The sequence below is a fragment of the Arvicanthis niloticus genome, chromosome 4 (genome assembly GCF_011762505.2).
Source record: "Arvicanthis niloticus isolate mArvNil1 chromosome 4, mArvNil1.pat.X, whole genome shotgun sequence".
NCBI lineage: Eukaryota > Metazoa > Chordata > Mammalia > Rodentia > Muridae > Arvicanthis > Arvicanthis niloticus.
Window position 1 is genome coordinate 127,898,995 of NC_047661.1, and position 102,571 is coordinate 128,001,565.

General features: G+C 39.3%; 3 protein-coding genes across 28 annotated transcripts; 1 reads left to right on the plus strand and 2 right to left on the minus strand.

The window, feature by feature from the left end:
* Positions 1-17,048: 17,048 nt before the first annotated feature.
* Positions 17,049-42,056, minus strand: Dnajb4 (DnaJ heat shock protein family (Hsp40) member B4). 9 transcript variants are annotated; one of them, XM_076933415.1, is made up of 8 exons: positions 41,496-42,056; positions 39,341-39,660; positions 38,582-38,686; positions 36,748-36,813; positions 34,124-34,169; positions 26,340-26,581; positions 19,524-20,092; positions 17,049-18,314 (listed from the first exon to the last, which is right to left on the minus strand). In XM_076933415.1, exons 6-8 carry the CDS (start codon positions 26,548-26,550, stop codon positions 18,081-18,083), a joined length of 1,014 nt encoding a protein of 337 aa, XP_076789530.1. In that variant the 5' UTR covers positions 26,551-26,581; positions 34,124-34,169; positions 36,748-36,813; positions 38,582-38,686; positions 39,341-39,660; positions 41,496-42,056; the 3' UTR covers positions 17,049-18,080. The 9 variants fall into 9 exon arrangements, with proteins under 9 accessions (XP_076789530.1, XP_076789531.1, XP_076789529.1 ...); XM_076933416.1 differs by lacking the exon at positions 39,341-39,660; XM_076933414.1 differs by lacking the exon at positions 41,496-42,056 and having other exon boundaries at positions 39,341-41,329.
* An 18-nt stretch (positions 42,057-42,074) lies between these two features.
* On the plus strand, positions 42,075-70,156 carry Fubp1 (far upstream element binding protein 1). 14 transcript variants are annotated; one of them, XR_004606610.2, is made up of 23 exons: positions 42,075-42,311; positions 45,451-45,541; positions 46,280-46,342; positions 47,086-47,124; positions 48,302-48,341; positions 48,726-48,778; positions 48,867-48,938; positions 49,119-49,176; positions 50,643-50,805; positions 50,891-50,989; positions 51,087-51,188; positions 51,426-51,528; positions 51,633-51,733; positions 52,196-52,337; positions 53,019-53,179; positions 55,351-55,502; positions 55,792-55,871; positions 58,844-58,981; positions 60,652-60,726; positions 65,098-65,243; positions 67,768-67,814; positions 68,713-68,849; positions 69,936-70,156. XR_004606610.2 is itself a non-coding variant. In XM_034499946.2 (22 exons), exons 1-22 carry the CDS (start codon positions 42,204-42,206, stop codon positions 68,741-68,743), a joined length of 2,064 nt encoding a protein of 687 aa, XP_034355837.1. In that variant the 5' UTR covers positions 42,075-42,203; the 3' UTR covers positions 68,744-70,156. The 14 variants fall into 14 exon arrangements, 12 of the variants coding, with proteins under 12 accessions (XP_034355837.1, XP_034355839.1, XP_034355838.1 ...); XR_013110178.1 differs by adding an exon at positions 66,859-66,953 and having other exon boundaries at positions 67,768-70,156; XM_034499946.2 differs by having other exon boundaries at positions 68,713-70,156.
* Positions 70,157-70,405: 249 nt separating this feature from the next.
* Positions 70,406-99,034, minus strand: Nexn (nexilin F-actin binding protein). Of its 5 annotated transcripts, none has more exons than XM_034501116.2 (14): positions 98,949-99,034; positions 88,913-88,985; positions 87,524-87,715; positions 86,966-87,041; positions 86,723-86,871; positions 83,496-83,537; positions 82,017-82,205; positions 81,755-81,925; positions 79,732-79,920; positions 77,143-77,340; positions 75,989-76,210; positions 71,693-71,878; positions 71,102-71,459; positions 70,406-71,016 (listed from the first exon to the last, which is right to left on the minus strand). In XM_034501116.2, exons 2-14 carry the CDS (start codon positions 88,937-88,939, stop codon positions 71,003-71,005), a joined length of 2,013 nt encoding a protein of 670 aa, XP_034357007.1. In that variant the 5' UTR covers positions 88,940-88,985; positions 98,949-99,034; the 3' UTR covers positions 70,406-71,002. The 5 variants fall into 5 exon arrangements, with proteins under 5 accessions (XP_034357007.1, XP_076789526.1, XP_034357008.1 ...); XM_076933411.1 differs by lacking the exon at positions 98,949-99,034 and adding an exon at positions 98,112-98,262; XM_034501117.2 differs by lacking the exon at positions 83,496-83,537.
* Between the last annotated feature and the right edge of the window lie 3,537 nt (positions 99,035-102,571).

The following is a 102,571-nucleotide window of genomic DNA, read 5'->3' on the forward strand; positions in this document are numbered from 1 at the left end:
GCATTTGGGTGACCCCAGCCAGAGATTTTGTCTGTGGGAACTTAAGTAGAAGCCACCTTTCTCTCCCTCTCTGCAAAGGCGCTCACAGGAGTGTTAAGTCATTCTGCAGCACCACCTCTGTGGCTCCTCTTGAAAGGTCTACTTTCTCCCCTAGGTTTTCAACACTCCCAAGTCCATTGTTCCACATCCTAAGAGAAACTCCTGTTCTTCAGAGAGCTGAAGCCATTCACTGAGATGTGCGTGCCCTCAGCTCCCCACGCCTCATCAGTAACTATCCACCTCACTTCTCTAAGCACTGAAGCAATCATTCATCTGACCCCATTTGATTTCTCCACTCAAGGATCTCTTTAAGAAAGGGGAGGGGTTCGAGTATGTGTGTATGTGTATGTATGTATGTATGCATGTATATGTGTGTATGTGTATGAATGTATGTGTGTATGTATGCATGTATGTGTATTGTGTATATGTATGTGCATGTGTGCACGTACTTTCAAATGCTGCATCTGTGTAGTGCATGAGCATGTGTGGAGCTCAGAGAACAACCCTGGTGTCAGTCTTCACTGCCACCCTGTTTGAGACAAGGTCTCTTGGATGCTGCTGTGCTTGCCAGGGCATTTGGCCCAGGTGTTTCTGGGATTTCTCCTTTCTCCAACTCCCATCACCTGGTAGACCCGTGAATCGGTGTGCTACTGTATCAGGCTTTAGGTCTGGGGAATCCTAGCACAGTCTTGTGCAACCAGTCTTTACCCAAGGAGCCTTCTCCCTAGCCTGTCTACTTTCTACTTTTAAGTTACCTATTGATTTCTTCCTCATCCCTGGGGCCACTGATGGGCAGTGCCACATTATCCCCAAGTCCCCCATCCTCACTGTTTCCTCAGGCTGCTGCATTTTTTTTTTCCCGAAGAAGCATTTGCTGTTAGCTTACCAGTGAGGGAGACTGTGCTCCACACACTGTGTACAGTCAGCCATTCATCAATCACCTAATGTAATTAACTCCTTTAGGTCCATCTGCCTGGTGCTTTAAATGCTCTGTGCTGCTCTCTTCATTCTCTTACTGCTTGACACTGTCCCCACCTGACCCCGTCCCCACCTGACCCCGTCCCCACCTCCGCTTCTGTTGAGCCACTGCTTTTCAGGTGCTCCCCAGACTTACTCAGCCTTCCTCCCCATCTCCTTGTTCCCCTCCAAGTGACTGCACTAACTCTCCATTCCACAGATACTATTAGCCAAACTACGTGATCTGCAGTTCAGTCCCATAGGAAGGAAATGTTGTAAGAGAAACAATGTCTCAAAAAAAAAAAAAAAAAAAAGTAACAAGCAAAGAAAGGAATAATTAAGTGGAGCGGTCTGAATTGTATGGAGCCTGCAGGGAAGTCTGACTAAGTAAAAGCCGGGTAAGTCTCCACAGGGCTGTGGCAGGCGCATCGTGGGGATCTGGGAACAAGGTGTAAACCTTAGAAAACCTTTAAGGAGAAAAATGTGGGTGTATCATCCCTTGTGCCTCTAACTTTCAATCCTCCTGCCTCAGCCTCTGCAGTGTTAGAATTGCAGCATTCACTACCACACTCAGCAAAACAGGATTTTGTGTTTTGTCCAATAAAATCAATAAAACACCAAAAGAAGCAGGGGAAGGCGTTGGCATTGGGATGGCCGGGATGTGGCTTATCTGGTACAATGCCTACCAGCATACACAAATTGGGTACACACGTGTGCACAAACATACACACACACACACACACACATTTAAATTTTTTACTTAGGTAACTACAGCTGTGTGCATTTGTTTCCAGCAAGCTGTTCTGCTCCGTTAGTCTAGATACCAGTTTTGTGCCTGCCCCAATGCTGATTTGGTCACTATGGCTCTGTAGTATAATTTGAGATCGTACATTGTGTTATCCCCAACATTGTTCTTTCTTCTAAGGATTGCTTTGGGTACTCAGGGTCTTTTGTTTCTATACAAATTATAGGATTCTTTTTTAATACTGTGAAGAATTTTCTGATATTTTTGTGAGGATTGCATCAACTCTAGATATTGTTTTTAGGCAGATAGGATGGGGAGGTTGTGGAGGGGTAACCTGGAAGGGGGATTGTTGTGGATAGCCCTAGCCTCTTGTCATGGTAATTCCACTCCTGGGAGGGGCTGTGAAGGAAGAGTGAATCTTGTAAACCTTCTGTCCAATCAAATTTGTTAAATAAAGGCTAGAGCCAGTGATTGGGCAGTAGAAGAGGAGTGGGAGGAGCCAGAGGTAGGCAAGGAGTCAGAAGAGCCATTGGGGTAGTTGGCAGTTGGTGGAAGGAGAGAAGATGAAGAAGATCATGACCTAGGAAACTGCAAGTTGTAAGAGATCTCATAGCTGGGGAATAGAGTAGTTCAATGGTAAATCTGCCCAATCTAGGCGTGCAGCATACATTTGTAATTAATTGAGTTGTGTCTTCCTTGACTGGACTTCAATGGGTCAGAGACTTACCACAACAAATATTCGATTGGACAGAAGGTTCACAAGATTCACTCTTCCTTCGCAGCCCCTCCCAGGAGTGGAATTACCATGACAAGAGGCTAGGGCTATCCACAACATTTCCCCCTTTTTGTCCAATTAAAAAACTCTTTTCTCTTACAGGGGATATATCATTTGAAATGTAAATGAATAAAATGATTAATTAAAAATATTAATGCTGTCAACCTATAAGCAAGGGAGGTTTTCCTGTCTTTTAGTGTCTTCTTCAATTTCTGTCTTCAGTGTCTAATGTTTTCATGGTAGAAATCTTTTCCCCTCCTTGGTTTGGCTTGTTCCCACTGTGTTTGAGGAGGGATGGTCTTGAAGCTATTGTAAATAGGAGCTTTCCCCTGATTTCTTTCTCAGCAATTTCATCACCGCTAAATAGGAAGGCTGCTGGGTTTTGAGGGTTGATCCTATCCTGCTACTTTGCTGAAAGTACTCACCAGCTCCGAGAGTTTCCTGGTGGAGTCTTTGGGTTTCTATTCCCTGACTTTTCCCATGCACACTGAATTGTTGACTCTGCCTAGATAGTTCTCAATAGGAGGAAGCATTTCACATTTCTTTTTGATGTCCCATTTAATTTTTTATTGTATTATTTGTGTAATAAATACTAGTAAGTATAATTGAATAAGCCAGATTCCTCCTTGGTGTGGTCAAAGATAAGCTAATAAGACACAGCTCAAAGTGTCTGGCTGAGTTTGTGGCTCACTAAGAGAGAGCTAACCTAAGATGCATGATCACAGCATGATTAAAAAATGAATTTAGGTTTTCACTTTGCATCTAGGATTAGAGTGCAGCCTGATTGCCTACCTCTGTTTCTTCTGTTCACTGGCATTTGGCATTCCTAACAATATTCAATTATCAATTATAGAACCAAGTATAAGTGAATCATTAGAATTCTCAAATCAATATGAACTTTTTGTCTGCCAAAAGATTTATCTTGCTGATAAGACAATATATACACCATTAAATGACTCATAAGATAAATGTACTAACTTATTTTTCTCAGAAAATATAGCCTCTGATTACATTAGCTTTGCATAAACACACATGGTCCCCACTCCACCCCACATCCCCACTGTGGATGGACCCAGTAAGCAAACACTTAGGAGAAAATAAACACAGCATTTGTTAAATGCAATGCAGTTTTCCTTGGCATAAAGACAGCATGTTTTACAGTTGCATGGCAACCGTGAACAACCAAGGATGACACGGAGAGGAAGAAATAACTCAGCTGAAATTCACATAAAACTTGCCAGGAATGATTGGAAATTGAGAGTTGACACTTGGAGTAAAGGGAGCAAAGATGGGCTGTGAAGTCTGCAGATCAATGAGTAAGCGGGTGCCTAGTCGTCTACCGGAGGATTGCTCTGTGTCTGGCTCTGTGCTCACAACGTCGCATGCATCACCTCTGCCGTGACTTGGAGAAAGTGCCGTGTGTGGAGTTCTAGATATGCTGCTTCTCCAAGGTTATGACAAATAAAACATACCAGAGACAAGAACAAATCTGAATGCTAAACAACTCTTTAAAAACATTTGTACGTGTGTGTGTGTGTGTGTGTGTGTGTGTGTGTGTGTATGCACACACATGAGTGCAGGGATCAGGGCATGCATGTGGAGGTAAGAGGAAAAAGAGCTGATTCTCTCCTCATGAAATCAGAGGATGGAATTCCGGTCATCAGGCTTGCTGGAGAGTGTTTTTACCACTGAGCCATCTGGCCAGCCCAAAAGGCAAGCTACTATAATACAATGTATCCTACCATAACAGACATAGGAAAAGGCAGATATGTTCAGAGGACATATATTCCAGTGTTTCAGGATCAAACACAAAACTGAAAATAGAGACACTAATAGGTTGGTACACAACCCTTTGGTGCCTCAGAGTCAGGCAAACAGTTTCCTTTATACAAATCCCAAATAGTAGATCAGGTTTTAAAAATGCATTTTCATTGAAGGGCTAAGGAGATGGCTCAGAGGGTAAAATGCAGAGGGCAAGAGGTCATAGTGCACACACATAAGCACTGGAGAAGCCAGGAAAAGTTAAACATCGAAGGCTTAGCTCTTCACAGGAAGGAGATGTTTGCGCATCCTCCCGGAAGGCTTATAAAGGATGTGGTTTACACCCTGGTGATCATTTGCTACCTGTAGAGCCAGGCTTCACCCACACCCCCAGAATTCATGCTTCGCTTATTCCAGACTCTTTCCTCATAAATCCTGAGCATTGCTCCTAGGCCATAAAATCTGCCCTGTGAGAGATGTCCTTTGTGCTTTACAACAGCCTAACGTCTATATTACCTTAAGGGCGGGCTAACCTGAACACCTCAGTCATTCTCCCTAGACCCTAAATCTTGGGTTAACAGTAACTATGAGTTGACAGCAGTACCTATCTTTGTGAAAAAAAGCCAGATGTATTTTGTAAAGAATTTCAATGGAACATACATGTCTTATACTCGTGAGACTAGTTAATTGTTATCAGAAAACCTTTTTTCCAAAATCACACTGTGCTTACATATGACTAAAGTATGACTGGTGTCAGACTCTAGAAGTTTGAAGGAGCACCAGGTAACTCAGTCAAGCTGAACCCAGTTCCATTCTTACCTCACCAGATCGTTTCCCTGCTGGCCATAAAACCTGCAGAGACTCCCACAGCAGAGCACTGAGTAGGCAAGAAGACTTGAATTTGCATGCTTCATAGTCACATGATGCAGCAGCATGTGCTGGGATTCCAGCACTCCTACAGGGCTGGAGGAAACAGCAGGAAAATCCCAGGAAGCTCACAATGCAAACAGAAACCCTGTCTCAAGAAATGTGGAAGGTGGGACTAGCACCAGATGTTGCTCTTTGATCTTTGACCTACACACACACACACACACACACACACACACACACACACACACGGGGGGGGGGGGGGCGTATGCACAGAGACAAAAATATTTTCAATACAAAGAAGTAACTCTGAACTTAACTTTTACAGTGATTTTTAATTTTTTTTTTTTTGAGACAGTCTCACTATCTCAGGCTGGCCTCGGAGTGACTATATGGCTGAGGATGACTTTGGAATTCCAATCCTGCCTGGCACATGTGGTGATGGAGCTCAAACCCCAGACTTGCTGAATGCTATGCAAGCACTAAGCAAGCATTTCACCCACCAAGCTACAACACCAGCCCCATTACAGGGGTTGTGACGACGAGAGATACCTGTGGCGGAGAAAGAATTAGAAAATATTTAAAGAGAGATGAACATACTGCAATAGAGTAGAATTTTTAGCAATTATATTGTAATTATTACAAAATGAAATCTGAGGGCAGTTATACGTAGTGCCCACCCGTCACCCCAGCACTTGGGAAGCAAAGGCAGGAGAATTGCTCTAAGCTGGAGGCCTACCTGATCTACACAGCAAGTCCTAGGCCAGGTAGAACTACATAGTGAGGGCCTGTCTCTCAAAAATCGCAACACCCCAAAATTTTTAAATGAAATGTGGCCAACACACTTTCCCTTCACTAGAGAAGGATCACAGGCCACCAGTGACTGGGAGTCGTTGGGAATAAGGTAGGGGCGTTTTTTTCTTCAGTTGTTATATTTTGAACCTTAAATAAGTATAACTAGAAAAGTTCTCAAACACAGCCAAATATTTCTCGCTTTATTTTCTGCTGGTGTTTTGTTTTATCTTGCTATTGGTTTCAGGGTCTTTACAAGTGGCCTGTGTTGGCCTTGAATTCGATCCTTTAGCCTCCTACTCCCGAGTGCAGAGGTTATGCAGATGGCACAGGCCATCACCCTGACTCCTCCATAGTTGTACTGGAAAATCTGACTAGGAAATATTATCCAAACATACTTTTGCCATATTTGGTAATTCATTTTATAACAGTGAACTTACTCAATAAGCTTTTTTTTTTTTTTTTTTTTTTTTTTTTTTTTTTCCTCTTTTGGTTTTTCAAGACAGGGTTTCTCTGCGTAGCCCTGGCTGTCTGACTCACTCCATAGACCAGGCTGGCCTCGAACTCACAGGGATCCGCCTGTCTCTGCATCCCGAGTGCTGGGATCAAAGGCTCGCACCACCATGCCTGGCATTTCAGTAACTTTTAAAATTAGAATGTGACCTGAAAATAAATCCTTGCAACATCAGTGATTGGGTTTTGCTGCAATTTTGGTGGTGTCAGGGGTAAGCTCGTATTGGCCAGCCAGAGTCAGAACAGTGCTGCCTTCCACAGGGTAGAGACAACGCAAACTCCAAATGGATTCCCAAGGGAAACCTGGCTTTCTGTTCCAATGTTATGTAACAGAACAAATAGAAATAGTGAGTTCCTGGTTTTAATTTTTTTTTTTTTTTTAATGTGAGCGTTTGCCTGCACGTATGTCTTCGGACCACATGCCTGCCTGATGTTTGTGGAGGCCAGAATAGGATATTAGCTGCTCTAACAACCATTAGAACTGGAGTCACACATACTTATGAGCCATTATGTGGGTGCTGGGCACCAAAGACAAGTCAGCCCTGTAAGAGCAGCAAGTGCTCTTAAGTGCTGAGCCATCTCCAAAGCCATCCAGTCCCTTTATAAGATAATTTTTTTTTGAGAAAAAAAAAAATGAGGTCTACACACACACACAGAGAGAGCTGCTTGCTCTCAGTACTTTATCTACAGTTGTTCTGAGGAAATCTCATCACCATACCAGGGAAGAGCATAGGTTTCAGTCAAGCACAGTGGCACATGCCTGCAAGTCCAGCTCTGAGAGGACACTGACAGCAGAATCTCAGCCAGCCTGGAGCACATAGGGAGGATAAGTTCCCAGCACCCACATGGGATGGCTCACAACTTACTGTAACTCCAGCTCCTAGGGATCTAACGTCCTCTGGCCTTTGGCATGTATCTACACACATTCACACACACACACACACACACACACACACACACACACACACACACAGAGAGAGAGAGAGAGAGAGAGAGAGAGAGAGAGAGAGAGAGACAGAAACTTAAAAAACACATGACAAATTAAAAACTTGACATGAACTATATATAATTTTGCAAGTTCTTTTCATATCTCTGAGCTAATAATTTCTTAGAAATCTTATATGACGATTTGTAGATCTGATGACAGAGCCCTGAACACATAGTAAATGATTAACAAATATTAGTGCCAGGCAAGGTGGCACACACCTGTAATCCCAGCACTTGAGAGATGAAGACAGAAGGATCAGGAGTTCGAAGCAAGCCTGGGCTACATGAGTTTGCATTTCTAGAACAAACACAAAAATATTAATATTGTTGCATAGTAATAAATGTACAACGTTCTCCAAGATTATGTAATTCTTTCTGAAGCCAGCACAGGTCCTGTTTACTGTCCATGTTTTATGGCATAACTCACTGTATTTTGGCCTTTTGTCTCTTTGAGTCAGGGTCTTATGTAGCCCAGGCTAGCCTCATATTCATTCTGTAGCCAAGGCTTATTTTGATCTCCCAGCCTCTACCTCTCAAAGTCCCAGGATTACAGGCATGAGCCACCAGACTACTCTCTGAAAACAGGTTATCTGACCCTCCGTATTGAAGTTTCTCTCTCAGCTGTGAGTAATAGCATTCCAAGGATTTTGGATTAAAAAACATTGGCTTTCAATTTTGGCCAGGAATTGATTGGCCATTTCCTCTGTCTCTGCAGGACACATTTTGGGTTGAAGGTTTTGTGGCTGACCTTATCCCTCCTCGGAGTTCTGCCTGGCTACAGGAAGTGGCCACTTTAGGATCCTTATCTGCAATTGCCTCATAGTACTCTGGGGCTTCCTCCCCCAACCTCGCCACACCCCACACCCCCACTCCTATCCCAGAACTCAGGTAAGTCCTAGAGATGCCCCCTCACCAACGATTGCTGTTCTCTCTCCTCTGATCCACCGCAGCCCCATTTCTTCTCCCACCCCCTCTCCCACTCAATTTCTGCTCTCCATCCACCTCTGAAATCTATTTTATTTCCCCTTCTGAGTGAGATTCAAGCCTCCTCCCTGGGACTATGCTTGTTATTTGGCTTCTTTGGTTCTGTGTATTGTGGTGTGGTTATCCTGCACTTTTTGGCTAATATTCACTTATCAGTGAGTACATACCATGCATGTCCTTTTGGGTCTGGGTTACCTCGTTCAGGATATTTCTAGTTCCATCCATTTGCCTGGAAAATTCATGATGTCCTTGTTTTTAATAGCTGAGTAGTAGTCCATTGTGTAAACGAACCACATTTCCCTTATCCATTCTTCATTTGAGGGACGTCTAGGTTGTTTCCAGTTTCTTGCTATTGTGAATAAAGCATAGTCACAACATAGTTGAGGAAGTGTCCTTGTGGGATGGTGAAGCATCTTTTGGGAATACCAATTCTTTTTTTGTTTGTTTGTTTGTTTTTTGTTTTTCAAGATAGGATTTCTCTGTGTAGCCCTGGCTGTCCTGGAACTCACTCTGTAGACCAGGCTGGCCTTGAACTCAGAAATCTGCCTGCCTCTGCCTCCCAAGTGCTGAGATTAAAGGCGTGTGCACACCACATTGGTGGGAATACCAATTCTTGACACTATTAATGTTATTCTGTTACACTTGCAGACAGGAGCTTACCACAACTGTCCTCTGAGAGGCTCCACCCAGCAACCAACAGAAACAGATAAAGAGACTCACAAATAAACATTAGATGGAGCTTGAGGAGTCTTGTGAAGAATTAGCAGGACTGGGGGACCCAAAGAGGACAGGGACTCCACAGAATGATCAACCGAGTCAATTAACCTGGACCCTTGGGGGCTCCCAGAGACTGAACCACTAACAAAAGAGCATACACAGGCTGGACCTAGGCACTCCCCAACCCCTTCATATATGTAGCAGAAGTTTGGCTTGGTCTTTATGCAGGTCCCCCAATAACTGGATTGGGGCTGTCCCTGAATCTGCTGCCTGCCTGTGGATCCTGTTCCCCTGGCCTCAATAGATTTGATTAATCCTGCAGAGACTTGATATGTTGGGGCAGAGGGAGACTAGGGGACTCCACCCCCCTTCCTAGAGGAAAAGGAAAGAGGGGACTGGGGGGAGGATTTGTGTGAGGGGGTACTGCGAGGAGGGGGATTGATATTGAAATGTAAAGTGAATAAATAAAATTAAATTTTATAATTTGTAAAATTAATTAAAAGAAACAAATTAAATGGTAAACGTTAGTTATATGAAAAATGTTGAAAATACTCAGAATCCAATAGTTTTAAATTATAATAGGAAATTTCAGTAATTTAATACACTAAATACCACACTATTAACTGTTAGCTAAATGAAGTTCTGAAGTACATTTACCTAAAATAAGTATGTCAGGTTATAAACTTAATTGGAAAATAACAGGTCTAACTTCATGATATATTTTACATTTCCTAAATTCATAATAGTCTTCTCCCAGATTATTTTCAAAACATTTTTTGCATGTTTCAAAAACATTTTGCATTATCTTCCTCCTTGGATATCTTTCTTAAATGCATCAACAAATTAGTTTCATAAAACATTTACTAAACAACTCAGCATAAATGTAACCCAGCAATCATTAAGAAACTGTTCTGTATAAGAACAAACCTGGGAGGCAGGGGGAGAGGCATGAGATGGCTCAGTCTAATGGTTCACCTGAGGATCACATATCACTGAAAGCAGTCAGGGCAGGAACCTGGAGGCAGGAGCTGACGCAGAGGCCCTGCAGGGGTGCTACTTATTGGATTGTTCAACACAACTCCCTGGGCCTGCTTTCTATGGAACTCAGACTACCAGCCCAGGGGTGGAAGCATCCACCACCTAGTGGGTCCTCCCTCATCAGCCATGACTTAAGAAAATGCTCTACAGGCTTGCCCACAGTCTGATCTCATGGAGACATTTTCTCAACTGAGGCTCCCACCTCTCAAATACACAAATATGCTGGATACACGTTAACTTGATACAGACTCTAGCCTGTATCAAGTTAACGTGTATCCAGCTCTCTCTCTCTCTCTCTCTCTCTCTCTCTCTCTCTCTCTCTCTCACACACACACACACACACACACACACACACACACGCATGCATGCATGCACACACAATTTAAAAGAAACAAAAATAAATGTTAAATTGATAATGACCAAAAAAAAAAAAATCGAGGAATAGGCTTTTAATTCAATGACTTTCAAAGATGTGGTGAATGGTAGCTACTGTTAACAGCTACGTCAGACACTTTAATAGTTTCTAGGGTCTGTAAAAGAGGTAGCACGTACTCTCCTCCCTTGCTCTGAGTGGGAAGAAGAAAAAGAAGCACACTTGTTTATGATGCTCACTATGTATAATGACTTACCAGCTATACTAATGCTAAACATGTGCGGCCAATTTATGAAAGAAAAATAAGATTTTTTTTCTGAAAGTATATTTCCATCACTTTGGGGGACAGGTAACACACACACACCACTTAATATAACAATTTTCTAATACATTTTTAATATTTCATTTTTTTTCTTTTGTTTTTGTTTGCTTATTTGTCAAACTCAGAGCCCCACTGTGTGTCGGGGACCACTCTGCCAAATGTTAGAACCCGCACTGCCCCAAGCTCTGGGGGCTAACTGCCCATACTGCTGCTCCGGTCAGGGTTCAGCAAAAGAGAGAGTGAGGGCGGACATGAAGAATAGAGACCAGACAGAGTGTGATTCAGTCCCGTTTATTCTCGTCTCTCTTCTTCTCTCTTTCCAAGTTTCTTGTTCCTTGTCCAAGTCCCAAGTCTCCAGCTCCTAGTCCCTAGTTCCTAGTCCCTAATGCCTCCAAGTTCCAACATTTCCAGCTTTTTCTTCTGTCTGCCTCTCACCCTTTATAAGTCTGACTTCTCAAGTCACGCCTTTAAGTCACACACACCCAAGGGAAAATCCTGGGTATATAAAACAAGATGTTATCAGAGTATGCTTAGCTGTTGAAGGCTATTGTAAACAAGTCTCTTGTCAGGGTATATGGCTCAAGATGGCTGCAAGGATGATAGCCACCTTCTGTCGGCTCCCCATAACTGTGTAGCCCAGGCTGGACTCAAACTAAAATCCTTCTGCCTCAACTTTCCAAGTGCTGAGATAACAGGCATATACCATCATGCCCAGCTCCACATTTTTAAATTTTTCTGAGAACGTTATCATTTTCTTCACTGTTGCCTTAGAGACAGATGCATTTAGCCCATCTATTTAGATCCCAGAAGTACACTGTACTGAAATAGCATTGATAAAGAGGACACTTGCCTAATGATCTCTGAATTCCAATATGTAACTACTAAACAAAACACTAAGATTTGGATGAATGCTTACCGCGGAATGAGGGCCAGCAAGACAGCTTGGTGGATAACAGTGCTTGCCGCAAAGCCTGATGACCTGAGTTTGATCCCCAGGACCCACATGTTGGAAGGAGACATGCACATCACCATGGCACATGTGTGTCCACACATGCACAGATAAATACATGTAACAGTGATCAAGGAAACCATGAAGGTAGCAACTTCAGGAGACATAGCTTTTCCCCCACATTGCATTGGTGCTCACTTATGAGGACCATACAATTAAGAACATTTGCCTGTTTCCCAAGCACTGAAATTAAAGGCATGGCACTGCATGTTACATAATTGTATTTTTATGTTGTGTGACAAAACTTTTCCTGGGGGCACGCAACACACATCTCCTCACCAGATAGATCCCAGAACACACCAAAATCCAACTTGGTGAACTAGTGAGTTTTACTGGAGTTCCCTGCAGGTACATGGGTGAGGGGTTGCTTGCAGGAGCAGCAATAAGTCTCATGCAGCTGCATCAACAAAGCTCACTCTAGCACAGGTGACAGCTAATGAAGTTGGGGACCTGGAGCACACTGCACAGCCTGCAGGCAGCTCAGCAGGTTAGAAAGAGTTCTTTCCAGGTACCTCAGTTCGTCTAAACCTCTTCTAGGCATCTTGGCTGGTTTCTGTTTCTTCTAGTCAGCTGGTCTGGTTCTAGAGTCTTTGCAGTTTGGCTCTGCTCAGTGTGAGAAAAACTCACGTTTTTTATTATCTTTCTTGGACAGGGAGAGACCTAGAGAATCTGGTCTATCTCAGGCACTTGCTGGAGCGACTTTGAGTTGCTTACCTCCTGCTTCAGGAGAAATTTCACAAATATCACTCAATTGAAAATAATTTTAATGGGCTAACAATCAGATAATGTGGGCATTGGATGTAGCTCATTCATGGGCCACTTGCTCAGGATGGGTGAGACCCTGAGTTTAATCCCCAACACAGGAAAAATGGTATTAGATAATTTCATATTGCCATTTGTATAAACAAGAAATTGTGTATCTGCAACTCAACATTTAAACTAATACCAAAGTGTCATCAAGGCAACTAGATGACAGCATGAAACTGTATTCTTACTAACAGTTATAAAAAAAAGAACTACCATCCCCCTCAGAATGCCATGCTACATAGTATATACGTGTGCATGCATGTATGTGTGTCTGCCTGTGTGCCTCTGTGTGCATGTGTGCTTTCTGTGGTGGTTTAAAAGAGAATGACCTCATCACGCTCATATGTTTGGATACTTGGTTCCGGGTAGATAGAACTGCTTAGGAAGAATTGGGGGTGTGGTCTTGTTGGAGGAGGTGTGCCACCTGGATCAGGCTTTGAGGTTTCAAAGGACCAACCATTCCCAGTTATCTCTTTGCCTCAAGCTTGTGGATCAAGATGTGAACTTTCAGCTACTGCTCCAGTGCCATGCCTGCCTGCCTGCCTGCCTGCCCACTGCCAGGTTCCATCGCAATGGACATGAACTCTAATACTCTGAGACTGTTAGCCCCAAAGATGTTCTTTCTTCTATGTTACCTTCATCATGGTTTCTTGTCACAGCAATAGAAAAGTAAGTAAGACAGCTTGATATAGTCTGAGACCTCTCCTATTAGGCAATTTAGTGGTGCTAGCATCAGTGTGGATTTATATAAATCTAGATGGATAACCTACTAGGTAGCTAGGCTGTGCAATTTATCATAATGCTTAGGTCATACCCCTGCATAGCATGTTACTGCATTGAAGACTGTAGGCAATCGTAACACAGCAGTAAATGTGTTTCTAAATCTAGGCTTGGCATGGTGCCATACACCTGCTCTCCCAGCATATAGGAGGCTGAGGCAGAGGCTGGTGGATCATAAGTTCATAGCTAGCCCAGGCTACAGAGTAAGACCCTGTCTTAGAAAGTAAATTAAAAAAAAGAATCAATGTCCAGCACTGCAAACCTAGTGGAAACACAAGGCTGGGGAAGTCATAGGCCTTAGGAGAGAACTTGTGGCTTGTTTAGCTGAACTGACACATCATCATACCGCCCTGTGAAGATATGACCCATATGGTCACAACCCATAGTCAAATGCCTTTCTCAGAGAAGCCCCTCTTTACAGTGAATGCAGGTATGTGGTTGCCCAAGATAACTGACAGCTGGGAGCCCAGTCCTAAATAGGACAATTATAGCATCCCTTTAAGGCTCAGTGAACATCACAGCAGGTGGAAGAACGAAAGAGGGACAACAGGGAGAAGGGCAATCAAACACCATCTTCCAGGCACAACACAGGTCATGAACTCAGAGCAGCTACAGGATTCATCCTGAGCATGCCCAAGATTGGCCTGTCCACAGTCAATCACCAGGAGAGGTGAGGCTCCCAGCTGCTGAACCATTAGCTCCCAATAGATTCTGGAAGATTGGAAGTCACCGTCTTTAGTTGTGTGCACACTGTTAAGCACACTGGGGTCTAACAGATAGCTCCAAATCCATGGTCACACAAACAGCCCTGGTTAAATCTAACAGTTCACAAACAAAACATGACGTGTGGGAAAGGAGTCTGTAGCGGGAGAGGAACCTTGACAGTAGTAGGTGAGAGATAGGCAGGGGTAAGACTAATCAAAAAGCAATATATAGCCGGGCGGTGGTGGCACACGCCTTTAATCCCAGCACTTGGGAGGCAGAGGCAGGCGGATTTCTGAGTTCGAGGCCAGCCTGGTCTACAGAGTGAGTTCCAGGACAGCCAGGACTACACAGAGAAACCCTGTCTCTGAAAAAAAAAAAAAAAAAAAAGCAATATATACATTTATGATATTGTCAAGGGACAAATTTTAATTTTTAGAAAAAAATTAGAAGAAAATGGTTTCAAAAAAGGCTAAAAGGTATTAGAAACCCAGGCAAGGTAACTTTCTAGTTTTGTCCTCTGAGTCAATTTTACAAAACTTTATTAAGTATAAATAATTTAAATATAAAGATTATCAACTGAGAATCTAAATTTTGTGTATTAGTCATTTGTCATTGTTATAAACAATCACTCTCTCCTACCTTAATATTAGTTTTTGTGTTAAACATGTGTGTTCACCTACACACACACACACACACACACACACACACACACACACACACAGAGTTTGTAAAGACAGTCACACACTACATTATATATTATTGAATGAAAATCACGTTGGCCTTGACTCCATGAGACTAAGGAGACAACTCCTGACATGTGAGAAGAGTGTCACATCCAGGCCACTGACTGAGTCCAGTCACTTGTACTAATTTCATTTCATCCATCATAAATATTCCAGTGACAGTTTCCTAAGAATCAATAAGAGGCTTGTTTGACTCCTTGCCTCCAAGACGGCCAGAGAGACGAGCTAACATGGATGTCAAAGCCCAGATGCTTTCAAGGCCATGGGTTACTAAGCACCATATGGTGGGTGCCCTGGAACATCTTAAGAAAACTACTCCTGAACTACTGAGCTACCAAACAACACACTTGCTCTGGCAGGCCATGAGTTCCTTGGATATGTGTTCTTTTTTAACATAAGCGACATGTACCATCCTTTTGTAGGAAAGACAAACATCTTTAATAAGTAGCTTTCCCAGATTCAGTGTGCTGCAAAATTATTTGAGCTATGCAAGGACTAGGAAATTAAACACTTTAAAAAGCCTTTAAAAAAGGATTTTGTGTTTTGCCTGCATATATGTAGGTGCACCACATGCATGCCTGGTGCCCATAAAGACCAAAATGGTCCTTGGAACTGCAGCTACAGATGGGTTACCAAGTAAGTGCTGGGACCTGAACCCAGGTCCACTCACAAGAGAAGCAAGTGCTCTTAACCTCTGAGCCCTCTTTCCAGCTCCTAAAAGGAACATCTTAAAAATCAAAAGTACTCTTATAATTTAAATCTGGAACATTTTAACACTTTACTATTAAAATTCAATATATAACAAAACAACGGGCACATATTCCACTCTGAAGCATGTTTCCTCTAAATTTAGTTTTTAACACTTATTCTACTACCGTCACGGAACCAAACCTCAGCCCCGGGAGCAGTGCAAATTTATTTTACTGTTAGAATAATTATCTACTAAAAAAAAATTAACTGAAAGATTATTTGTGTTTATAAACCCTTTATTTTGGCTCAGAGAAAAATGTATACTCAATAAAATTGTAATAATAATTCTTGTTTAAAGCAGGTGTGGTGTACATGCCGTTAATTCCAGCACTCATGAGGCAGGAAGAAGAACTCCCGTAAATTTATAGTGAATCTGAGTCACATGGAGCAACATACCAGCCAGGGCTACATAGTAAGACCCTACCTCAGAACAAGCAGACACAAATAATATCTCTCACGCTCTCTCCCTCTCACTCTCTCTCTCTCCCACACACACACACACACGACCTCCCCCCCCCCAAAAAAAACCCCAAACAACTCAAAAGTTGAATACTGTGGGGTTTCAAATATGAACTACAGCCATCACTCCAAGACTTTAGCTCTATATTTGTGAATTTCCATGATGTTCAAGGAGATGGTGTGATTACCTCAACTCTCTGGCATTTTTAAAATTTTCTATTTGCAACTAATATATGTATTTTCCCCAACAATTCCACTCTCAAGTATGTGCCTCAGAGAATGCAGTCTGTCCACACAAATACTTGTTTATAAATGCTCATAGCATCATTATTCATACAAGCCCCTGAGTAGATATAACCCAGATGCCCAAAACACCAATCAAGAGGTAAATCAAGTGGGATTCTACCCAAGTACATGCTCTGCCGCAAGAGGATAAGGCTACTAATGAGGCCACACTGGACCTGGACAACAATGTTGTGCTAGGTGAATGACATCAAATAGAGGAGCCACATGTTGACTGATTCAACTATATGATAGAATCCATCATATGAAACCTCCATCATGAAACGCACATCAGTGCTTCAGGGGCTGAAGGGGGAGAAGGAAGTGCCACAGAAGCTGTTCATGGGAATGGGACAGTGGTGGTCACTGCACAAGTCCACGAACACACTAAATCCAAAACTACACTACAAAGGGAAAGAGAGGCTGGGCACAGCTCCATAGTTGGAGGCTTGTTAAGTGTGCAATTTCAACCAAACCATGAGGTATATGCTTACAACTTACACTGATTTCTAAATCACTTCACATTCTATTAAAAAGTTTATACAGCCCAGTATACCATATATTTATGTACAGATATTCTGAAAACAGTTTTACAGAAAATTTTGTAACATCACTTTTGATAGACATAAAACAGAAGACAGAGTAATTTTTTAAATGTAAATATATTTAAAAAATTAAAACACCTAAGAAATGCAAGCTATACACATGAAAAAGTAAGATATTTATATGATGACAGCTAATAGCAACATTACCCAAAAGCAATGGTAGTGTCCGTTATGTCCAGATTTTGGTTTAACACCACAGTGGTAGTAGATCACTGTTCTTTAGGGAAATTATCTAAGGTATATAGCATGAGGAACGTATAGAACACTGTAAATGGAAAATTAATGCCAAGTAACAGTATTTTCTCTAAAAACAAATGTTAGTAAACAAGTATCTTAAACTAATGAATCACAAAATGAGCTTACTAAGGTCAAGATATATAGTCAACTTGCATAAAATTACATGTGGACATTTAAAAATGATGTTTCTAAAATATCAGTAACTCAGACTATTGGGATTTCCACAGGAGATAAAATGTCATTCCTTTTCTTTTGATGAAGAGGTCTGCTTTAAGAACATTACAATCATGCTCTTAAGAAATGTTACAGAATACTTGAGAAGTCATCATGGTAAAGCATATGTAGCAATGCATTCTGGTACCAGCCCAACACAGCATCTCTGAATGTGACCTAGACTGCATTTATGTATGACTTTGGCTTTTATTCTCCTCCACATATTACATATACAGTTAAGAATTTTAATTTCTATTAAGGGAGCCTATCACACTGATCATTTAAAGACACACACACACACACACACACACACACACACAGGTACTTGGATGATCTAATACTTTACTAGAAGTGTATCTATAGACCACAAACCAACTTTTACTTATAAATGAAATACTAAAAATTTCTGATTTGGGAGAAATGAAATACAATACAGCGAATGACTTTTCATCTCTACTGTAAAAATCCACTTTGCCTATTTGAACCGTCTCTATTCATGCAATTTAATGAGCCCTCGGAAGAGTTTACACATCTTTATACAGAATTCACATCAGTCAACTGCCAGTACTTTTATATTTTCAGTGTCTTATCAAAATATGGATAGCGAGGTTCTTCTCATTCTATGAGGCAGGGAGATGCTTCCTAAGGATCTCTTTGGACGATGCAGATATGACATCTGGGAAGGACACGTCAAATTCTATTAGTAGGTCGCCACGTTGGTCAGGGTTCTTTGGAAATGGTAGCCCATATCCAATAATTCTTCTCCTCATCCCAGGTTTCACAATATCAGTGACTGACATAGGTATGTTTCTTCCATCCATTGTTGGCACATTAATTGAGCAACCACACAATGCCTAAAGTGGACCAAATAAGATGAAGTTATTAATAAACTTCCAAATTAAAGAATATAAGATTGTGCTAGGTAGTAAAGGGTAATACCATGAAGGTAAAATTTTAACTTCCAAAAGGATTACAATAGTTATTAAACCTTTTTCCTATTGTAAAAAATCTGTTCAAGAGAAGCATAATCAAAGACAGACAAGAGTGGACAGAGAAGAAAGAAAGACAAAGATGTCTTCCATACTGACTTAGGACGTGAACAGTTTGAAGCTATCAATAGTCAAGGTGCAGAAAACTGAACAGGAGAAATGGGAGAACTTTAGAACTGAACTAAACAGGAGCAAGACCCATTTTCCAGAAGACCTTGGGGTGTCTACTAGATGCCATACAGTTCCTGTTGAACCACACAGGGACCATGAGCCAAGACTTCTCCTTCAAAATGCACAAGGAACTCAGAAATAGACATAGAAATTAGTCATTCAAGCAGAGTAGAGCATGGATGTGGAAGTGGACAAAGGTCCCTTGTGACAGAAAGGACCCACAGGTCATCCTCATCATCTGGGACTATGAAGTATCTAAACCAAACAAGGGCTACACTGGAGCAGGCACTGGGATATAGATCACACATTGCAGCTCTGACACAGAGAAACTAAACAAAGTAATAACAGCAAATTCAGGGAAAAGAAAATGTATTTGGGGGTAGAAGCCAGATTTTTATCTTTTATACTAGTTTGGAATATATGGTAGGGATATAAGAGCTATTTAAGGATTTAAACAGGGACATGAGAAGTAGTGCAAATAAGGACTCAAGGACTATATTAAGGGGTGGTCTTATGCACAATGTAATTATATACTTGTTATATAAATTTTACTCCAAACCAATCACTGTAGAACAAATGTATTAATGGACTAAAGTGGTGGGTTACCAATGCAGATCTCACAAACCACAACCTAAAACCAGAGTTAACCCAACACTGGACATAAAGTATCTAATCAAGATGCACTTAAAAACTGACATTTAAATGGTTAATATTAGTAACTAAATTTAGAAACTATGATGTCACCCATAGGAGAGATGTAATAGAAGCACTTTCTAGAGTGTTATTAAGAAATAAAATATGCAGATCCCTGGATAAGCGCCAGCTCCTGCCCAGACCGCTCCCCGAGATTAATCAGCAGCACTCATCTCTGTGGTCTTAGAATCGTAGGTCTTACTAACTTACCTCCCGTAAGCTAATTTTAGCAGTATAAACTATATTTGATCCATCTCTTTTAAATTTGGGATGTTCTTTGTCTTTAATAACAAAAACAATGTCTGCTGGGATACTATTTGGTGTTTCATCGCCTTCGCGAGGAAAAGTGATTTTGGTGCCTTCCTTCCACCCCTTCTTGATCTCAATGGTGAGAATTTTGTCCTCAGATCTGTAACTCCTTCCATCAGGGTTTAATCTTTTTCGAGAAATCTTCATCCGTTTCGTGCAGCCACTATAGATTTCTTCAAGTGAGACTTTAAGTTCATGAATGATGGGAGGGTCTTGTTTGAGACGGGAGGGTCCCACCGAGTTCCTGTCTCTTGGGTATCCATTCATGCTGAATCCAAAGGCACTGAAGGGGTCTCCATCAATTTCCATTTCTTCAGAATCCCGACCTCCACCCATCCGTCTTCCAAAGAAAATTTCAAAGGGGTTGGAACCTCCGAAAAAGGCTGCAAATGTGGCATGAGGATCTCCATGGAACGTGTACCTGAAGGTACCTCCTTGTCCATCAGTGCCTCCAGCTCCTCCCTTCAAGCCTGGGGAAGAGAGGAGCATGGTTAGGAAAAAGGCCGGAGCTCTAGACAGCTGACCAATTACAGACTGTACTGCTAATAAACACATCATTACAATTAAACAGAATGATTTCTGAAGAGCCATCCTATGTTAAAGTTTTAGCTTTTAGATCATTTCTCCAAATTCTTTGCTTTAATAATTTCTTCTTGAATCTTTGTTTCACAATAAATATGAAAAATAAAAGGAAACGGAGACTCTCTTACCTCAAAAACTGTTTTAGCATACGTAAGTATTACAAATATAAGAGTTTTAAAGATGTCAGTTAGAAAGACTCTAGTAATCGACAAAAAAAAAATCTAAATCCTAAGTACCATTATAATAAGTACAGTAGCCACAGTTAATATAGTTCATGCTGGTAGCTTTATTGCACGTCTTTCACTGTTGTTTTAAAGATTTTCATTATTTTAATCATGTGTAGGCATGTGTGTGTGCATATGAGTACGTGCACATGTGCAGGTGCCTGTGAAGGTCAGAAGCATCAAATCCCCTGGAGTTAGTTACAGATGTGGGAGCCTCCTGATACAGGTGCTGGAAATGAGCTGCAGCACGTGGAGAGAGCAGCCGGGACCCAGCCATCTCTCCAGGTCCTAGGTCTTTACTGTTTAATAACTGAAATAGAACTCTTTTTATAGGAGCATGGGAAAAATATAATAAAACAGACAATATGAAAACTGATTTCATTTTTAAAAGATGACTTATTTATTTATTTATTTATTTATTTAATGTATTTCAGCACACTGTCACTGACACACCAGAAGAGGGCATCAAATCCCATTACAGATGGTTGTGAGCCACCATGTGGTTGCTGAGAATTGAACTCAGGACCTCTGGAAGAGTAGTCAGTGCTCTTAACTGCTGAGCCATCTCTCCAACCCAAAAATTGTTTTTTTGTAGACACTAGATTATTATCATCTTAGATAGCAAGACTTTTTATGTCTACTTTATCACATCCTGACTCAAAGCATTTAAAAACAGGACTGAAATTTTAAAAATCAGGTTTTTTTTAACATGTAAAATGGACTAGTTATTTCTGTCTGACAACCTGCTTCAGACAGCAGTACCATATATGACCTTTTGCACAGAGGTTCAGCAAAGTAACATATGGCTGACAAAGATTATATTTAAAATAGTATTTTCTATCACATACCAAAGAAAGATTCAACTAAAGCCCATAAAACAATATACTGATGTTTTAGGAGGCCAATCATGGCAAAGATTTCTATCATTCTAGTGAAGCTTCTGGAGGAACCTAGAAGGATCCCTAACCAAAAAAGGAAGGAGGAAAATTAAGATTATAGAACTATGAATTCTTATATTAAACTTATCTCCCTATGTTCCTCTTGCTCATAGATATACTGTTGAAAATGACAAGATACTCCAGGCTACTGAATGGAGAAAATCAGCTAATTCTTAAAGGTGTCCTGAACTGAAACTAAAATAATTGCTTTGAAAATCAGCTAAAGAATACAAAGAAAAAGCAAAATAACATACATATGTGAGCTAATCATTACAATGTCAAGGAGGCTTAATTTTCATCTCTTACTGTATAGTTGGTTTCTATTATTAAAGGATATATGTGTTTGTACACGCACGCAAGCGCACGCTATCTCATCCAACCGTCTCAACTAACATCTAAATTTTTACCTTTATCCATGAACAGAAATCTAAAGGACCAGGAAAGACCTAATCAGAGTTCTCATCAGAGGACTGTACATGCACACATGCATGCACACAGACACGTACACTCACACGCACACATGGCAGGGTTAGCTGGGGTATTTACTGTAGAAATGGAATGACAAGTCTGAGAAGGATAAACAAAAGTTACTATGTGGCTCAGCCAGTCTTCCTTTTATAACTTTGTTAGTATGACTGTAACTCCAAATGTGAAAAGCTAATGACAGATTTTCTTACATGATAGATTAAGTATAGGCCTCAAAGTCATCACAAGGTAACTAGATGAATACTTAAATTATTTCAAGAATTGTATCCCTCTTCCCACAGGTTTCATAAAGTATAATAGCTTACCAGTTAATTAACTTGGTAAGTGAGCTTGCCTATTCTTAGCTCTCTAAAAGGCAAAAATCTAAATGCTTTGGACACATAACAGAAAAGAAAGAATAACATTTTCAGTATTACATCATAGGTTTGGCTTTTCCCTAAAACCTCTTCCCTTGCTCCCAAAAATGGTAATTCAGTCAGTATTATAGTCTGTGAGAAAATTTACATGCAGCCTGAAGTGACTTACTCATCAGAGCTGACAAAAGTGTGGCCTTGAGTTTCCTAGACATCAAACGGCCAACTATGGAGTCCAGATAAAGAAGGAAGCCACAGTAATAATGGGAAATCATACCAAGATGCCGCTGTAATATGACATGAACTGCCTGCTGTCTCCTGCACTGCTTAACACTTGAACTCTACCAAGCATGCCATCAGCCAGATAGTTAACCTTAATCCTGCACACCACAACTCCCAACGGAAACTGTCAACATACAGCTGGATTCTCTCTGCTCTTTACAACCTTTTCTGGACACTGTCTAGTCAGGGAACAGACTCTATATTCCACAAAAATTAAAAGCTCTGCCTGAGCTTTTAATCAACTAACCAATTTAATATGCAAAAACAAATAGATCTCTGGGAAACTACCCATAGCAATGATGTCTCTTTGTTAATCTGACAAAAAAAATATGAAAAGAAGAAACACTAGAGAAGAATTAGAATTACAAAGAAAGAGCCATGGACCCTACTACCAACTCCTACTTTAAGGAGGCCTAGTGCATAGCAGTGTTTGTCTTGTAGCAAGACTCCAGAGTTACAGAACAAGGACCTTTAAACAGGTTCACTCACAAGAAGGACCCAGAAAACAAAGAGATCCAGCTGACTAATGCATGGAAGAGAACGGTGAACTAGATGAAGGCCGCACTGAATACTTAAGTTGGAATACATCAGCTACTGTCAGCATCCAGAGATTACTGAATAAGAAATAATCAACAAAGAAGGAAGAAAATGAAGGCTAGAAAACCTTTAGACCTCTAAAGGTGTCCTGTGGGGAAATTTTTAACTTTTATATTTTAGAATGCATTTACTTATGGTCAGTTGGTCTATCGGTGGCATGTGTGTGCCATGATATGTTCATGGAGGTCAGAGGACAGCCGTCAGGACTAAGGTCCCTCTGCCCTCCATAAGGGTCCCAGGGACTGAACTAAGGTCCACAAGCACCTTTACCCATTGAGCCGTCTCTCTGGCACTATAGAGAAAAATAATTTAATTGTTTAATACAAACCTCTGTTCATATCCACTTAACCAAGCCTAAAAGTTTAGGGCAGAGAATAATTCAAAACCCAATTATAGATTTCTGTAGTTCCATTATTGTTTTCAAATATTTCAGCTATGGAGTAAACTGACTTATTATTTAATATGTAGATTACAATACAAAATTAATTTGTATACAGTTCAGCTGTAATAAATTTACTGTCACCACAATCCATTTGTGGGATATTTGCACCACTTTCAAGAGGTCTCTATTTTTATTTCCTGCTTATTCCTATATTCCCACCTCTGGTCCTCGGCAAGCTAGCTCAGCTATCTCTTTAAAGTTGTCTTTTCCAGGTAGTTCACGAATTGAATTACATAATATATACTGTCTTTTGTATCTAGAGTCTTTCATCCAGCTTATTTTTCCAGGTTCATCCAGTTGTGACATATTTCATTAAGTGGGTCCTTTTAATTGCTACAGAGTACTCCATTCCAGCATATACTCCTTGTTGATCCACTTCCTAAACCATGTGACGTCTGGATTGTTTGGATGCAGGAACCTTGTCTTACTGTGAACAATCAGGTACATGTCTTTGTGTGTGCAAATGTTTTGTCTTGTTTTCTTTTTATAGATTCCCAGGAATAAAACTACTAGAAAATATAGTAACTTTAAAAGCTATTTTATTCACTTTTTAAAAAACCAAGCATTTTAAATTTCAGATGTTAAAAGAATTTCACAACACGAATAAACAATATTAATGGTTCTCTTAATTCCTAGATATGGCCAGTCTAGATTTTTGTTACTACTGTAGACGCCTACAGACCCAGGAATATAGGAAAGAGAGAAAGGACGAAAGCATCCTCATATTCTCAGAGTACTTACAAGAGATTGGGGGGAGGGGGGAGTATTGACAGCAGTGGTTCCACATGATTAGCTAGTGCTGTAACACTGAGCTACACTCCTCCTGACCCTAAAGAGCTTTACAGCCACTCTGTGCTAGCCTACCAAAGAGTAAACAACAAACAAACAAAAAACCAGAAAAGCTCAGTAATCTTCACTCTCCTGTATTTTCAGGTAGCTAGTAACTACAGAATATTACTGAATAATACATTTCAACACTTTAAGGAACCAAACCTGCCTCGTGCTTCTTTTATTGCTTAAAGCACTTATCTGGGCTAAGAACACGAAGAATAAAAAAAAAAAAAAAAAAAAAAAAAAAAAAAAAAAAAAAAAAAACAAAAAAAACACCGGGTATATAGATAATTGTGATTTAGTTTTTGAAAATTTAAGTCACTGGTAATGATCAGTAAAAAAAAAAAAAAATCAAAGTAATTTGGGGAGTGGAGTGGGTGGAATTACTCAAGAAAAGCACTGCCAAGAGAAAAACTTAAAGAACTAAGTATACCATCTGGTATGCTTGAAAACTCTAAAGTCAAACACGTTTAATGAGCCTGAATCCTATGGCTTAACACAACAGAGGTGCACTCGAGCAGTCTGTACGATGGATCCACATGACCTGCCTTTACACAGCGGCTTTCTGGGAACTCACACGCCACTCCACCTTCTCAAGAGGGGCCAGAGTCCTGGCAACGTCTCAAGAGCCTGGTCGCTCCTGAGAGGTCACACCATGGCATTCTCAGCAATGTGGCCACAGGGCCCAGAGACTGAACTGTCTACATCTTGCTTTTCGTAATTACTCACTTTTTAAGAACTTGACACTACAGCCAAGGCAGCAGCATAGATGTTCATGCTTGGGACCCTGACCCAAAACCACAGCAGGAGGAAAAGAACCCACCACTGCTCTGGGTTGTCAAAGTGAGTAGTCACTGCGTGGCCCTGTTTGAAGGACTTCTAATTAGGGAGATCTGGTGTTTGAATGCCATAAACAAAGAGAAAGCAGTATGTTTCCATAGCCATCGTGACGTAAAAGACATTAGGCGAAGAGTAATGCAGAAGGACTTTAGTATCTGTTTTTTAACCCCAGAACTCATATGAACTAACGCATGGTTATCTCTGCTGCTGACTGACAATTTCAAACTCCTACTTTATGGCCACATTTACAGACATTTATGGAGACGCTAGACAAACCTGGGTTCAGATTCAGAATGGTATAAGGAGATTCTCAAAGGCTACTGTGCTCACTGAGTTCTGATCTCAGAAGGCAAGAAAAAACATAAGGCTGAGTGAAAAGGGGAGCTGTCTATCATGCTTCCTCTTCACCCAGATAGCAAAATTTCCAAAAGAAATAGTTAACTAAAACAAAATCAGTCATTGCTCCAACTAGGTGGCCATTTTAGGTGGGGGGGGGGGGGGAGAGAAAGGGGGGGGGGTGTTGGCATAATAGTAACTATTTACAATTAAGCTAAAAACTTGTTCTGGTATTTTATGACATCAGGGAAATTCTTTCCTCTCTAGGCAGGTTGCCAAACCAACTAGAAGCTAAATGCCTGTGCCTTCTGCTTCTACGACACACCACTCCGTCTCGTTCAGTTTCAACTAGCGTCGCTCTAAAAGGGTAAAAAAACTTCTTGTTTTTCTAAATAAATATAAATGGCTCAGAATTTGAATTGCCAATCTTAAGATTTAAAATAACTGAAGAGTCTATTAATTCTGGCAGAAAAATCATTAAAAACAAAACAGGTTGCATAAGACTTTTAAACAATTCATTTACAGGCATGGGAATTTACGGTTTCTTTTAAAATATAAAATGCTAAAACCTTAAGTCTAACAGAAGAATATGAATAATACAATATTCTAAGAAAAGCCCACAAAGACAAACATGACATTTCATTCATAGCTCATTCAAATAATCAAGGATTAGACTTTATTTTTAACCTGTTATTTTTCTTTTTATTTTAGTATGTCTGGTGGTCTAATTTAATAATAACCAGAAAGCTGAGAAGAAAAAAGGTAAGATTCACAGAGAGCCAAAGGAACAGAAATAGGCAGCTTACCTTCTTCGCCAAACTGATCATATATTTCTCTCTTTTTAGGATCACTCAGTACTTCATAAGCTTCTGCGACCTCTTTAAATTTTTCCTCTGCTTGAGGAGATTTGTTCTTGTCCGGATGAAATTTGAGGGCTTGTTTTCGGTAAGCCTTTTTAATATCTTCATCTGTAGCTCCTTTTTCAATTCCCAAAATGTGATAATAGTCTTTCCCCATTTCGAATGCCTTGAAATGAACTTAGATCTCCCTTTGTAAAAGAAAACAGCGTCCCCAGGCTTAGCAACACAATGATTCTGAGAAAATAAAGCAAGCTGGGTATCTTACAAGTTAAAGCAAATGGGCGATTCGGCTCAGCTGTCCAGAGGTAGCAGGCAGCGTCTCTATTTAATGCCTTCCCCAGCAGCTCACTTACAGATAAATATACACCACAGGGAGACGGCCTCGGCTAGACCCTCCCACTTCAACTACGTGTCTCTGTACTTTCTAGAACAGCAAACGCTACAGGACGTCACTTTCCCAGCGGCCTCTAGGCAAAGTACTGAGCTGTGTCTCTCCTCCTCCGCGGTTAACTATTCCCTCTCCTTCTTTCTGGCTGTACCCTTTATATCCTGTGGATTTAGCAAACCAGCACAGAATGCCATAACTACATATACATTTACTCATTAGAGGTAGAAAGGCAACAGAAATAATTATAGCCATTAGGCATCCTGTGTTAACCTGATTATACAGAAAGAAAAGCCTTGAACTTACAGTAGGTATTCTAACTTCAAGTAACCTAGCTGTAAAATGTGCAGAATTAAAATATGAGGTGTTTGCATTTAAAATCTTCAAATAATTTGGGTCATTTTCAAAATTCCTGGGGTCTATTGATCTGAAAAGTGAGGGAGTCATTGTATAAAATGTCACATAGTAAAAAGGCCATTCTAACACTGAAAAGCAGGATTGCCTATGTTCATCACTACAGTGAAGCAGAAGGCCCAATTCTGAGGGGGTCTTCATACTGCAGGGAATGGAGGGAGAAAGGATCAGATCTCAACATGCTCACCTGAGTGTAAGTGTCACCCTGGACCAACTTAGGATCTCCTTACACTAAGAGAGGCAGTTAGTTAACAACTAGTTTCAAAACACATTTCCCCTAATTTTAAGTATTTACATGGGGTGGAATTCTCCCTATCTTTTTACTATTCCCTTGTACTATTAGTGTATTTCCTTTTAATCCCTTAAAAAAATATAAGTTGCTATTTGTTGTAATTTTTTAAATTAATAGTTTTAATCACTTTTACATTTATATGCTATTTGATGCTTTCTTATAAAATGTACCTTGAATAAATGAGAAATATTTTGAATGTAAATAACTCATCTTTTATCTCTTATGTGGGTTTTCAATCTGTACTGGCTGGTTTTGTGTGTCAACTTGACACAAGCTGGAGTTATTACAGAGAAAGGACCATCCTTTGAGGAAATGCCTCCATGAGATCCAGCTGTAAGGCATTCTCTCAATTAGTGATCAAGGGTGGAAGGGCCCATTATAGGTGGTACCATCCCTGGGCTGGTAGTCCTGGGTTCTATAAGAAAGCAAGCTGAGCAAGCCAGGGGAAGCAAGCCAGTAAGTAACATCCCTCCACGGCCTCTGTATCAGCTCCTGTTTCCTGCCCTGTGTGAGTTCCAGTCCTGACTTCCTTTGGTGATGAACAGCGATGTGGAAGTGTAAGTTGAATAAACCCTTTCTTCCCCAACTTGCTTCTTGGTCATGATGTTTGTGCAGGAATAGAAACTCGGATTAAGACACAAATCTTATTTCAAAAATGTTCCCATTTCTAGGTGAGTACTGAAACTCAAAGCTTTGAACACAATTACTAGTCAGTTACTTCACTCCACCACTGATGTCCAGCCACCATTTTTGATATGATATTGCAAAGATGGATTACTAAGACCATGTCCAAAGAAATGTACTCAGTCCGTATTGTATTTAAAAGCCCTCAGTGTCTGGAAACTTAGGGACGGGGGCATTGCCGATAAAAGGCAAAGGCAATGGCCATACTTGCTGACAATACACTGAAAACTCTATGGCCGCAAGGAACGAACTGCCCTCTGCATCCCAGCTCTTGATGACAAGGCACTTCTGAAGGCTTTTCTCAACTCCCTCCTACAACTGGGAATCTCTCACTCTTTGCCTTCTACAGCTACACAGCTTAGTGAGCTAGTTTCATGTTCTTTAGTCTATCAATAAATATCAAAACATTTTTTTTCAAATTCCATGTTCCAAAGAACATAGGAGAAGTTAAACATCAAAAGTCACCACAAGACTGCTACTTTGAAAGTTCATACCATTACATTATAAATATCTACCTGCTGATAAAGGTTTGGGGGTGTAGATATGAGAGAGATTATGAAGAGAAGAGAAACTACAATTAGTAAATTTAATTGCAATTTGAAATTGTATTTTGCTATTTACTGGCAAGATGCCATGGAGCTATAATTCTCCTCTTTTTATTACAAGTATCTAGTCTGCTGTATTATGCAATAGTTCAGGACTCATGAATTTATTTTTTCATGTATATCAAAAAGCTTAAATATGATTATTTTATCAATGTTAACAGCAACAAAGTTTTCATGCACAATAGTATGTTAAAGTGAAATGCTACTTTATCTTAATGACACATATGCCAGGGGAAATTAAAAATTTGAAAGTCATTTATTTTGCTCCTAGCACTTTAATCAAACTTTCTTACTTGGGATACTATGCTTTAAAACCTACACAAAAATGATTTGTACAGAAGATAGCACTTAAACCCCAATACCTAGAAGTAGAACACACCATTTAACTGACTCCATCTTTTTCTAATTTGGTTCTCATTTCTACATTAAAAAAAAAAAAAAACTTAGCTGTTTTGGTAGTTAATCCCAGAATCTCAGCACTCAAGGACTGAGGCAGATAAAGGTCAGTGTAAAGCCTGCACACAGTGAGCGAGCTCAGGGCCAGCCTGAGCTGTGCAAGAAAACCCTGTCCTTGATGTCCTGTGACGAGGACAGAGACATGGCTGACTCCTAGGACTACTCAGAAAAGGTCAAGTTGAAAATGAGGTCACTGAGAAGTTGAATCAGAAGAACGGCAAGTTTTAGGCCAGCATAGGCTACAGGAGAGAGACCCTGTCTTAACTGATTGATTAAGATCATCTCAAATACTGTAAGAGGGTTGTGAGCCACCATGTGGTTGCTGAGAATTGAACTCAGGACCTCTGGTAAAAAAGTGTTCTTAACTGCTGAGTCATCTCTCCAGCTCCAGGGGTAGACAAAAGTGTAGCTTTCACTGAGTGGTAATATGCATGTCTTGTATCAGACACTGGGTTTAATTCCCAGGGGACTGAAAGGAAGAGGAAGAAAGGAAATTTACTGTGGGACTAAGGAACATTTAAACAATCATTTAAGTACTTGTTAAAAGCAGACTCTAGAGTCAAGTTGTGATGGTTGTATACGATTGGTCCTAGGAAAGGCACTACTAGGAGGTGTGGCCTTGTTGGAGTAGGTGTGTCACTGTGGGCGTGGGCTTAAGACCCTCACCCTAGCTGCCTAACAGTCTTCTGTTAGCAGCCTTCAGATGTAGAATTCCCAGCTCCTCCTGCTCCATGCCTGCCTGGATGCTGCCATGCTCCCACCTTGATGATAATGGAATGAACCTCTGAACCTGTAAGCCAGCCCCAATTAAAAGCTGGCCTTATAAGAGTTGCCTTGGTCATGATGTCAGTTCACAACAGTAAAACCCTAAGACACAAGCCTTTCTGGGTTAGAAATCTGGTAATGGCACCCTTCAGTTGTGTGGCCTGGGATCTAAACTCTATGTCTCTTTGTTTCTTTATCTGTCAATGGGGTTAATATCAACTTTGTAGGGCTGCCATGATGATTAAATATATTATGCACTGTATTTAAATATCACTGACACTGTGAAGATTAAAGGTGTCAGATACTTTTAATGATTTTATTATATGAAATCCAAAAACTTTCTTTCAGAAAACAATCATATCATGTGTAATAATCTTATTTATAAAATCACGCACACATAAATGCAAACGAAGCTATGTTTGGCTCTTTCCAAATATTCCTGTTAATATATGCTATTTACAAACCTGGATTCTGGATTCCCAACACTTGAGAGGCAGAGGCAGGTGGATCTCTGAATTAGAGGCCAGCCTGGTCTACAAAGTGAGTTCCAAGACAGCCCAGGTTGTTGCATAAAGAAACCCCATCTCAAAACAAACAAACAAACAAACAAAAACTAAAAACCAAAGCAAAACAAAAAAGCTACAAATGTCTCAAGGATAAAGACATGGGTATGTGTGTATTTATTTATGCTCTTGGTTTCTGATGTCAGCTCTGCCACTTAAACAGGTAAACTGCTCTAGAGTTAAATTTAAAAGAGTATAATTAATCCAGGGGTGGTAGTGTAAACCTTTAATTCCAGCAGAGGCAGGAGAATCTCTAAGAATTAGAAACCAGCCTGGTCTACACAGTGAATTCCAGGACATCCAGGGCTATGTGGATAGATCCTGTCTTAAGGGCTCTCTCACAAACAAAACAAAATAAAACAAAACAGAAAACCCACAAAAATACACTGAAATGTATGACATATACATAAAAATTTTACACTATTTTAATCTGGACAAACTACTTTGCTATCAGTGAAAGTCTGCTGATAAAGTCTCCATTTACTCTGGATTTCAGTTTGCAAAAAACACTTATCAAAACAAGTAAGCAACTCTCAGACTGACCTCAAAGGACTCAGACACCCCGGTGGTGTGCCATAAGCCAAGGTTCCTTCAGACCTAACAATTCAGGTCTGAATTTATGACCTTTCTTACACTAAGAAACTCTTCTAAGTCTTTCTAATAATAGCAATGATATAATTGCTATTTGGAAAATATTTTCGTATGCTCTCTGATATCTATGCATATATTATATGTGCACACATTCGGTATTTAAGCGAGAGAAATGTTCATAAAGCTTTTCTTTAATTATGGTCTAACAGTGAGCTATGACATTCTTTTGCAAGTTTTTTTGTTTTATTTTTATTTTGAAACAGGGTCTTCACTATATAATGCAAGTGGGCTGTGAACTCATAATCCTGCTGCTTCAGCCTCCCAAATGTTAGAATTACAGGCAGGAGCCAAGAGACCCAACAGCTGTGATAACAACGTTTACATAAACATTGTTCCAGTGTTAGCACAGCAAGTAAAGAGCAGCAGTCTGTGTCTGTTCTACTGTCTTTCCTATTTTGGGTGTATCGAAATTATTCTAAGAAATCAAACTACTAGTCATCTAATAATGATCATATCCGCCGGGCAGTAGTGGAGCACGCCTTTCATCCCAGCACTTGGGAGGCAGAGGCAGGCGGATTTCTGAGTTCGAGGCCAGCCTGGTCTACAGAGTGAGTTCCAGAACGGCCAGTGCTATACAGAGAAACCCTGTCTCGAAAAAAAAAAAAAAAAAGTGATCATATCTTACTTGTATATATTATACTTTCCTTAAAAGCTTGTAAACACTAAGAGAACTGTAAGTTTGGAACCCAGACTTCAAATTTCTAACCCTTCAGATTTTCATAATGGCTAAAATGTCAATAACTTCTATCATGGTTTTAACTGCAGCTTTATTTTAAAGAAAAAAATTTTAAAGAGATTTTCAAATCAGTCAGCTCACAACCAGCTTTAACAATAGCATCAAGGGATCTGATATCCTCTTCTGGTCTCTTCAGGAATAGGCACACAGGTAGCATCCCCCCAAACACACACAAATAAATAAAACATAAATCTTATTTCTTTTAAAAGCTACTTTGACTTTGTGGGTACAAGAACTTGCTGCCAAGCCTGAAAACTTGCTTCAATCCCTAGGATCCACATTACAGGAGAACCGAATTCTGTAAGCTGTTCTCTGACAAATACACGGTGGCACACGTATACCTACACGCGCACACAAACACAAATGTAATTTTTTACAAAGAAATGTGGTACTCGAGCAGGAGGGGTCAAGGACACTTACAGAAGACCTACAGAGTCAACTAGCCTGGGCCCACGAGACTGAACCACCAACCGAAGAGCACGCAGGGGCTGGCCTTAGGTCCCATACACATTTGAAGCAGATGAGCAGCTTGGTCTTCATGTGGGTCCCTAACAATTAGGGTTGGGGCCGTCTTGGCCTCTGCTGCCCACCACTGGATCCTCTGCCCCCTAGCTGGACCTCTGGTTGGGCCTCAGTGGGAGAGGATGTACTTAGTCCTGCTGTGACTTGATAGCCCAGGATAGGAAAGTACCCATGGGGAAGAGGAGCGGGGTTATGGGAGAAGGGGTTTGTGAGAGTAGGACAGGGAGGAGAGGAAGGATGGGGCTGCCATATGGATATAAAGTGAATGAACGAATGAATGAATACTCCAAGTAGCCTGTGTAGCATAGACGCTCTACCTTCTCTCCTCATTGCTGGAAAAGGGAGAAGGCTAATTCTGTTCCATTGTTTGGTCATTCAAATATTACAGGACAATTTTAAAACCTGTGAAACTTTTTAGTTTTCTTAGCAAAGTAAAGTGATTTTTAGAAAAGTTTTATTAATATTAATATTTTTAACTGTCTAAAAAGCATTTCTAAAACAACCCCAAAAGGTCAACAGAGATAGAAGGTTACCAGATATGATTCTCTGGGGACTACTACTGTCTAGCTTGTCTAAGTACTTTATCAAAACAGGTATGTAATTCCTAAAGTTCTCAATTCCTAAAGTATATATACATATACATACTTAAACTGATTGATTTACTTATCTTCAAAAATATATAAGGTAAAATTTAAAAATTTTAAAGATAAGCCTTTTTAAAATAAGGTAAAAATAAAATTGCTTTAAGTGGCTGATTAAAAACTACTAGAGTAGGCAGATGTGGGGACACAAACCTTTAATCCCGGAGCTCTGAGTCTGAGGCCAGCATCATCTATATACTAAGTTCTAGGACAACCAGCACTATGTAGACACATAAGGAGAGGCAGGTAGAAGACATGGGGCTGCCCCTTGTGAACATGAGGCTCTGGGCCAACACTGTGACCAATTGACTACCCAGTTTATTTCGCTATTTACAGCTATAAAATGATTTCATTATATCAGTACCAAATTTTACTACAAATCACATTATACCTATTCAGACATAATCAAACTGATGCTACTAAGGAGATTTAACCATAATTTAACCAAAGACTTATTGGCAGCTATCAGAAGTATTATATTTATGAAAGGGAGCAAACCCATCCTATAGTATCCACCAACTGCTATAAAACTGGATGTTTGCCTGCTTAGTTCCAAATACAATGAGCTCAAACTACTGTTTTTGCCTACAGAGGGTACAGATTTAAAAAAAATTAAGATGCCAAAGATAACTGAAATAGTAATGGTATAAATGTTTTAAAAATACAGTCTTTATTGAACCAAGATGACTCAGTAAGTAAAGGTCAATTGCTACCAAGCCTGATGACCTGAGTTCAATCCCCAGCACTCACATGATGGAGAAACAAAGTTCTCTCACAGAGCTGTTCTCTGACCTCCAACATCATGCACACATATGCACACGCACATACTAAAAAAATTACACATGCAGTCTTTTTGTTAACTGGACTAAGCATATCAATACAATACTTATGATACCCCACTGGATTAGATCATTGTCTGCCTTGTGAAGGATCAACAGAATAGAAGGCACACAGCCAATGGCCCACAAGGTTTCCGCTGTAAATATATGAGACTTACTGTCTATCATTCCTCTTACCAGATAGTGGTAGAAAGTTAAATCCAGGGTTGATGGTCAATAATGCCTAAAATATGAACAGACTAGATATTAATGGTAAATGTTTGCTGACTCCCATGATATATAAGATACTCCTCATAAAAGAACTTTTAAAAAGCACTAAACAAAAAAACCCCGCTATTTGCAAAATTCCTTTAAAATATACTTTATACTATAAACCCTCATAATGTAAAAGTCAACATCTTTTTTTCTTGACTAATGGTAAAAATAAAATTCGTAGACTGACTCTCAACCTGGGCAAGCCTACCAGGGGGGAATTCTTGGGGTGTACGCTACCTGTTTTCAAAAGATAGTGTAAGTATTCTAAATGGTTAAGAAAGACTGCTGCATAATCATACTTCTTTGGTCAGTTTGATCATTTATATGTAACTCATCAATCCTGACCATAAATGACTGGCCATTTCCCTCAAATCAAATTTCCTTTCTATAACTGTGGCAGATGCTGAGTTAGCAAATTCTGAATCATTATTCATAAGGGAAATACAGGCTCCTGCTAGCCTCTGGTCATGTTTTCATCAACCACCCCAACACATAACTTCTTTTTTATATGTATTCATACTTACAGATTCCTATTTTATATTGTTGATTTATTGATACTAATTCATAGCCAAAAGCAGTATTAACTCATGCGTGAATGAACTAACACGTATTTTCTCTTTTAGGTATATCATAGCTTCTTGTACTTAGAAACACAAGCACTTCAGCATTGTGCTTGGGATCATTTATTGCTGAAATTGATTTTTTAAAAAAATCAACAAAAGTGCAAAAACAACAAGAACGCCTACTAAATAAACCTAAAAGGATTTACTTATAGTAAATCGCTAAAACGGGAATATAAAAGACCTGACACGGCAGAAATGGCTCAAGTGTGGTGTAAGTCTGAGGACCTGAGCCCACTCACACACTCACATCAAAGCGGCCAGGCTGTGAATGTCTGCAGTGACAGTGCTAGGGAGCAGACGCAGGCGGATCCTGCATGCTCACTGGCTCTGCCCTGCACACAGCGAAGCTTCAAGCTCCAGGTTCAGTAGGAGGCCCTATCTCAAAATTTAAAAAGAAAGAAAGAAAGAAAGGAAGAAAGGAAGAAAGAAAGAAAGAAAGAAAGGAAGGAAGGAAGGAAGAAAGAAAAAACAAAAGGAAAAAAAAAAAGGAGAAAGAAAAGAAAAACCCCATTTTAACCTCTGGCTTATGTGTGCAGACCCAGAAATTAAGTATATACATTTTTTTTTTTTAAAAGAATGCAAAGTCCTACTTGTTCAACTTGAAGCTGGTGTGCTATTCTGCATGTGTGCATCTTCAAATGACCCCAAATCATTTTGAAAACTGAGCTGGAGATAAAAACTTTTGTGAAGTAGGAACATTCATAAATACAGAATTGTCAAGAAACAAGGATTAACTGTATAATGATGTACCAATAAAGAACTATGGTCACAAAAAAAGAAAGGAAACAAAGGAAAAGAAAAGAGGCTTCAGAGCAACAGCATTATTGGAAACACCTGCCCCAAATGGCATGCCTTTGACATATTTGCTCCATATAAAGCAAGTGTGTCTTTTACTCCAGAAACTCTCCACACAGCTTAATCTCTGCTTTGAGCACTGGCCTCTGAGAACTGTGCTGCTGTGGACCCTGGCTGAGGCTAGGCTCCTCCTACTCCACACTTGTCACTGGATATCTACTCACACTACATAAATCTATGCATTTTCCACTACATTGTGATCTCCCAGAGTCCCCCTCCTGCCTTCCCTACCTGAACAAGGCCTTTGCATAACACACTATAAACTTTTGCTGAATGAATGAACAGAAATGGATAACTCCAGGACTTACAGTAAGATGTGGATGCCATAAGGACTGGGGAAATTTTAAATAGATTCTGCACAATTTTCCAACCAGCTAGATGTGACATTAGGAAGGGTATCGGATGTCAGGGTCTGCGTTTAACACAGGTGTGCACAACTTACTAATCAAAGAAAATTTAAAAATAAGACATTTGAAGGGAAAGTCAAGTTCATTGCATGTATGCTGTGGTTCTGGTAATAAGCCCCTACTGACAACAGAAACACTGCCCTAAGAGTTGACACTCTATAGAGAATAGAATCATAAACAAAGAACTAGAGCTTTAGAATGTAGAGTTGGGGCCAGCACTGATGGGTGCACTCAGTGCTATCTGATCTAACAGGAAGTCTCCACTTGTGACTTGGTCAGGACTAAGCTTTTTACTCAGGGTTAAAAACAGAACCTAAGAATTGAGATGACAGGAACATTCATGTAGTTAGTTATTCTAAGTACTGTAACTTATGTTAGGAGTAAAATGTTTGCTAGATGGATGACCTATCTGATCATTAGGTTTTTCCTATCCCAATCATTCAATCCATTTTCTAAGGAACTACAGAACAGGACTAGTAGACTACTAGAAATAACTGGGTGAAAAGAAATGCAGGATGGGCAGAGTGACTCATGATTGCACTGACATCTATGCACTAAGAGTATCTCTGCAAGGGTGGCATTTTTATTGTTTACTGGGCATGCCCAAACTCCAGTGCCCAGCTCTTTTATGGGATTGAAAAATTGAAGAATTACTGCATACCTATTATAGGTCAATCATCAAATCAATGTCAAGTTCAAGGTCAACCTGGGCCGCACAAGGTCCTGTCTTAAAAAGAAGAAATAAAATGAAGAAAAAGACTCCATTTGATTCTGAAGAAGTATTTATATCCTTAGTTGCTACAACTAGAAATGACTATGATAAATCACAGAAAAACAGTAACTTCAAAATGTTTGTGTAAAAAATTTAATTCCATTTTCTCTCAAATTTGCATCTCTTTAAATATATTTTCAAAATGAAATGAAAACACCAACTAATAAAACACAATACAAAAGTATAGAGAGAATCAGAAGGCAAATTCCAAAATGACCACAGTGATAAATAAAAAAATCATGAAAAAATTTCTACTAAAAATAAAACTTTTATCTCAAGTGAGTCTTAAATCTCATATCCACCAATCTTTACTTAAGGATTTTTCTGGTAAAGATCTTCAGTTTTCAAATGATCTTTTTCCAGGAAGAAAATGTTATAAAGGAAAAGTAGAGGTCCTGATTACAAAAACAAGATGATTTGATTCTACACATTAAATATGTGAAGCCACTGGTACCTAATATTAAGGCATGAACCTCTGGAAAAACAGGCCTTTTTAGTTTTATGATTATTTCAAAATCCTCTCAAACTATTTAACTGTTCATTTTAGGGCTCAATTTTATGGCATTTGAAAAGCTATTTTCTTATAAAGTACAGATAAAAAAACAAATTTATTATATTCTGCCTCCTTAGCAATACACCTAGAACTCATCTTTAAGAACTAAATGCTCAAATACTAGATGTTGAATAAATATGTAAACACCAAGCAAATGTGGTCAAAATACATGTGTGAAAATGTCAGATAGGTTTTATTAATATTTTGAATATCCTGTTTTATTAATATTTTTAACATATTCAATGTATTAAAAATGTGACTTTATAATTGTACTATAATTGTATTAAAATATTTTTGCAATAAGAAAAAAAGAAATATGGTTCTACCTTACAAAGCTGATAATAGTTCTGGTAGACTATAAACTTGGTTCCCTTATCAGGATATAGCTCAATGATGAGACTCTTACTTGTATAGGAGGCCTGGTTTTGATTTATAACATGGTTGGGGAGAAAAAGCTCTTTGGCATTTTAAAATTTTTGTTTATTTAAGCAGATAGTGAATCATGAATTAAGTAGCTTTACCTCAAAAATGGTTTGGTGATTCAGAGCTAACGGGGCAAGGAAAACACCTTTCATAGGATGGATTCCTTTGAGTTCAGGCTAGCCTGGTCTATATATTGAATTCTAGGAAAGCCAGGGCTACCATAGTGAGAACCTATCTCAAACAAGGAAAAAGAAAAATTAGCTTCTCTATGTGTATGCTGGGCTACCTCCAGTCCCAGACACTGGTTAAAATGTTGTTCTCTACCCTGTTCCAATATTTATATTAACTTTTTATTTAAAATGTGCATATGTGCACATGTGTATAAATGCACAAATGCAGAGGCCAGAAGCCCTCAGGTCATGTGCTGTATCAGGCTCTGCCTTACTCTTGAGACAGGCACTCAATCTACAGCTAAACTGGGTAGCCAGCAAGCCCTAGTGACCTTGTCCCTGCCACCTGCCAGACATAGTGTTAGCGGCCTGTCAAGTAACTGTCCCCAACTTTTTATAAGGATTCTGGGAATTTGAAACTAAGTCCTCAGACTAATTCATCAAGAGCTCTTACCTGATGAGCCATCTGTAAGGACCCTGAGTTTTTACCAAGACTACTTGAACATGTGATTTAAAGTGTACTACAATCCATAGACTATAATTCCTGATCATAAGAATACCAGACAAATTAACATACTTTAGGGGTTCCAATTTGCACAGCACTATATGGTTCCTGAAGAGTTCAGAAATGTCTCTTCTGAGAATGGCAAGGCAGGTTATGATCACTATGTAGATGAGAAATCTGAAACACAGGTAGCTCAAGATAAAAGAAAAAAATGAACTAACATGTAGTTTGGGTTTTTCAACATTTATTTACTCAACAAATAACTAGACTGCCAACACAGTGTTAAGAACTGACACTGATGGGGCAAAATCGTTGTTCTTCAGCTCACACTCTAATGGAAGGGAACTAAGAAAATAAACACAGGACACAGATAAACTCTATAGAGCATGGTAATAAGTTAGTGGTTGCTGAAGGGCACGATGTCATCACAGTGGTCTTCATGGGAGCTGAGGTGAGGTCTGAATGAGGCAGTCAAATCAAGCATGTCAAGGGCTATAGGGCATCCAGGTAGAGGAAAGAGTAACAACACAGACTGAGGGACAGAAACCTTGGATATTAAAGTGGACAAATCACTGTAGTAGAGGAAGATACCTGATGACATAAAATGTTTCTAGGTAAAAGGCTTTAAAGTGTAATTGGAAATGTATAGGTGAGATCTGTCTCCAAGAAATCATGAAAAGATGAATTGTAATACAGTCAGAAAGACGACACACTTGAGCTATAAAAAGGCAGGTAAGAGTATGGTCATTCGATGGTATCTGTAATGGCTATTCCTGGTTGTTAACTTGACTATATCTGGAATGAACTACAATCCAGAATTGGAGGGCTCACCTGTGATCCAGATCTCAAGTTTCTGACCTGAATCTTGGCATGGAGATCTTGAGGCATAGTGGCTGAGGGAAGGAGATTTCTGAGTTCAAGTTCAGCCTGAAACAAAATAAGTCCTAGATCCAGGCTTGGTGGTATATACCTTTAATCTGGGCCACACTTTCTGCTGGAGACCCTTCCCTGCTTGCACTTACTTGCTAGCACATCTGTTGGGTTCTACTTCTCCAGAAGACCAGCTGAAACGAACCTTGTGGGACTGAGCAACTACTAGATTCTTGGACTTCCATTTACAGCTGACCATTGTTGGAGAGTTGGACTATAGACTGTAAGTCATCAAAATAAATCCTCTCAATATAGAGAGACATTTCATAAGTTCTGTGACTCTAGCAAATCCTGACCAATACCTCTCTCTCTACGTTGAGTATGTTACTTTTGAATCCTTATATATAGTTCTGTACAAACCTTCTTAATTTTATTTTTTTTCAGACAGGGTTTCTCTGTGTAGCCCTGGCTGTCCTGGAACTCCATCTGTAGAACAGGCTGTCCTTGAACTCAAGAGATTCACCAGCCTCTGCCTCCTGAGCTAGGGATTAAAGGGCACAAACCAGCATCACCTGGCTAATTTTAATTTTTGAAAGATTGTTTTATGTTAGAGCGTTTTGTTTTTATGTGTATGTGCTCTGTGTGTGGTAGGAACTGAACCTTGGTCCCCTGAAGAGCATCAGTGCTTTTAACCAATGAGCCCTCTACAAATTCCTCACCTTTTTTTTTTTTTTTTTTTTTTTTTAAGTGAAATATAAACATAGAGGAGCAAAACTAAAGTGCTCCCCTTTGGTCTGGGACTACAGTGATGGTAACTTGGGCCAGGGCTGGAAGCAGCAGGGTTAAAGTGTTGGATCTTAGAACATATACTGGCAAGAGACAATAAGGTCTTCCTGATGGCCAGAGAAAAGGCAGGGACAGGGGTCAAGAAGTTCAAGGTGTGAGCTCAGTGCCTGAAGATCTTTTCAGTTATCACAACTGGTGGTGCTTAGGAGAGATGGGATTGGCACTGAGAGCAAGTAGCAGCCAAAGATGCTGCGAAATACTGTACCATGCAAAGCATACAGCCAACAATGATCCAGTCCAAAGTCTCAATAGCATTGAAGTTGATTAGCCTTAGTCTAAGCTGGGTCCAATGTATTCCATTCTAGAACACCCACCCTTCCAGGACTACATACAATGTCTTAAAAAATTAGAAATCAAGGTCCTTTCAATATTTAGAAAAAACCTAAATAATGATAATATGGTTAGAGGAGTAAATAAAACTCTGAATTACTTCAACCAGAACATCTAATTAGTATACAAATCTAATTAATGAAATAAAAACATCAATTACTGATGAGTAAATGCTACTTGCTAGGCAAACTTTCTCAAAATACGACTGAAATGCTCTCATTAGCTATTTTCCTACATATTGCTATGATTAAATCTGTAGCCCAATACCTTTACTGTTTTTCGAAATCCACAAACACTCCTAGGTACCTATGAGCAGGTTAAAAAGGACAAGCTGAGCTATAAAATGGCTACGACAGAGCGGGTTTTAAGAAAATCATGCTGTTTGTATTTGCAAGCACCTGACTTGGTAATTGATAGTGGGTCTTGAACGAGCGGGCACATTTGTTTCCTAGCTTCTGGCTATCAAAGCCGGAGGCATATATCTCTCTCATTCTAAGACTGGGGATAAGAAAAATGCTGCTTAGGCAGATTCGGGGCGGGATGTCATAGGTTGGACAGTCCACTTTAACTTTCTTTCTTAGCTAAAGTGGGGGCAGGGGTCACTGTGGCACACTTAAGTGTAAGCAGAATAGGGCCCAAGAACCCTCATCCACCGTAGTAACTGCTAGCATTAGGCTACAACACGCTCAGGGATGATCTGGAGAGATGTGGTTATTGGCATATATAGCAAATATTAGAAACTGCCTCCCAAACCATCTAGTCCAGAAATGGAAATTCAGAACATTCCATTTATCCGATTACCTGCAGGGGCGTGGGGGGTGGAGAAGACGAAGTCAAGCCAGTGTGTGTCAAGAACACGACATGTTCATTCTATGGGGCACACGGCATGGCCAAAGACACACAACGTTAGGTGTCTAAATACTGAATTCGCAACACTCACGTTTTTAAGGGACAAAGGGAGGTCATATTTTCACCATCCGCTCGCCCACATTATTTTACATATAGTCTGCTCGAGAACTAAGGGCCCGGTGGTCTGAGTTCATCCCCGCTTGTGACCGGCCGGGCTGGAGGTCACAGGCGGCGGCAGCTCAGCGCCCCGGAGCATGCTGGGCTCCCGCCGGGCCGCAGACGGTTCCGCAGCGTCGCCGCGGTCGCCCCGCGCGGCCCTCGGGCTCTGCGGCCGCGCGCTCGCGGGACACTGTTGCGTGACGTCCACGCCCGACGACGTCAAGCCCCTCACTACGGAAACACGTTAGGACACTAGCTCCCTGATCCGCGACGGCCTTAAGTTTTCTACAAGCGCGGGTTGCAAACGTCCGGGACACCACAGCCTCACCCCGCCGAGGCGAGGGAACAATAGCCCGCAATCGCGCGGAGAGGAGGCGCCGGGATAAACCGTACTATCGTGGGCTCTTAGTCAAGTCTCGCGATAGTCTCCGCCGGGCGTCCCTTCGCAGCAACGCCGCCAACCGCGTGTCGGCTCGGAAACATCGCGGGATTTCCGTCTCCTAGTCCCCGCCCCTTTACGGCACGATGGTCGTGCAAGAATGTGATACAGGCTCGACGGCCGCCATTTTCTTTCTTTCTTAACAGTTAGCCGAGAGGGGAACCTCCGCGAGGGACCGGCCGCGTGTGCTGTAGCGTGGGCATGGCTGACTACTCAACAGTGCCTCCGCCGTCGTCTGGCTCAGCTGGCGGCGGCGGCGGCGGAGGAGTTAACGATGCTTTCAAAGATGCCCTGCAGAGAGCGCGGCAGGTAAGCGTGGACCGCGCGGCGGCTGCCTTCCCAAGAGCCGGCGGCGGGGCAGGTCTGGCCCCGCTCGCCCTCCGGGCTACGGCCTGCGGAGATGGCGTCTCCTCACGGGGGGGCGGGGGGTCCCAGCCGCTCGAGGCCGAGCCTGCGGTCGTGGTCTGAAGCCCCCTCCCACGCGCTGTCCCCAAGCGTGGCCCCAGGGCCTCCACTTCCGCACCGCGGCCTCTCCGCCGAGTGCGCTCGCCCCGTTCCCCTCGGGCCTGTTTCCGTTTGTCACGGGAGCATGGAAGGTTCTGGGCACTTAGCTCATGAATCGGGCAAGGAGGGGCTGTCTCGCTAGCGGTCTTCACCGCTTCCCGCTCCGCGGAGCCCGACTCCCTGCCTGTAATTAGACTAACGTTCACCTTCCCGTTCACAGGGGAGGCTTTCCCCGGGGCGGGATTTGTGTGGCATTCCACCAATCCTTTCCCCATCTCAAGATGGCCTCGCGCCCATTCTCATTCTCACCCAGCCTTCAGTTTGAATCTGCCTCTCCCAAGTCGAAACCTACAACCCTCTTTGTGTTACGTAGGGACGTACGGTTGCCCCCGAAGGCACCATTTTTACCCCCAGACGAAAAGGGTTGGAAAAAAAAATACAAGTGCTTGTATTTGTAACTTTCCCCCCTTAAATCTGAACTTCAGTGTCTTCAGGTAGCCCCTTTGTGGCTTAAAAGTGTATGATGTTATCCTGCCGGGCGTGGTGGTGCTCGACTTTAGTCCCAGCACGCGCTCGAGAGAGACCTGTCTCAAAAAAGTATGTTACGGAATTCGTTTGTAAGCTAAAATAAACCTTTATGGCACTCTATTGTAGTCGTTCGACATTTTGTACTAGTGTTGAACGAACAGGTTTTTAAAGCCAGTTGTGACTATATTAGAAACTTATTTTCTAACCACCACCCCCCCCCCCGTCAGGACTGAAAGATTACCAAATCAATCAGGGTTTATCAGATCTATCGTGATATAGCAAGCACACTTAACTATGTAGTGCATAGATTGCTGAAAAATATTTGCATTTATTCATGGAGAGGGATTCCATGAGCAACGTGATGTGTATAATAGAAGTCAGAGAACCACTTGAAGTTGACTCTCCTACCATGTAGGACCCTTTGGTCAGGGACAAGTGTCTTCCTGGGCATCTGATTAAAGCCCGGCCAGGCCTGAGTTTTAAGGCTTCCTGCAGAATCTCGAGTGCTTATTAGCAGGTGTGCTCCACCCCCGCAGCTTTGGAAGATTTTAAAGTTGTGCTCTTGGGAGATAAAAGAATCAAACACCAATGAGCAGATAGAAGATGCTTGATTAATAAAGCACGGCGGTTATACAAATATTTGTGCTATGAGGCAGGCATTGTGCAGGGTGCTACTGGAAAAGGATGCCTTACTGAATAACATTCAGACAGGGCAGTGAGAGCGAGGCTGGCCGGCATGGACAAGACGCTGCTGCTTGCTGTACAAAACTGTACACAAGTTGAGGGTTTCTGGAATAACAGCATAGAGTAGCATAGGAGGAGGGAAAAGGTGGGAGTGTGAGAAAAACTACAGATAAATAATAGTGTCTGTTACACCTGGACATTGTGGACCTGTAGTAATTCCATCAGGGCATTGCCCTGGGTAAGTAAGGCACACAGTGTGTATTAAATGCAATAAGCATGTATCTTTAGTGTGTTAAAGCAGTAAGGGGATTAAGGTCTCACTATGTAGTGCTGGCTGTCCTGGAACTCACTGCAGACTAGGCCTGCCTCTGCCTTTAGGATTAAAGGTGCGTGCCACCCATGCCCAGCTGAAATCTCTTTTAAAATGAGAGTCTTTGTGCCTCGCCCTCCGGAGTGCTGGAGTTACAGGCCTGTCTGCACTGGTCCACTACTGATCCAGGCACACTTTGTCTTTAGTAAAAAAATTTTTTTTATTTGCATTCCTGCCGGTGCACCCACACCCCTCCTCACCCCAGTCTCTGTCCTCATCTTCCCACCCTGCTCTCCATCGCCTTTCCCTGGGGCCTCAAGTCTCTGAAGGATTAAGTGGATTTTCTCCCACTAAGGCCAGACCAGGCAGTCCTCTGCTATATATGCCAGGGATCTTGGGCGAGTGTGCTGCTGCCAGGCACACTTTTTATAAGTTTAGCGCAACTGTGTCATTGAGGATGAATGAACACATTGTAAAGTTTTCCAAAAGAACATTTTGAATGTTGCTGTGGACCTTGCCTAGGAAGTACTAGAAAGTGTGGGCTGAAGTACAGGAAACGCATGTTTTCACGTCATTATCTTCTGAGAATTATCTTTAGTTCCAAAATTGGTAAGGATGGGTCAGGGAAGAAGGTGGTAACTGATGATTTGGTTTGCTTTTGCTTGAAGTAGCACAGAAATACAGTAGAGCAAAAATCAAGTGGAAAGCTTGAATTATTTCTGTAGATTAAAATCAAAGACATTGGCCATACTTAATGTATGTTTAATAGAAACATTATTGAGTTCATTTGTAGCATGTGAGTAGTTAGGATTAGCCTAGCCTGGGCTACAGAATAAGACCATGTTTCCATCCTCCTACCACCAGTGAGGGAAAAGTTGAAAGTTTCGCTGCTTCTTTTGACTGACCAAGTACCAACTTTTTCTTTTGGATACTTGTAGAACTATTACATGAATGGAGTATAGATGAATATGCTTTCTTATGGATATTCCTTGGTTTTCAAGTAAACTCAGAGTGTTTATAAAACCTAATTGTAGAAGAGAGCCATATTCTAAGCCATTTTCCTCTAGTTCAGTGGTACTTAACACTTCCCCTTTAACATCAGCACCTGTCAGTTCCAGACAGTGCTTTCAGTCCCTGAGATACTGTTTATAATGCTATGATTTGAAGTCAAAGGATACAAAAGATTTTGTTCCAGATGTGTGTGTGTGTGTGTTTTTAAATGGGGGATATATCATAAGTTTAATAGATTATTATTATTATTTTTTAGCTCCCTGGAGTATTACTGGTAGTTTTAATCATTCTTAGTAAATGAATCCAATGTTTTTAAAAGGGGGATAGTATATATTTTATTGTAAGAAATTCAGTGCTGAGTAGTACATAAAGTAATAATACCCTGATTAGTATTCTCATTTTTTTTTTAAGATTGCAGCAAAAATTGGGGGTGATGCTGGTACATCATTGAATTCAAATGACTATGGTTATGGGGGACAGAAGCGACCTTTAGAAGATGGAGGTAAGTTATAGCCAACAGGAATACGTATCTTGCACAGCATTCATTTGATAAGGTTTTCAGTATTGTCTATTGAGGTGACTTATCAAAATACTATCTGTTGGTCTCAGAATGATAGGGTTTTGAAAAAGACAGACCTAGAAAAGGTAAGTATAATTTGAGTATATCAGAAAGTCTTACTGTAATAGAAAACATTTCTATTTTGTCCTATTTTAGGATTATGCTTACTTTGAGTTTGCACAGACTGTGGTAATGCTAGAAACAAAATAAGTTATTTGGGAAACACTTTATTGAGTTTTCTTACTTATTGAATGAGTCTTTTGATGTTCCCTTTCATTAATTTACTTCAAAATTGACTTTAAAGATTAAGGTCTGTTTGTGTAGGCATCCCATTTTTATATTGTTTTAGTGCTTTGTTGAGTGTTTTATATTTAACTTTAAACATTGATTAAAACAGTGGATTCATAGTGCTTTCTCTTAAAAATACTGACACTTCTGCACTTAGAAGTGTGTACTTTTTTGTTTAGTTCTGATGTATGTATAAATTTTGACACTCTTTGCCCTTTATAAAAGATTGTGACAGCATATAGGACTGTATTTGTGGCCCTTTCTGGTAATAGTTGGTTTCCTTTTGTTTAAGTATGTTTATATTTGCAAGTGAGGTTTTTAATATGCAAGAACAAATGAGCTAATGATGCTTCAGATGTTGTGTGTAATGTACTCTTTTTATTTTATGTGTAGATGGCTCTTGGACAAATCCGAGCAGTACCACACACTGGGAGGGAATGCCCTCTCCTTTTAAAGGCAGGAATTTTTATTTATTACCTGTGTTTAGTATGTAAATGTGAAATAAGCCAGTGGATTCTTAAATGGACACAATGGTCTCTCTTGGTTTATGTGTCTGAATTTTTGCTGTACAAAAGCCTTGAAGTTGGGAGAATAATAATAGTGTTTTGAGCTATAGGCTGTCTACTCTATAATGTTGTATGCATTTTGTTTATCTGAGAAAGGCAATCATGTGGTTGCTTTGAGGTTTTTGGGTTTTTTTGTAGTGAAATGCTTCATTTGAGAATAATAACAGTTTAGATTGAAATTGTCTTGTAATGTGAGCTTTCTTTTTTGGTATTGCTTTATGATCACTGTCAGATACACTCATCTTTTGATATGTCTGGTTTTTATGTAGTTCTCCCTAATTGTCAGTTCCTACAGTGGATGAAGCATCATTAACCATTAGCATAAGGTATTCACCAGCATTGAAGCTAAATAGTTTGTGCTGCATTATTCTAAACTATTTAAAGTGTCTGTGCATTGTTAAACAAGAAAATGAAAGAATTTAGGTTTTGTGGGGTTTTTTGTTTTTTGGGGTTTTTTGTTTTTTTGGTTTTGTTGTTTTTTAGATTTTTAAGTCTAGGTTGAATCAGATCATTTTCGATTCAAGTGGTAAACCATTATCAGGTATTTTAATAAACATTGCTATTCTTGCTTGGTGGGGGTGGGGGAACTTTGTTTTTTAATTGACAAAAAGTAAAAGACACTTAATTTTGCAGATCAACCAGATGCTAAGAAAGTACCTCCCCAAAATGACTGTAAGTACTTTAGGCTGTGGTTTTGTTGCTTTAAAAAAAAAAAAAAAAAATTGTGTGTATATATAAAGATGGCATGGAATTCCCTGAAAGTGGATTACATGTGGAGCTGAGAACTGAAATTTGGTTGTTTGCAAGAGCATGTGTGTTCTTTATCATCTGAACCCTCTCTCTAGACTGTTGTTTCTACCTTTGGATGGATTGTGGGGTTTGGGTTTGGGGAATTTGCTTTTGAGCCAAGGTCTCAACTATGTAACTGACTGGTCTTGACTTCGCAGAGATCTACCTGTGTAAAAATATGTTTTACTTACCTGATGTAATTGTCCTCTCTGGGGCTTACTGCCTCAAACCTTCTAGTTCTTTCTGAACTCTGGCTGGCTGGATCAACTCAGCTGTTTTGGTTCAAACTCCTCTCCAAGCTGATTCAATCCAGCTTCTCTCTTTGATCTCTGACTAAAATACTCAGCTTGACTTCAGACGAACCTTCTCATTTTCTGGCTCATTCTGTTTTTACCTGTGTTTCGCTTGTTCCCTCTCTGTGCAACCTGTGTCTCTACAATTGTCCCCCTACCCCCTGGGCTGTTACCTCTGAAGTCCTCTTTATTCTCCCGAGAGTTGGACATAATCCTATTCTGTTGACTCTTTCTCTGATTGATAACTTTGTCTGCTTACTCAATTAAACATCACCTTCAAACATGAGTGCTCTACAAACTAACTTCATTGTTTGGGATTAAGGTTGTGTGCTAAGGGCTAAGCCACATCACACCTATAAGCAGGGTTTCCCCCCAGTAAATAGCACAATCTTGGGGTTCACAGTGTGGTCAAATAGCCTATACCAGACTAGCTTTTGTTTTCTCCTGTGCTGGGACTAAGGATGTGTGTACCTTGCCATAACCAACAGGTATTCCTAACAGATGTATAGCTTTTTTTTTTTTTTTTTTTAAATGATTCTCTTTTCATTGGAGCCATGAATATATAAACATTGATTGCTGACTCTGGTTCTAAATCTGTGCATCCCTTTCCTGACTTTCTTGCGACTATCAGTGATGATTTGAATATAAATAGTCCGAATTTCTATTTTATCAATGTATGCATAAGGGAAAGAATTTGGAGTGCGTGGTGTGTTTATCTTAAATAAGTGAACTTGAACTGAAGCATGTTTTTGTTTAAATTTTTACAGCTTTTGGAGCACAGTTACCACCAATGCATCAGCAGCAAAGGTAAAGTCAAACCTTTGCATTTTATGTATAAGCAAGTTTATAGTGAAAATGCCTGCATACCTCTTGTGTGTGTGGTTTACTTCTGTCCTATTGGGAAAATGGTTATAGAAACAACATTCTCTTTTTAAATGAGAAATTGGTAATTTGGGGAAATAGGTTGAAATCAACACATTTTAGAAAAGGTTAAATGTTAAAGTGGCATTCACTCTGAACCCTTTCACAAGTGTTCAGTTCACTGTCTTGCTCACTCACACACACTGCCTCATTTAAGAACCTACATTTGGGCTATTGGGAGACATTAAGATTGGATTTATTAGACTACTTTTATGTATATGTGCACATTATTTTTCTATGAAGAAAATGTTAGTTTCTGTTCTTTCTTAGCAGATCTGTAATGACAGAAGAATATAAAGTTCCAGATGGAATGGTTGGATTTAGTAAGTAACATTAATTTCAAGTTTTTAAGACCATACTTTCAAAATTTAGTGTAAATAATAACTTCTCCCCTTTCTCTACCTTAACTAGTAATTGGCAGAGGAGGTGAACAGATCTCACGAATACAGCAGGAATCTGGATGCAAAATACAGATAGCTCCTGGTAACAGTCTTTTCTTTTTTTTTCTTTTTTTCTTTTTTTCTTTTTTTTTTTTTTAATGTGAATTGTTATTTTGTCTAGCCCTTTCAATTTGGCTAGGAAACTTGGTTATTTTAAGTTCCTAAAGATCAGATAATTCTCATCTATTTTTTGACCTAAACTTTCCTTTTTATTTAATTGTAGATAGTGGTGGCCTTCCAGAAAGGTCTTGTATGCTAACTGGAACACCTGAATCTGTCCAGTAAGTGTGAAAAACATTGTCTGCTTACAATAAGACTAAAGACTATAAACTTCATTTTCATAACATCTGTACCATTGTCTTTTGCTCACTGCCTTGAAATTTTCACTTTAAAAGTTTAGATATTGTGCCTTTCTTAGGTAGGGTTCATCATCTGAACCTAAGACAGGGAAAATTGTTAAAACCAGGGACTAAGGAAATAACGCAGCCATTTAGGTGCTTGCCTTCCAAGTAGGAAGAACTTAGTTTAATCCTAAAACTAAAATATCCAGCATGGTAATGTGGCCCAGGAGTTGTATGGAAACGGGCAGATTTGGGGACTTGGTAGCCAGCCACCTAACGCTATTTGATGGGTTCAGAGTCATTGAGAGACTTTGCCTCAAGGTACCCATCACACAAAAAAAATGACACTGGTGGCTGTAATTTTGCCTGCACACCTACCATGAGTGTGTACACAGACTCAGAAAGTTATTAAAACCTGAATTGCCTTGCACACAAAACTAAAACTCATAACCAATATAGTCATGAAAAAATTTTATTCCTGTTTTTCTCTTCCACTCAACTCTTAAGGCTCTGATAAAACTACCCAATCTTTACCACTAATTGTCTTCTCCCCACTCCCATCTTCCCTCCAGACAGGGTTTTATTGTGTATTCATAGCTGGCTGTCTCAGAACTCACTCTAGGCTAGACTGGCCTAAAATTCACAAGATCTACCTGCCTGTCTACCAAAGGCATGTACCACCATTGCCCACCACCACTCTTTGTCTTGAGTTACTTCTAATGCTGTGGCAAAACACCATGACCAAGGAAGGCTACTTAGAAGAGAGTATTTTATTGGGCTCGTGGGTTTTAGTTTTTAGCCACTAAAACAAACCACTTACGCTTATCTGCTGAAAACTTAGAACTGTGACAAAGTATCATATCATCCTACACTGAAATTAACACCCTCCCTTGTATTCTCGTATCTAGTATTCAGATATCTTTTAGGAGTAATTTCTAAGAGCATATAGACAGGTTTGGAAATTTCTTATAAAAATATCTTTGAAGCTCATGTTCTGTTTTTTTTTTAACACAGTGCCTTCAAAGGTTTATACTTCCTACATTTGCTTGCATTTTTTGAACTCAGTACCCATCAAGCATTGCTTCTAACAATTGCATTAACAGTTTCTCTTTTCAAGGTCACAGACTAGTACTACACAATTTAGCCAGTTGGTGTTTGGCATGCTAGATGAACTATTTTTAAGTTGCTATGTTGATTTTGTTTATAGATACTTCATTACTGCCTGTTCTACCTGCCTTTGGTTTGACTTCTTGCCTCTTAACCATGAAATGTGTCCATATTGAGTCCCATACAGCCCATTTAGAATATACTTGATACATGACTGGATAAAACTGCCTGACTGTTATTATTGGGGGGTAAGGTTGGTTATGCTACATATTTTTATTTCAAGATTAATTTCTTAACAGATCAGCCAAAAGATTATTGGACCAGATTGTTGAAAAGGGAAGACCAGCCCCTGGCTTTCATCATGGTGATGGACCTGGAAATGCAGTTCAGGAAATCATGATTCCAGCCAGCAAAGCAGGACTGGTCATTGGAAAGGGGGGAGAGACTATCAAACAACTTCAGGTATTTATGTACAGAATATTACTAAGTCTTCTGAAGCCACTTTTTATTTTTTACTAACTTGTATTAATTGTCACGGTTTTAATAGGAACGAGCTGGCGTTAAAATGGTTATGATTCAAGACGGGCCTCAAAACACCGGTGCTGATAAACCTCTGAGGATTACGGGAGACCCGTACAAAGTTCAGGTGAGCCTCACTTCATTTATAAAGTCTGAGGGCGTGGACAAAATACGCATGAAAATGTTTGGACAAATATTCTGAATTGGATAACTTTCTATTATAGCAAGCCAAGGAAATGGTATTAGAGTTAATTCGTGATCAAGGTGGTTTCCGAGAAGTACGGAATGAGTATGGCTCAAGAATAGGAGGAAATGAAGGGATAGATGTAAGTATGAATTCTGAATCGATCTCGAATGGTTGTATCCTAATCTATGAGTGCAATAGTGTTTTTCCTGCTTTGAGTTAAGTGGACTTGTCTTAACATCCTGTCCCTTTTCTTGATTTCTTCCTTGGGGCTTTTTATCTTTTTTTATGATCATCGTTTAGTGTATTTACTTTTATGATTATATGGAGTTGAGTTTTTTGAGAAATGTCTATTAAAATATACTTTCACTTGCTTAAGGTCCCAATTCCAAGATTTGCTGTTGGCATTGTAATAGGAAGAAACGGAGAAATGATTAAAAAAATACAAAATGATGCTGGTGTTCGAATTCAGTTTAAGCCAGGTAAGCTTAAGGTATAGTTAATGTTCTAAGAATTGATAGCTTTTAATCTTGACATTTGTAATTGGTTTGTCACAATTTATTGAGGTTTTGTTTTATTATTTTAGATGATGGAACAACTCCTGATAGGATAGCACAGATAACAGGACCTCCAGACCGATGTCAGCATGCTGCAGAAATTATCACAGACCTTCTACGAAGTGTTCAGGTTTGATAGGAAATTAACATTTTCAGTTTGCTTTCATTGGAAAAGTTTGTCATACCTGAATGAAAAAACTGCCCCTCCATCTTATATTAGATATCTGTTAACAGTGTTAAAATGATTAACATTAAATTGCCTTGAGGTAAACATTTTAGGGTGCTTTATTTACCCCAGGGCATCTAACATTTTATTTCTATGAGCATTTGTGCCAGTGGAAGCCAAAAGAAAACTTTCTGAAGTTGGTTCTCTATTCTGTGGGTCCTGGAAATGAAACCCAGGTCATTATGCTTTTATGGGAAGTCCCTTCACCACTGAGCCACCTGTCTAGTTGAAGTTACTACTTAGTTGAATATTTTTGTCAAGCAATGTTTGGAGTCATCTCTTAATTTTATTGCTTAGAAATACAAGAGTTGGGGTAATAAGCCAGATAGTTTCATTTCAGAGTGTGTTTTGTTTCCCTGTTCTTAGGCTGGCAATCCTGGTGGGCCTGGACCTGGTGGTCGAGGACGAGGTAGAGGTCAAGGAAACTGGAATATGGGACCACCTGGTGGACTTCAGGAATTTAATTTCATTGTGCCAACTGGGAAAACTGGATTGATAATTGGAAAAGGCAATGTATTTTAAACTCTTTGTTTTGACATGCTGATTTTTTTTCTGAATATTTATAAACAAATACCATTTATATTTATTTTTAAATGCATTTTAAGAGGATAGGGGTCTTAACATGGCAACTAAAACAAGAACAATCTTTATATTAAAAATGGGGTTGTATCGACTTCTTATAGGGAAAGGGGACCAAGAATCTATCGGTTACAAAACTTGATCCTAATCTGAATGGGTTTTATTGGTGTTTGTTTGTTTGTTACTTACAAAAGCTATTTGTTGAAATATTTTTCTGTTCTGACCCATATTAGGATGTCTGTATAGTAGGATGTGTACAAAGTAGAGTTTAGCATGTGTTGTATGAGTTCTAGATGTAAAAGCAGAATAGTAAAATCCAAACATTATTGTCCAGTGGAATGTTACCAAACTTTATTTAATAGACAAAGTAAATAGGTGGTTTTTAAAAAATAGTATTTCTCTCAGATATGGTGACAGACACCTTTAATCCCAGCACTCAGGAGGCAGAAGCAGGTAGATCTCTGTGAGTTTGAAGCCAGCATAAGTCTACAGAGTTGAGTTACAGGACAGCCAAAGCTATACAAAAACCCTTGTGGGGGGGTGGGGTGGGGGGTGGGGTTGTTTCTTGCATTCTGTGAACTTTAGAGAACTTAATGTCTTGTGGTTTTAGGTGGTGAAACCATAAAAAGCATAAGCCAGCAGTCCGGTGCAAGAATAGAACTTCAGAGAAATCCTCCACCTAATGCAGATCCCAATATGAAGTTATTTACAATTCGGGGCACTCCACAGCAAATAGACTATGCTCGACAACTCATAGAAGAGAAGATTGGGGTAAGTGTACTCTAGGCTTCTCATTTATATCATAGTTCCTAGTAACTTTAAAAAGCACTGAATCAAGTATACTAAGGGAAAATACATAATTTCTAATATGAAATTGCAGGTTTTGTGGTATAGTGTATATACATATAGCAACATAGGAAAGATATCAAAAAAAAAAGTACCATGTGAGTCTTCACATACTTGTATTTGAATGTCTACAGATAAAATATTTGCTAGTTTACAAGAATTCAGTATTCTATCAAGGTCCACACTGTCTATCCACTTGACTCTGCCTCTTAAGTGCCTTATCAGTCAAATAGTTAAGATGTCTGTCTCCCCTTCTACAGAAGTAATTTATATTTTCTGGCTTTTGGACTGACTGCCAGTCATCAGAGGTTTGAAATGTAGGCTTAGTTTAATGGTTCTTACCTCTGACCTCCTAACCCAGCCAATTAGTGAGCTTTGTGTTCATATAGACATGGCAGAGGAGCAGTTTTTGAAGGACACAGACTTCCACAAGCACCTGCAACCACATTACAAGTCACATGGAGAGAACATACTAAACATACAGGCACCATACGTAGAAATGAAGGAAAAGTGAATTGAGCCCAGTGTCTCTTTTCACAAAGATATTCTGTGTGGCAGTGGGGTACATGCCTTTACATAGGAGGAACATGGGGTACATAGGAGGAAGTTAGGAGTGAGAGGTGAATATTTAAAATTGTTAGGGAATTATTCTCAAGGAATAAAATCATTTTAACATTACTGATACTAATCAGATATTCTTTAGGAGGATTCTCCTTTGATACTGTAAGTGGGCACAAAAATTTAAGAAAAGACATGAGTTTGGTAGTATGCACAATTATAATTGTCCACAAACTGAAGTTCTTCTAAGTTAAATAATGCCAAAATTTGATATCAAACAGAAAGATGAGAGTAAACACACACTTTGGCTTTTTTGGGGTGGGGGGTGGGGGGGGAAGACTGTATCATTATGTAGACTGGGCTAGCCATGAATTCACATGCCTTTTCCTCTCAGTGCTGGAATGAACAGCATGTACAACCAAGCCCAGATGATCTTTTCTTTTTCGTAGCCTAGATCAGATGAACTGATGGTGACTTGAGTAATGCCCAGAATCCTCCTGGGGTCGGTTGGTGACCAGCTACTAAAAGTAGCCTTCGTATTCGTAGCTGTAGCACTTGCATGTTAATACATAAATACTGTGAGGAGCTGTAGAGATGTCACATTAGCTAAGAGCACTTCTCCTCTTGTAGAAGACCCAAATTGAGCACCCAAAAGGTTGTGACTTGGGTACCAGGGGATCTGCTGCGCTCTCTCCTTGGGCACGCACATGCACCATGTGTACATGTAAGATAAGTTCTGGGTAGGATGTACAGTACTTGGCCAGCATGTGCTGGACTCAGGACATAGTACTGGGAAAAAAAAGATTAAAATAATTTTTTTAAAATTGTAAGCATCTCATTTTATATGTTATTATTGTTACTAACTGTAATAAAAAAAATGTTTTAGGGCAGGGTGGCTTGTAAAAGGAAATGATGCCAGATATAGTAGAACATGGTTTTAATTTCGTGAATTGGGAATCAGAGACAGTGTGAGGCCAGCATGGTGTGTCTACATGGTGAACTCAAGGCCAGCAAAAGCTACAAAGTGAGACCCTGTCTCCAAATAAGGAGGAAGATTAGTAAAAGTATTGTGATACCAATATTTTAAAAGCTGTAATGTCTTATCATCTGTAAGGGAAAATTTCATGCTATTTGGAAAGTTATAATAGACGTTTATCTAAATCGGATTTCAAAGGCGTCACAGTTGACATTGAGAATATAAGTTAAGTTGTCCCTTGATGTATAAGTTGCAGAATATATTATTAGTAATTGACATTAAAGAAATAAAGGAACTACGTAGTCTTGGTTTTTTAAAAAAAAAAATCTTAAAAAGAGTGAGAAACCTGGAAGATACTAAAAGCTAGAGGGAATTTACTAGTGCTGAGGATTTCAGTGAATTTTACATATCAGATTATGACATTTTATTTTTAAATTTGTTACTAAGCATAGAAACAGAAGAGTAGTTAGACTTTGAATTGCTCGACCATTGCACTGTTTGAGTGTGTTTGTGTGATGTGTGTGTTTTGTTATTGTTGTGGTTTTTTCTTTTCTTTTTACAGGGCCCAGTTAATCCTTTAGGGCCACCTGTACCCCATGGGCCCCATGGGGTTCCAGGTCCTCATGGGCCTCCTGGACCTCCAGGGCCTGGAACTCCAATGGGACCATACAACCCTGCACCTTACAACCCAGGACCACCTGGCCCAGCTCCTCAGTAAGTACTACATTTGGTTAGTTCTGGGCTTTCCCTAAAAATCCTAGGTTTGGGGGTTGGAGAGATGGCTCAGCAGTTAAAAACACTTGTTACTACTCTTGCAGAGGGACCTGGGTTCACTTCCCAGCTCCATGATTCATAATGGTTTCTAGGGTATCTTGACACCCTGCACTAGGAATATATAGCTGCATGTACATATGTGCAATACATGCAGAGGCAAAACCTACACATAATAAAACTGGCTTTTAAAAAATGGTATTTGTGGTTTTGTTTCCCACCCCACCCCCAGCGGTCCTCCAGCCCCATATGCTCCCCAGGGATGGGGAAATGCGTATCCACATTGGCAGCAACAGGCTCCTCCTGACCCAGGTAAAAGATACGATCTCCTGTTAATGTCAGCTACATTGTAGACTGCTTGTCACAGCCCTGAATTAATCTATTGTATGTATGTTGTATTGGGCACTTCTGCATTGTAGATAACACTGCTGTCTAGTATGTTGTGACTATTCATAATAATCCATATTTATTTATAAAAATGTGTTTAACACTACTATATTCTCAAATAAGTATAAATTATTGCTGGTAAGGCACCTTAAAATATTAGTACAAATTAGGTCCTTTAATTACCAAAACAGGAAAATGCATTTATTTTCTCTCTTGTAATCTGGATTTTCTCTAGCATGATGTTCTCATTATGTCTTCCCATGCTGGCTTTGCTTCTACTTCATCATGATCAAGAGTCATCTTGGAAATAGGAATTTTTGTTGTTGTATTGTTTTTTCACTTTACAGCCTCTGTAGTTTGATTCTTTGGAAGTTTCAAAGAATGTGTTCTTAGTTAAAAATTAATTTCTACATAGTGTATTTTTGAAAAAAAAACAAAGAAATTGATTTAAATGTAATTGCTTTGTTGGATTTGTTAAATGTTTTAATATTTTAATGTATATTAAATTTATAGGAACTTTGCTCAGTCACCAAATAACCACAACTTCTACTCATTTAAGAAATAACTTGAGCCGGGAGGTAGTGGTGAACGCCTTTAGTCCCAGCACACAGGAGACAGGAGGAGGCAGATCTGAATTCAAGGACAGAGTGGTCTATAGAGTATGTTCAAGGATAGCCAGGGACACACAGGAAAAATCCTGTCTCCAAAAAAAAAAAAAAAAAAAAAAAAACCAAAATCTTTTAAAAAAGGAAAGAAAGCAAAAGAAAAAGCAAATTGTGGTGACATGTGAATATTAAAGATGAGTGTATGTCCATTAGCAAAAGAATGAATTCCAGAGTGGACGGGAATGGACTTGTAAGGTGTACAGAAGCATCAGATGGCTTCCTTTGTAAGTTTTAAAAGTCAATCTTTTCCTTCTAACAAGCATTTAGAAGTGGCGTGACTAAATTGAGTTGGAACAGGTTAAATACAAGGTTTTATTTGGGTAATTGGGTTTCATGGGATTACGCATGTGTTTGATGTTAACACTGTAAGGTCCAGTCAGGGAGTATGACTTCCAGTATTGCCTTTGACAGATAAGGAACCCATCTGCCTAGAAGACTGAGCTCAGGTTTATCCACAGGTTACTGACTCAGGATCATAGTTGCTTAAATTTGACTTAGAAGTATACAGTATCTTACTGTCTGCATTTTCAAGAAACTGTATGAGGTTGAAACTTAGATGTCAAGAATTTTGTCTTCAGTATCAGGTAGATCAGTTATCTTTATAACTAGCTGATTGTGCTTTTTTTTGACTTATTACCTTTCTAAACCTTTCATCTTAAATGGATAATGTGAATTCATCCTGTGTTTAAAAAAATAGGGAGCTTTCAGTACCTACTAGTTATATTAAAAAAATAACTTTCTGTTTTGTTTTTGGTTTTTTGGTTTTTTTTGAGTTAAGATGAGCTTAGTGCAGAGGATGCTAATTATGGTGACTTGTTTTAGCAGCAGCTAAAACTTGAGTGTTAGGAGATGCTAAAGGGAGACTTGGAGTTGATAGAAAGGCTAAGCCACAGTGCTGGGGATAAGCCTCAGAACCTGAGTTCTGTCCCTCCCACCTGTGTAAGCACATACCTGTTAACTAAAAAGGATCCTTAAAGTTTCCTGGCCAGCTCTTGGAACCAAATCTGTGAGCTCTGGGTTCAGGGAGAAATCCTATCTCAAAAAATTAGAAAGGGAGTCCCAGACAGATGGCTCAGTGGATAAGAGCACTGACTGTTCTTCCAGAGGTCCCGAGTTCAATTCCCAGCAACCACATGGTGGCTCACAACCATCTGTGATGGGATCTAATGCCCTTTTTTGGTGTGTCTGAAGATGGATACAGTCTACTCATATACATAAAATAAATAATTCTTTAAAAAAAAATAGGGTGCCAGAGAGAGAGCGAGCTCAGTAATTATAAAGGTGCTTACTGCTCTTTGAGAGGAGGAAAGTTGAGTTCCAATCATTTGTATCAGGCAGCTCAAAATTACTTTATAATTCTTCTTTCTAAGAGAACCTACACCTTCTGGTCTCTTTAGTAACCCACATTTCTGTAGATGCACCCAGGTACACATATACACATAACTAGAAATAGAGTTTTAAATTATATATAAACTAAGGTGAAAATGATGAAGGAGAACATCCAGAATCAGTCTTCAGCCTCCATACACTTGTGCACACAGGAGAGCAAACGTGCTCCTACACAGTGGGTAAGCTAGGCGGTCCATATCGTGAAGGATACTTACAACAGCGTGAGTACACACATGTAGCCCCCCGCACTGGAAAAGTAGAGGAAGAAAAGGTAAAGCCTGTGTTATATGGGGCATGGTCTCAAAAGTGTGTGCAGGAAATAGCAAATGATAAGCTATGCTTGAACTATCTTGATAACCTATGCTTTTCTATCCATATAGAAAAATGATAGAGTAGTAATTTCAGGATTGTGACTGTTGTGAAATATAAAGTGCATGTATCTAATCTTTTTCTTTTTTCTTTTTTTTCTTGTACAAATTAGTCCATAACTGTCTTCTATACAGAACTGTTGCACTTTGCAGCTAAACTTGTTGGGGGGTGGAATACAAAGACACTGGATTGGGCTGAAACAAACCATTGGTTTGGAAGCCAAAAAGATTATGCATTTATATCCCAGTTCCATCAATCACTAGTAATTTACTTAATACCTGTAACCTAAGAAATTACTTAATTCCTGAGGCTGAAGTTTCTGAACTAAAAGCCAAGTGATATACTAGAAAAATTGGAAAGTTTCCATTTGCTGTTGGTAACTTTTGAGCCTTCAGGGATCACCAGAAAGGTAAGGATTGATTTCTGGAGTTCACATATCAACCTTGAAACATTTCTTTCTTTTTTAAATTCTAGCTAAGGCAGGAACAGATCCAAACTCGGCAGCGTGGGCTGCCTATTATGCTCACTATTACCAGCAGCAGGCACAGCCTCCCCCTGCAGCTCCTGCTGGTGCACCAGCTACAACCCAAACCAATGGACAAGGTAACTACGGTAATAAAAGATTTTATTTTCTATTTTAAAGCTAAAGTTTGTGTTTGGACTTATGTATAAAGTCATAACAAAACTTTCAATCCTGAGGATTGCTGGGCCTTGTGCATCACAGTATCATTTAGGTTAGATCCTCAGGCCTAAGGTTTTGAAGAATCAGGTGTGACTTTGGGTAAGCAAACAAAGTCACTTTGAAATAGAAACAAACTTTAATAATAGTCGGAAGAGTAATGCCCTAAATAGTGAGACTGTTGTTAGCTGTTTTGTCCCCCATTTACTCCCATTACCCTGATATTTATGTCTGTTATAATTACTTCTGAAAAGAGCTACTGAAACTGTGCTTGGAGACATGAAGTCATATTGCCCTTGTATATTCATTCCAAAATAACCAGCATGGACTTATTCAACATTGATATACCATTATTGTACACCGCCCTTGTTGAGATTCACCAACTGACCCAGTGATTTCATTTGGTCTGTGAAGTCTCATCAAGCTAGAGCAGTTTCTTGGTCTTCTTTTATGTCTCTAATGAGAGTATATATAACTCAGCTGTTAGCTGCCAACCTAGGTGCCTTGGAGTTACAAACCATGGTCATTTAAATGGTCTTACTGCTCCAAGCCTGGGTTTTGCACTATAATACTACCATGTAAAGAATTATTTAGTATTTTCTGGTACATTTTACTGAAATAATGTCACTATTGAACTTCTGCCTCCCTCAGCCTTAGTCTGTATTAATAAACCTTGCCTTAGTAAACTATTATTAAAACAGCTGTTAACTATTAGTTTCTGTCATTGTATATTAGTTACTATTTTACTTCAAGGAATAGATTGCCCTTTTTTAACTACTTTCATTATATTGTCCTAGATTTTGGGTGGTTGGGATTATCTTCAAGGTGGCTCTGGTGCCTTCTGACATTCTTCAGGTGCTTCCTTAGTACCTAACACAGTAAGATACTTTGTCTTCTGAGCTCCAGTCAATGATTCATTCTTTTTTTTTTCTTTCTTTTTTCCCCAAGGATAGAATTTAGAAACCAGTCTAAGTATACTCATTGCTATTTAAATGTCACTAATTATAATCCTGTCCAAATTGGAACTAAAAAGTATGTTTGGAGCTGGCAAAAAATAGTACTTGTTCCTGCAGAAAACCCAGGTTTGATTACTAGCACCTAAGGTGGTTCACATTGAAACTGATTCCAGGGGATCCAATGCCGCCTTCTGACTTTTGAGAGCACCAGATACCTGCGGTGCACATATTATACATACAGACAAAATGCTCATACACAAAATTAAATGGTCAGACTATCTTTATAAACATGCAGGACCACAACATGCCTACTAAAAATCACATGGCTATATACTGCTTTTTTATTTAACATTTAATTCCGCTCTAGTGCTTCAAAGTTATTTGTGGTTTTTCTTAAAAAAACAAAACAAAAAAAACAAAAAAAAAAAAACCAAACTTTTGTACTTAAAATGGACAGAAACTTCATGTTGTCTGTTTCTTTCATATGCATTTATTTACTATCCCAGTTTCTGAACCCACCACCATGTATCCCCAAACCTTGCAGCTCCATGGTAGACAACGCTAATTACAGTACTGATGGTGTGGAAGCAGAAGTGCAAAACAGCCTTCAGAAAGTTACATCTTGTGTTGTTTTGTTTTGTAAAAAGGAGATCAGCAGAATCCAGCTCCAGCTGGACAGGTTGATTATACAAAGGCTTGGGAAGAGTACTACAAGAAAATGGGTATGTTCTATACTTTTACACCTATCTTTTAGTCATTAAACTGAAGTAAATACACATTACCAAGTTAGATACTGGTAACAAAATACTTTAGATAACTCATCTATATGTTTTTATAATGTTGAAGTTACTATTAAACAAGCTAGGCACTGGTGATAACATGCCTTTAATCCCAGTACTTGAAAATTGGAAGTAGGTAGATCTGAGTTAGAGGCCAGCCTGGTCTACAAAACAAGGTTCAGGACAGTTGAGACTGTTAGAAACGAGGGGTGACATTCTAAAATTTAATGGGGGCTTAAGGCATATTAAGGGCAATCCAAGAAATTCTTATAATTGTGCTTATATGGCAAAGAAGTGTCCCTATTTCCGCAAGTTCATTCAAACCTGACATGAGCTTGGAAGGAAATAATATGTGGCTTTATTACTGTACTTTTGTGTAGTGGTCTAAATGGAATGGGATTAAATTTTAGGCCAGAAAAGTAGTTATATTACTGATTTTACTGCAAAATAAGTAGGAAATTAGCCCATAGTGTCAGGAAGTGCATTGCTTTAATACTAAACATTTGTATGCATTGGAAAGGAAAAGGGGTGACCTTCTTTTAAAAATTTTATTTGACAACTATTGAACATAATTCTTAACATAACTGTAGTTGTGGTTGTGTAAATGTATTTCTTGCTGGTGATGCAGCTTTCTACAAAGCTGCTTTCAGACTAAAAAGGTTCTATATTTGAACAACCGTTTAGAAAAATGATTGATGACATACTCCTGAGATGAACAGATGGGCTAATAACTTTTCTTAACCTCACTGATCTCAGGCAGGTTATAATAGTTGAACCTTGGCCCTAGAAATTTGAAACCTTAAAATAGTATTCCGTGTAATTAGAATGATTACATAATTTCTTCTCTTAACTGGGATATTTTTGAGAATAGATGGAAATGTATAAATCATTCTAGGATAGCTGGTGGTCAAGGTATGTATCAACTGTGCTGAAGTAATGCTACTTGTTTATAAGTAATTGAGCTTGTTGGGTGAAAGTGCATTGTCTCCATTATTAATTTTTACTATGTAATGCACCAGGTATATTGTGTGTTGATTAGGTGGAAACCTGGTAACCAAATTAGGTAATTAGGACAGAATAAGGTTGGCATCTGTGCTCAATTATGTCCTATTTGTTTAAATGACTTCAAATAAGTTTTGCTAGCTATTTTGCATTCTATATTTTTTTAAAGTCTAGTAACTGGAGCTTTTGAGAGTAGATACTTTAACTCAATTAGGTTTTAATTTTTAATGTTCTAGCACTTCCCAGCACAGAAATCTGTGAATTCCTGTTCTTGATTGTCATATCTATCGATCAATCAGTAAGCATTTATATAGACAGGCACAGATACACACAGACACATGGAACAGAAGTAACTGTTAAGTAAATAACTATTTGGAGACTCGTTTTCTTCATTTGTACTTTTCTGTAATTATGTGGGGAGATCTTAATGTTGTGAACAAGAAACGACTAATTGAACAGTTCTCTGTCATATATCTTGAAAGACGCTGTTTTAGGTCATTTAGTTAATAATTATTTTTTATTGTATGATAGTTATAAAAATTATTTTTCCCTGTAAAACATTTAATTGCAATTCTTTTTTGAAAGTATTGTCCTTGGTATCTTTAGGATGATCACAAATTAAGAGACCTTAAAGCAAAAAGGTTCCATCTAGGAGCTCAAAAGGTAGATGGGTAAGAGTTCTTAATGACCTGGGTTCAAATCCCCACTTAACCATCTTAAAAACCCAAGCATGGACAGTTGCATGTCCTGATAACTACAGTTGGGAAGCAGTTGCCGGAACATTCTAGCCAATTTTAGATTCAGTAAAAGGAGAGGAGTAAGATACAGAGGGATAGAGGAAGACCCTTGATGGTTTCCTCTGGCCTTCCATGCATGTAAACATGCTTACTCATCCATGTCCAAAAGTTCAGTCTTGGTGTGTTTTAAATGGAAGAGAGGAGAAGAAATTGAGGAATAGAAAACTTGAAGGCCTATAGTTTAATTTAGTTAGTAGAGTGCTTGACAGCATACACTGTCCCTAGTGTGGGTACCTGAATTTTTATCTCCAAAGTCACTTTTCTTGCTGACTTTACAAAGTAGCCTGGCCGGATTTCATGGTTCCTTGAGGGGTAATTCCTGTCCGGGTACTCTTATTTATAAACTGAGCACATAGACACATTAAGGTTTTGTTTTGTTTTGTTTTGTTTTGTTTTGTTGTTTTTTTATGAGTTCTCCCCTGTTGATTTTTTTTTTTTTTTTTTTTTGAGTGAGTTTTGGGTTTTGTTTGGTTGATGGGTGATTGGTTTTTTGAAAGTGTCTCACATATCTCAGGCTATACAGTTGAAACTATTATGTATTTGAATGAAATTTTGAATTCCTGATATTCAGAACTCTACTTCTAGCTTTTCCTCTTAAAACCAAATTGGGAGGGGGGGGGCTATTAACGGACTGTAAATCTGTCATCATCTCCTCAGTAGCAAACCTCTACTAAAACGTGAATTTCTTGAGATAACACTACAAAAGCTCCAGAGATTCTTAGATATGAGATTCTAGATAAAAGGAAAAAGTATTTTAAGTCATGAGGAAGAAAAGAATATATTGTGCTAAAACTTTCAGGTAGAATAAAACTTGTGTAATGACTAAAGACTTAATTGTCAGAGTGAAGAGTAAGGTAATTCCTGTTTGGAGGAAAATTAAGTGAAACCATTTTGGGGAATGCTTTTAAGAGCTATTATAGGGCAGTGAGACAGCTCCATTGGGTAATCACACTTGTCCAAGACTGCTGACCTAGGTAGGAATTGAGGAATGCGGATTTCTGACATCTACACACACATACATGGTGTGTGTGCCTGAACACACATATTCCATACACAACAAAATAATGTATTTTTTTAAAGCCCTTATAGTGTTGAGGACTGATAAAATGGACTCTGAAGGCAAGTAATACAATACCTTAGAGCCCAGAGGAAGTAAAAGCTTTGGAAATTTTAAGACGATAAAAAGTTGGGGGGGCGGGGGGGAATGTGCATTGTTGACAAGCGTGGCCAATGTGTTCAGCCAAATACTTTATATTTTATGCATGGGCCATTACAAAGTAAGTTTTAGACCAATTTGTTTTAAATATATTGAATAATACCCTCTGTTCTTAGCTATTGTAATGTCCCTGTTAAGAAACTGTCATTTGCAATTAACTTGTTTACAAAATCAGTTCAATATTTCTAGGATTTGATTTTTATTCATCATTTGATAACTCAAAATGGTCATTCTGCCCAGAAACAAAACAAAATTACTCATGAAAGCTGAATTTTATATCTTTCATGGATCTTTATTTCAGCTGCCAGGTTATTTTTAGTAAAGCTGTACTGTGATATGAACACAGTGTCTTGTGTCACTGTGTGTGTGTCATAAATATCTTTCAGTAGTTCTCTGTAGTTTTAAGACTAGCACTATAGCATATGACCCAAATGAATAAAGGAATAGTGAGCTGGGTGTAGTGGCACATACATGAATTCAGTACTAGCACTCAGGAGGCAGAAGCAGGTAGATCTCCAAGGAGCCTGGATAGTGAGAACCTTTCTCAGTTAAAAAAAAAAAAAAAAAAGCAACAACAAAAATTATTTCTTCTTTCCTTGTCAAAGATTATGTCTGAATATTCCCCTTTGTTTAAAGGTATGTGAGTCTGGATCACTTAGACTTTTATTAAGTGTGCTTAACTAAAAGACTAAAATTTGTGATTTAAATGAAGAAAGCGTATTTCCTGTTTCTTTTTTGTATTGTACTAGTTTTCCCTTATTCTCTTCCCTGTTTAAGGCATATTTAAGGTAAACAGTAACTGAAGGGGCAGTGAGATACATACATGATCTCAGCACTGGGGAAGTTGCCAAGAGGATTACAAGTTTTGAACCAGCTTATGCTACATAAGTGAAACCCTGTGTCCAGATAAAAACAAGAACTATTGACCCTCTATGCCTTTCATTATTGCAGTGTGCACATTTTTGTATTAAAGTTTGGAGAGGGGGGGAGGTCACAAGGCCAGGCACAAGATTTTTTGTTTTGTTTTGTTTTTTTGTTTTTTGAGACAGGATTTCTCTGTGTGGCCCTGGCTGTCCTGGAACTCACTCTGTAGACCAGGCTGGCCTCAAACTCAGAAATCCGCCTGCCTCTGCCTCCTAATCACTGGGATTAAAGGTGTGAGCCACCACTGCCTGCCCAGGCACAAGATTATTAAGGCTTCCGAGGAGCGTTACAAGTCAGATACTGTGTTTACTAGAGAAGAGTGCTATGAGATTTGTAATTACAGCTGCAGCAATAAAGTCCTCTGTTTTCCTGAAGGTCAAGCAGTTCCTGCTCCTGCTGGGGCCCCACCAGGTGGTCAACCAGATTATAGTGCAGCCTGGGCTGAATACTATAGACAGCAAGCAGCATACTATGCCCAGACAAGTCCCCAGGGAATGCCACAGCATCCTCCAGCACCTCAGGTATAATACATTGGCTAATTTTGTTTTTGTTTTTCACTCCAACCATGTTTTCTGCATGTTTGTCTATTTGGGAATGAATATGTTTTACTTTTTACTTGGTAAAATCTAACTACACGAGATACTGTGTTGTGTTTGGGGATTCAGTTTTCCTAAAAATGCTTTCTGGCATCTGAGTGCTATTTTTATAATGCCTTTGATTTTAAAAATAAATTTTCTTCCCCCAGGGATTTGCAAATCATGCAAGAAGCCACCATCATTTATATTAACCAGTTTTTCTTTCTTAAAGGATTCACTCCTGAATTAGCTCCATTTAAAGGATTTTCTTTAACTTTTTGTGTATCTCTTATGTATCTCTTCTGCACAGGGCCAATAATAAGAAGTGGACAATACAGTATTTGCTTCATTGTGTGGGGGAAAAAACCTTTGTTAAATATATGGATGCAGACGACTTGATGAAGATCTTAATTTTGTTTTTGGTTTAAAGTAGTGTTTTTTTCCCCCCTCTTTTTTTTATTTTGAAAATGTACAAAAATATCTATCACTACTGATAGGAGGTTAATATTTCTGTGTAGAAATGAAAATTGGTTTGTTTTTAGTCTTTAGTGTAGATGTACACATTCCAGCAAATGTATTTGCAACTATTATGTGGTCGATGCTTTGTGATATAATGTACTTTTTCAATGTATACTTTCACTTTTAAAATGCCTGTTTTGTGCTTTACAATAAATGATATGAAACCTCCTGTGTCGGTAAGTTGGATATGTGGGTAAAGGATTCATAATTTCTTAGCAGTGATAATTAAGATACATGTACACAAATATATAAGCTATCCCCATGAATTACTTAGTTTTTAAACACTGGCATGTTTTTTCCCCTGTTGGAGTATAGTGGTAGATTGGAGGTTCTTTTCTGTTATATTTGGCTATTTCAGCACAAGTAATCTTGATGTCTTCATTTTTTCCTTCTATTTGATTAAAAAAAACTGCATGTGTATACAATGATCTTTAGTATACTTCCATTGCATTAACAGTGACATTTCCTTTTATACATGAGCACTGTTTCAGACCTGTACTGCTGCACTACAGACCTGTGCTACAACAGTTAACCTTCCTGTTCTTCACTTATCTCCAAGACTGTTTCAGCATAACTAATTTTGAACAGTTTTCAGACAGTGATTTGAGGAATTTATAAAAAAAACATTGGTTTTTTTTTCATGTAAAGCAACTCTTTCAATGTATATATATATATATAATAGTGTGTTTCTTTCTAAATTCAGGATAGAAAAGTAATAGAATGCGAAAGTATAGCATCTGCCATTGAAACATTTGGGGTATGAAAACGTTCGAGCTTTTTTTTTTTTTTTTTTTTTTTTTCTTTTTTTTCTTTTTGCAGTATAGATAAGCTTTGTCTTGTAATTGCACAAGTCCAGTCATTGAATCAAATTAATTTTTTTATGTACTTGAATCATTTTATTAATCTTTAACATTCATGCTCAAGTTCTGATATTTTGTTGAAAATCATTGTTTTACTCTGCATATTTGTTGGCTCTTTGCATATTAATATATTAGACTACATGCAAATACAGTCTGTCTTGCCATTGTCTGTTGAAGTGCAGGTTTGATCCAGCCAGTATAGAACTAGCTCTGTAGGGGTGAGGAGGACTGTGCTGTGTATCATCCTTGATTGTGTTCCTTCAAGGAGCATTGCACTGTAAGTACATCAGAATGACAAATTGATGAACTGCAACAGTATCTTTTTGTCGATGTTCCACATAATGAAATGCTATATTTTGTGTGACTATTATGTTGGAATACAGTGCTGATGTCATGGGAAACCATAACTGCTTCTTAACATAGAATAATACATAGTTCTGTATTTTTTTTTAAGTGAGCTTAATGGGTAAGTATTTTTGATATGCTTTAGCTAATAGCTAAAGAAAATTGATCATTAACAAAGTTGAAAATAGTATTATCAGTGCTCCTAAAATGCTGTTTTTCAGTGTAAAATATGCCTATCTTTTATAGTGATACGAAAAATTTGAAATGTATAAGACAGAAGTGATTTTCAGTTTGCAAAATTTAAGCATTGTAGGACTTTAACACTTTTTCATAAATGTTCTATCATCTCTGGGGAGCACCATTTGTATGAGGACAAAAATGTTGAGGTTATAGGGCAGAAAATAGTACAGCTCATTGTGGATGTTTTGAAATGTTTTTGATTGTTTTATGTAACTTAGTGACTTCCCTTACCCTCGTTTAGATTGAGTATGAAGTTATAGTAATAGTTAAGGAGTTATCTGTTAAAATCTTAAGTGTAGGGTATTGACATGAACAATTTCAGTATTTTGCATGATGTTGTTGCTTAGATGACCTAGGAAAAGTGTTGTGGTGCATTTAGTAATAAAACTGAAGGAAATAGTTGGATTCAGTATCATAATTCACAAATTGGAGGCTGTTGATTTTGATTCGTTTAAAATTTAAAATCTTTATTAATTGCAAACAGTGCAATTATTTATACTTCACAGTGCCTTCCCAGACCTTCCACCTTAGGTTCTGCTGCAAAAAGCAACAGGTAAGCACAACCTAAGGACATATATATAAATATATCAGTACATTAATGTTGTCCCTGTGAGGTTTTTGTGGTTGTGTACTTACTCAAAAGCAATCTGGTACTGCTTCCCCGAATGTATTTTGTTATTTATGGTACCATTCTAGTGGAAAGTCTGTTAAGTTGTTCAGCAACTGTTGACAATTTGGGGTAATGTTTTTTTTTTGTTGTTGTTGTTGTATTTTTTGTTTTTGTTTTTTTCATTAAAATAAGTAGATTGCTGCAGTAACTGAAAACATCCAAACCATTTTGTACACCCCTCTTCCCCAGAGTTGTAGAAATGTTAACAGAAGAATTAAATAGTTAAGACTTAGGAACTCATTTGGTCAGAAATTTCAACAGCCTTCACAGCCTGTTTGTATGAGTAACAGGAAATTTTCTTTGCCCTCCAAATCTATGATCTTTTTATAGTCTTATTTTTTCCCCTGTATTATTACTGCTTTATAGTAATTCGGTAAGAACATTTTGGTTCAGTTTCATAGACAGTTGTATTTTCATGACTTGTATTTGCTGACAAGGATACTGAGTAAAGAATACTGGCAGTAAGTTTTGAAAAAAGGGCATGTGCATCAGTGAAATGTTAATTGTATAACAAATAACCTTTCATAATCTGCATAACCAGTAGTTCTGATTTATAATACTTTAATAACTGCTGCTGCATTTATTTTTTGCCAGTTTAAATTGTTTGTGTTCTTAGGAATGATGTTTAGTGCATATTTTGAGTTAAATAACTATCTTAAAGCAGCACCATATCAGTTGTTTTTATTCATTTTCTAAAATGTGCTGATCCTATTAAAAACTCCTGCTTATCTTTACAACAAAGAAAAATATTCAAAAATGCTGCCTTCATTTTCACACACAGTGCTGAAGATGCTGCAAGCACCAAATCATAGCTCATAAAATCAGGTCCTGAGATAGTTACCCATAAAGAGGAAGCCTTTGAGTGTATGCCATTGGTGAGCCGATGAGCATGGACCATAGAAGGGCTCAATGTAGAAGGTAAAATTGGCAAATCATAATTGAGAAATATGAACTGTATTCCCATACATAATATGGTATAGGGTGTAATGTACCTGCTCTTGATCACTTTTCATTTTAAAGTGCTATTCACTTAAATGTTCCATGAACTGTTTAAGTTATATATAGTTATTGCACCACAGTGTGTGTGTGTGTGTGTGTGTGTGTGTGTGTGTGTGTGTGTGTGTGTGTAAGAAAGAGAAATAGGTCAGGTCAGTATGTTGCAAGCAGATCTTTAGAGCCTGTCAAGTTTTGGTTAGTTGTAGTTTCCATTTAGAAATGTAGATGAATGCTTGTAGATATTGGAGGTTGTTTCTATCTTGAACTTTTATTACCATAAGCCTTCACTGGTGCTGTAAGCATTTTACATAGAATGGATCTTAACCTTTAAATAGAAAGTAGAAAAGGTGAGCCAATTGATGAATTGATGAATGTGGCAGATTGGTAGAGAAGTGAATGGTTTAGATTGAAAGTTTACAGATTATTTTAATGCCATACATGATAGTGTAGTGATATTTTGAATTTTTTGCTTTGATGTTTCAGAAATGCGTATACTAGAGAATCATTTTAATACTAAAACTGGTGACCTGATACTAGTTGTAAAGTGTTTTCTTAAACAAATATCTTGGTATTTAATTGACTAAAGTGGGTTTAGATAGGAGTAGCAAGTGCTCTCGGGGAAGTTTTTGTTCATTTGAATACTTTGCCATTACAACCAGTTCTTCCTGAAAATAGTTACTTGTATAGAATATTGATGTAGAATTAATTCACTGGAGATAATCTTGTTTTAGTTCTGCAAACTCTGCCTGGCTTAAAATGCATTTTCATAATACTTAAAAATAATTTGACTGAAAATAACTCTGCTTTTTTGTTTAATCAGTCAGTCAACTTTTACTACAAGTTTAATTGAGGGATTTTTTTAATTGGTGCTTTAAAAAAGCAAATAAATCCCTGGGTTTTATTTTCTTCAGTGATACCCTAAAGAAACTCTAATGTATTTGCGAGTATATATATATTTTCTTATGCATGCTCGATGCATTTTCGTCCTGAGAAAAGTGTTCTCTACAGAAACTACCCGTGTGTTAAAAGAAGATTGGCTTAAAATGGCTACTGTGATGGGAACAGTGTCTTAGGGAGATGCAGCTTGGACTTGAGGTAAATTGAATACTTTACAAACTGGTTTAGAGTTTTGCTTTAATGACATTGTATGTAAAAGGGCACATGATTGTTGTAATTTTGTATTCTTTGTTTTCTTTAATTAAAAAATAAATGTACAGTGATTACTATTATGAGTGCTTTTTTGTCTTTTTGTGTCTTTGATATGTATACTGAGTAAGATTTTTTTCGGCTTTATTCCTGTCATTAAAGATTTACTGTGAGAAAAGTAATGGTTTTGATTTTGCCTTTTTAATGGTAAGGGCAAGTAAATTAATTACACAGATTTTTTAAATAAAGAAAAAAACCTTTTAATGCACAGGTAACTTTATTATGGTTTCACAACATGTTTTCCAGAAAATTAAATATAAAACCACCCAATATTAGAACATAATAGACTTTTATTTACAGACTGTGTTGTTAGGAACCAGGGTAACATGGTCTCACTATGTAGTTCTGGCTATCCTGGAAGTTATGTAGACCAGGCTGACCTTGAACTCAGAGATCCACCTACCTCCCATGTGCTGAGATTAAGGCTTTGCGACACTATACTTGACATTTACAAACTTATTTTTAAAGCTAGGAATTTAAATCAGAATGAATTCACTTTTTTCTAAATCTGACCATTCCACTTTCATTGTCAATGGCTAATTTAAATGTAAAAAATCAGTTTTTTCATGCAGACTATATACTTTAAGTATTAATTGCTATAAATATGGAAAATACGAAGCTTTTGTTTTAGGTTCTGACAGAATGGGTGCATTTATTTCCCTTTTCTGTCAGCTACATTTTGACTTGGCACAGCATGGTAATAAACCTGATATGCATTGGAAATGGTGGTCTTTAGATGCGTTCTTATTTTGAAGATTTGGGGAAAGATTAAGTCAGTACAGTGGCACTTCTGGTCTCCTTTTTGGCCCCTCCAGAGAGATGTATCAAGAGAGTTGGAGAGAGAGTGAGTTCCAAGTAAAGAAGGAAGCCTAGTAGTCATCCACTAAAAAAGAAGAAGAAAGAGAGTGATATTTTTTCCCTATTTATTTTCTAATAAAACAAAGGATCAAAAGCCAGTTAGTTCTTACTTTCAATGGTAAGAATACAGGTACTCGCTGCTGAGCCTTTATTGTTGACTGCTTTACACATATATTCGCCTCCATCTTGTGGGAACGTTTCTGGTAAATACAGGCAGTAAGTTTCACCTCTTTCGATGTACTGATAGTCTTCTCCATCCTGGAGCATTTCTCCTTCAAACCACCAGGTAATTTCTGGCTTGGGTTCTCCTGTGACTTTCACAGTAAATCTGACTGGCTCACTGTCTACAACTGAGGTATTTCTTAAAGGCTTTTTGAACCATGGAGCGCCTGATCTGGTTTGCTCTTCGTCTTCAGTCGTGGAGCCATTAACAATGCTACCTTCTTCCTCCTCCTCATCTTCTCTTTTCTGTATTAAAATAAGTGTATTATCAAGTTGCCATTTATTTTAGTTGAATTTTGAAGGTAAAGTTTGGGATATAGTGTTGGCTAGCATGCCTGATGCCCTGGGTTTCATTGATTAACACAGAAAAGAGCTAGTGTACTACCTAAACCATTCCAGTGGATGGAAAGCTAGCTAGGCTATGATGTTTCTTAATTGCTTGCAAACATGTTTAGAACACCATCTCCATTTATACATACCTTCTGGAGTGCCGCATCAATTTCTTTCTGTTCAAACTGCATTCGTAGTAACTTTTGTTCTTCAATTCTCCTTTGTTCTTCTTCTTCTCTTGCCTTCGCCATTTGTTCAAATCTGGCTTTCATGTTCACTTTATGAGTAAAGGGAGATTCGCTTTTTTTTGCAGGCTTCACATCAACATCATCGTCCTTTAAAAAGAATGGATAAAAGTTGTGTGGCAAGAACTTGTGTTCAGGGCTCAGTAATTTATAGGCACAAAACATTGAACATACTTGGTTTGGTTTGTATGATACTGTAGCTATTGGGGTTATCAGTAAAATGGGTTAATTATTTTAAAACAATTTATAATATTTGTCATATCTTAAAGGCCAGCATTTCATTGGACTCCTTGCCTGCTATGCTTAGCTCAGGACTTCATTTTATTTAATAGTGCTAATATTAAGGTTCTTTTACTTTTTCATGTACATACATAACCACAGAATATTGTACATAGTGACAGCTTCCCACTACTACATAAGGAATGAATTATCCTTGTTGCTTCTGGAAATTTTAGAAATGCACAAATTACGGTCAGGTGCCAGGGAAGAAATACATAAGGAAATGGGGAGACATCTGGACTATGAGAAACTTGTGATGAAGGTAAGTCATCTATTTAAGGCTGAGTTTTGGAAGCCAAGAAAGTAAAAAGGCAGGATCACCTATCAAAAGGTATCTAGGAAAAGGCCAATTGAGTGATAAATTACTAATCTTTGATACAGTGGTATAGACAGACAGGTTAAATTGGTTTTAAAATTAACAAAACCGGGCTAGAAAGATGACTCAGTGGTTAAAAGCACTGGCTTTTCTAATCTAACAAAAGCAGGAAAGTTGACAAACCCCCCCCCCCCCCCCAAAAAAAAAAGGATTAAAAGTCTGTGAGTATCCAGTGTCTCTGGAAACCAGAACTAATTCTCAAACTAGAATTACAGATGGTTGTGAGCTGCTCTGTGGATGTGGCAGAGAACCTCGGTCCTCTGCAAGAAAACTAATTCAGTATATGTGGTGTCAAGGGCTGAAACCAGGGCTTCAGGAGTGCTAGGCATATACTGCCAACTAACCTGTATTCACAGCCATAAACTCTTGGTCTCTAGAAAATCTTATGGTACTATGGGGATCATGAGGGATGTCTGTGTGTGTACAAGTACCCCAATTAAATGGAAATTGGAAAATAAACTGTAGATTGAGAACCTTTATGGGAAAATCGTGAGTCATGGCTACATACATGCTTTGATCAATTTGGTGCTTTCTTAGTTTCCCAAATGAGAGTTATATTTTCTTAAAATCCAGAGTATGAGGTAATAAGTACATACCTATATGATGGGTGCAGTATTTTTGTGCTACCTATTTACTGTCAAGTGATGACTAGCAGCCTATGATGCCGTGGTTTGTTTGAGAAATACTGTTCTGGGGCTGGAGATGTAGCTCAGCCATTAGAGTGTACAGACCTTAAGTGTGATCCCAGAAGTGAAAGTGAGTAGCTTAATAGTGGTTTGCTTCATTACCATAAATCTTCCCAAATATGTGAGAGAATAGTTGAGCCAGTACATTAACTAATGTTATAACTGAATCCTAATATATAATCTCCCTTCAAGAATTTAGCATAAACTTTGCAAATTCATTACCTTGCGTAGCTTCCTCTCAAAACCAGTCTCAAAGAGGTTTGAGCAAAACCTAGCTGAAAGGAATGTGAACTGTTAAAACATCTTTTCTAGAACCTTTAAAAAACTGAGCTGATGCCATTGGGGAAGTAAAAGTTATAAATGGAATGAGTGTCATAGAGCATTGATAATATTGGTACCAGGCTATTAGGGAGACACAGTAGATCATTAGAAAACCAAGTTAGGTTGAGAGTAGAGCTTCCTTGGTAGAGTGAGTGAGTGTCTCAAATGTGATTCTTAGCATCATGCTTCATCATGCTTCAGGTGCTGGTTGATGCCTGCCTGGGATACAGAAGACTCAAAACTCAAACATTACGTTCCTGGTAATGGTTAACCAAATAGGTGATAAAAGTGCTACCAGAATGGACATTGGGTTTTTTAATCAGGTTACACAGTGAATTAGACCTTGAAGTCTAGAATTTTAATTTTGAAGATACTTGATTCCCAATCCCCACCAGAAAACAAGATCTCACTATGTTACCCTGTCCTGGTACTCATGTACACCAGGCTTACATTAAAATCATAAATCTGCCTCCCAAGTACCTGGATAAAGGAGTGCACCATCACTTCCATATGAACATTGGTATTTCTCAAAGGGGAGAAGATTAGGAGATTCTAAGGGTTGGAGGAAAAGTCCATCCTTGGAGATTGTTAACAGTTAACCTACAGTTTTTTAAAGCTCTTAATGACACTTAATCCATGGTGGCTAGATGAGATGTATGCAGTTGACATCCTAATCTCACAAGAGCCGGAAGCAACGCATCAATCACCAATTTTATTAGAAATTTTACAATGACTGTCTTTAATAAAAGAGCTGCTGTGTGTTGGAGTTTTAAGACAGGGTCTCCTAGAGCCCAGACTGTCCTCAAACATCCTGCCTTTCCCAAGTGCTGAGATTACAGCGACAAATCACCATACCCAGCTTGTTTTACTTTCCATGATGTTTAAAGATTCGATTTTAACTTTGTGCAACATTACCAGCAAAAACTTCAGTCATCACTAGATTATTTTACTACTTCAGCTGTTACTCATCAGTTTACAACATAAACATACTTACATCTCACTAAGCTCAGACAGAACTAGTGTTAGACTTTGTTTGCCTTGCCCAACTGTTTACAGTATTTTACCAGACTTGATTAAGCTGCTTAATCAGCTGGTTGCCCTAATGATGATACAATAGTAAAGGCCTCAGCAACCATCTAGACGAAATTTTTTACTCAGCTTTGTTAAATTAGATCTTACACGGGGTTGGTGGTGCAGGCCTTTATTCCCAGACCTCGGGATGCAGAGGCAGGTGGATCTCTGAGTTTGAGGCCAGCCTGCTCTACAGATGGATTTCCAGAACAGCCAGGGTGCAGACAGGAAAAACACTCAAAAAAAGGAAAAACAAAGGTATTGCCAAGCATAGTGGTATGTGCCTATAATCCCAGTGCTCAGGAGGTGGAAGGAGGAGTATCAAGATTTCAGGGTTAATCTGTTTGCCCTTGGCCCTGTCTTTATGCCTGTCTTTCATTTCTTCCATCATGATTAGAAAATTCTTTATAACAGTATTTCTCTGCTTTAAAATGTTTAGTGTAACACCATTGTGGTGATTATAGTTTCTGTAGGGTGAAGTCCTTTCAACAATTAGCCACAATGTACTTCGACAATTTCACAACCCAATGAGTCATGCCATTATATAGTCCTTGAGAGTCTATTTTCTAATCTCTCAAACTAGTTCAACTTTTGTCAGCTCCCATTGTCCCTTAGTCTGGGTTGTTCCTCTGACTGCAAATTTGTTTAATGTGAGGATGCTTTACAGATGAGAAGGTAACCTTGGACCCTAAAAGCTGAGTATTTCCACAGGACAGTAAGAGGTAAAACCTTCCCTGCAGAAAGCATTTCAGAAGCAAAGGCCTGGTTAAAACATGGAGTCTGGAATGGTATAGAGACACACTGGGTAGGGAGCAAAGCACCAAAGGACCAGCTAAATAAGGCTGGATCGATTGTTTGACTTGGATCACAAGGCACTGTGGAAGGGTTTTCTCCAAAAGGTAGCCCAGTAGTATTAGAGGAGGCTGTGACAGGGATAGAGAGCTATGCCTGTTACTTCATGATGAAATGCCTTAGTCCTATAAACCTTCAGGTACACTATGTCCAATAGGACGTCATGGCAATAGGGAACATACAGCATAATTGGTTTCAGTCGTAGCCCTAGCTCACTCATGTGTTCCTAGAACAACTTGCCTGACCAACTGTCACCCCGATTTACTTATGTCTACACTTTATTTGTTGCCATTCCATTTTTTTCTTCATTCTGTACCCTATCCATTACCCCATCCTCATCCTTTTAGATTGTTTTGTTTTGTTTTCGAGACAGGGTTTCTCTGTGTAGCCCTGGCTGTCCTGGAACTCACTCTGTAGACCAGGCTGGCCTTGAACTCAGAAATCTGCCTGCCTCTGCCTCCCAAGTGCTGGGATTAAAGGCGTGCGCCACCACTGCCCTGCATCCTTTTGGATTCTTAAATGCTATATGAGCTTATTACATATATATCAAACTGTAAATACTAGAACTTATTTTAAGATCAAGGTTATAAACAAACACAACAGTAATATACCTACCTCATGAAAGTTTTCTGCTTCTCGCTCTTTAATTTCAAGGTCAATTGCTCTCCTTTTTGCCCGCTCTTCTTCTATCTTTTTCTGTACTTCTTTTTCTGACAACTGTCCAATTTTTTCAAACTTGCTTTTTAGATTTTTAGCTTGAATTGAGCCACTCCTTTTTAATTTAATTAATTCTTCGTATTCTCTGCTCAACCCAAAGCTTTCGTTTTCTTCTTCTTCCTTCAAAAGAATAAGATTTCTGTATGTTGAATATCAGCAAATTACAATAAATGCTCCCCTCTTATCTCTGTGTGAGGAAGTACAACGAAGCAGATACCTGGAACTCATAGGACAACTGAAATCATGTATAGTACTGTTTTACTTCTGGGGCTGGAAAGATGACTTAGCGGTTATAAGAACATTGGTTCAATCTTTCAGAAAATTTGAATTCAGTGCCCAACATTCACATCAAGGCTCACAAAGCTTCAACTCCACTTCCAGAGGCTCTGACACTCTCCCTTGTCCTCCACTAGCACTGCTTGCTCATGGTGCCAGACATATATATACACAGGCAAGACACCCATACACAGAAAATAAGTCTTAAATTTAAAAAATGTTTCCTTATTAAGAACTTCCAACCTTTGACATAAAGCCTGTACAGCTTCTTTTTGGGCATATTTAATTGCTAGCATCAATACTATTGTGCTTTGGATCCACAATTAGATACAATATTGATTACTTAATTTTCTATTTTATATTTTTACACATATAAATGCTTTGGCTGCATGATATATGTATGCCACATGCATGCCCTGTGCAGGTTAGAGTAGGGCATCAGATGAGTGAGCTGTGGGTGCCAGGAATTGAATCTCAGTTCTTTGGGAAAGCAGCTCTACTCTCCTTTTACATTGTGTTAGGACACTGTTACCTCACACAGGAGAAACATGTTTTAGTTATAGCAATTCTCTAAAGGAATCTCAATGTTTTAAGTGGGTTTTCAGTATCATGTTGGGCCATGTTCCTTGATACACTCTACCAGGTCAGACATGGTAGCCTATATATGTGTCATAAAAATATGTCAAGTACCCATGTGTGATTAACGATACATAAAGGTCACAATAAAGCAATATAAAGAAAATACTCATCATTAAGTGAATATTCTTACACTTTACCTTTCCCATTTCTTGTCTCAGTTGTTCAAATTCCTGTTTCTCCATTTCTAGTTTATGCCTGCGCTCTTCCTCTGTTCGTCGTCTTTCTTCTTCCATTTTTTGCCTTAATAATTGCTCAAAATTAATTTCCAGTTTTCCAGGTGATAGAGATTCTTGGGAGACTGTTTTATAAATCTCTGGGGAATCATCATCTAATACCTATTTAAAATAATTATTTTATTATTTTTCAGAATTGTGCATACTAAAAAGGTATTTCTTGTAGGAACAGATTTATTGAATAAAATGTTTCATGTTAATCTAAAAATTCAGAAATCATAAACTTTCAGGAACCAATGAACAAGGAGGCATTATCACAAATCTAAGACTGAGGTATCTGTTACAAAGGATGGTAACCCTGTACATCAATTCTCCATTGAAATGAACAAAACATGCTTCATTTTTTTTACAATGAATCATTTGAATTAGAAATTGATGTTCTTTAATAATATGAAAATATTTTTGTTGGAGTGAAGTGAACCTCGAATTCTAGTCACGAAAATAAAACATTTCAGTTAAATTATAGACTTAGTGAGTTACATTTGTATCATCATAATCTTTTTTTTGGGGGGGGGGGTGGTTTCGAGACAGGGTTTCTCTGTATAGTTCTGGCTGTCCAGAACTATATCAGAGTAAAAGGTACCTTAATGCCATAATTTTATTGTGCAGTTTTGCAGCCAAGATAAAATTTAAAGACATAATAGTTCATATATTCTTAAAACTGCCAGTTCAGTTATAAATACATATATTTAATTAATGTAGTAACCTTATAGATAGCTTAGGATTAATATCCCTGGTTTACATACGAGGAAACTGAGGAACTGACAGAAAAGTAACTTATCCAAAGACAAGGTAGCAAAGCCAGAAGTCAAGCTTCAGAATATTTCCAGTAAGAAATATATAAATAATGTTATACATGTCGGAAAGTGTCAGAGTGAAATCTATTACTTTATATGCTACAAGAAATTAGAAATGTAAATAACAGACTGCTTTTTGTAATTTTGTACATTTATATGAATAATTAATTTGTGACCTTGGGTAAGCTACTTACCTCTCTTGAGCCTCCCTGTGCATTTTTATTATGGCTCTCACAGGATTAAATGGAGTTTAGAAATACTAAGTACATTGTCTAATATTGAGGAAGGCTCCTAACTCTAGGGTTTTAACTTTAAAAAAAAAATGATTATTTGTCTTACTTATGGGGGCGGGCATGTAGGTGTCAGAAGAAATTTTTCAGGAGTCAGTTCTTTCTTCCTACCATGCTGGTTTCCAGAAATGGATTTAGATCATCAAACTTAGTGGTATCTTTATCTAGCTGAGCCATCTTCCCAGTTTCCAATAGAAGTTTTATAATACAATCACCACCTGAATACAAGCAATCTCAAAATTGCAACTAGAACCTGTGCTTGTAAGCTGTTGATATCTGATACATTTTACCATGAAAAACAATTTAATTCTGTTTTTCTGTGTCCTGAAGTTAAACGCTTTTGTTCATATCTGAACTGTGGCTTGTAGACATGGACAAGGAGTGAGAGGATCTCTCCTGGTCTCACAGGCAAGGAAGCAAGCAAGTTAGGACTTGGTCCCAGGCAAGGAATAGCAACAGTAATATGGATTACAGTAGTGAAGATGAGAGAATAAGTCAGGGGTCAAATAAATGGGAGTTCATAGCCAGTTGGGCATGAATGAAAAGTTGAAAGCGTATGTTTCAGGCTTCTGAGTTTCTGATTTGAGTGTATGGACGAGTGATTAAACCAAGTACTTGGCAGAATACCCAGGACAGGCATGAACAAATACTAGGCTATTTTATCAGAAGGCAATTAAGATGCAAAAAAAGTTTGCATATATTAAATTGCTTAAAATTGATTGTTCAGATAACTATTTTACAAACATTAACATGGTGTGGAAAGTTAACTTTTTGACAAATTAGGCTCAAAATGTAAGGAAGAATGATGGGTATTTTGAAATTAGATAATTATGATTTGATCATCTAATGTAGATTGAGTGGGATTAAATGGCAAGAATGAAGGAGAAAAAGACAGAAGAAAATGGAATGAGAGAAGGAATGGAAAGGAGGGAAATGATAAGATCTAGCCTAAAAAAGTTTATCTTTCCAGAGAAGGATGATAGTTTCCAACCTTTTATGCCAGGCTTGGCATTGGTAATCAGATCTCTTTCAACACCAACTGAAGCAAATGCTGACAAGTACCTGGTATTTGGCATTTATACTCTTGCTACAGATTTCAGAGATGATAGGCTGGCTGTTCCTCCTCAGTCTAGTCATTTACATGCTCAAAAAACTGAATCTTTGTGCTTGATAGCTTATTAAGGAAAGTCCTTGTCTTGGAAGCATGAGAACCTGAATTCAGTCCCCGGAGCCCAAGTAAAACTAAGTGCACACCTATAATCTCATCACCTCCGACTGCTAGCCAGTCCTGTCAGAAAAGAGGACAGCATTCCTGAGGATGGCATCCAAGGTTGTCTGGCTCTTCATAGCTTGGGCAAGTGCACATACTTAATTCCAAACTACTGTTCAGTTAGCTTTTGTCTTACCATGCTTCTCCTTGCTTCAGCAAATGCCTTCCTTTCTTCCTCTCTTCTCCTTCGGGCCTCCTCCTCTGCTTTTCGTTTTTCATCTTCTCTCCTTTGCTTTTCTATTTCTTCAAAACTGAGTTTGAGTTTTCCTGGGCGATACACTTTAAAAACTGTATCTGTATCTTGGTTTTCATCCTCCTCATTTACCTAATAAAGAAACTATTCATTACTAAAAATTGAGACTCTTTGGCACAGGAATGGATTACCAGTAGAAAGGTATGTGGTTAGCAACTGGACAGAGTATTATTTCAGAGTTCCCAGAATACTTACTCCAATTCCTTTTTTCTTTTGATTATTATCTTTGGTTTTTTTGAGGCTGAGTCTCTCTAAAAACCAAAGATTATAATATCTGGAACTCACAGTGTAGACCTAGCTGGCCTTGAACTCATAGAGATCTGGCTGACTCTGCCTCCCATGCCTGGCCAAATCCTCTCCCTTTTTAATGTCCTATATGATAAAATGACCATATGTAGAAAAGTTAGAAATAAAAATATATTCAAGATTAAGTAAAATTTCTCAATAAAGCTTTTAAATGAGATTCCAAATTTTAAAGGGCTTATGCTGACTGTTAATTCTCATAAACAAAACAGTTTGTATTTAGAGTTCGGGTGTACACACACACACACACACACACACACACACACACACACACACAGAGCCTGGTGATTTGTAAGCATTTTCCTACCAGGTGTGATAGTGTACACCTTTAATCCCAGCACCTGAGAGGAAGGAGGAACTCTGTAATTCAAGGCCAGTCTGGTTTACATAGTAAGTTCCAGGACAGCCAAATCTATTTTTGAGTCAGCAACACCCTGACTCATTTAAACAACAAAAAAGTTTCCTCACTATGAACTAGGGTGATTTCCTTATACCAATCAGATAAAAGACTGCCATCTGGTATTTATATAAAATTAATTTCACAATTTGCTCACCTAAATGTGAATTGAAACCTATTATTAACACAAACATTATTAACATAGTAATTAGCAACATTACTGGGTTGCTTGCCAGTTATATTAAAATGTGCAGGTATTATTTAAAAGTGAATAACATTTGTTTTTGAGACAGAGTCTTACTATACAGACCAGGCTGGCCTAGAACTCAGAGACCTGCCTGCTTCTACCTCTCAGATGCTGAGATTAAATAGTAATAACATTTTATTACTTTTTAGATTAAAGTAATAACATTTTAAATAATGTCTAGAAAATTCAAACTGCCCAGCTGCAATCTTAATAATGTTATTAATGAAAGCTGATCAAGAAGGTCATGGTAACTTTGAAAATTATAGCTGTTCATATTTACATTTTCTAAATGAGACTGGAGTCTATGCTTCCTGTTCTTTTCTTTTTTTAAATATATATCGTAGTGGGAATTAGTGGGGATTAAACCTCAGGCCTTGTGAATGATAGACAAGTACTCTATCACTGAGTATGTGAGTATTGCCCAGGTTGGCCTCCGACTGATTCTATAGTACAGGCCAGCCTTGAATGCGTGTTCTTCCTTCCTCACCCTCCTAAGTAGCTAAAATTATAGACCTGTGCTCCTCAAGTGAAATTCATAATTTGATTTGAAAATGTCCTACAACCATATCATTAAATATACTGTTTAACTCACACAAAAAGAAAAAATATGCAGAGTAATTTTTTATATTAACATAGTATACAACATTAAAATAAAATTTCAAAGCATATTGAACAACACACCCCAAAGTGAAAACTCAAAAAAATGTACAAGTGAATTGTATGCATGTATATTGTATATAAATATATATACAGTTTCAAAAGAAGCCTTTTGGGACTTGAACAGTGTCAAGTGGTAAACACTTGTTTAGTATGCACTAGGTCCAATCCATAATACTATAAAAATAAAACAATGAAATGAGGTCTCCCCATTTAGAGAGACCTCCTTGGATTTGCTGGAAGCGTCATGCAGAGCTGGCTGTCTTTCCTGAAAGGCAAGGTTAGCACATAGATACACTTGCCATGTTCCTCCTTGCCTCCTCAAAGGCACGCCTCTCTTCCTCTAAGCGTCGTCTCGCTCCCTCTTCTGCTTGCTTCTTGCGATTTTCTTGTCTTTGTCGTTCCAGTTCTTCAAAAGTTGATTTCAATTTTCCAGGAAAATGTGATTCTTTTTTGGCCTCTGTTTCATCATCCTATGAAAACAAAAGTTGTTACTCAAAGTTGTTACTTACGCAATTGTTGTTAAACTAAACTTTTGATTTGTTCTTGTAAAAACAAAATTACCATGACTAATGAAAGACATTTTGCTTCTTTGAGACCTCGGCACTCTTCTTCATATCTCATCTCATCTTCTTCATGATTAATCCTTTCATTTCCTTGTTCTCTGTCCAGGTCCTCAGGATCCTTTATTTTTCCAGATGTTTTGTATGATTTGGCAGGTACCACTGTTATAAGTAGTGAGTCATCTCCTTCCTATGTATAAGATACATAATTAGCACCCATATCCTTAATAAAAATGTAGGTGGTGGGGTACTTCACCTCCATAAGTGGTAAATTACATTGTTGTCAATGCTATAAAGGACCAAAAAAAACCCTTATTTTTTAAACTAGTTACTATTAAATACATTTTCTCTAAACTTACTGTGCATTAATCAGTTTTACTGAGATCCATTGATAGTTTCAAGAAGCATTCTATGATTTGAAAGATAAAATTGATATACCTGATTAAGTAACAAGACTGTAGTAACATTGCCTGACTTTATAGACAGTCTATATTAATTTCACGAAAGGTAATGTGCATGTGAGCATACTTCAAACCAATCTGATGGTGGATAGTTTCAGCTTACACACAACAACGTTTTCTCCATAATCTGCTTCTCTATCTAAGTTTTTTAGTACTTAATAAAGTATTATTTAATGAAAAAAGCCATTGAATATTCACCCAAGTGATATACTAACATTCACAATATAAATAAAGCTGTAAATAAATAAAGCATTTATCCTATTAAAGTTTAAAACAAGTTCTTGGGTTTCTTTGTTGAGACAGGGCCTCTTTATGTAGTTCTGACTATCCTGGAACTTGCTATGTAGACCAGGCTGGCCTTAAACTCACAGAGATCCATCCACCTGCCTCCTGAGTGCTAGAATTAAAGCCTGCAGTACACATGGCTAAAATGCATTCTCAGAATTGATTTAAATTGGCTTTACTACAAATTTATTGTTATCTCTAATGTTTTTTCAAAAATAGATTATAAAATATAATACATGCCCCTAAATTAAAATTTTTCCAATTTTTATACCATAATTTTAGGCACACCATCAAATTGGTTGGCTGGGTTTTTAACTTTGCTAGTTATCTGGGCTATGTTTTTATGGTTATTGGACATTCCTTCGTGGTAATACACACTCCTCTCTACACTAGTGTGTGAAAACCAGAGTGTGAGCTCTTAGAGACTGTGAGGAAAGAGGACAAATGCCTTTTAAATGCCAGCCTTCAACAGCTTTAGATGTTAGCTCAGAAAGTATGTGTCCCTCAAAGATCTATGGACACTGTCTTCACGACCCAACTGGGCAGGCAGAGCATACTTTTCTTTAAACACACTACACTATTTGTAAGAGTCAAAGTATACTCTTGCCTTTACAAAACATTCTTGACTTTTGTTATTGTGATATTTATAATCAATAGTGAAATAAAAGCCTCTGCATGTCTTTGTGAATCAGGCAATTTTCAGTGAATGTTTCATTAAAGGAAATGTCTGTTACCTCTGCTGCGGATTCGGTTCCCGTATTGTTTATGTCCTCAATCTATTGAATGAGAATTTCATATCGTTACATTACATTGAATTTCTGCTTGGTGCTTTTAAACATACAACTGAAAAGTAATTTATCCATGGCTTCTGGTAAAATTTCATCTTGACTGTGAGCTTACAAGGAAAGAGTTTTAACTTAGTAGCAATTTAAAGTGAGATATACAAAAACGCCCCTCCATCCTCTTGCCCCTGAGATAGTAGAAGGAAGACTCCTCACAAGCAATCAAATGGTGGTGACCCTATGTCTTTTTTTTTTTTTTTTTTTTTTTTTTTTTTTTTTTATCTTTTATTGAAACAGAGTTTTTCAGTGTAACCCTGGCTGTCCTGGAACTCTCCTTGTAGACCAGGCTGGCCTCAAATTTACAGAGATCTGCCTGCCTCTATCTCTTGAATGCTGGGATTAAAGGCATATCCAGCCATGCCCAGCCTGTGACCCTATTTCTTATGAAAGATATCTGGCAATAATATAACTGATACAATAATAAAGTATGGTAGAAATATCCGGTAGATTTTCCAGCAGAGGACAGTTGTGGTACTTGTATTTTCTCATACTGAATTAGGGAAAGGCCATCATTCAAAGCACATTTCTTTGAAGTTGGAGAAACATTGGGTTAGCTTGATGAGCAGGCTGATTCCTGAGCAAACTGCTGAGAGAAAATAGGTGATTCTAACAATGCAATGTCTGAAATCTCAGGAAAAGGAAACAGAAGCAACAGACAAGAACTATCATGAAGTTAAATTTGGTCAGGATGACTTCTGTGAGTCTGAAGTCAGCCTCACCTACGTGTCAAGTTACAGGCCAGCCAGGGCTGCACAGTGACCATGTCTCAAAAACAGAACAGGAACATTTAAAATACCTCGTGTTTCCATAATAAATACTCTTATCAGAATTTTTATACTATAAAATTTAATTTTTGAGAATGTTTTATTACAAAATTACTCATTATACTGACTTGCTATATAAATGGCAAAGGATTTTTCAATGTTGTGTCATACTAAGTGAAATTTTAATGGCTTTCTAATAAAATAATTACAAAATAAACTGTTTTCTAATGAACAATCAAATTAATTCAATAAAAAGATCTAGGAACTCCGAGAAGCTCCAGGCCCCATCAGCGGACAGAACACTATGGCTCCAGGCCCCGTCAGCGGACAGAACACTATGGCTCCAGGCCCTGTCAGCGGACAGAACACTATGGCCTTTTGTTTTTGCTGCTTACATTTCTGTTGCCAATGCTTTCTTTCACTTTTATTCACTTTAAGCCACCACAAGGCAACAAAACATACAATCGTATTTTTTTCAACAAACATGGAAAATGATTCATTTATTTCAGGGCAGCTATGCTACCATATAGTCAAGAACGAGCATTCAGATTCAGTTACTGTTGACTTCCCCAAGTTAACATGAAAGAACTGTTTCTCCACTATATATATATATATATTTCTTCCTCAGATTTCTTTCCTTGCTTCTTCTCAAGATCCCACTCCCACCAATACCATCTCTAATGGTATCTAAATGGATGCACTTAATTTTGTCCATCAGGTATCTTCAGAGTTAACCAGATAATTCACCCACAAGATTTTCCCATGAACTTCATTTTTTATTCTAATATTTAATAAACAAGGTATATTTCTTTTTAAGTCTTTGTAAGACCTTGAAATCTTAGAAGTGGCAATTATCTTGGTGATCACATTAACCATTCTGGGTTCAGGAATACCTCTTGCATACTGGTTTGTACTTATAAACTGTAAACGAACATTACACTAACCTACATTAACCTACATTAAGTCATGTTAAATTTGAATGGAAATGTACTTATATTTTAGAATTAGACTTTCCATATTTATAAGAAGTTACTATTATTACATCGCTGTGGTGTCCTTAATGTAGTCGTGCTAAAACATCACTAGCCAGCGTTCTACGGCACCCTGCATACAGCGAATGTTTGCTGGAAAGACACTGACTTTTTTTCATGATCATATTTTTTTTTAATTTACCTTTGAGCATCCAGTCTTTATTATAGTCAGGCTCACTGACAGGTTTTTGTTTTGTTTTTGAGAAACCACTGTCTAAAATTCTATTCTTGGGTTTCAAATGAGTCAGAAGGTCTAGAAAATATGAGTACTTTGAAAGTATAGACGAATGAAAGATAGTTTTCATATATATACAGTGCTCTGTGTTAGACACCACATTTTAAATACTTCAGTATTGTTTACTTTGTGATTTTAATATAACTATGATCTTAACTCATATATCTACCTAAATATTTGAAGTAATTATAACTTAATTAAAAATTTAATAATTCTCATATAATTTGACTTCCTTATAAAGTTTCACTACAAAATGAATGATCATCTTAAATCACTAGAATCTAGAGGCAACACTAAAGCACATGGCATCCTTCAGCTAAGGATACAAAACAAAGTATAGGAAATTCTTCTTCTTAAGGTTAATCCAGCTTATATCATCATGTACCAGTACACAAGTAGTTTGTGGCCCAGCAGAGGTTATTTGCAAAATTGAAGTTAATGGATTTTGGAGGCATGCAAAAATAAATATGCTTTCTTTGCATTATCAGTTTTCTCTTTAGAAAATAGAAGATAAACAAGAGCATAGCACATTGACTTACGGTAGTGGAGGGGCGGCTCAGTGCAAAGGCCAGAGCACCTCTGTGCCTCTGCCTTGGCTTTGGTTCCTAGCACACATGTGATGACAGAACTCTCTACAACTCCAAGTCCAAAGGATTCAGTGCTTTCTGACCTCTGTGGACACTGCATGTACATGATGCACATACACACAGGAGAGCACTTATAAATTAATATTGCTGTTATAAAGCCATAATTGTGCTTTGTGGTTATGAATAGTTTATGTGTGAAAATGTCATAAATCTTTATAAAATTCTCAAAGATACCAAGAAAAGTTGGGAGTATAGTCAGTTTAAGGAATGTAGAAATAATTAGCAAGATTATACAGAATGAAAGCTGTATCATCACTCCTAAGACAGCCCGTTCTGTCCACACTGTTGGGCATCTGACATATTTTCCTTTTATGCTATTATTTTACATTTTAAGCTATTATTAAGTTTATACTGTATTAAGTATTTTAATTTAGCAACATCCTGAGTAGTTCTCATTTGTTCTGTTACAGAAATAACCCCCACTGTAGCCCTTAGCACCTACCTGCTCAGCTCTCTTTGCCAGTTCACGCTGTATTTTCCTTTTTTCTAACAGGTCCTGCTCAATTCTGCGTTTTCTTTCTTCTTCTGTTCTCTTCCTTTGTTCTTCCTGCCTGTGTTTCTCCATTTCATCGAATTTACCTTTAACTGTCCCTAAAAAACACACAAAAACAAAACAAAAAGCCCTTGGGTATTTTGCCATGTTTCTTTTACAATCTCATTTATGTTTAGGCCTCAGGGCTCTTACCTGTCAGCTTTGGGACATAAGCCTTTCCTGCTTTAGAACTCTCTTCCTCATTGTCAGAAGCAAGCATTTCTTTAATCTGGGTGGTTGAATAAATAAATATGAATACATGCTTCAAAATTAGACTAGATTCTATTAGAATAGCCCCTCTGCCCCACACTACAGACAAACCCCCTAGGATGTCCAATGGATTCCAGAAACCACAAATAATTCTGAGCCGTGTGCATGCTGTTTTTTCTTATATAAAAGTTATATTCATACAAAAAAATTAGGCACAGTAAGAGACTAAGAACAAGTCATCATAAAAGTATAATTATAAAAATATGCTGTAATGGAATTTATTTAAGGCTTCTGTTTGCTTCTGGGATGGATGTTTTGGGCCATGGTTGGCTGCAGGCTGTGTAAGCAGTAGGATACTGCAGACAGGGAGAGATGAGCACACAGAAGTCAGCTCACAGACACAGGAAGCAATGTTAACCAGAGTCTAGGATATGTTAGTGGGATTAATACATTAAAATAAAGAACATGAATTTTTCACAAGATAAAATAAAATAAAATGACCTCCTGCTTTCTCCTGTTCCATTCTCTCTCTCTAATATATTGTTCTTTTCTTCTTTGCTTTTCGTCTCTAGATCGCCTTTGATTTCTTTCTTCCCTGGCCCTTTGCATGGCTTCAAATTTATCCTTTACATCACCCTTGCCAAGTTTTGGCACGTAGGATTTGGGGACAGGTTTAGATGAAGAAAGCAGAATCTTTGTTAGAAAATAAAGAGAAGAAAGTTCAGAAAGAAGAAAGTAGGCAAAGAGAACAACAAGATACTTTACAATATTTATCAAAACAGATAGAAGTGAGTTTCAAACCTTAATGTGGATCATCACAGCCTGACTAGATGTTCTCTAAAACTTTGTTAAGTTGGACTTACAGAAAATATGAGAGCAGAAATTTTATAAAATCAAATTTTTTTCAGAAATGAAACCCCAATTAGTGGTAGCCCTTCACTGAGGCCGAAGGCCAGCAAAATAGAAAAGTCAAATAGTGAACTCTAATTAAAAAGAGCCTATCTTATTTTCCTATCCTATTATTAAAGATTCAAATTAACATCACTCCCTTAAAATTAAAAACGTCAATCTCAGTACAGATCATGAATTTAGAAACAAAGCATAAGATTAGGCTTTTGAGGTAAAGTACATATTACAGAGAGCACGATTGCTGTCATGCCACCCATGTGTAACTTCCAAAAAGTGGCTACACCGACTGCACAGAGCAGGCTCTAAAGGAAAACCCGAAAGAAAGGAAGTCTGATGGGAGACTGGAGGAATGTTTCCGTATTCTAAAACTAAGAATGCAGAGTCTTCTCAGTTTTTAAAAGAAGTTTGTTTCTGAAAGAAGTTTCTGTAAATAAAATTGAGTGTCAGAATGCCAAACTCTCTCCTAATGATCTGCCACACATCATGTGTGTCACTTTTGAGTGTCAGCATCTGGTATCTCTCAATCCTCAGTAACTACAGCCAAGAAACTGAAAGGCGGAAATTTTTAAGAGACTTTTACTGCAGTTTTTAGAAGATGCTGAGAGTCCTACTAAAACTGATTTACCACCTCCAATGGTCCAAGCCTCATTAAAACAACATTGAAGGAATCATTTCTAAGACCACTGTACTTAAAATCCACTGCCTTGCAGAGATTCAGTATGCTTGTTTGCCAGAACCCAGATAAAGTAGTGGCCCCAAACAGTGCACAAACTGAACCTCCTCTTCTTGTCCATCCTGATATTAGCAATTACAAACACCTGGAACCTTTCCCACGCTCCTTCAGTCAACCATGTATTATTGCTCAGCGTTTCCTCTCTTTCTCCTTCCCTTTCCAAGTCTCTTCCTGCCTCTCTCCACCCCACCTACCACCCCCCACCCGCCCCCCCCCACACACACATACAGATTTTGAGATTTACTTACCTCTGCCTTTTGAGAAACGTCATTCATGTTTGCTATGTGTGGTTTGGGGCTGAAGCCTTGTATATTTTTGTACCTGCAGAGATGATGACAATAATGTGATAATAATAATGTTGCTAGGTGTAGTGACACACACCCCTTTGATCCTAGCACTTGGGAGGCTGAGACAGGTATCTCTTTGATGCCAAGCTGGTCTATGTGGAAAGCTCCAGGCCAGCCAGAGCAACACAGTGAAACCTGTCTCAAACAAACAAACAATATTGTATATGAATTGTAATGACCTTCCCTTTGATATATTTTATCAATATAACCTTTTAAATATACAATTTGTATACTGATATAGAAATATATAATTTATATTTTAAATTTTAATATATTTATATAGAAATATATACATTTTATATTCACTTCAGAAGTTCAAATAAGTAGTTGTGATAATATTTAGCTCCTTTAAGACTCATGATACAGAAAATAAAAGATGCATAATTTTAAAAGCCCAAGAAAGGGTATAATCCTGAAGAGCTTGATGAGCCCTCGAAGGCACCTGATAACTGTGTACTGTGTAGTTACTCAGGAGACTATACTATAAGCACCAGATAGCTTGAGATAGTTTGGCCATACTTCCTTTAAATTCACCCTTTTTGTTTCCTGTAATCTGACTGTTTTAAATATGAACATACTTTAATCATAGTAGAACCTTTAAAAATGTCCCTTTCAAGCCAGTGGTAGTGATGCTGTGGTGCACATCTTTAATCTCACTGAATAATAGCCCATTGTATGTGGATCCATTCACGCAATGAAAAGATTTTGGTTACACCTCTTTTGGCAATTTTAAGTAAAACTGATGTCAATCATCAACATGCAGGCCTTTAAATAGCAAAACGTTTCAAATCCCTCAGAATAAGTACCAAGTCATGATTGCTGGATCACATTGTAAGAAAGTGTTTAGCAGCTGGGGGAAGGTAAACATCTCTAATCCCAGCACTTGGGAGGCAGAAACAGGTAGATGTCTGAGTTTGAAGCCAGCCTGATGCACAGAGTGAGTCTGGGACAGCCAGGGCTACATAGAGAAACCCTGTCTCAAAGAACCAAAAATATAGCCATAGCCAGAAGAATGTGCTCAGTATAGTCAAAGAACAAACTGACTCTCAAAGTAAGTGGGGCAAGTTGTTGTGTCCCTCTAGCAACGGAGGAGGATTTGGGTGGTTCTGCCCTTGCCCCTCGCTTAATGCCACCGTTCTGGGGTATGGTTATTGTGGTGCTGGATGCTATCTCATCTTAATTGGCAGTTCTCTGATGATATAGGATACGTTTCTCCACATGCTCACTTCCCATGTGCATGTCTTCTTTAGTGAGATGTCGGTAGTCTTTGTTGCTTTGGGGGAGAGTTTTTTGTTTTGTGATCGAGATAGGTCTCACTATGTAGCAAAGGCTGGCCTGGAACTTTTTATCCCCTCCAGTCTACCTCTAAATGCTGGGATTACAGGTGTGGCCACCATACCCATGACATAATGATCATTCACTGATAGCAGAGAAACAAAGGCTTGCACTCACTACACAGGTGCTTGTTAAGAATCTGCTGTGTTGAGACTCTCTCTGGTTGATGCTGAAGAATGCAACCCCGAGTAGACAGGCACTCTCCCTAACTCCTGTTCTTAGTAAATGCCTTGAAACCAGGTGTTTAAGTAGTCTACTTTCTTTCTGGACAGTTTGATGAGATTTGAACCAGCCCTCCGATAGAACTGGAAAGCAGCATATTTAACTAGTGGCCTCATTCTGCCTTCATGTTCTGTACTGCTCTTCCTGGCACACCGTCTGCTCCCTGCCAAGGTTACAGGGGTCAGGTGCTTTCTGGAGCTTCCCACTATAATGAAAGTCAATTTCATCATAGAAAGCTTTACAGCATCCATGCAAGCCTGAAAGATCTTTTCTTGATTCAATTTGTAGAGTCTTTGTCAGAATTAGGGGCACATGTAATAAGCATGTGTGCTTGTGTGTGCATCCACCTGTATACTCACATGCATGCATGTCTGTGTTTAGAGTTAGAGACAGTCGTTTATTGAATTCAGAACTCACTGAGTCTGCAAGGCTGGCCAGTCAGTGAACTCCAGGGATCCAGCTTCTCTCCCCAGTGCTGGGATTGTAGAAGTCTGTGCATTCAACTTTTTATGTGGGTGCTAGGGATGTAGTCTCAAGCTTTGGCATTTGTCCAGCAAAGGCTTCGCTGCCTGAGTCATCTCTAGAGCCCTCTGTTTCCATCCTCACCATACACTACTTGGACGGGGCTTTTAAGTCAGTCTTCCAGAGACCTCAAATTCCAAAGGTCATGCATCAGTCATGTACAGTTTTGATATTCACATGTCAACAGTGAGGTAATTGTGACAATCTTTGACTCATTTGTACCGTCTTTTACTTTGAGCTTCTGTATATCACCAGCCGATGGTTAAGTCCGCAGGCAGGAACTTGCAGAGGAGCTCATTTTAATGCAGCCATGCTTACCAGTTCACATGCTATCTAGCTCACAGTATTCAGATACAGACCATAACACTGAGAGTATCCGTTCAACAGTTCACTTTTCTCCAGAATCTCAGCAACTATTTTCAAATTATCAACTCCTTTTCAATAGGTGTCAAGGCTCAATGAAAACATAGTTACTGTCACTGCTATAGGGCAAATATTCTAATGTCATTTCTGTGAAATGTTTAACTGCTCCAAATTACCAGAATAGTAAGTCTAAGTATACATTCTTGGTAAAGGTAGAGCTTTACAGTCCCAGAGCAATGCCTAGCAATGACGCTTTACATGTGAGTCTCTAGAGTCGAGTCTGTTTCTTCTGCTCTCATCCAGGTTCTAATGCAGCCCCTTTCTCTCTGTACTTGTTTTTCTTGGGTCTGTCCCTGAGGGTATTGGCAGCATAGTGCCCCATGGGAAAGAGACCTGACACCAGAAAGTCATCTTCTGAACTTGACACACATCCTAGGGCACACCCTACTCCCACTGATAATGATTTTGACAAGTAAGATAAAATAGGGAAACATGGATCCTGGAGACTAGCTCAACATTTAAACCCACTGTCTGCGGCTGCACAGGACCTGGGTTCACTTCCCAGCACCCACATGGCTGACTTCGAACCATCTGTTAACCGTAGCTTGAAAGGCTCCAACACCCTTTTCTAAGTTCATACCAAGCGTGCCCATGTTGCACAGACATAGGCAAAATGCCCATATACATGAAATAAATCTTTAAAAAACTAATACATGTGTAAATTCAGAAATGTTTGCTGAACATCTTTCTATAGTCTGTTAGGGTATTTCCATGGCCCTATTATACAATGACAAACAGGATACACTCTCCAAGAGCTGAAAGTCTAGATAGGATACAATAGAACTATAAGAATATAAGGCTCTCACTAAAACCATTCACTTATTTGTATCTGAGTGTGGGCATGCCTGTGCCACAGCACACACATGGAGGTTAAAGAACAACTTTCAGCATTCATTTCTCTCCTTCTGCCATGTGGAGCTCAGGGATGGAACTCAGGTACCCAGGCATGGCCGTGAGTACTGTTATGTACGGAGCCGCCTCTCTCGCCAAAGCTGTTTTCAGATGAGAAAACACATGAATGACATAAGGATGTAAACAGTGGTGCTCTGCATGAAGGTGGAGCTTTGAACACTTGGGCTCAGGGCTCAGTACAGGCCTATTCTTGAAGACATTGGTAACTTTTATTTCTATAAATGTATCTATAGATAAGATTTTCAAGTGAGTACTTACTAGTTCTCCTAAATAAAATTGAAAACATTATTATCATCTGAAAACAACTATTTTCCAAAATAAAAAAAAAAAACATGGAGAGCAATACTGTTTTATAGGTTTGAAAACCTCTTTCTATCTGGCCTAACAAGAGAAACACATTCTTATATCTGCTTTTACACTCAAATTACTATGACATGTTGTCTTAATTGAAATTTACAGAGAAAACATGACCTTACACCTTACACAGGTTGTGTAACTGCAGAAGGGTCATGGATGTTCTTAACCTTATAGGACAGATTCTGCGACCACCTTTTAAGTGAACACTGAACTTACACTGACTCGCTACCAAATCAAGTCAATTCCCATTCTAGAAAGTAAAAATTTAGACTGATATCTCACTACGTTTATAATGCTAAATGAAAATTTGTTTAAACTCATTTTTATACCCAGTAACTGAATACCAAAGGATTTTCTATCTAGGAGCATATAAATTTTTCTGAGTGTTAAAAGTGATTTCTGCCGTCTGAACAGGCAGATGCAATATCTTTAGCTGCCATATGGGGGCAGCAGCAGCAGCATAACAATGCCATACATCCTGTGTGGTTCCAGACAAACCCCTTGAACTATCAAGAACATGAGCTGGAGAAATGGCTCAGCTGCTCTTCCAGAGGACCCATGTTCATGCAGGCATGTGGCAGGTCACAACCGGCTCTATAACTCCTGTTCTCAGGTATTGGACATGCTCTTCTGGTCTTTGCTGGCACTTGCACTCACACACATACATTCATACACTCAAACAAAATAAATCTTCAAAAAAGAACTGGTCTGGACACTAGGTGTAACACTCTTTATATATCCTATTCTGTGTATGTATATATTTGTGTCTTTGAATTCGGTCTTATGTGTGCCATGCCTGTGTGTGTCAGAGAACAGGTTCAGGGGCAGCCCTCACCTTCTACTTTGTTTGAGATGAGTTTTCTTGTTGGCTGCTGCATGTGCCATGAGCTTCAAGGATGGGCTTGCCTCATCTGCTTCCCATCTCCCTTTAGGAATGTTGGGAGTACTGATCCCATAGCTTTATTTGGGCTCTGGGGATTTGAACACGGGTCTTCATGCTTGCACAGCAAGTGCTTCCCTCACTGAACCCTCTTTCAACTCATTGTTTCCTAGGCTATGTGACCTCAGGGCTTCACATGTGTATACAACAACCAAGTTTCCATCTTCCTCTCTCTGGAACAACTTGTCCTCAGACCTGTACTTAACCTCTCCTCTTCCCCAAAGCATTTCAGCACCAAATAATGTGCAAAACGAACTTGAAATCATAGCTGTCCTTCAAATATGGTGATCATATTGCCATATAATCTCAGGAGAGCAAAACTCTCCAGACAGTGGCAGCCTTGCAGTTTCTCTTCGCTGAATTCAAACAAATTCTTTGTCTTAGGCCCCTGTCTCCCTGACTCCCTTTGATATACAGATGTAGGGGTTCACTATGTAACCCAGGCTGGCCTCTGACTTCTCCCCTCACCCTCATGCCCACCTCACTTTTTTTTAAACTCTCATTTTGTAGCACTGGCTGGCCTGGAACTCTGTTTGTAAGTTAGGCCTAGCCTGGTTTGTAATTTACAACCCTCCTGCTGGATCCTCCCCAGTGTTGAGATCACAAGTGTCTACTGCCATGAATGGCTTTGTTGGAACTTTTAAAGGAAAACTTTAAGTATGTAAATAAATGTTAAAATAAGTGTTAAATAAATGTTAAAACCTAAGTCTTCAAAAGAAACAAAGAATTTGTTTTGAACTACATAAAATTTAAGGCTAAAATGTTTATCATTTTTCACTTGTATAAAACACAGTCAGCTCTAGGAGCTGCAAAGCTCTCACTGCAACACGTGGGAGACTGAGGCAGGAGACTGCTGTGAGCTCCAGGCTAGCATTGGCTACACAACAAGACCCTAAATCAAAAGAAATGAAAAGAAAAAAAAAAGAAAGAAACTTACATGTAACCGTCTCAAATTTAATTCATGACAGTTACTAACAGGTAAGACAGTGCGTGCCTAGCTCAGCACTCAGAAGCATGAGGCAGGAACCATAGGTTCAAGACCAGTTAGGACTGTACAGCTAAGGCAGTATTTTGGTAAAAAGAAAAAGCAAAACTACTCTACAAAATTTGTCAGATACTTCACCGCAGCTCAAAGGCAGGAAACTGGAGCTTACTTCTGGTGTCCTTCTGTTGCTGCAATAAAACACTGACCAAAAACAATGAGGGCTGGAAAAGATTTGATTTGGCTTATATCTCCTTTAGGGTCACTAAGGAAATTAGAGCAGGAACACAAGCAGGCAGGAGGTGAGAACGGGAAAAGAATGCTGCAGGCTGCCACAATTACAGCTCACAGCTAGCTTCCAGGATCACCTGGGTCCTCCTAGGTCAATTAAGATAATCTCGAACAGACATAGCTACAGACCAACTTGATAAAGACGCAACTGAAACTCTTTCCAGGTGACTCCAAGCCATTGAGTTTACAGCTAATGCAAACTAGGTCATATTGTGAAACAGATGTCCAAACCCCCAACAAACTTAAGGTGCAACCTACTTTAGCATTCTTCTGGGATAACTGTTATAACATTATTCCTTTACATGGCTATAATACTTTTCAAAGCATATTTATCACCCTGGATCTTTGGTAAGTAAATCTGCTGTGCTCCAGTGCTGTTAGGGTTTCATACACCAGCCAGGACACAGGGCAAGCTTGTGGCATACCTGAGCATCTGGACAGAGGCAGAGGTAACAAACGGTACTGCTGTGGGATCTACTATCAGCCTAAATGAAAAATGGGGACTATTCTGAGAGCAGCCTGTGATAACTACTCACCTGACATAGGAAGTGAAGTGGGGAGGGCTATACTCCACAAGCCACCAAAAAAGAAAGCCAGGACTGCGGGAAAGTTGGGCGCAGTGGAAACTTCAGGAGAGGTCTGGGCTTCCTTGCCTATCTAAACTGGAAGGCAGTCTTCACTGAGGACCACAGTTGGGATGGGGAGACCTGGAATTCTGGCTAACAAGCCAGTGGGGTGTAGGGAGGTAGGATAAGGACTGATTCCTTTTCATGGGTATTCTAGTTTCATTCTGTTGCCGTGATAAAACAGTCTGACTGGGAACAACTTGGGAATGAAGAGGTTAATTTGACTTACCCATCCAGGTCACAAACCTGGAGGGCTTATGCTCTGCTAGTTTACACAGCCCAGGACCACCTACCTAGGGATGCCGCTGCATCAATAATAAGATAGTTAATTACTCATAGGCATTGCCACAGGCCAAGCTAATCTAGGCTTTCCTCTCAGATGACGCTAGACTATGTCAAGCTGACAAAGCTGAGACAATGGACAAGCTCTAGAGGCCACAAGAATCACTCCTAAAAATAAATGGGACAAGGATGAGAGATTCTAGAAGTGCTTTCTTTTAAAAACTCTCTTCCCATGCTTTCTAAATTACATAGTTAAAATCATTCCATTTATTTTAGTTAGCAGTTCATGGTTGTCTTTCTTCTCTGGGCAACTGACAAATGTCAGTCCATTAATGGTAACTTCCTCTTCCCACTCCCGTACTGCACCAAAGAAGGATTTTTTTTTTTTTTTTGTCGTCGTTGTTTTGTTTTTGAGGCAATTATGTCTATATATCCTGGAATTACTACGTAGACCAGGCTGGCCTCAAACTCACAGAGATCCTGCTTCTGCCTCTTGAGTGCTGGGATCAAAGGCATACATCACTACACTGAGCTTCCTTCATTGTTTTCAGTGGTGTGTGTATGAATTTTATGATACAAATTATAATGTATAATGAACATTTCTCAGTTTAAAACCACCCATTCTAGAGGGTAGAAAGCACACTGCCATAGGCAGCGGCAGGTACAACCCATGGATGTACAGGGCTCTGACTTCCATACCTACAGTAACACCATTACCAAATGTACACCGACGGAGCTAAGGCTGTGGTTCAGCAGTCGGGAGCACTGGCGCTTGTGTGGAGGATCAGTTCCAGGGGTTTTGACTCCCTCTCCTGGCCTGTGCGGACACTGTAGGCACAGTGCACACTCATACATGGAGCATACACAAAAATAAAAAATACACTACCACAAACTAAGCCAAACTACATAGTGAATATTTAAATTAAAAAAGTAACAATTTCAAATGTAATTATAAAAACAGAAGAAAGACCAGGACAGAAAGTTACACAAGTGATGTGGACCAGATTGGTCAAATAAGAAGAGAAACATGCAGTTGTTAGTGGGTGATGTTATTTTCCTCTGACTGATAAAGGAAACCAAAATGCTTCTGTAAACACAACGTTTTGATCCCATGTGTCCATGGTTTGACGGTCACTGTCTTAATTCCTGTAGGCACGTATAACTGATAGAGTTTTTAAATACTTTTTATTCTTTTTGGTTTTCAAGGTGATAGAGCTTTCTCCCGACAAGCTTTCTTGTCAGTTCAGGCACTTGCCTTCTAAGCAAACTAAATCTCTCTTTTATACACTCTCTATTTTATACACTAGCTATCCTGGAACTAGCTATGTAGGCCAGGCTGGCCGTGAACTCTCTCTGCATGGAGTTAATCTCTACAATGTACACACATAGTTGCCATGCTTTTCATAAATGAAGCTCCAATCTAAAGCTTCAAGTGAGATTTCAGGGCAAAGTACTCTTCAAAACCCAGATAATACATTCCTTGGTTGATGCTAAATATAGTCTTCTCACAATGACATACATTTTGACAATGATCAGCCTTACATGTCAAATGTTCTAAAATAGCACAGATTCCATTTTAAGGTTAGCAGTAAAATTGTTCCTCTGCTCCTCTGGAAATCTATTAAAACTGAACTGCATCAAAAGCTGCAAGAAGGAAAACTAGATTTTAAATCATTTTGTCGCAGTTTTTGCATTGTGCTCTCCAAGTCAAATGTTACAGGTAAAATACAAGATTGTACATGTTTCTCTTTAAATGATTCCTCAGAAGCATCAGGCAAAAGACAGAATACTGAGCTGGGCCTGAGGGTGCTGGCCTGTAATCCCAACTGTTCTGGAGGTTGGGACAGGAGGGCCAAGTCCTTCCTGTTCGCACTACAGAGTGACTTCAAGGCTACCCTGGAAACCTAGTAAGATGGATAGGAAGCAAGTTAGTGGTAAGAGAGCTTTATAGCAGGTACCAACTACACAAAATGAAATCTGTTTATACTACAACCCCTGACCCCACGCACATACAAGACTTCCCTTCAGTTAATTAGCATCCCCCTTTCCCATACAAACACACCCAAACACAAAACAACAAAACAAAAACCGGAGGCATGCAATTTGGATTTTCTTACAGCTGCAGTTCAACATTAAATGAATAACATTGGGGGAAATTTTATGTAGTTCACACAATATCGTGTGACGAAGATGATCTAAAAACAGTACCGGGAATATACGTCTCCTGAGACTCGAGCAACAAGACTCCTTAACAAAATATGCTGATGAACGACGGACGCTCCGGTCGCTTTGGTCAGAAAGGTGAGTTTTTCGTGGGGCTGCTTTTCTCTGCCTGCCTGTCTTTTTCCAAGGGCAGCCACTTTATGAGGGCATACCAACCATATGCTATTTTTACCACGTTATCTACGCTCAACTCCTTGTCCACATTGTGGCCTTAAAAATAAAATGCTTATCTCAAGCCACTGAGTAATCACCTAATCTCTCAGTTTGCTCCTTCTTCATTCAGACACGCGGGGAGAAACGCGCTCGTATGTATGTATGTATGTATGTATGTATGTATGTATGTATGTATGTATATGTGTATATAAACATATATGCATATGTTGCATTTGAACATCTCACAATTTATTCATACAATGCCTTTACTTCAACTTTAAGAGCAAGCTGTTCAACCTCCAAACATATCCCCTTCTCGGCGTTGGGGAGCAATTTGGAGACCGGTCATGGCAGGCTAATAAATCCCCCGTTTCCCAGCTTCCACGGGCACCCATCCGCAATTTCTTTAAAATCGCAGCAGCTGCTGGCGGAGCCCGCAGTGGCCACACACGTGTTGGGTGCCACAGTGAAGTCGCCCGCTGGGACCCTCGGGTCCCTGGCGGAGGACACACTTGGCTCCCTGGAACCACTCTCCCCCAAACGCAGCCGCCCAGACGCAGGTGGAGCAGAAGCACCCGGACCTGGCGAGGGACCCCCGCCCCCCGCCGCAGCCCAGGCTACCCCGCGGGCCCGGAGCCCCGCCGCGTCCGCCCTGCCCGGCCCTCCTACCCGCCTGCCGCCGCCGGGGCGCCGCTCCTCCCGCTCCGCGCTGCGTGTGGGGCTCTGCGCGCTGCCCCCGCCGCTCCCGCCGCCCGAGCCGCCGGCCGCCGCGCCAGCAGAGTTTCCATAAAAGTCCTGGTGCGCAGCGCTCCCGCATTCCAGACGCGCCCGGCGCCCGCTGCAGCTGTTCCCGGGCCGGCCCCACCCCCACCCCGCGCAGCTCCGGAGGGTGGGGGGTCACCAGAAAGAAGAGGGGCGCTGGCTGCCACCTCAGGCCGCCTCCCTCAGATGCTCTACCTGGCCCACGAGCCCACAAAACTCACTGACTTCTGGCCAGCGTCCCCTTTCCCACGGAAGGAATGGGGCAGCAGTGGGAAAACTGAGTCTGTCACTCCTCTTGAATCTCAGGAGAGGTGACGGGGAAAAGACGCTGAAGGTAGCGGGATAAGAGTCTGTACTCAACTGTTCACCTTTCCTTAGCTGCTTCCGTGTCCTCTAAAAGCATCCCGAGTGTTAGGCAACAAGCCTGCCACGAAACTCCACTTGAGCGTGAGAGGCAAGCCCAGCCGAGGCTTGTTTGGATAAGGAGAGGCCCCAGTTCTTCATCAAAAACGACAAATCAAACCGAGGAGCCTGTAGCTCTATGAGTAGTATGTTTGTGTCATAAAACAAGGCCCCAGGGGCACCTCCCAATACCACACAACGAAAACAGCATTAGTGAAACATGTCAGCCAGTGCGGGCACCATCCGGGCACTAGGGGGCAAAGGCAAGAGCAGAGTTCCAAAGCCAGCCTTCACTATAGAGAGTTTGTGGACAGCCTGGGCTTCAATAGGCCATCTTTCAGAAATCTGTAAGGAAAAGGAAAATCAGAGGCATCGAGGTAGGTGACCCAGAGACAAAGGTAACCAACCACTTCTGATTTTCAGCCACAGACAGACCAAAGCTCAGGGATGCAGCATGCTTGCTCCTGAAGATACTGCTTTGCCACCCTCACTGTCACCAGGAGGAAAAACTCAATAGGAGGTCTGGAGGCTGGCTCGGCCCTTCCACCCTTCAATACCTTCACCTGCTCCGCTCATGGGAACGGCCACAGCCTCATGCAAGCTCCCTGTAGAGCCTTTCCTGTCGCGTGGCCTACCTTGGGCCCGCCCTTTGGCCTTCCATTTGAATGTTGCCTCTCTTACACTCCTTCAGTGTTCTCCATGTCTACTGCGATACTAGTGGTGTCCTTTCCTCAATGTGCACGTAACTTATAATTGTATCTTTATTCTGATTTAAAAACTAACTGGAGACACATGAGAACTAAATTAATCCCTTTAAAAAAGATTATATATATATATATATATATATATATATATATATATATATATATATATATATATATATATATTGCAGCTGTCTTCAGACACACCAGAAGAGGGCATCGGATCTCATTACAGATGGTTGTGAGTCACCATGTGGTTGCTGGGAATTGAACTCAGGACCTCTGGAAGAGCAGTCAGTGCTCTTAAGCGCTGAGCCATCTCTCCAGCACTTTATTCTGATTTTTAAAGGACAGGATTTTGTATTTCTATCCAAGAGCCTCGTCAGATTCTGCAAAACTGTCCATTCTCTTCATAAACATGGAGAGTGTCCTGCTGTGTCACCCACCGGCAGTGTAATTGTCAGAGGAACACGCCAGAATGGTCTCAATTTGTGGGGGTCACATAAGACCATCAGAAAACATAGACATTTACATTATAATTCATAACAGTAGCAAAATTGCAGTTATGAAATAGCAACGAAAAGTTTTTATATTTGGGCGTCACAGCATGAGGAGGGTTGAGAGCCGCTGACTCTAGAGTCACCTGGGAAGAGGCTCGATGCCTGACTGTAGATGCAGTCCACCTGTTTCTTAATTGGGCTACTTTAGGTGGCGAGAAGCACAGGCAGATGGGCTGCGTTCTGTCTTGGCTCCGAGTGGAAGAAGAGGCGGCCATGAGTAAACACGCATGCGTGCATTCACTCACTCTGCCTTCTCTTTAAAGACAGGGTCTCGGTCTAGCACCTTAGCTGGCCTGAAACTGGGTATGTTGTCCAGGCTGGCCGCTGGCGTGATTAAAGCTGAGTCACCACACCTGGTCCCCCATCTGTCTCTGCTTTTGATCATGAATGTGACTATGACTAACCCAAAATGGTGGACCGTGACCTGTAACTGAGCTCAGTAAAGCCGTTGTCCCTTCCGTTGTGAGAGTATCGCAGCAGTAGAAAGGATGACTGACCCGGAGCACGGAAAGGCTGCTTGGCCCCAGCATCCCATCATCCACTCAACACGACCAGTCGCAGACACCCAACAGCAGTGACGACCCTCCTGCTCTCAGGGAACACAGACTCCCGCGGAAGGAGGATAGAAGTACGCATGCACGGGAATCATGGTTGTGCTTTGTGACACCCGGCATGACAGTCTCCTGAGAAATAGAAGGCAGCGTGTTAGCGTTACTCTTCCTGTAACAAACCATCTGGGGCCGTATAACCTCATGGCTATTTGTGGTTTATTTCGCTCCTAATTCTAGAACGCGGCGGTGGGACTGGCTTGGGTCTGATGTGGACATCGGTTCAGGTGACACACATTGGCACAGAGTTTGTGGGAGAGATCACATATAGAGACAGGAAAGCATAGTGTAAAAGGGGCCAGTAATGACCACAGTAGATGTCAGCTCTCCTTTGTTTTGCACATGTGTGGTGTGCATGCATGTATGCTTTGATATGTGAGCGAATGCACATGTGTGCATGTGGAGGTCAGAAAACACTTCAGGTGTTGTTTGCTTAGGAAGACTCTTCACCTTCTTGAGTCTCTGACTGGTCTGGAGCTCGCCGATTATGTCAGACTGGCTGAGCAGCCAAGGCGTCCTGTTTCCTCCTCCCCGAGTGAGCACTGCCATGGCTGACACTTGTATACGTAGGTAATGAGGGTTGATTGGGTCCTCAGGATTGCAAGGCAGTTGCTTTTCTGACTGAAGTCTCTCCTCAGCCCTAGCGGCTTCTCCCTGAAAGGCCTTAAAGGTTCTACTAAGGTTTATTACCACAGAGAGCCCAGCGCCCACGCAGTTTACATGAATGAAAAGAACCACGTCTCCACCACAGGAGGCAGAGAGCTGTGTAAAGAATTTAAGAGGTGAATATCGGGGAAAGAATCGGTGCGCAGAAGGATTCTCTCTAACAAGTGCTAGGAAAGGTAAGGAGGCTTGTGTGGGTGAAGTGTAAGGCGGGGCGGGTGAAATGAAAGCAGGCAAGGTGGGCAGGGCCGACATACAGAGGCTTTGTGGGCGCTGTACGGATTCTGATTTCACTCTAAGATAGGGAGCCACCGGGGGATCTTGGACAGAGTAGTGGCATGCTATGTCCTGTCTGCAGCATGTTTGATTTAGCTCAAGCGTTGCACATAGACAAACGGGGTGAGGGAGGAGGCAGGGGACAGAGCAAGAGGTGTCCAAAGAACCAAGATGAAAGGCAATAAATGGAGTTTGGCAGACGGAAGGGAGTGAGGATGCTTGGCTCGATCCAGACAGAACTAGCAGGCTTTAGTGAGCAGACTGCCTGCCAGCTCTAGAGACTGGCTTCTGGCCTTCAAAACGTGGTGGGGAATCCTTGA

Bases quoted from the DNA above. Each gene is read 5' to 3' on its own strand.
- Dnajb4 (XM_034499965.2), bottom strand. From the start codon at position 26,550: ATGGGGAAAGACTATTATCACATTTTGGGAATTGAAAAAGGAGCTACA. The intron at 20,093-26,339 runs GTAAGCTGCCTA...TCTCTTCCCCAG, and splicing joins TGATCAGTTTGGCGAAGAAG to GCTTGAAGGGAGGAGCTGGA. The intron at 18,315-19,523 runs GTAAGTTAGTAA...GGTCCACTTTAG, and splicing joins CTAAAATTAGCTTACGGGAG to GCATTGTGTGGTTGCTCAAT.
- Fubp1 (XM_034499946.2), top strand. From the start codon at position 42,204: ATGGCTGACTACTCAACAGTGCCTCCGCCGTCGTCTGGCTCAGCTGGC. The intron at 47,125-48,301 runs GTAAGTACTTTA...AAATTTTTACAG, and splicing joins AGTACCTCCCCAAAATGACT to CTTTTGGAGCACAGTTACCA. The intron at 48,342-48,725 runs GTAAAGTCAAAC...GTTCTTTCTTAG, and splicing joins CCAATGCATCAGCAGCAAAG to CAGATCTGTAATGACAGAAG.
- Nexn (XM_034501116.2), bottom strand. From the start codon at position 88,939: ATGAATGACGTTTCTCAAAAGGCAGAG. The intron at 87,042-87,523 runs GTCATTTTATTT...TCAACCACCCAG, and splicing joins GGAACAGGAGAAAGCAGGAG to ATTAAAGAAATGCTTGCTTC. The intron at 82,206-83,495 runs GTAACAGACATT...TCTTATACATAG, and splicing joins GAACCGAATCCGCAGCAGAG to GAAGGAGATGACTCACTACT.